The sequence below is a fragment of the Vulpes lagopus genome, chromosome 4 (genome assembly GCF_018345385.1).
Source record: "Vulpes lagopus strain Blue_001 chromosome 4, ASM1834538v1, whole genome shotgun sequence".
In the NCBI taxonomy this organism is placed as follows: domain Eukaryota; kingdom Metazoa; phylum Chordata; class Mammalia; order Carnivora; family Canidae; genus Vulpes; species Vulpes lagopus.
Genome location: NC_054827.1, coordinates 126,707,657 through 126,829,552, shown reverse-complemented (window position 1 = coordinate 126,829,552; position 121,896 = coordinate 126,707,657). Strand labels below are relative to the sequence as shown.

Here is a 121,896-nt window from a genome sequence, read left to right as displayed (position 1 = left end):
ATACGACCTCACGGAAGACACTTCTGGGGCGTCGTTTTCTTACCTGTAAAAAGCCAGGAGCGGAGATCACCTTCCAGGTTTAAAAAGAATTGTCCGGACGCGGGAACCCGCCGGGTACAGTGGAGGACGAGCGCCACCTAGCGGGCGCCCCCCCCCCCAGCCGTGTGGCGGTCCTTTAGAGAAGAACCGCGATAAGCAGCGGAGGCAGAAAGGAGGTGTTGGTTTCACAAAACGGCATGATTTTGCTCCTAGTTTTATGTTTCCACGCTCTCACGTTGTCAGTGATGTAATAGCAGAGGTGTTCCTTTTTTAAAACTCACGCACACAGTTCAGACCCCCGCTGGAGACTCCCCAGCACTCAAGGCCAGGGGAAAGGTTGGCTCTGAGGGGCAGGACACGTAAGGGTCAGTTTTTTTAATTGTTTAAAATAATATTTTATTTATTTATTCATGAGAGACACACAAAGAGAGAGAGAGGCAGAGACACAGGCAGAGGGAGAAGCAGGCTCCATGCAGGGACTCGATCCCCGGTCTCCAGGATCATGCCCTGGGCCGAAGGCGGCGCTAAACCACTGAGCCACCCGGGCTGCCCAGTTTTCTTTTATTTTTAAAAAGATTTTATTTATTTGAGAGAGAGAGAGAGAGAGCATGAGCAGGAGGAGAGGCAGAGGGAGAGGCAGACTGTCTCCTGAGCAGGGAGCCCATCAAGGAGCTGCATCCCAGGACCCCAGGATCATGACCTCCGGTAAGAGCAGTACCTAAGGGACTGAGTCACCCAGGCTCCCCAGGGACCAGCTTTAGAATCCAAGTGGTTGCAGTGGGGAGATCTCCTGGCTCACCAGCTCCGGATTCCTGAATGCTGGCTCCACAGGCTGAGTGCCCCCCCCCGGGCTCCTGATGGATGGTGACTGAGGGCACACGCTGCCTGTGTGTTTACTGGGGCCAAAGGAAGGTTTTCCTGTTTCTTCAGAAACTAATTTCTTCATGAGACTAATTGGGGTATCTCACCCCAAACATCAGAAAGTTCAGGCGTTACAGACGCACGAATCTTGTCCCTCAGATTTTGTTTTCTTACTTGGGTTGTCTGTTGGACAGTGGGCAGACGATGATGCCAACTGAGGGGAGGGTGGTTAAGTCAGAGGAGCGGGTTCAGGTAGATAGAGGAAGATGTTACGGGCGATCGCTTGTGCCGAGTTTGAGATGCACGTAAAATACAAACGCAGTCTTCTGATTTTATCCTATTCCTGTCTCTAAGGAACCATTGTGGGGGCCCTCACAACGTTATGCCAGTTTCTCCCTGCAAACGTTTCCAACCTCTTTCCCTTTCTCTAGTTTCTTCCTTTCATTCATTTAATATTCAACGAATATTTCCTGAGTGCGAGCAGGGTCCCAGGTACTGTTCTAGACTCTGGGGTTGTGAGCGGCCGTGGGGCGCTGTTCTCCGTGGGCCAGCGTCCTAGTGGAGGAATACTGTCCAGAAGCACATGTCTCATTAAAACAGCGGACGAAACATCAGATGGTGCTGTGAAGAGAAAGCAGCAGAGACATGTGCAGGAAGAGATTTTCTGAGGGAAAAACTAGTGCCCAGGGCATACGGTGGGGGAGGGTCTGTGTGCTTGGGGACCAGGACAGGACCCTCCTCCTGTGGCCACAGTGAAGTGAGAGGGGCAGAGTGGCCAGAGGCCAGGCTGCACTGGGCTTTATAAGCCACAGTCAAGGGTGTGACCTTTATTCTAGTGGGGGGAGCCGAGGGGAGAGTGTATGCACAGAGCTGAATATGAGTTTCATCTGCTGTCTGCAACAAAAAGATTCTGGCGAAGGCAAATGGAGAATCGAGGAGACCAGCTAGAAGTTGGTGAGTCCCAGGCAGAGATAGTGGCTTGGGTTGGGTGGAGATGGAGATGGAGATGGAGATGGAGATGGAGATGGAGATGGAGATGGAGGGAATGGCCAGATTTGGTATCTATTTTGGTAGTATTCTTTTTTTTTTTTTAAGATTTTATTTTATTTTTAAAAAAATTCGTTTATTTATTTATTTGTTTGTTTGTTTGTTTATTTATTTTTGAGAGACAGAGAGACAGCATGGGTGTGGGAAGGGGCAGAAGGAGAGAGAGAGAGAGACACTTTCAAGCCGACTCCTCGGTTAGCTCAGAGCCTGAGTGGGGCTCGATTTCACGACCCTGAGATCATGACGCTGAGATCAAGACCTGAGCAGAAACCAAGAGCTGGTCACTTAACTGACTGAGCCACCCAAGTGCCCCTTAAAGATTTTATTTTCAAATATTTTTACTACACCCAACATGGGGCTCAAACTTATATTACGTTGATCGAGTGTTCCATGCTTCACTGACTGAGCCAGCCAGCCACCCCAGGAGTGTTTTTATGTTTTTTCAAATAATTTCTTTTAAAAAATTGTGGTAAAATGTACATAACATAAAATATACCACTGGAACCATTTCTAAGTATACAGCTCATTGGCATTAAGTACATTTATATTGCTGTGCAACCATCACGACCATCCAACTGCAGAACATTTTCTTCTTGCAGAACTGAACCTCATTGAACTCTACTCATGAAACATCTCCCCACTCCTCCAAAGCCTCCTCCTAGTTTCTGTCTCCAGGCATATGAATACTTTAAGTTCTTCATGTAAATGGAATCATTCCGTATTTGTCTTTTGGCGACTGGCTTATTTCACTTAGCATCATGTCCTCATGTTTCATCCATGTTGTAGCATATGCCAGAATTTCCTTGCTTTGTTAAGACTGAATAACATCCCATTGTATGTGTATATACTACATATTAAACAATTCATTCATCCATCAATGGACACTTGGGTTGCTTATATACATTTTCACTATTGTGAATACCGCCAATATAAATAGGGGTGTACAAACATCTCTTTAAGACCCTGGTTTCAGTTCTTTTGGCTATATATCCAGAAATGAAATTGCTAGATCACATGGTAATTTATGTTTAATTTTTTGAGGAATTCCAATATTATTCTCTATAACGGTTGCACCATTTTACATTCCCATCTTCAGTAAGCAAGGGTTCTAATTTTTCCACGGCGTTGTCAACACTTTTTTGTTGTGTTGTGTTTTTGATAGTAGCTGTGCTAAGGGTATGAAAGATATTTCACTGTGATTTTGATTCTCATTTCCCCTGTGACGAGTGATGTTGAGCTTGTTTCCATGTGCTTATTAGCCATCTTAGTATCTTCTTTGGAGATAGGTCTGTTCATGCTATCAGAGTGATTGTTTTTGTGGTAGTGGTGGTTGAGTTTTGGATATTACTCTTATCAAATATATAATTTGCAAATATTTCTACCATTCTGTGGGTTGTTTGACAGTATATTCTTGAAGCATGAGGAGGATTGGCTGGAGAGGTGAGGGAAAGGGAGTGACCCTACTTTCTGGACTTGGGCTCGGGTGACCAGGGTTGCTGCTCACCTAGGTAGGACAAACTTGAGAGACTCAATGGGAATGAGGGTGGGAAGAAAGTGGGGGACATATTGGGACATACTATGTCTGGGGTGCTTTGTAGACATCCATGTGGAGGTGTGAAGTCAGCAAGTGAATATAACATTTCAAGAAGAGGTCAGTGCCAGAGACAGAAAGTTGAGTGTTTTCAGACAGTAGGTAGCATAGGTGGAACTGGATGAGGTCACCTAGGGAATGATTGTAGACTGATGAGAGAGAAGTCCAACATGGGTTGTCCAACGGGTTCAGCGTGGAGAGAGACCCACCAAAAGAGACTGAGGAGGGAGTGATTGACCATGTAGTGTGCTGCATTCAAGTAGCAGGAGACAGAGATATGGCCTTTGGAGTTGGCCAATGGAAGTCATTGGCTACCTTGACAGGCACTATCTTCCAGGGTGCCGGGCATAAGCTGAAAGAAGACTAGATTAGGGGTGCCTGGGTGGCTTAGTAGGTTGAGCATCTATCTGCCTTTGGCTCCAGTAATAATCCCAAGGTCCTGGGATCAAGCACCACACGGGGCTCCCTGCTTGGGGGAGAACCTGCTTCTCCCTTTCTCTCCCTGGTTCCCCTGCTTGTGCAAAGAAGTTTGATCATGAAAGAGAACAGAGCACTGAGATGGGAAATGCATCTGGTGTATCAATTTTATTTTATTTTATTTTATTTATTTATTTTATTTTATTTTATTTATTTATTTTATTTTTTGGTGTATCAATTTTCGATAGAAGATGCTAGAATATGTTTATATATTGGTGTAAAGAATCTAATAAAGAGGGACAGATGATAGTGCAGGAGAAAAGAGAAAATTGCATGAATGAAACCCTGAAGAAAGTGAGAGCTTCTCTGGGAAGCCCCAGTGAGAGCTGTCTCTGGGAAAGAGAATGTTGTAAGGTGGCTATTGAGGTGACCGGCCACGAAGTGATAATCATAACCTGTGGCTGGCACTTACTGAGCTCGAATTATAAGCCAGGCACTCTTCAAGTGCTTTACGCTTATTACTTCATTTCATTCTCTCAACCAGTATGGGCAAAATGAGTGTGGAGAGTGGGGCAGGGAGGATTGGGCAGCTGCAGAGAGGTGAGAAATCATCATTTTGGACAATGGGGAAGGAAGACACCAGGAGAGGAGAGAACAGCTCAGCTGGATTGAGGGTATTTGAGAATCACATGCATGAACTTAAAGTGTGACCAGTTAGCACAGATGTGTGCTCTTGTCCAGCAACAGTCCTCTGCTCTGGGCAAACCAAAATCAATCCAAAAACCAAAAACCAAAAAAAAAAAAAAAAAAAGTAAGAGTGGTTACACTGTTGGGCTTCCCGATGTGAGGGGATTGTGGGGTCAGTAACAGGGAACAAGAGCAGCCAGGGGCTTTGGGGAGGGTTTATGATTATGGAAGGAAGGAGTCTAAGCTGATTGTGGCAAAAATAATGACAAGAGGAGGGTGATGAATAGGTTTGGGATCGATGGCTTAGGAGTCCCGGAAGAGTAAGATACTTGCTGGAGCATGAGTATCAGGGAGATCAGTTGGGAAGAGCTGTGGCCATAGATTTTGGGGACTTAGTCAAGATTTCAGAGATGCTTATGTTGTTGGTGACTCTGAGGTCAAGGATGATAGTGATAGGTGGAGGCATCGATGACTGGGGTGTTCTCCTGCCTTATTTTCCCAATTCCTAACATGGCCACGTGACGCTGTGATGTTGGGATGAAAGCCCTCCCACCTTGGCTCCTGTTTCTCCCACCTACACAAAGTCTGCCCTGTTCCTCAGTGTGGAGATCCCACTGACCCACAAAGACTGGCAAAGAACACGGAAGCAGGAAAATGTACTTTATTATTATTTTTAAAGATATTGTTCTCCACCTGCCAGGTTCCGCTCACGTTATTGCTTTAGTTCCAAGTCTTTTGGGGACCCTCCCACCTCTATGTGTTGTCACCAGAAATGAGGAAACCCAGGGCTTTAGAATAATTTCTAAATTATTGGAGCACCTGACCTGAACACTTTACCTTTAATTAAACCAGCTCATCTGGGCAAGTTGCCACCCAGTGATGATAAACAAAGATGTTTAATTCAAATGCATGGCTTTTTTAGAATAGCATTTCCTAAATTATGTTTGTTTGATACCCATTTTCAGATTTTTTTTTTTTGCCATCTGTAGCCACTTATAATCATTAGTTACTTAATATCTTTAGTTAAATGTCATACTTTTTAAACTTGGTTGGAAAAAAGACCTGATGGGATGAGCACTGGGTGTTATACTAGATGTTGGCAAATTGAATTCAAATAAAAAAATTAAAAAAAAAACAAATTAAATAGGAAAAGAACTTGAAAAATGGTTTATTTTCAAAAGAACCTTTGTATAAATAACATACATAAATAAATGGAGCCCCAAGAACCCCTTGCCAAGTCAACCTGGAAAAATATCGAATGCCAATAAAATGGTGTTAGTAGAATAGCTAGATAGAGTGGGATGCTAAAGATTGGGGGCCTGAGGATGGCCCTCCGTTATAGGCACAGCTTGTCATGTCCAGAGAGATGTTGCAGTACGCTAGCACCAACCTGAGACTTTCTCTCTGATCTAATGAAAAGAAATGAAAGGGAAGCGACCCAACAGAAATATGTACATAAGTTTGCCAAAGACATAGACTATTCATAGCTCTATTTTCTTGTTTCCGAAAACCTAGAAACCACTCGCAGGCTCATTAAGAATAGAATGGAAAAAAAAAAAAAAAGAATAGAATAATAGGGGCTCCTGGGTGACTCAGTGAGTTAAGTGTCCCACTCTTGGTTTTGGCTCAGGTTGTGATCTCAACGTGGGGCTCCGTGCAGCGCAGAGTCTGCCTGAGATTCTTCCCTCATCCCTCTCCCTCCCCCTCTGCTCCTCCCTCCTCTCATGCTCTCTCTCCAATAAATAAATGAATAAAATCTTTTTTTTTTTTTTTAAGGATAGGAGATGTCTGGGTGGCTCAGTGGTTGAGCATCTGCCTTTGGCTCAGGACATGATCCTGGGATCCAGGATCGAGTCCTGCATCCAGCTCCCTGTGGGGAGCCTGCTTCTCCCTCTGCCTGTGTCTCTGCCTCTCTCTCTGTGTGTCTCTCATAAGTAAATAAATAAATCTTTTTAAAAAATGAAATGAAATTAAAAAAGAATAGAATGGATAAATCAGGTATGATATAGTCCCAGAATAGGATCCTATGCTGCAATGAGAATCACCAGCCTACAGCCACATGCAGCAGCATGGATGCATCTTAGAAAAACAATGTTCTAAATGACTCCTGTTCCATCATCAGGGCCTAGCGGGGGCCTGGCACATCATATTTATTAAGTGGACAGTCTCCTTTTATCCTCACACAATGCTAGGCCACCGGTGGGACAGGTATAAGAATTTGCAGTTACAGATGAGGAACCTGAGACTCAGAGGGGCCAAGTGGTTGATTCAAGGTCATGCAGAACACAGGCCACCGCTGTAGGATGCCTACTCCATAAAATGTGCTAGTTCTCTGTCATCCGTGGTTACATAGCTGTTCCCCTAGGTTTTTAGCACAAATAACATATTTCAGTTTCTTTTGTTGTTGTTAAATCATCTTCTAAGGCCTAACTTGGAGATGTTTATTTCCATTATGAGATATTTTGGACCAGGCTTCGAAAGGGAAAGGGCCAGAAGGCTGTGCTTTCAGAGAAAAGGGTGTATGGTGGGGGAGAAGGCTCACCAGGGAGATTTATGTCAAGGAATTACAGCAAACTGTCATTCTGTCTGATAAGTGTGGCTAGAAACAGGAAGGGGAAAACAGGATATCGTGGTAGCACGCTGACTTAATGGAATGTCAGATGAACAGATGGGACCGGGCCGTCCTGGGAACTGTCAAAGGAAGAAGCCTGAGAAGGCTTTGGAGAAATCCCTGCATAAATGCAGGTGAACCGGGCTGGAGACAAGTGCTTAGGCTCGGAAAGGATTCTTAGTGAAGCACACAAAAGAAAAGCAAAGGCAACTTCTGCCCAAACCTTGGCTCTGTAGTCAGTCCAGATTCAAGGAGGGAGGGTTCAGGGGGTTGGAGGGTGGACACATTTACTGAGACATGGACTTCATATATATAAAGGTTAGGTTTGCTTTTTTTTATTTTTTATTTTTTTATTTTTTAAAAGATTTTATTTATTTATAGAGACACATGGGGGGGGCGCAGAGGCACAGGGAGAAGTAGGCTCCATGCAGGGAGCCTGATGTGGGACTCGATCCAGGGTCCCCAGGATCAAACCCCGGGCTGCAGGCAGCGCCAAACCGCTGCGCCAGCAGGGCTGCCCTAGGTTTGCTTTTTTAATTTTAAGAACCCGAAATGACCAGCTATATTCTTTAATTTTAATTTTTTAAAAAAGATTTTATTTATGAGAGACACACAGAGAGAGAGAGAGAGAGGCAGAGACACAGGCAGAGGGAGAAGCAGGCTCCACGCAGGGAGCCCGACATGGGACTCGATTCCGGGTCTCCAGGATAATGCCCTGGGCCGAAGGCAGGCACTAAACTGCTGAGCCACCCAGGGATCCCCTAATTTTAACTTTTTAAAGACTTATTTGAGAGAGGGGGAGGGGAGGCAAGAGAAGGAGAGAGAGAATCTCAAGCAGATTCCCTGCTGAGCTCTGAGCCTCAGGCAGGGCTCAATCCCATGACCCCAAGATCATGACTTGCGCTGATGTCAGGAGTTGGACACTTGACCAACTGAGCCACCCAGATGCGGCCCGTCTCCTCCCCGCCAACTATATCCTTTTAAACTCTAGTAGTGTTTGCTGGGGAAAGGGCCAGAGGACTTCAACCTGACAGTGATGAAATGAACAACAATGAGGGTAAACAGGGACACATGAGCCAAAAATAGGAAAAGGCCAGCTCCTGTTGAGTACTTCCTTTTGGTCGAGAAAATGTTGCCTATTTCAAGTAAGGCTTGCTGAAGACTGACAGACTGGTTTCCGCAAATAAAAACAACTCGGCATTTTGATGATAAATTCATTTTGAAAAGATGACATTTTAAAGAAAGCATTGCACAGATGCTGCTAGTGATCCTAGGGAACACATTTATTAGAAGCTAACACAGAGGCCGGTCCTTCAGAAGATAGAAACTGAGTGAATGAGGACACAAACGATTTCTGCGGAAGATTTGAAACATGTATTTGGAATCACCACTTTAGAAAGCATGCCATCGTAGGAACTTACCAAGGCCCAACTGCAGCAAACACCCAGATGCTAGATGATTTCCATGCTTGGATTGCAGGCTCAACGTGCATTGCTCGGCTCGCTGGAGAATGAGGGAAATGCACAAGCCACCCGTTGTTTCTGTGTGGAAATTTCAGTATGTGCATCAGGGTGTGGGGCTGTGAAGAGTCAAGAAGTGTGCTGTGTGCCAAATATTAAGCTATTGTTTCTTTTTAAAAAGAATTTATTTATTTAAAGTTTACTTAGCTAATATACAGGGCAATATTGCTTTCTGAAGTAGAATTCACTGATTCATCACTTACATGCAATACCCAGTGCTTATCACGAGTGCCCTCCTTAATGCCTGTCATCCAGCCCAGCCCCTCACTTACCTCCCTCCTTCAACCTTCAGTCTATTCTCTATCATTGAGAGTCTTTTTTATTTTTTTAAGATTTATTTATTTATTTATTTATTTATTTATTTATTTATTTAAGACACACACAGAGAGAGGCAGAGAGACACAGGCAGAGGGAGAAGCAGGCTCCCTACGAGGAGCCTGATATGGGACTCAATCCTGGGACTCTGGGATCATGACCTGAGTCAAAGGCAGATGCTCAACCGCTGAGCCACCCAGGCGCCCCTCTAATCATTGTTAGTCTTATGCTTTGTTTTCCTCTCTCTTTCCCCCTTCCTCATATGTTCATTTGTTTTGTTTCTTAATTCCCATATATGAGTGAGATCACATGATAATTGTCTTTCTCTGATTGACTTCTTTGGCTTAGCACAATACTCTCTAGTTCTATCTATGTCATTGCAAATGAGAAGATTTCTTTCTTTTTGATGGCTGAATAATATTTATAATATTCCACTGTACATACGCACCACATCTTCTTTCTTCATTCATCTGTTGATGGACATGTGGGCTCTCTCCAAATTCCGGCTATTTAAAAACAATTTTTTTTTTATTTATTTGAGAGAGAGAGAGAGAGCGCAATCACAAGAGAATGGCAAAGGGAGAGAGAGAAGCAGAGTCCCTGCAGAGGAGGGGGCCTGACATGGGGCCTGATCCCAGGACCCCAGGGTCATGACCTGTGCTGAAAGCAGATGCTTAACAGACTGAGCCACCCAGGCACCCCTGGCTATTGTTGGTAACGCTTAGGCTGTTACTTCTTAGCTCATGAGCCGTGCCTCTCAAATCTGCTTGATGGTGCTGGGCCCAGCTCTCTGCAGCCCGGGTTTCTCCCTGGCCAGCTGGATCTCCATGGTCTGTCTTTGGAGGCACTAAGAAGAGACTAAGGGTGAAGCTGGGAAGAAGTTTACTGCTTCCTGTTGGCTCACTCTTGTTAGCATCACCCCTGCAACATTTCTTCACCCCAGCGGTGGCAGCTGATTAGTCACAGCTGGCTTTAGCTCCAGTTTTCCCCACTCCCCTGGACCCTGAGTCCTCCTGTCCTGTCTCAGAGAGGCCAGCACCTCCCAGGCAGCACTCCTCTGAGTCCCTGAGCACTGCAGGGCTTCTCCTTGGGTTTCCTGCCAGACTCAACCTTTCCTTTGTATTCCCCAAGCCACGCTGAGGTGATGGTTGCTTTCTGAAGTTACTCTGTATTACATCTGTGTCACCCTTGCGCTTGTTATTCAAAGCTGGTTCCCTATATTGAATTACTCATTACACTAACTGATGTGGTTTCTCGTAGCTGACTGGACCAGGCCTGCAGTGATTTCCTAGAACGTCCTAGGAAGAATATGAATAACGTCGGGCCTTTCATCCAATACTGAGAGATGCCCCGAAAAAGAAAGAAGGTGACCTGGGGATGCCTGGGTGGCTCAGCAGTTGAGCGTCTGCCTTCGGCCCAGGGCATGATCTTGGAGTTCCAGAATCGAGTCCCACATCAGGCTCCCTGCATGGAGCTTGTTTATCCCTTTGACTGTATCTCTGCCTCTCTCTCTGTGTCTCTAATGAATAAATAAATAAAATCTAAAAGAAAGAAAGAAAGAAAGAAAGAAAGAAAGAAAGAAAGAAAGAAAGAAAGAAAGAAAGAAAGAAAGAAAGAAAGAAAGAAAGAAAGAAAGAAAGAAAGAAAGAAAGAAAGAAAGAAAGGAAGGAAGGAAGGAAAGAAGGAAGGAAGGAAGGAAGGAAGGAAGGAAGGAAGAAAGAAAGAAAGAAAGAAAGAAAGAAAGAAAGAAAGAAAGAAAGAAAGAAAGAAAGAAAGAGGGATCCCTGGGTGGCGCAGCGGTTTAGCGCCTGCCTTTGGCCCAGGGCGCGATCCTGGAGACGGGGGATCGAATCCCACGTCGGGCTCCCGGTGCATGGAGCCTGCTTCTCCCTCTGCCTGTGTCTCTGCCTCTCTCTCTCTCTCTGTGTGACTATCATAAATAAAAAAAAAAAAAATTAAAAAAAAAGAAAGAAAGGAAGAAAGAAAGAAAGAAAGAGACCTGGAGCTAGAAATTCTTGTAAGCTTGCTAACGATGGGCCCCCAGGCAAACAAGTGATGGTGTTTGCTAGTGGGAGACTCGATATGGAATATTTGGCAGGACCTACCCAGTCCCTCCAGGATTGCTTATAGCAACAACACAACAAACAAGCAATCCCCACTTGGAATCTATGATTTATGGGCATAGTCCCTGGAAAATGTCACACAGGCTGCGTAACCATCTGAGGAGGGATGTTGCATGACTTGAAGCGCCTTCTTTCTGTGTAAGGAATGGAGATGCAGGTAGTTTTTAGATACTTCATGCGTTCATCTGGGCACATGTGTGTCCTGATAAGAGAGGGCTGAGGAAGTGGGATCTTTCTCAGACCTCTGTGCTTTATTTGTGCCCACAACTACTCATGTCCTTGACATTATAAGTAACACTTGAGGAGCACCTGGAGGGCTCAGTGACTGAGCGTCTCTGCCTTCAGCTCAAGTCATGATCCTGGGGTCCTGAGGTCGAGTCCCACATCGGGCTCCCTGCAGGGAGCCTGCTTCCCCTTCTGCCTCTATCTCTGCCATTCTCTGTGTGTCTCTCATGAATAAATAAATAAAACCTTTTTAGGGCAGCCCAAGTGGCTCAGCGGTTTAGTGCTGCCTTCAGTCCAGGGCCTGATCCTGGAGACCCGGGATCGAGTCCCACATTAGGCTCCCCACACGGAGCCTGCTTCTCCCTCTGCCTGTGTCTCTTCCTTTCTCTCTCTCTCTCTCTCTCTCTCTCTCTCTCTGTCTGTCTCTCATGAATAAATAAATAAAAATCTTTAAAAAAATCTTAAAAAAAAATTAGCAACACTTGATGCTGGGCATGAGCTCCAATTTAGATGAATCTGATTTGACAGGTGGTCCTTCATATTATCACAGAGGCCATTTCTCAGACTGCTACTGCTGCTTCATCAAAATAAGAGTAAACAAGCAGATGAAGGTGTATGATACAAGCCCTAGGGGATCCCAGAAATGAGAGAAGTGAAGGGCATCCCCAGGGCAGTGGTTAGAGGACCCCAGGATGAAGGAGCAGCCAGTCCTCACTGGTGGAGCATGACCCAAGAGATGGTAGGTGGAGAGCTGTCTTCAGCGAGATGCCTTTTGGCTTTGGGCTGGGAGAACTTGGCTAGATGTCTTCGTATACTTGGTTGCCTGGATCTTATGCTAATACAGCCCTTACTTTCCTTGCCATACCCTAAAGGTGAGAAGCAAAACATCAAAACTTGTAGGAGGGTATCTATTTGATTTCAAATCTTAAGACACACACAAGAGCTAAGTACAAAATGAAATTTACATTCAATTACATTAAAATTTAAAACTATCCACCAAAAGTACCACAAAGAAAGTGAAAGGATAAACCACACAATATATGTATGTGTGCATGTGTGTGCATGTGTGGTGTGGTGTGTTCATGTGAGAGGGTGGTTATTTGTGACACATATACACAAAGGTTATTGCCCCAAATACTAGAGCTATATATTTATATCTTTTTTTAAAGATTTTATTTATTTGTTCATGAGAAACACAGAGACACACACACAGAGAGAGAGAGAGAGAGAGAGAGAGAGAGAGAGAGGGAGGCAGAGACACAGGCAGAGGGAGAAGCAGGCTCTATGCAGGGAGCCTGACGTGGGACTCGATCCCGGGTCTCCAGGATCAGGCCCTGGGCTGAAGGTGGTGCTAAACCTCTGAGCTACCGGGATGCCCATATATTTATATCTTTTTAATGAAGATTTTATTTATTTATTCATGAGAATCACAGAGAGAGAGGCAGAGACACAGGTAGAGGGAGAAGCAGACTCCCTGTGGGGAGCCTGATGCAGGACTCAATCCCTGGACCCCGGGATCATGACCTGAGCCCAAGGCAGATGCTCAACTACTGAGCCATCCAGGTGTCCCTATTTATATCTTTTTAATAAGATTCATTTATTTTTATTTGGGAGGCAGAAATGTGGCAGGGGGTGAGAGAAACTGAAGCAGACTCTGCGCTGAGTGAGGAGCCTGATATGGTGCTCGATCTCACAACCCTGAGATTAGACCCCATCAAAACTAAGAGTTGGATGCTTAATGGACTGAACCACTCAGGCACCCCTATATTTATATCTTTATATAGAAATATATAAAGAGCTCACACAAATCAATATGAAAAGCACACACACACACACACAAAAAAAACCAAATGGGAAAATGAACAAAAGTCAGGAATAGGCATTTCACAGAAGAGGAAATACGATGGAAAATACATGAAAAGATGTTCAACCTTCTTGAAACCAGTGCAAATAAAACCCCCAGTGAGATATTTTATATTTACCAAATAGGCAAAAATCGAGAAGGTCTAAACTTACCAAATATCAAGGAAAAGAAGTACCTAGCTGGTAGGGGTCCAAGGTGGTAAAAGCATTTGGGAACCACTTGGACATTACGCTGCAAAGCTGAAAACACGCTTACCCTAGGAATTAGTTGTTGTACCCCTGGAATAGGAAGCTGCATGTGTCTTGGTATAGGAAATGGGGATATATTGATCTTCTAGCCATCCAAGTGGCTGGCTGACCTGGTCCTCTGGTTCACAGGTGATGGTGTCCTCAGGCAGCAAGCAGCCTTGTCTTTCTGCTTATGTCATTTGTGCCTACAAATATAATTTTCTATTATGTACAACAATATTAATAACTTCGGGAAGGTCTGCCCCCAACATATTCATAGAGTACTCATAGCAGCAGCACTGTTAACCTGGGAACAGCACAAAGACCAGCACCAGGCAATTAAATGGTTTTAGTCTATTGAGATACAGGCTTTCAGTGAAAATGGACTGGAGCTACAGACGTTACTATAGATGATTTTCAAAACAGTGTGAAAGAAAAAGTAGGTCTCAAATGATCCTTAAAATATGATTCTATTTATATGGAAAGTGAAAAAACATTCACAACTTAAAAATGCTGTTTAGAGTTGTATATATATGTAGTAAAATGATCAACTTATATTTAGAATGTTGGTAGTATTGAGGGATTTGCTGGAAGCTTCCAAGGGGCTGCTATTATTCTATGTCTCAAGCTGAAGGGTGGTAAATGGGATTTTAAAGAAACTGTTGTTTTTACCATATGTTGTTCATTATATATATATACAGATATTACTTTATATATATAATCTTATGTGCATAAACACATGATATATCCATACAGACATATCATATGTTATATATGATATTCTTATCTACTTGTATATATATCATATGTATGTACACATGTTATATATGTATATGTAATAGCTTTCTTTTTTTAGATTGTTTATTTATTTATTTCAGAATGGGGGGGGGCACAAGCATGAGCAGGGAGAGACAGAGGGTGAAGCAGACTTCCTGCTAAGCAGGGAGCCCAACATGGGGCCTGATCCCTGGACCCTGGGGTCATGACCTGAGCCTAGAAGGCAGACACTTAACGGACTGAGCCACCCAGGTGCCTTATTTTCTATCCTTTTGATTGTAAAAAATATTCAGTACAGTTATATAATATTTTTAAAAGGGCATAGGAAGGTAGATATGTAAAATCTAATTTTTGTAAAAAAAAAATCTATCTACATATTTCATTAATTCAAAGGCACACCTTTTCCTCTCATGTTTTAACACCTCTGAGATTAGAAAGTATCTTAAAATTGCTACTGAACAAGTGGCAGTTAAGCTATGTTGTCATTACATGGGTGTTCTGCTTTCTAACTATTGATATTGCTGTCAATTAATTATGTGGATCATTGATTCTATGTGCTTTGATTTTAACCACTTAAAATGTCTTTTAAAAGATTACATTATGATTTGGCTTCAAAACAGAGGTATTGTGTACTCAGAAAGTTACAGGAACCTGGAAGCAAGAAATACATTTTAGGGGTCCTTGGGTGGCTCAGTTGGCTGGGCATCTGCCATCTGCTCAGGTTGTGATCTCTGGGTTCTGGAATCAATGCCCGCCTGGGATCTTGAGCAGGGAGCCTGCCTCTCCCTCTGCCCCTCTCCCTGCTTGTGCTTCCTCACCCTGTCAAATAAATAAAATCTTAAAAAGAGTACATTTTATATGAGTGAGGCAAATACTCAGTCTTAGAGAAGTATCTGTGATCTCATTTTTCTTGCAGAGTAACAACCAAGTATCTTCTGAGACCTAAGAAAGGAAGATATTCCAGGGTAGGTAAGGCTGTTGCATTTTGTTCCTGAGATACTGCAAAAGATTTTCCAGTGCATTCCCAGTCACACAGCTACCAGCAGGAGGAATCACCAAATAGATGATTGGAATAGAAAAAGACATTTCAAAGCAATAGCCAAGTGAATATGATGGATTCATGCATCTGGTGACAATGTGATTGATTTTTGTGTCATACCTTTAGGTTTTTTTCTTAGGAGTATATAGAGTAATGATGATGCATTTTATAGTCAACAGCATCTCAGATGAAATATGTTAAGTTTTACTCATATGTAAATAGAAAAGTCTGGAGGAATTAGATGTTGAAGAGATAACATGCCTGTCTTGTGGGTTTACAAGTGGTTTTTTTTCATCTTTGCCTACTGCTTTTCTATAATGAAGACATTAATTTTAGAAAATAATATTTAGGATCCCTGGGTGGCTCAGTGGTTTAGCGCCACCTTCAGCCCAGGGCATGATCCTGGGGTTCCAGGATTGAGTCCCACGTCGGGCTCCCTGCATGGAGCCTGCTTCTCCCTCTGCCTGTCTCTGCCTCTCTCTCTCTCTCTGTGTCTCTCATGAATAAATAAATACAATTTATTAAAAAAATATTTAGCAAAAGTCAGATTTTATATTATTTGTTGAAAAAGAAGTCAAGCAAACAACTAAGAGAATGTGACATAACCATATCCTGCATGCACCCACAGGTGACACGGACCTGCCAAAGCAGGCACTGGCAAGGCCACCCTGGGGGAGACTTCCAGCACCTTGGTTCCAGTCCCAGCAACGTGTAACTTGCGTGTTCCTCAAAGTGAGTCCTATCACCTGAGCTTCACCTCTACCAACTACAAAGTAGGGAGTCTGACACTCCTTCACAGGGCTGTTAGTTGAACAACTGAGTGAAGTTTCCCATGGATGTTGAATTAAGTTTGTGTGTGTGTTGGGGGTGAGGAAACAGGGAGTTTTAGGTTTAATAACTATGGAAAAAGTTCACCTGACTTCTTGGAAATTTGTATGTACTACCGATGTGCCCAGTGAACTTCTCAGAAGGGCTGCAATGTGAGGAGGCAGCTCGTGGGACCAGTGTCCTGTGTGATGTAGAGCTATATAAATGGTTACCTGTCTGGATCTTCTCCAGGAAGCTTCTAGAAGGTTGACTTAGTGGTAAAAATGGCACCTGTTCCAGTTCTCCCTGTTACTCAGCTTCCAAACTGCTCTTTTCTGTATGTTCTAACCGTACTTTAAAAAGAAAAAAAAAAAGGGGGGGGGGGGGATCCCTCGGTGGCGCAGCGGTTTGGCGCCTGCCTTTGGCTCAGGGCGCAATCATGGAGACCCGGGATCGAATCCCACGTCGGGCTCACGGTGCATGGAGCTTGCTTCTCCCTCTGCCTATGTCTCTGCCTCTCTCTCTCTCTGACTATAATAAATAAATAAAAATAAAAAAAATAGATTTTATTTTTTATTCATGAGAGACAGAGAGAGGCAGAGACCTAAGTAGAGGGAAAAGCAGGCTCCTCGCAAGGAGCCTGAGGCGGGACTCAATTCCGGGACTCCAAGATCACGCCCTGGGTTGAAGGCAGATGCTCACCCACTGAGCCACCCATCCATCCCTTTTTTTCTAACGGTACTTAAAACTCTATTTTATACTTAAAAAAAAAAATCTAGACACAAGAAAACACCACCAAAACCACTCTTCCTCTTGTCTGTCAGGAGTTAGTTCTTCGTCTGGCTCCCCTCAGGAAGGAAATCTTCTTCCCCCTGCTGTGTCCAGTGACTGGACACCAATCCCAGGGCAGGAGCTCATCAGGTGTGTATCCTCCAGCATGGCAGTTTCAGTGGGAAGATGCTGGCTCTAGAAACATTTCCTCCTGAGAGAGGTGTCTGTCAACGGATAATGAAAAATGCCTTGTTCTTGATTTAATCACACAATAGTAGCTAAGCAGTAATTTTGGGAAATGGAAAGTGCTCTTGCACGTAGGGTAAGACATTAAAGTAAAAAATAAAAAAGCAAACCTTTTCAGCATTTCTGAACTGGAATCAACCCCCAATCTCAAGCTGCTTAGGTTAATCAGTTGCTAGGATGTTTGGGGCAAACCTCCACTAGATCACCATCCTTAGGTCTCTGGGCCTGGTGCTGAGGTCCATCAGTGTCCCACTTCCATGGGGCCCAGCACAAAGAATCCTGCCCACTAGGTGATTAGAGTTAGGACCCAACTTTGCCACCAATCACTAGGAGTGTGAGACCTCGTCAAGAGGAATGCCACGTGATGGCCGATCCTAACTGGGGTGCTCAGGACAAGCCATTATTAGTAGGTTCTAGTCTTTAAAAAGTCTAGCTAGTGGTGGTGGTGGTGGGGGGGGGTCAAAGGTTGTAATGCTGAGGAGGGAGGCCTGAAGTAGGGAAAAAGGACTGTGGTCTTGGGCTCCAGCTCCAGCTGAGGAATTAGCCACATCACTTCCAATCAGGGGTGCTCCTGCCAACTCTTCCCAGCCCTGTCAGGTCTGACATGTGCTGTTTTTCAGGCTGCTCACAGAGAAGCCGTGAGCCCAGACCAGGGAAAGGCAAGTGTGGAGATGGTCCGTGTGTCTCAGGGGTTTGTAGGTGTACGCTGCAGGCATTTGGCAAGGACATTTCTGTAGAGGCGAGGACTGCCTTGTGTGCTGTACAACGTGTAGCGTTCCCAACCTCCTTCCTTCTACTAAATACTAGCAAGTATAATTTGATACTTGATCAAATTACCATGATGATCAAGAATGCCCCCGGCAGTTCCGGTGCCCCTCTGTCCCACCTGGGTTTCAGAACAACTGGAAACCAAGTGGTCTGAGTTCCTGCCAGAAAATTCCATATTCCGGTACCAATCTTTAGTTCCAACTTTATTAAAAGGCAGCAATGCCTCACAACCCAACTACTTAGTCCCTGTGAGGTCATGCCCACAGCGGGCGTTACTAGACTGAATACACTGGTTTCCCACGGAGAACACATTTTCAGGTGTGCATTTTGGTGAACCAATCTACAACTCACAATGCAGACTGTTGTTGGTCAAGGACTTTAGAGCTTTGGAACCTACTCTGGCTTCTTCCCTTGACTAACTTTAGGGAAAATCACTTTAGCTTTCCCAGTTTTGGTTAAATTCATCTTGTTCCTTGTCTCCAAGGTCCTTTCCAGATCCAACATTCAATTCTACTGAGACACCATCACTGACTCATATTTGAAAGTGAAAATGGAACAGCATTTCTAACACCAAGTATTTGGAGAGAGGAAGTAGTTTTCACAGAGAGAAAACTTAAAATACAGAAAAAAAAATTCTTACCACTCAAGTTTTGGAAACATTTTATAATTTATATATAAAATCTTGTAAGAAACCATGTAAAATGACAGAAATATCCACCTTACATTAAGAGTCAAAAAAAAATTCACACACACTGAATGTAAATTTTAATTATAAAACAATATGAACAAAACATTTTAAAATAATCTCAATTATTTGGCAACTCATCACATCATTGCTAGAGACAAATTTGATCTTAAGAAAAATTTAATCTTATGAAAAACTTAAGTTGGACAGTTTGTTCGTATGGGAGTTAAAATATGTTTAAAAAAGAAATCCGGCAATAAAGCCAGTTTCTATCATGAAATAATTGTGTATAAAACAACATAAAATCCTGAAGCTCAGTAGACAGGAGTGACCTAATCTCAATGCATTTCTCTTCACTGAAAAGGACAACATGGAAAGAGAACGAGTAGAGGCCTTGGAACAGCACAGAGGGAGGGATGAACACTGACAGAGGCGTTTTTGCTGCAGGTGACAGGATGTAACTTTACCTGAATCAGAACCTCTCACGCCAGTGGGGCTGGAAGTAAAGTCACAGATGCGAGCATAATCTAAAATCAAGTTACATTCTTAAAAAAGTCACAACTGTGAACAGGGAAGCAATGCAGACCCTTTCTTGAGCTAAACTACTTCACTTGGATACATGCGAGAAGATCCTGTATTTCCTGCCAGACCATAGAGAGTTACAAGGCAGGCAGCATCCTAAAACGTTTCTACTAATGACTGCATAGCATTTTAAAACCCTTTTTTTTATTAAAAAAAAATAATAAAATAAAATAAACAGATATATAGTAAAGTTCACAGATAAGTTTTCTCTGTAAAATAAATAAAGTGTTCATTGATTAGCATCATACATAGAGTAAAATACAACCTATTTTTACATGTTTATATACTGTACACAGATTACCGGTAGGCAGCCTGGTGTCTGATAGGCTGGAAGGGTTTGCATTAGTGATGTGTCACATCGGGAAATCCCAATTTCAGATGTTAAAATATACAACTACTTTGTTTTGAGTTCAGATACAAAGTAAACTTATTTTCCTTTATCTGAAATAAATGTACATAATATCTTCTATGAACAATAGTTTATAAAGCTGTTTAAAACAGAACAAGAAAAAGCTTGCACCTAGGAACTTACAGCACATGCATGTCCTTTCCCTGGTTAAAAAAAAAAAGCTTCTGGCCCCGAGGCTTATTCTCTCCTCTCGCCTGTGTCTCCAACACGCCAGGGGCATGGTGGTGGTGGTGGTGGCCAGGATTACCGCTTGGCCTTCTTCGAAGGGGCTTCTTCCACCCTCTGCTGGCCTCTAGTCCGGGCTCCAGGGGGGGCTGGCTTCCCTCTTGCGCTTGCTGGAAGGGGAGAGCTGGGCCTTCGATCTGCAGTAAACAAAAGTCAAGGCAGTGGTGAGAGCTGACAGGCGTGGCTTCCATAATTTGGGAGTTCTTTAAAAAAGGGAATAATTTTGAACTTGAGAGCTGAGAGAAAACCCAGGTCATGTTTATATAGGAAGAGAAGACTCTAGAAGAGCAGTGCTAACTGGTTATGTGCAACCAGCCCCACATCCACAGGGCACAACAGGAAGAGCTTGGAGACCCACACTCTGGTTCCGGCCCGGTCACACTCCCAGGGCCAGCCTGGCTCAAATCTGCCTTCTTCTCTGGGTCCTAGTTCTTCGAGCTAGAAAACAATTAACCGGGCAGCCCGGATGGCTCAGCGGTTTAGTGCTGCCTTCAGCTCAGGGTGTAATCGTGGAGACCAGGGATCGAGTCCCACGTCGGGCTCCCTGCATGGAGCCTGCTTCTCCCTCTGTGTCTCTGCCTCTCTCTCTCTTTTGTTTGTCTCTCATGAATAAATAAAATCTTTAGCAAAAACAAAACAAAACAAAACAAAACAAAAAACAAAACAATTAACAGCCAGTCCTTCACGCACTGCCCCAAGTTGAGGCTACTGAGCAGGAGCAGAGCAGGATGGGGGACTCCGTCTGGGCGGGTGCCCAATCCCATCTCATGGGCCAATACAACTGAGGAGAGGCAGCAGTGTTAAAAAGGCAGGGGAACTTCAGAGGAGCATTCTGGCCAATCACCCTGCCCCTAGCCCATCCCCGTTCTCCCATCTGCCAGCAGAATTATCTGTCAGAAATCCCAATGAATCATGTCACTGTCCTGTTTATCTGTTACACATATATTCCTCGTAACTATCTGATGCTTTCAGGATAAAGTCATCCCAAGATTTCACAGTCCTTTATAATTTGCCCTGACTTCTGCACCACGCTGGACTATGGTCCTGCCAATCCCGAACACATGACATTCTTTCACATTTTTATGCTTTGACATGGGAGTTTTTGGAGAATCACCCCACACCTCCCACCTAGCAAACGCCTTTTTCTTTAAGCTCCAGTTCAAAAGCAACTCCTCCTTATGGGAAACCTTCCTCATCATGGAGCAAGCCACTCTCTGGAAATCCCATGGCACTTTGTGTCTCCACCACAGCACTTACCACTGTGATTTACCTGTTGATTTTTTCCAACTGTAGGCTACAGTCATTATTTTAAAACAATTCTCAAAGAGACCATAATAGTAAATACCATTGGTATGACTTCTATTAAATTTGGTTTATGAGAATTATGTTGCAGTGACAGCGGCAGCATGTGAGCACTGGTTGTACTCCAAGATATAGTTTTAGCCAGGTGGTGCCAAAAAAGCTTCCAAGTCATGTACACATGTCTCCCCTGCTAGAATGCTTCTCCTCTTCCTCTCCCCAGTACCTAGCACCAAGGCACATGTCGCCAAGCTGCCATGGTTCTATCTATGAAGGAAAAGACCTGGAAAATCGAAATTGCAGGAGATGGTCTGATGGGGCTGCATGGATAAGATGTTTTGCTTGTCTTGCTTATTGTTCCTTTGAGAGCACAAGTAAATAAACCCAAACCAGGTCACACACTCTTGTACAGGACACAGCTCCAGCATATACGCCTGTGCTGAGAATGGCCAAAAAGCAGGGCTTGTTGATCTCCCATTTTAGGCCGAGTCAGGGAAAGCCACTGGCCACTGGGTGAGAACCTACCAACTGAGCAGTTGGCACGCCAGCCCTGTGCTAGATGCCACATAGCAGGGACAGCGGCTTTGAGTCAGAATGCTTCTTCCCGGCCGTGTGAGCCCCCTCCTGCACCCAAGGTGCGGTCTGTGACCACTGGCACCAGCATCACCTGGGAGCTATTAGATATGCAGACTCTCGGGCCCTATCCCAGACCTACAGAATCAGAATCTTCATCTCAGCAAGAGTTTCCCCAACTCGTCTGCAATTCCATTATGAGAAATAGGGATCAGAACTTCTTGAGATTCATTCCCTCACTTATAAAATGAGGACAAATATAACATTTCACATAGTGGGGACGGAATGGGAGAATCCACCTTATTGGATGCGTGGCACCTTAGTGGCTTCCCTCTCTGGGACATGGTGATAGTAACACACACATATATTATCCATACGCTGTGAAGATCGACTGTAAGTTTTGTGCACTGTGAAGAATTTTTTATCTGTTGATGCTCTCATGTACAGAAGGAAGAAGTTTGTAGTTCAGAGAGGGCATACATATACCACCATCCTCTGCACAGAAGGCTAGAGGTGCCGCACGATGGACAGAGAAGGAAGTGAAGCACTGGGGACTCCTGAGGACGGAGGGTGAAGGATAGCAGAGCCTGCCTCGCTGGCGGCTGGTAGAAAGGGCACTCAAGAACCATCACGAGCCAAGGCCACAAAGGAGGCCTGGGCGCAGCCTGTGGGAAGCAGGAGGGTTAAGGAGGCTGTGGAGGGTGGGAGCCCTGCCAGGGGTTGAGCTGGAAGTGGCTGTTTTACTGTGACCCCATCACCTCTCCCAATGCTCTGGCTAAAACAAATGATTCTGGCCTGTGCAGTGCCTGACTATGCTGGGCTGGTTTAGCCAAGTACTCAGACCTGTGACCCCTTGGGAAGAAACACCCCTCGCCTTTGGTCCTGGTGGAGGAGTCAGCATGTAAGGCTCACTTGTCAAGGGCAAGTGTATGTAGGGGGGGCCGTGAAGCAAGGTCTGACAGGCCTTATGCAGCCCCTCCAATTCCTTTTGGAGTAGGTTTCCATTCGGGAAACCAATGATCCCAGAAGATAGTTATCTGACAAGACAAAGATCCTAAAGGAACTTGGGAAGAAAACATTACTGTACCAAAAACAGTCACCAGGGAATAAAAATGACTTGAAGTGTAAGCAGGGACTTACTTTCCTAATGGGGGAGATTTACTAACTTTTTCGCTGGTAGAGAACTTCTCTTTTGCTAATTTTTGGCGATTTCTAGTGGAAATTGTTTCTGGGTTGCCAAGGGTGGATGTTGCATGTGCTGGTGGCTTGCTATGATGCTTTCTGAAACAGATTACAGAAACACCGGGCAGCGGTACACTGAACAGACCAGTCCCGGCGCCTCTTCAGAAAGGATGAGGCTCCTCGTAGGTGAGTCAGTCAGAGAATGGGGGTGAAAAGCAGAAAATGGTTGGTTTTCTGGACTGCTGGTAAAAAGAAGATCTGATGTCATCTACGACTGTGTGTGTGACTGTGTCTTTGCTTTTACTGTGTAAAGTATTTTATCATGATTTAGACAAAGAGGACTCTGTGATAAAAAATACACTGGCTGACAAGATGACAATCCCCAAAGTGCTCACTGCAGCAGAGAAGGGGCCAAGGCAGTACAATTCACAAGGCCAGCTGGTACGGTCCAAGTGGTCGACTGCTCGAGGACCAGGGGACGGAAGAGCAGGCCTGCCAATGCAATGGCCAAGAGAAAAGACTTGCTGAGCTGGCGTGTGGGTCCAGCTAAGACCCTGCAGAATAGGGTGGGGCAATCCTCTTCTGAGTTCATTAGCCCACACACTTTGTGCAGAACATGTGCTGCCTAAGAAAGGGGAGCACGTAAATTCAGGATAACAAACAGGGATGATGATGGGGATTAAAATAAGAGAGGACTTGGAAGCTGCCCTTAAATATTTAGGGAAATGCTGTAGGGAAGCCCCAAGAATAGAAGTGGCAGAGCAGACTCCTCAGGGAGGCCAGCCTCCACTGGACACAAGGAAGAGAAGAGCGAGGGGACTTCCCTGCTACTGAGGAGCCTGCATGTAGAAAGATACTTTCTGAGGAGCTGCTGCTGCAGATGTGAGCAGACAGCGAGGCACTGATGGGCCAGCAGCACTAGCCCGTGAAGACCCCACCACCCTCAAGAATCGAACTAGGATGATGGAAGAGCCCTAGAGTCAACTAACTGATGCCAAGGAATCTACAATAAGAGAAGAATCCAGTTGTAAATTAAAAGTTCTCAAGGTATGTTAAGGAAGGGCACTGACAGTCTAGGTGATGACAGAATCGTAAGTCAAGTAAGATTTGTTTTCAAAGAACAAATTTTAAAAGGCAAACCTGACCACTACTTTTAGACACTCAAAGACAGCAAGAAGGCCTACAGAACTTTGTATGAGGCTGTCCCTACTCTCCTGGGTGATCTTTCTGCAATGTTTAAGGGGGAGGCAGTGGTGCTGGGGTGGATCTGTACCGAATGCAGGGGTGCTGTACTGCAGCGCCCCCACCTTCTCCCATCAGCAGGAAACTTGATTCTTTCTCTTCTATTTATCTGAGGTGCTCCACCTAAAAAAAACAAGTATAAGACTACTATCTTACCTTCAGCTTGTGTGAGCTCCTAAAGTCCTGTGGCCCTAAAACCTGACTCTGAGAAACCAAACCGTGGTATGAATGACTAATAAAATACAATGTGGAGTAAGCAGAAATAGATTGATTTTAAGTCTTTATATAAACACAAGACACTATTACTGTTACAATGTGGTGACAGGTCGATGTCCTTAGATAGATGAATGAATAAGCAGCTGTGGTCTATGTATACAAGGAATATTACTCAGCCATTAGAAAGGATGAATACCCACCATTTGCTTTGACGTGGATGGAACTGGAGGGTATTATGCTGAGTGAAGTAAGCCAATTGGAGGACAATCATCATATGGTTTCCTTTTTTTTTTAAAGATTTATTCATGAGAGAGAGAGAGAGAGAGAGAGAGAGGCAGAGATACAGGCAGTGAGAGAAGCAGGTTCCATGCAGGGAACCTGACATGGGATTATATCCCTGGTCTCCAGGATCACACCCTGGGCCAAAGGCAGACACTAAACCGCTGAACCACCCAGGGATTCCCCATATGGTTTCACTCATACGGGGAATATAAGAAATAGTGAAAGGGATTGTAGGAGAAAGGAGGGAAAATGAGTGGGAAAAATTAGAGGGTGACAAAACATGAGAGACTTCTAACTCGGAAATGAACAAAGGGTACTGGAAGGGGAGGTGGGTGGGGGGATGGGGTAACTGGGTGATGGGCACTGAGGGGGGCACTTGATGGGATGAGCACTGGGTGTTATACTATATACTGGCAAATCAAACTTCAATAAAAAATATTTAAAAATGGGGAAAAAACCCCAATGTGGTGACAGGTGTAATAAGTGATATTCTTGAAATGAACGTCGGTGAAATTTTGATTAATCTTGGGTAATGAAATGACAGAAGATGATACCAAGATTAACAGCTTGTGAATCACTTTGAAAATGGAAAATATTCTTGCTTGAGTAAGTTAATAGACTAAAAGATGCAACATGTCTCAAAATGTGCTGTGGGGAAAATACTGATTGATATTAATGGGAGTGGGTCGGGGTATAATTGGCAAATGTTTGTTCAAAGTTACACAGGTTTGTTTCCTTTAGGACTATACTGAGCCCTTAATATTTTAACATGCACTGTGATTTACGAAGTTCAGGAGAAGGAATTCACTGGCATTCCTAAAACTCATCTGACCATGACACTTTTCCAGGGACTTCTGGCTATACTAAGGTTTGGGAGAATAAATTTTGGGAAACATGAGATTAAGTTCTGTTAGTAAAAAATCGTCACACATGGGCAATTTCACATGGTCACCCTATACCACAGCACTGATTACACGCATCTCACGACAGTGATAGGTACACCTGCCTTGTCCCTCACACTGGAGCTGAGCATGCTGCATGTAGGGACTATATTGTACACATGGTCTGCTTTCACCCATGGGCCCAGCATAGTATCTGAGACTCCTACTGAGGCTCAATAAATATCTGTACAGGAACTAAATGGGTTCTACCAAACAGGTATTTAGAACCTGGCAGACTCTGATATGATCCTCAACAATTGTTTAAGATGGAAGGTGGGTTTCTCCATGAAGAACTAGTCCGAAGGCTAAGAACATGTGCTCTCTGCTGAAGATAAAAACAGAAGGAAATGGCTTACACTGTGGCATGTGTGAGTCAATGAAAAGAGAATACCATGAAATCCAAAGCTGCCTTCTGATGGAGAAGTCGGTGAAGGCCTTTAGAATCTCTCCGTTGCCCCCATTACCTCTGAGCCTCTGATCTGGTGGTGGATCTTGTGGTGGCTCCTGAGGGCTCATCCTCTTCCTCCTCTTCCTCTTCTTCATCAGACTCCTGGTCTTTCTTGTCCTCAGTGGCTTCAGAAACTGATTTCTGGCGTTTTCTTTCTGGTTCTGAAGATTCTGTTCAAATAGAAGGGTAACACCTGGACTGTACAATTCCCCAAGACACTTCCAAAGGAAAGTCATGGAGTGTAGGATGTAGGATATTAGGGACTTGGAGGCAGAAGAAGTGCTTTTCCATTTCCTTTTGTTTCAGCACTTGCAATTCACAACTGTTTAACTTAATCTCAAACACATTTGGGATAGTTTACTTAGGCAGTTCACAGCCAGCATTCATGAAAAATTCACATGTACTCAAAAAAGCATCTGGGATGTACCATTTCTGACATGGGATTAGAGCCATTTCACACATATTTATGTAATATTAATACTAGCTGTGCCCCACTGGATTTTTCTTCGTGTAGAGAAAAACTCTTAAAAAGGTGATTTTGGAATGATAAGACTCCACAATTAAGAATGTGTCAGAAACATACCAGCATCATCTGACAGAGTGAGCGAACGCTTGGGCTTTCTTCCTCTCCGACGCACATTTGCTACTGTTTTTTCTTCGCCATCATCCTAGAAGCAGTAAAATTAAAACCGAAAGGATGGTTAAGTGAACATTTACTAAATTTATTCCTAAAAGACATACTTTGATAAGAAAATTGACACTTACGTTGCTCATACTTCTTTCTTGTGGGGTAGTGGTTTCTTTATTGGACTCATCTTTAAGAAAACGAAAATGTCTGCATTAATACTCTCTTAGTGTAAAATTAACTTTCAACAGCCTGGCTTGTTGTCTTTGAATGTACCAGTGCTGATTAAAGCATTGTTCAGGGGGGATCCCTGGGTGGCGCAGAGGTTTGGCGCCTGCCTTTGGCCCAGGGTGCAATCCTGGAGACCCGGGATCAAATCCCACATCGGGCTCCCGGTGCATGGAGCCTGCTTCTCCCTCTGCCTGTGTCTCCGCCTCTCTCTCTCTCTCTCTCTCTCTCTCTGTGACTATCATAAATAAATAAAAATTAAAAAAAAAAAAGCATTGTTCAACAATATAGCATTATTTTGTATCAGATAAGAATAATACCTAGCAGAAAGTACACTCAATTACAAGTCAGAATCTCCAAATGTGCACACTTCAGACTTGTCACAAATAACCTATGCAATCTGGAAAAATTACTTAAATTCCTCAAACCTCAGTTTTTTATCCATAAGATAAAAACATGGGTTACCTGTATGGTCCCTTTCAGATCAAATACTCTGAACCCAGAAAGGGAGGAGGGGCAACTAGGGAGCCCTCACACCTTACCAGGACTTGCAGGTCAGGATTACAAACCATAATGACATCTTAATGTAGCTCTCTCTCTATTACAACCCTTGTTTTATAATTAGGAAAAACAAGGTTCAAGTAATTTGATTTAAATAATTTCTTCAGGGCAGCCTGGGTGGCTCAGGGGTTCAGCGCCACCTTTAGCCCCAGGGGGGTGATCCTGAAGACCCCGGGTCGAGTCTCACGTCAGGCTCCTTCCATGGAGCCTGCTTCTCGCTCTGCCTGTGTCTCTGCCTCTCTCTCTCTCTGGGTCTCTCATGAATAAATAAAATCCTTAAAAATAATAATAATAATAATTTCTTCAGTCACATAACTAATGAGTAGTGCGGTAGCTGGAATTCTTTTGACCATAAGTTACATCAGAGCTATTAGAAAAGTATATATTATAAGCCTATTGTAGGTTGTGTATGCCTATGCTTTATATATTTGCTTTCTGTGGATGTTACAGTTTTCTGACAATGTATCAGAAAAAAATATTTAGTTTAATGCACTGTTTGAAGTTAAAGTTATGGGGATGCTCACTGGACACCTGACAGATAACCCAAAGGTACTTCTCGTTGGTGGTGAGGTCCACGTTCATCCTTTTTGCAAGTTCAGTACACTGATGCGGATGGAAACATTATACCAAGAAGGCTGACAGTGAAGGAGCCTGTCGTAACTGGTCATCATTACCCAGACTCAGAAAATCACTGCTAAACACCACCAAAACATAACTACACAGCTCAAATTAGAGTCTTTAAAGGACATTCAAATTATAAAGGTTTCTTGTTGTATGGATTCAAAATATTGTAACATTAGGAATAAAAACTGTTTAAAAAACAAACATAAGCAAACTCTCCCCTTGTAGAAAAAAGAATAAATCAACCTTAATTCTCCTAGAGACAAGAAAAACTGAAATACAATCACAAGATCACACATAGTTCAATGTGGAGGTTTCTAAATTACATATTTGCTTTACCTTGATTATGTACTTTTTTTCTTTTTTGTACTTTTCTGATCTAACCAGCTATTTGTTTTACCCAACAGAGTTGTCACATTCATCTTTTTTGCCTATGTCAACCCTGTAAAACCCACCAAAAGGTCTTATTACTTCTTTTTTTTTTAAGGTTCTATTTGAGATAGAGAAAGCACATTCGTGAGAGCACATGGGTGTGGAAAGGTGGGAAAGGGGGAGAGAAAGAATCTCAAGCAGATTCCCTGCTGAGCCCTGGAGCCTGACTTGGGACTCCATCTCACAACCCTGAGATCAGGATCTGGACCAAAATCAAGAGTCGGAAAAAAAAAAAAAAAAAAAAAAGAGTCGGATGCGTAATTGATGAGCCACCCAGGCACCCCAATCTTGTTGTTTTTACATAAAAAATTTTTAACAATGAAATTAATAAATACACACTGTAAAAATTCTGGAGAATTCAAGCAATAGTAACAACACAGAATGTTCCCATTATCCCACTACCCACAGCCAATCATTATCAACATTTTGGGACTATTTTTCTCCTTGGAATGAGGACAAAAATAATTCAAACAGTTTTATCTCTTGCATTCTGGCTCTAGAAGCTACACAGGCTGCTTTCAAAATTCTTCTGAGAACAATAGGCTCTTGAGTAAATTCCTGTCTTCCCAGTAAGATGGTCTAGTCCCTAGGCTGATCTATTTCTCCTTTAAACATATCCAGTAAATTAGGGTTTGGACACCCCAGTGCAGTCCCTACTGTACTTTCTGTTGCCTTCCCCCTCCCCTTTGGAGGCTTCCTGGAGCTGGAGACTTCTAAAACCAAGAAGGGTTCAGATCACAAGAAAAGGCAATGGCTATAGTCTTGTATGTCTACAAGAACAACCGTTTTAACCTACTTCATTGAGAATGAAACTCTAAAACCTTCCCCAACTGCCAGCCGCCCTTGCCCCTTCCTTAGATCACATGCAGAGCAATGCTCTAGGTACACACCTGTCTGTGTTAATTTTGGTTTGCTGCCAAGTGAAGACTGTTCTACCTAAATTTAAACAAACAAAAAACTGAAGTCAGTAGTTAGTCATCATCACAAAGAAGTCATTAATTATGTAAGGGAGGTTTAGGATCATTATTATGCAGGCAGAGTATTCAGAACCTATCTTTTGCCATAAAAAATACCAAGCAAAAATGGATGCCCTGCTTCTGAACACATGGTCTTTCCAAAGGAGAATTAGGGCTGCCACAAGCCTCTTCTCCAGCCACTCTCCTGTGACACTGGGAGATGAGCATGGGAGGTGACATGGCATGACCATCATTAGTATTCCCCAAATCTGGCAAACTGTCTTACATGCTGGTAAATGCATTGACCTATGGCACTTTGATTTTGCTGTTCTGTAATAATTCTATGGAGGTAAGTACTGTAGTACTTACAGATATCAATTACACTACTTTATATTCAAGGAAATAGGAGTTTCAAGGGGGTCACAAGATTAGCCCAGTGTCACAGTTCTGGGAGTAAGTGGCAGAGCTGAGGCTTGGACCTCATTAGCTGTCAGTAGAACACTGTCATATGTTTGACCTTCTAACAATGCTGTCATTGAAACTCATGTAATGAAGTCTTGATAGAATGATTTTGTAGACTATATGCTTTAGGGTCAAAGACAAAGAATGTTTAAAAAGATAAAGTGTCATGGAGGATTTTCCTGAATCAAAATCAAGTGTATATTTTATTATGAAAGAAACTCCAGAGAGAGAGTAGTAACAGGTAAGACACACTTCAGGTTTCCATAAAGAAAGCCATTACCTAAAAATCACATAACACAACTATTTTCTATGTATTAATCAAGAATGACCACAAGAAGGGAAGTCCCTAGATAATTTTTATATAGGCAAACTCACATATGAGGATGGGATCAGATTAAAGAACAGTATATTTATATATAAATATTAGTACTTGAAATATTATTTAGATGGTTATTCAGTGTTTTATTTAAGGTATTCTTTTAATGTTTTTCAAATATTTAAAAAACGAAAGGAATACAAAATAGAAATGCTGCCGTATACACTATCCAGGTCAAGGGCAAACACTTCCAGAGTTCCTATCTGTTGCAATTACTCACAGTGACGGTGCCAGTATCTGTTTTGCAGTCCTCTTCTAAAAAGTAAAAAAATAAAAATCTCACTTAGAAAACCAGTTTGGAAATGTCTTTTTAAATTTTTTTTAAAAGTAGGCTCCACATTAATGTGGTGCTGAACTCATGACTCTCCGATCAAGAGGTGCACGCTCTACCCACCAAGCCAGCTATTCGCGCCTGAAAATGTCTTGCATGTGAACTGAAACATAACAAATACCTACTTGTTTTTAACATGGTTTCTACGGGGTGTTTACGAGGTCTTCCTCTTTTCCTTTTAATAATTACTGGCTGATCTTCCTAAGGGGTAAAGGAAAAAAAACAAAAGAGCAATAAAAGATTTCAAAATGAGATTTAGTGTTTCCTCCTACGAGGGCTCAGATCCTAGCTCTGTCACTTAAACAATACATGACTCCTCGCTTCATTTCTCAGTGTATTCCGTCAGCTGATAAACACTGAGAACCATATCCATGCAGTAGTGAGGAATGAGAAATGAAGTAGAAGTGAGTGCTCCATATCAGCTTTGACTTCTGCAATCGGTATGCATGTACATTTAAATGTGGATTTAGTCTTAGTCACTGGTGACCAAATGTTACCCCTTATGAAAAATAAAAGAGGCCACTGAACTTCTCATACAGAAGTGTGAGAAAACAAAAAAGAACAATTAAAAAAAAGTATATTAAGTGGAATTTAAGAAACAAAACTAATAAACATAGGGAAAGGGAAGGAAAAATGAAGTAAGTACGATAAAAACAGAGATGTTTAACATCTAAAAACAGAGGGATAAAAACCAGAATAGACTTTTAACTCTAGGAAACAAACTGAGGGTTGCTGGAGGGGAGGTGGGTAGGGGGATGGGGTGACTGGGGATGGGCATTAAGGAGGGCATGGGACATGATGAGTGCTGGGTGTTATATGCAACTGATGAATCACTAAATTCTACCTCTGAAACTAATAATATGGTATATGTTAACCTGAATTTAAACAGAATCTGAAAAAAAAAAAAAAAAGACGACTGTGTCAGGCAAACTTTGGTAATGGTTATCTAGATGTGGTTGGGGTACAGGTTGTTTCCCTTAATTTCTGGGCTTGTTTCAGGCCAGTGGATTCCATCCCTCACTGGGCCTGTCTGCACATCCCCTGAGGCAGGGGTGGGGCAGGGCCAGAGACTGGCCTGCTTTTGCAGCCACCCAGGAATCCCCCACTTGGCACTGGGCACCTGCTGCGGACCTTCTGCACACTCTGTTGTGCTGCTTCCGTTTAGTCCTGTCCAGACTCTAGGGCTCAGCAGCTCTGTTCTCTGACCTAAACATGTGCCTGGCTTGGCCATGCCCTGCTGCCAGGACAGGAACGGGACTTCAACACTGAGGTACAGCTCTGGGCTGATCCTATGTGGTCCTTTTTTTTTTTTTTTTTTAAGATTTTATTTATTCATTCATGAGAGACAGAGAGAGAGAGAGAGAGAGAGAGGCAGAGACATAGGCAGAGGGAGAAGCAGGCTCCCTGCAGGGAGCCCAATGTGGCACTCAATCCTGGAACCCTGGATCATGCCCTGAGCCAAAGACAGACGCTCAACTGCTTAGCCACCCAGGTGTCCCTGGTCCTATGTGGTCTTGACAGAAATAGGTCTAATATAAATGTTGGGATGAAATGAAAATGAATAGAACAAAATTAATCAAACTGACACTGATAAAATGCACAGTATGAAATGGCTGTCCCACTGCACTAAAAAAAATGAACTACTTCAAAAGCATTTGACAAAGACTTTGGGTAATAGCATTTAATGCATTTTATTTGTCATTAGTATTCAACGACCTGAACAGGAAGAACGCAAGACATCCCTTACCTCCTGAGACTTCATGTTGTCATCGTCATTCTGCTCCGTCTTTTCACTAGCAGCTTCGCCGCTGCTGTATTCGTCTGCAGAGACAGGAGAGCTCAGCTCAGGGCTGGGGACCACAGTCAGCCGCATTGGCATACCTGCCCAGGTGGTCTGAGCGGTCCTAGTCACACAGGCAGGAGCACACACACACCATCTGCAGGGCCTACACCACGCAAGTTAACAAGCAGAAGTCTGGCTAACTGATAAGCACACTTTGGGTCAACTTAAGATCCCAATTCCAAATGATCTCCAAGCCCTATGGGTATGAAGTATATTCTCCAGGGATGACAAATGAGTCAGCTGTGCTTTAGGCTGCAAAGCCTGATGAAAGGTTAGTCTTGTCTTAACAATTTATCTAAGTCCGTGTATTACTCACCTTTTTCATCCATGGCCCTTGAAGCAGTGCTGTTTGTCTTAGAACTTGTTTTAGAGAATTCTTCCAAATCTCCAGCGTTCTCCTCCTGTGGAGAAGTTGAATAAGACTTCTTAAGTTGAACAAGCTTAGCCCTGTCTCCACTTGTCCTCCCCAAAGTTTTGCTTTCTATTTCAAAAACAATTTTCTAGTGTTTTTTTTTTTTTAACAAGTTTGTTGCAGAATTTTTAAAAAGCAACTATTCTGTGTCTAGTGAGGCATACAAAGAGATACAAATTCTGAAGGTAGGACAGCATGAGATAAAGCTTAACTATAAAGCAACAAAGGCATTATTTTTTTCCCTGCAACATAGAAATCACTCTTTTCCTCCCTCAACCTAAATTTTGTCTTTGAGAGAAACACCAGAAAAGGAACTGATAGGAATTTGCAACAGATTTCTTTTCTTTGTTGGGTGGTGAAGGAGGGGATTGGGGGAAGGGATAAGGAAGAAAGTGACTAAAGGAATTTCTGGGGTATACAGCTGGGCTGATTTAGAGCAATAATCTCTCACCAGTTCAATCATTCACCCTTAGGTGAAAAAATTTTCAGCATGAAATACCAAAATGCACTGTAAAAGTAATATAGTATATTGAACACACACACACACACACACACACACACACACACACACACACACTAAAATATAAAATTCGAATTCTATCTTAACACTGAAAACATTATCTAGAGGTGATTTTTTTAGTGAAAATTGCTGGTATATTTTACTTAAATTTAGCATTAAATAACTTACATGAAATTGAAGGGGAAATAAAAAGAGACCCCCTTCAATCTGCCTCTCTCCAAATTTAGGAGTATTGTCTCAGGATTCTTGTTCTAGATAAGGCAGGGGGAAGGATGGGGTTAAAATCCGGTTTCTTTCCTTCACCACAACCAATTGAAATTCATGACGATACATGACTCCCTCCTTTGTTGTTAAAATTCTTCTACTACTTTTTATTTAGTTCATCAGTCACTGGCAGAAAACAGAGACTTTGAACTGGTTTTACTAAGCTAGAATTCAACTGTATATATTTTTATAAGCTGACTTAATACTTTGGAAACATGGTGGAAAAAAATAAATTAGGGAAAGAGTGAAGAAGGAGATAGAGCTAGTTTGGAATACACAATGAGCAGCACCAAGTCTCAAAAATGGAAGCATGCCCAAGAGGTATCTACCAGGAAATGCAAAAATCTGGGACTGTAGAGTAGGGGCAGAAATAAAAATTTGTGAGCCACCTTCCTTAGTCATTAGATGAAAATAAGATCATATGAAAAAAAGGCAAAGAGGGAGGCCAATCTTTGGACTACTTATATTTTAGGTACAGAAAGTAGAGAGAAGGCAGGTATTAAAATTTTAAAATAATATGTATCACCGTATTTTGATGTTTTGGTGCAAACGCATCTGTGGTAAAGCATACAACACTCGGGAAGGAAATATCTAGAAGCCTTAAGTCAATGACATCACTGAACAGAAACCTGAGCAAGTTTCTGCATAAACTATGATATTAACACTACTCTTATGGTTTAAAATTATAAAGTACAATATTTGTTTCTTTTGCAGGATGCTAAAAAACATACCTTTTATAACAGAGAAATATAAAGTAAAAAGGATACTAGAATGAAAAAGAATAATAATAAGTGTTCAGTGATGCAATTAGGTTACCCCCAAAACTTAAATTAATACGTGGAAAAAAAATACCTTTGTATCTTGTGGTTCAGTTTCAGAACACTGCCTCTGTGCTGTTTCAATTTTGGAATCTAGGACATCTGGATTATCATCTGTAAATCAGTTTGGACAGAATCACAAAGGAATAAAAGCTAAATGAAAAATGAAATGCACAGTTCTATTTTAAGACAGTTTAAGACTTCTTTTTTAGTCTTGTGATACAGTGAAGCCAAAAGTTATTCTAAATGTATTTAGTGTCATGTGATTTGAGCACTGAACACTTGACTGTGGCCTTGGCAAAACCAAAAAAGTAAAAAATAAAATATAAAAAAATAAAATAAAAAGCCACAAATGCTCAGCTGACACCAATTAAACAGCAGATTCTATGGAAAGGGCTTAGGGCCTATAAGAGATGCCAGAGATACTTTTAACTTCCTGCCTGAGTTATCACCTAGGAGGTATGGCTTAGTGACTGAGACCAAGGGGTTATGAATCAGATTTACTTGGTGGGAATAAAGTCACAACCTCGCCAAATCTTAATTTCTTTACTTTTAAAATGGTAATAATGCCTAACTCACAGAGTCATTATGAATGTGGATAAAATAACATGAATAGTACCTAAAATATGAACTCAAGAATTAAGTAATAATTACATGCTTCTAAGCAAAAAAGGAAAGCATTTTTTCCATTCTTTCTCACATATTAATAACTTTTCATTGCAGTTGTACTTTGTGTCAGGTATCAAAATATAAGTCTATACCATCCAATATGGTAGCCATTAGCTACATGTGGCTGTTAAAATTTAAATTAAAATTGAATGCAACTGGGCAGCTTGGTGACTCAGCTGTTTAGTGCCGCCTTCAGCCCAGGGCCTAATCCTGGAGACCCAGGTTCGAGTCCGGCGTAGGGCTCCCTGCATGGAGCCTGTTCCTCCCTCTGCCTGTGTCTCTGCTTCTCTCTCTCTCATGCATAAATAAATAAAATCTTAAAAAAAAAATTGAATGCAATTATAAATCCAGTCTTTCATTCACATTGACATTTAACTGCTCAAGAGTCACATGTGGCTGTTGGCTACTGTACTAGACAAAACAAATATAGAACATTTTCATCATTGTGGCAAGTTATATTGGATGGCACTGTTATCGACCATAGGAAAACCAACAGTACAAAGCACAGAATGGCTACTACATGAACCTTTACGATGTGCTTCACTAGCTCTGTGGGGCATGGGATGATATAAAATGAAGAACTTGGTGGATCTGTCTGGGTCCCAGGCACGGTGTCAGAGGGAGCCTAGGTTTGTGTGAATTCCAGGGGTTGAATCTTCTGTAATAACAATGTAGTTTCTAAATCAAGTTCAGAAAAGACCCTGGAGGTGGCAAGCCAGTTTGGATACAAACTGGACTCAAGAGTTATAAAAGTGAGCAATTACTACTCTCAAAACCTTTCTGTGATATTGGCACAGTATCTTGGATGTAAAAATAATACAATCTTCAAAGATGTCTGAAAAAGGAACATATGTATTCTAAATACCCAGTTCATCTTCTGAGGAGGGATAATGCTTCTTTCTTTTTCTTTTAGGCATCTGCCTTTCTTCCTCTTCAACCTGGAATAAAGAATGAGTATATATATTACAGTCAATAGAATTTGGAACAAAAATCGACTGAAATGACAACACATTAGCTTCCAGTTTTTGAAATAAATTTTTAAAAATCTAGAATAACACTTTAGGCATCCATTTGGATGAGACTTATTTGTAAGCCTGAGTCTTTATTTTTTTGGATTTGAATGTAAATCCACACAAAACATGCAAATCTGTTTCTGGTTAGACATGGTATTCCAACAATTCTACAATGTTTTAAAAAAATATTTCTCCTTTTACCATCTCTGAAGTCAAGCTATGTCTTAGAATCAATGACATGTCCTAAATTAATTGAATTAGTGTTCTTCTCTTTCAGTGGCCCAGCAAAGAGCCAAGAAAGGCAGTTTAAGAATTATCATTTACCATTCCTGACTCTGACTGTACAACATGGACACATCCCAATAATTACCCACACAAGAGTATAAACAGATAAAAGTGATTTGGATATCCATTTAATTTTTAATACATACAAAGATGTAAACCTTTTCTTTGTGTATCACTCAAACCACGATGAACAAAACATGAAATATTTGTGTTTCTTATAAACACACCTCTTTAGGATTTGCTTCAACACTGTAATCTCTTAAGGCTTCTGTGTTGTCTTTTCTGCTGTTGGATATCTCTAATAAATACAAAAAGAAAAAAAAAAGTATTTATTTACTTCAATACTTATTTGAAGGGTCTGCATGGCAGCAGGAAGGACACTTTATAAATCACAGACAGTGTCCTCACAGCAACTATATCAGGTAAACTCCATGATTTCCATTTGCAGAATGTAAGTAAATGGGTCGTGGAAGGATGAGGGCTGCTGGACTCTACACATGGACTTCAGAGCCAGTTTTCCTCCAGCTCATGGGGCAACACAGTGGGAAGATGTGTCCAAGGAAAACAAGTAGGTATTATTTCATACCCATCAGATTAGCAAGCATATACCAGTCTGGTAATATCAAACACACGAGAAGGCATGGAGTTACAATTGGTACACCACATGGGGACAGTTTGGCACATTCGGTAAAGCTGAGGAGTTGCCAGCCAACCCAGCAATTCCATACCTAAGTTTCAGGTATATCACGATGCACTGGGAGACAGGTACAAGATCATGCACCACAGAACTCTTTGGGAAAAGTTGCAAAAACACCAAATGTCCACCAACAAAAGCCAAAAAGAATCATGGTGGTATATTCACACAATTCACACAATACTAAACAGTAACTGAAATAAAGTAACTAGGAACTCTGGGAAACTAATAAAGGGTCGTGGAAGGGGAGGCGGGCAGGAGGATGGAGTAACTGGGTGACGGGCACTGAGGAGGGCACTTGATGGGATGAGCACTGGGAGTTATATGTTGGCAAATCGAACTTCAATAAAAAAAAAAAAAGGAAAGAAAAGAAAGTAACTATGGTTATACACATCAATATGACAAAATTTCAGAGCATAACTCTGAATGAAAAAATAAGGTAGAGATACTTTTGCTAATGTGATACCCTTTCCTTAAACATGCAACATCAGGCTACATATTTTTATAGAAATATATATAGCAATTGCAGAATAGTGGCTCCCTTTGGAGTAGAAGAGAGATTAAGACTGGGGAGGCATATGTGATTTCAACTCTATCTGTAACATTTTTCTTAAAAAGCAAATCTACTAAATTTTTAAAGATATGACAAAAACTAAGTGATGAATACGTGTTTATAATTACTACTGCTTTACTTTGGTTTGAAATATGGGATAATATATTATTATAAAAAGACCTCTTTCCCCACTCTTGGCATAAGGTAACAATGTAGGAATCAACAACATTCTATGTTCTGTTTGAGAGAATTATCCCTCTGGAGATGGTGGCCTCCACAGGTTTCAGGAAATGAAGCCTGACCCCCAGGAGAAGAGCCACACAAACGTGACACCCCTTGATCTACCGAACTAAGACTGCCTGTCAGAAGTAAACACAAGTATTTAGTGGAGAACTTCTAAAGCACAAATCTCAGGCAACTATACATTTTGTATTCAATTGGATTAAGTCTACTGTGAGGTTACTGGCAAAGTTCTAGTAGCTATTTTATGACAAAGCCCCACTTATAAGCTACAGGGCCTGGAACAAGGCACTGGACCTCTCTCCAAGCCTTGGTTTCCCTAGCTAGAGAAGTAATGCTGTTAATACCCACCAAATGATATGAATTAGTAAGAGAAAATCTGTGAAGTAATTAGCACAGGATCTGGCATATAGAAGACACTCAACAAATGGGAGATATAATTAATATCAACATTAATACTATGAAATTCATTAACTTACCTTCTTTTTTTTTTTTATTTTTATTTTTTTTTATTTATGATAGTCACACACAGAGAGAGAGAGAGGCAGAGACACAGGCAGAGGGAGAAGCAGGCTCCATGCACCGGGAGCCCGACGTGGGACTCGATCCTGGGTCTCCAGGATCGCGCCCTGGGCCAAAGGCAGGCGCCAAACCGCTGCGCCACCCAGGGATCCCATTAACTTACCTTCTTTGTTGGCAGATTTGCTATGAATTTCTTCATTTGCTCTTGAGCCTGAATTTTTTACCTAAATATACCAGAGAAAAGGTTATTTATGGATATTCTCACCAAAGACCTAAAGGCAGAAAAAACAAATAAGGAGGAGAACTGATATAACCTGTTTGTTGGAATGTAGAAATGGACTGGAATACATGCTTTTTAAAATTTCACCCAAAGCTCAAGAGCACAGAACATCTTCCTTTTGGAGAAGTTTTGGTTTAACAAATTATCATCCTGTGTTTTATTCTCCTCGTATTTAAAAGGGTTATGGCAAAAGTATAAGAAGTAAAAAAAAATTTTTTTTTCTGAATTCTATGGATTCTCTTCCTACCCAATGATCCCTCATGATTTTTTTTTCTTTACTTAAAAATGCTAAAGGATCCTCTGTCATCATCATCTGTCTTCGGCAAATCTTGTCAATTGTACTTTTATTTTTTTAACTGAGGGAAGCACCTCAGAATACCTACAACATTCTAAATCCTAGCTACAGAATTTCATGCATATTTGGGAAGGCTTAGTGATACTCTCAGAATGGGGAAAGTTAGATGCTGGGGGCCCTCTGGGAAATAAAGTACGGTGGAACACTGCACTGGAATCCTTTTAGAGGGTAAATCTGAATGAAACCAAGTGTGCTTTGCTCTTTCTTCTTACTCAGCTGACTGCGTAGGAGTTTCTAGCTATAAAACAGGATGTTTCAAAGAGGTGAGGATAGCCCTCTGATGTCTGGCAGTGCATAGAGCACCCAGGAGTTCTCTCAGGGCACTGGAAATAATGTCTCTTTGCAGATTGCAAGCATTTTACAAAATGTTCTCTCCTGGTAAGATATCAGGTTCTCTGTGCATTAAGAAAGACATAAAATTTCTTTCAAGCACAAGACATTAGGATAGCCACAGCTGGGAAAGAATATCCCTGGCAATTACAGTTTAGTATCTTCAGAAAAGCTTTCCAGAGACACAAAATGAACTTTAGTTTTCAAAATAAAATGTTTTGTTTATAGTACCAGGATTATTTCAGGAGTTGCAAAACAATTATAAAATTCGTTACAATAATGAAAATTAGAAAGTTCACAATTCATTGAAGGATTTCATTAGTAAATCCCCTAGTCTGAGTTATGTGGGCCTTCTGTTTCCTTCAATGTTTTAAGCCATTGGCCTAAGGAGCCAGTAGAATGCAGTGCTGTTGAATTCAGAGTGACTCTTTTTCTCTGGAGGAAGACCACTAAATTCTATGACATCAGTGGATATAGTGGAAGGTTGGCCTGAACATCTCAGTTGTTATGTTGCACTCCAGGGGAGAGCACACCACAAATAGCCTCCTATCTCCTAAGGATGCACAGACAACCCCTCTGCTAGATGTCCACTTTCCATTCACTCTCAAAATACCAAGGCCCACAATAAATCCCAAAGCATTACAGTGACTTACATTAAGTGATTCATTCCCCAAGAAAGGCTCCCTCTGTTGCTCAGCTGTTCAAAAATAAAAATGAGAAATTAAGGAAACTGAATAGTTTCTGAACCATAGAGAAACAAATTTAGAATTTTTTATGGTAAACCAGGACTATGTCGCTAACTGGTCCACCTGCCTTGTGAACTATAAAATTCTGACCTATTATTTTCTATAATCTGTGCCTGCCATTAGGCCAGAATAACAACAGAAATGAATGTTGCCTGCATTTTTATAATGATGGCAGTGGTCCATTAAATCCCTGCACCTATGATGGTAATGTGAAGCTCAGAAGAAAGGTAGACCTTTGTTGTAACTGTTCAGCTGCAAAGTGACACTAGTTCATCTAAAAATAATGCCATCAAGTGAAAAGTTAGATTCTATCCCTTCAAACAGCAATGGTCTATTTATATTCTCTGGAAACTTGAAGTACAAGGTCTACTGTTTCTACTCAACAGTGACAGAACGCACATTTTTCTTTTAAACAACTTCCTTTTACGTAAGTAGATCTCTTATTGAATCGTACCTAAACACAGTGAAGTCATCTGGAATATACTGCGGGAACAAAGAACTTCAGAATCCAGAAATGTTATCTTCTTGACAATTAACAAAGGGGATGTTAATTATTTGTGCCTTTTTTCTTTGTAGAGATTTTATTTATTTGAGAAAGAGAAAGCATGAGCTGGGGGAGGGGTAGAAGGAGAAGCAGACTCTCCACTGAACGGCAAGCTTGACTTGGGACTCCTGGGATCACGACCTGAGCTGAAGGCAGACACTTAACTGACTGGGCCACCTAGGCGCCCAATTATTTGTACTTTAACACATATAAACAAGTTTTAACTAAACCATCGAAGTTTTGGATAAATTAGTCATCGTTAATGTTTTAATATGTCTGCATGAATGGCTTCTCAGGCCTTGGGGTGGTCCTCCAGGACTGCTTGATACTTCTGTTTATAAGGCTCTTGAGATCACATACTTTGAAGGTCACCTCTTCAGATGGTCCTGCCTTGGAAAAGTGCCTGCCCTGATCACTCCAGATAGTCCTAGGTGAGGGTTTATAGACGCTACTCCTTACACACTGCCCTTCCCTTTGCCTTCTCTACCTAATGCACACTTACTCATCCTTTGATATTTGGCTCCAACTTAGGAGGAGTGATGAGTACTTATGAAAATTCAAAACTTACATATTCTTTGACCCTTCAATTCTCTTTCAAGGAAATACTTGGGGAAACACATAACACATATGAAAGTTCACTGCAGCTTTATTTATAATAGTATATACTATAAAAACTGGAGACCACTAAAGATCGAACAAATGGGAAAACGCATTACAGATTACTTTCAGCTGTTAAATTAAGTCAATCTGTATACATTAACACCGAGTTAAAAAAAAAAAAAAAGAAATTAACAGGGAGAGAGATTGGTTCAGCTTAAACCCAGGCCCTCCTCAAGGCCTTCCCCAGCAAAGCTGACCCCACCAGACATGGATGTATCTCTTTTTTTTTAAGATTGTATTTATTTATTCATGAGAGATATAGATAGATAGATAGATAGATAAAGAGAGAGAGAGAGAGGCAGAGACACAGGCAGAGGGAGAAGCAGGCTCCCTGCAGGGAGCCTGACTTGGGACTCGATCCCAGGTCTCCAGGATCACACTCCTGGCCGAAGGCAGCGCTAAACTGCTAAGCCACCGGGCTACCCTGGAGTATCTTTATTACAGAGAGCAACTCCCTGGCAGGTTACTTCTGCAAACTCCCTGAACGCTGACTGGATATGCATTCTTTACCTCAATTTCCTTAGCACTCACAAGTACCTTGCTTACCAATCTTTATTGGGGGAATAATTTAAAGAACCAAGTCATCACATAGTAAACATATAATTTCTTTCCTAGCACCCTGCCCAAGAGCTTAGAATGTGGCCTGGGGCACAATGTGTTTCCAGGGACATCAACTCTACTCTCACCCCAAGAATAAAGCATTTGATTTACTTTAAATCAATCAGCAAGTTACATTCATCTGATTACAGTAATTAGTTTAGGGTGGACAAAGGTACCTAAGCTGAATCAGAGTAAGTCTCAGGATTTCAGCCAGGAATGACAGGACAAAGGTATTTCCCTAGAGGCTTACAAACGAGAAAGCAATTACCTCTGCTGGGGACTGAGGGAAAGGGGAGAAACCGGGTCTTCGCAAGATGGTTTGTTGGGGATATCATCATGTTCTCGGATGATGCTCTGCCTGAACTTTGCAATTCTGTGAATACTATAGACTGGATGTTTGAGACCCCCCTCAAATCCATATATTGAAACCCAAAAGGGACACCTGGGTGGCTCAGTGGTTGACCACCTGCCTTTTGCTAAAGTCCTGATCCTGGGGTCCAGGATTGAGTCCTATATCAGGCTCCTTGTGGGGAGCCTGCTTCACCCTCTTCCTGTGTCTCTGCTTCTCTCTCTGTCTCTCTCATGAATAAAGAAATAAAATATTAAAAAAAAAAAAAGAAAAAAAAGAAACCCTAAATCCCCAATCTGATAGTATTTAGAGGTGGGGCCCTTAAGAGGTTTAAATGTTATGAGGGTGGAACATTGCGCTGGGATTAGTGTCCTTATGGAAATAAGAAAGAGAGATATCTTTCTCTGCATTCATACATGCAAAAACATAACCAAAAAGATAGTCCTTACCAAGAACCCACCCATGCTGGCACCCTGAACTTGGATCTCCAGCCTCCAGCGGGGTTAATTTGGTGCTTAAGCACTCAGTCTTTGGAATTCTAACAGCCTGAACTGCCTGAAACAGTGAACTAATACATTTTCTATAAACATTTGTAGAGTTTTCTGCAACTTGCAACTAAAATCACCCTGACTGCTCTAGGAGGCTTACATGGACATTTCAGCATGGGGGGAGGTGGGGGGGGGGGACTGGCATAAATTTGGTCACATGCTCTAAAGTTCCTATTGCTCTTTTCCCTAGTTAATGTGCAGACCAGAAGAGACGATACAATAATGACTAGAATACAGACCAGAAATAATTGTCCATTGTCACAATTCTCATTTATATTTCCCTAACCTAGTGGTTCTCAAAGTGTGGTCCAAAGACCCCTGAGACTCCTGAAATCTTCCATCAAGGGAAATTGCAATTTTCCAGAGGCAATGTGATGTTCCTGAATTATCTGAAAAGGCTATTAAAATCCAACCATGTAAGCGTGATGCTGAATTTTCTTCATATACTTCAACCAAGATAACAACATGCTAACTACAGAAACAGCCATGAGTACCAGCTGCTTTCTATTAAACTAGACTTAAAGAGATTTGTAAAAATGCAAAACAATGTCAATTTTCTTACTACATTTTGTCATTGGGGAAAATTTGTTATTTTTCATGAAAAAATTATTTATGTTAACCTACAGTGAACAATGAATTCAGTTATATGGAATGAATACCTTACAACCCTCTCAGTTTCACTTTCTTATTTAGTAAATGTCAACAGGTAAAATCCACATAACAAAAGTTCTCCATAAAGACTCCTAACTCTGGGAAACGAACTAGGGGTGGTGGAAGGGGAGGAGGGCGGGGGGTGGGGGTGAATGGGTGATGGGCACTGAGGGAGGGACTTGAGGGAGCACTGGGTGTTATTCTGTATGTTGGTGATGTGGGACTCGATTCTGGAACTCCAGGATCATGCCCTGAGCTAAAGGCAGATGCTTATCTGCTGAGCCATCCAAGCATCCCTGGGATCCTCAATTTTTAAGAGTGTAAAGTGGTTCTGAGACCAAAGTGTTTGGGAGCTGCTGCCTTAATCCTTCCTGATCCTGAGGCTCTCTCCTACAAAACATGAAGTGGATCCTGAAGATAGTGCACAGAGACTGGCAGCCATGTCAGCGATCACTGGGGCCCAGCCAGAGTGCTAGGGCCAGCAGGCAGAGGTCTGAGTGGGTGCATAGGCTGCAGGCTAGCTTTTGGAAAGGAGATGCGACAGCACCTGAAAGGGCAGGAAGGCACCTGGAGATACATTTTGGGGAAAGAGCAAGAGTTTGCTCCAAAGTAGCTTGCTTTCTTTGTCATACGTATCTGGAGATAAGAGATTGAAACAATTATCTTACATAAAATTGACAACTGATGAGAAAAAGTGTATGCTGAGAATGAAACAGAATTCTCTCCAACCTATTTTAAAAGTGAGAGGCAAATTCATATAGCCTGTCAGTGTTTTGTTATGAATCAGCTATTGATTTTATTTTTTTAAAGATTTACTTTAAAAAAAAATTAAAAAAATAAAGATTTACTTATTTGAGATCGAGCAGAGTGAGCATGGGTGGGGGGCGGGGAGAGAAGCAGACTCCCTACTGAGTAGGGAACCCGATGTGGGGCTCGATCCCAAGATACTGACCTGAGTCGAAAGCAGACATTTAACCAACTGAGCCACCCAGGTGCCCCTCAGCTATTGATTTTAAGCTGTAACCAAAGGTAAAACCACAGGCTGAGAAAACAATGTGAACAACCATTGAAAGGAGCTTACCTACTCCACCTGGCTTTCTCCCACATGGACTTTCTGGTGCTGCTAGAATTTCATGTTTTTTCTCTTCCTCTGATGATACAGATGTCTAAAAAGTCCAAAGCACCATAAAAGATTAAGTTAACTGAGGTTTTTACAACAAGAAGGCAAGACTAACCTCAACTTAATTAAAACATCTAGCATCTTGTAACAACATGAAAGACTACTTTCAAGTCTGTGCAAAATTGAAAATGAGTACCTGCCAACCTTCAAAAACAAACAAAAAAAACCCAAATCAATCTAATCTCATAGTTCACTCATCAATGGTTATCCCATTGCTTTAAAAGTAAATCTCCAACTTAGTATGAGACTCCTGCTGATCACATCCCCTCCCTAGTTAGGTCTGCATTTCTCCACAGCACATCTTGCATCACTGCAGTGCCCATAGCTCACAATGGACCCTCCTGTTTCATGTGCAGAACACATTTTTGCCTGCATGGCTCTTTTGTTTCTTTCTCCTCTGGTAAACCTCTACTTTACATGTAAAACCCCACTCAAATGTCCTTGCAAGCCCTCCCATCTGTGTACCCATTGTTCCTGCTGGTAAGTGAGTCTCCTCTGCACTATACATAGACCTCATGTTTACTGCTACCTTGTCTCTCATATATTTAGAGGGTGGCATGAAATCAGGCTGCAAATGGGATATAGAGATTCAAGTTATATTTTGGAAATGGAACATGTTAAGAACTGGCAATGGATTAAATGTGGGGAGACAGGAAGAGACTGAGGGTGACTTCTGGTGTTTGGTTTGAGTAAATGGAACTATGACAGCACTATTTACTGAAATTATTGAGGTTCTTAGCTTCCCAGCCACAGGATATGATAACAACGATGTATAAGTGTCTTAAGTGCAATGGGAACAGGAGCCGTGCAATGCTTAAGGATATACATGTCTGAGTGCAGTACATGGTACTCACACCATCTATGGCTCAGTGTAACTGAACCATCAGCCATACCTCAGTTTTCAAGGTGCCTTTCAGTGCCTGTCCTCCCAAAACATTCAATGGAGACTCTTCAACACCTAATGAAATTCAGACCATTAAACCAATGTAAGAATTAGCTTACAAAATACATGCTGAATCAAAAGGTAACAGAATATTATTTAGCATGCCCTGACCTCTTCCCCTGTTGTTTTATTTTGCTGTCAGTAGGTAACAATAAAAGGAATACCGATGAAAAATCTTGGATGAAACACAAGGGTCATTTGCTCATTTTGCAGGGTGTGTGTGTGAAATGGTTTCTTACTATTAAGATAGCTGCCCAGAAAGAATAACAAAAGATTATTTCTGGAGACATCATATTTCCAAATATTTTTCTACATGTTCTGCATCAAGTTTGGCCCTAAAAGAAAATATTCTGGGCTGCTGAGATATATTCTCAACAAAGAAAATGTTTATAAACAGACTCACTTTGCTTGCTTCACCCTGACACAGCAAAGTTGATCAAGTTAGGAAGCTATGAGACAGACAAAATAAAATGGCATTTCCCTGGTGGAGACTCAATCTTATCCCTGCTGCAGTCCTCTCTCTCCCTTGTCTGTGACCATGGCTTCCAGTTCTTTCACCCACCCATGCAGAACCCTCCAGAGAAAATCCTTCCTTTCTCTACAGGCTGCAGGCTTTTCCTTGCTAAAATCTCTTGTTTTTGCTCCTTCAGGGAAACAAAGGTGAGGAGGAAGGAGTAACAGGCTGTAGTCAATGGTTAAGTCATAAAAATCTGCAGAGCATTCAATTTGCTCAAGCTAAACTCAATGGAAAATTTTCAAGTTCCTTATTTCAACCCTCGGAACACTTAATACCCCTTTAAAGTCCCTATAACGAACAGGACTCAATCTACTGGCCTCAGCTTCCTGAGGCTGTATTTGATGACATCCAAGGTCTGATGCAGTTTAAAAGTCGAGGACACTCCAATTTGTACAACCAGAGTAGAAGAGTCAACATCCCTGACCTCTCAAATCCAGCCCATGACATCCCCTTGAATTCTCACATCATCTAAGCACTTGCCACCAGAGTCACTGCCTACTTAAAAAACAAGGCTGGATTCACAGCTGCCCCCCATTTTGAAGTTATCTTGCATCCCCAGAACCTAGCACAGAAGTGTCCCAAGTTGGATGGCACGGTGTGCCAGTGACTGAGGCCAAAGTTCACCCCTTTGAAAGTTATCAAGTATTTCTAGCAAGATCGACACTCTCTGGAATGTCAGGAGGGAACATGTTTCCTTTCACTTTCAAATTCCAAACCAGAATTCATTTTACCTGAACTAAACACTCAGGAAATAATGTGCTCCCCTGATCACAAGTAGCCAGCCAGATGGACTGAAATGACACATACTACCAGTTTAGAGGACATTAGATGAGGGCTGGATTGGTGTTTTTTTTTTTTTTTTTTTGGATTGGTGTGTTTTTGCTCTATTATCCCAATTCATACAACAGAAAACTGACGCTCAGAGGTACTTTTTCCTCAAGGGCCTCAAGTACTATGCAAGTTATTTAAACTCTCGGAATCTATTTCCTCATTTGTAAAATGAGGATGATAAAAATACTCATTTCACAGGGCTGCAGGAAGCTAGTATTCATTTTGACAAGAAGCCTGAGGGTCAGTTTTAGTAACTTGCAGTAGTCACGCAGATGGCACATGGCTGGCTGACTTCCTGTCCTCTAGCTTCCTGCCTCTGCTCTCCCGGCACATGGAAAATGGGTCTAAGGTTTTCAGCTTTTAAATCCAAATTTCTAAGCTCAACCTTCCCATTAGAAGTTATTTTGTGACATTCTGGAAGCAAAACCATCTTTCAGAAGACTGTCTTAAATGTACTCTACATGCAATTATCTTTGTAAAATGCTAAAATGTACTATTAAAAGATTCTCACCTAGGTCATGAAAATTTTCTTCAGGTGGAATAGTGACCTTGAGGTCTCCTTCCTGCTGGGATGATTTCCTCATGCCATTACCATCTCCTGCTTTCTCACTGGACCCTTGAACCAGCCGTTTGCCATCATAGGCAGCTGGAAGGACTGGCACCTGGGAAGGGCCAATTTCTGATTCTCGGCCATTAATACATTCAATGGTGGTCTTCACGGGGGCTGAGGGCCAGGACTGCTCAGGGGAGGGCAGCTCCCCTGCGGAGTCTCTGGCAGGTGGCACATCATCAGCTTTCTTAGCACCGAGACTTACTGCTGGCAAACAGGAGGTCCTAAGGGAAGGGTCCTCAGCTCTCGGCCCCGCCATTTGCTCTGGTCCCATTGGATCCTCAGGTGAGTCTGCTCCCCTCTTCAAGCCCCTCCCTGCCCAACAGGTGCTATGCCCTGCAGGAGTTGCTTCCTGGCTGCCTTGCCCTCCCTGAACAGAGCTCAGCCACACACTCCTGTCTGCAGCATTTCCGAGGCACGAACTGTTCTGACTCTGTCCCTTCCCTGCCAGCGGCACCTCATGGGGCCCATCCTTGCTGCACCCCTCTTCCAGTGCTCCCGTAGCACCTGGTTGGCCACCCACAGCAGACTGCACGTTGACAGCCAGCCTGTGGTGCCCCTCCTCGGGACCCATGGCTCTGTTCTCTGCCAGTGACCCAGGGGGCAGATGGCTGTTCTCAGCCATCAGGCTGGGACTTGGGGCTTCGCTCTTGTTCATCCTGGTGGCTGACGTGTCCTCTTTCCCATCCAGGTTGCTTGCGGTCTGCGGGCCCTCCTCATGCCTGTCGAGGCCAGCGGGCGCCAGCATGCACTCGGCTGTGCTGGTGGAGATGATGGCAGCATCACTCAAGTCCTCCATCCTTGCTGCGGTGGGTGGCTCATCATCCTGCGGGGCAGCGCCCATCATGACTGCCTCGCAGCCTTCAGAGGTGCTTGTGGAAATCATGGTGGTGTCACTGATCTCCTCCACTCGTGTGACCGAGGGCTGGACTTCCTCCTGAGGGGCAGCGCTGGACACAGGGCCCTCACAGTCTTCTCCTGAGCTGGTGGAGATGATGGCACTCCCGTCTTTCTCTTCCAGGATGGTAGCAGGTCGCGCCTTTTCACTTTCTGCAAGGACACCAGAAATAGAGGCCTCGCACTCCTCTGCTATGCTGGTGGAAATGAGTGCACACTCATCTTTTTCCTCCTTGCTGGTTGAGGCAAGAGGGCTTTCAACTTCTGCGGGTGCGCTGGGCATGGGCCCCTCAAAGTCATCAGTGCTTGCCAGGCTGGGGCCTGGAGTGCTTTCTTCGGCGGCAGCCACTGGCGGCTGACTCTCCACACATGTGATGGTTGTGGCGCTGGAAATGGGCACTTCGAACTCTTCCCCTATACTCGTGGAAATCATGGCACACTCATCTTTCTCTTCATTTCTCATCGCGGGGAGTTGGCTTCCATCTCCTGACACCGCACTAGGCATGGGGGCCTCAAATTCCTCCATGTTTATTCTGGTGCCTTCCATACTTTCTCCAGTTCGAAGGGCGCTTGAATGACCTTCTTCCATGCCTGTAACTGTGCTTAACTGAGTGGTGTAGTCATTTGTGGTGCTGGTGGAAATCATCAAGCCTTTGCCTGGACTTTTGGCCCCAGCTACACAAGTTTGGTTAGTAACACTATCACTGGCTGTGGTGGCCATAAGGCCATCGCATTCTTCATGGTCCACAGAAGTGATGATACCTTCGTCTTCTTTTCCACTGGGTGATGTGTGACCAGCTTCCCGTTCTGGGACTGCCCCTGATGCAAGTACCTCATAACTGCCTCCCACCAAGCCAGTTGAAATAGTGGTATCCTCAACTTTTTCTTTTCTGTTGAGCAGACTGTCACTCTGACCTGAAGCAGCACTAGTCATGGGACCCTCGCAACCCTCGGGAACCGGTGCCACTTCACCCTTCCCTGAAGCTGCACTGGTCACACTACTTTCTACAATCCCTTTTGCACTGGAGCAGATCTCTACATGTTTCATGCCCTTCTCTGCACCACTCATGCTGTCAACATTGCTCTCATTGGCATTGGTGATGGCAGGTCCGGCATCAGCTCCCATGCACCCGGCTGCAGTACCAATCTGACTATCACCTTCTTCAGCACTTCCACAAATCGATACACCTTCGCTTTCCTCCTCTGTCCCAGTGCAAGTGGATGCATGACCAATTTCATTTCCTCTTCCAGTACTGGTCACCACCCCTTCGCCTTCCTCATCCTCCTCTTTTGCACCTGTGCTAGTTACAATTCCTTCATCATCACATGGCCCAGCAGCAACCGATGGCACATTAGTGGCTTCTTTGGCTACTGTGCTGTCCATTGCACTCTCTCCACTGTCTTCTGATTCAGAACTTAGAGCAAAGCCCTCACTGCCCTCTTCTGAACCTGTGCAGCTCGCTGGCCCCTCTCCATCTTCTTCTGTTATTCCTGTGCTGGTGACGGCACTTTCACCTTCTGCCCCATCATTCACAGAAGCATCTCCTTCCTGGGGGGCACTGGTTCCTGGTGGCGTGTCGTTACTGACCAGGGCCACACGCTCCTCTTGTTGCTCGGCGCCTGTTACGGAGCACATAACAGAGGTAGCACTTCTCCTTTCTGCTCCGGTGCATGTCACAGTCCCCTCAGTCTCTTTTTTGGGGTCCATTCTTTTCAGATTTCTCTGGAATCCATCCACCTCTTCACTGCTTAAGGAGCCCTCCCTTATTTCTGTCCCAGCACTTGTCACTGCGCCATCACTTTCAACCTCACTAATAATAAAGGCAACAGTTCCTTCAGCCATTTCCGAGTCTCTACGTGAAGAACCATCACACTTTTCTTCAGAGCCAGCACTAGTGACAGCATCATCTTTCTCTTCTGTCACACCACTGTTGACATTGTCTTCAACCGTAATTGTGTGAGCAGCCACAGGCTCCACTGCCCTTTCTTCAGATTCAACCATGGCACACTCTCCACTCTCTCCTTCCTTGGTGCTTGTGAGGAAAGTTTCACTTTCAGCAAATCCTTCTGTGACAATACCTCCACCTTCTTCAGCTGCAGCAAAGACAGTGCATTCACTGGCTTCTGCCCCAGCATGGAGAGGATTGTTTCTAGAACATGCACCTGTTATGAAGCCTTCATCTGCCTCAATGCTGGTGCAGGGCACAGCTACCTCACCCTCTCCTGTTTCTGAGGAAGTGGTTGTGGCATCCCCTGCCTTTACTGTGTGTAAGGGAACACCTTCATCCTTTCCTGCAGTACTACTGGCAAGAGAAGTCTTCTCTGCTCTGCCAGACCCAGCTGCCCCATTGGCAGTCTTTTCATTCCTCTGCTGTACCACGGAGAAAGCAGCGTTACTTCCAGCACTGGTGTCAACCTCATTGTTTTCAGTCCTTCTTTCAACTGCAACTGATGTGTCTTCTGTATCACCTGGGCCACTACTACATTTATGTTGTACAGTCTCAGCATCTTGTTCTGTACTCATGCCTACTGCAGGGTCAATAGTGATGCTATGCTTTTTGCCATTTTCTAGTACAGCTCTCACTGTCTGCTTTGAACTGGGCTCTGCATTAAAGTCACTTTCTCTCCTGGTCATGTCCATCAAGCTGCCTGCCTTGTTAGCATTCTCATTTTCCATATTCACATCTGTTAGCTTGCTGTCAATGTTTACTTTTCCTTGTCTAGTGTGCAGCACAGTGGGCTGGTCACCTTCTGGAATGTGTCTTCTGCTATCCATGTTTGCTTTTGTTGGAGTATCTACTGTGGAAACTACCCCACTTTCCTTGCTGTCGTGTGTCCTAGGGACTTCTGGTTCTCTAACAGTCGCACTTTGGTTAGGAATATCAGAGTGCTCCACGAGTGAGGTGCTGGCTGTGCTGCCTTCTAAAACAGTCATTTTTTCAATCAAAGGATTTACATCTGCATCACGAGATTGTTTCTGAGGCATAACAGTTACTGAACTTAAGGATGGTGAAGGATCTAAATTTGGGGAATGTTCATGATCAGCATGTCCTTGTGCAACATGTTCTTCAGTGGGTCCGGTTGTGTTTTTCAGATTCTTTTGTGTCCTATCATTTTCTGATGGGGCTCGACAGAATGATCTATGACTAGTTTCAGAGTCCGTGCTTGTTTCATAAGTTCCCTGTTGAATGGGTTCTTTCTCCCCAGGATTCAGTTTGGACACAGTACTTTGGATATGTACTTTCTTAGTCAGGGTGCCCTTATGGTCAGCGTGTTTTTCTGAATTACTAACAACTCCTGTCCCACGTCCTGATTTACAGGCTACAACTGCTGTTTTTGAATCTACTGTGGAAGTTCTTAATTCATCATTTAGAACCATGATAGTGGTTTTATGTTTCATAGTATTTTCAGAGTCAGTGTCTTGCTGCGAATTATTATTATTGCTGTCTTGGGTTTTAGATACTTCAAATACATTTTCAACAGCTGGCTCAGAATCAATTTCCATTGGCTCTTGTTCAGGCATTAATGTGACATCACTGGTCTTTTTCAGTTTCTGAATGGAGGAAATATGGGGAGCACTCAAAGAGTTTGCTGATTTTTCTTCTCCTTTGGTCATTTCTTGGGACAAGCTTCCTCTTCGGTTTTCACATAACCTTCTACTTAATTTCTTTTCCATAAGTGAACTATTCCCTCTGCCCTTTTCATGGTTACTGTCAACTTCTTTACCATCCTTGTCATCTGATTTTTCTTCCTTCTTTTTCACTTCCTTACTACCATGCTTGAAGCTTCTGCTTTTGTGCCCATCTGATAACTTCCTCTCAGGTCTGGAGGAGCCTGAATCTTTATCAGCCTTATATTTCTCCTTTGCTAACGCTAACTTGGTTCTGTGATTAGAATCCTTCTGTGCACCATGTGAAGTAGAGGCACTATCTGATACGGCTTCAACACCACTTTCCTCAGGTTTGTCTTCAACTTTAGACTTTCGCTGTTTATCTGGGTCATTCTCCTCGGTATTCTTCTCCTTATCTGGTTTTGGAGTGGCTGTCTGTTTTGTGACAGTTTCTTGTGATTCCATTTCAACTACTTTTAACTGTTTACCTTGACTTTTTGGCTTTTGGTTAGACCTTAACATAAGTTTCTCCTCTAGTAAGCTCTTTGTTTTTCGCTTTTCCTTGTGAACAACCTCTTCTGGTTTTGAATTACTATCTAAATTAGTTGAGTCTGTATCACACTTATCCTCTGAGTAACTTTCACTTCTTCTCTGTAATGTGATTCCATGTTGCTTGGAACTCAGAGAATCTTTCTGAATTTTAGAATCACTTGATCTTCTTGATTTGTGCTCTGCCTTAGTTTTTTCGGCTGATATGTGCCGCTCTTTTTTGTTGTTTTCTTACGAACATTCTCATCTGTTTTTATAATATATTCAGAAACCGGCTTTCCATCTTTGCCTAAGACGGATAATTTCCTTTCATTCTTATGTTTACTTTTTCGTTCAGTTTTATCATCTGAATTAAGTTTGGTTTGTTGACTTTGCTTTTGAATATTTTCATCCACTTTTAAACTTTTCTCGGAAGAGTGAAGCTCAGACTCATCACTTGTTTTGTGCAGACAGTCACCTTTATATTTATGTTTTGCAAATAATTTGTCTTCTGACAGAGTCTTCTCTTTTTCAGGCTTCTCCTTAGAGGATTTCGCCTCTTTCTTAGGTAGGCTCTTCATATGTGGGGTTTCAGAATCATCTTTTTTTAGATGCTTTTCATTTTTAAGTGTGCTTTTCTGTTTCTGGGGCTCTTCTGTGCCAATTTCTGACCGTTCCACTTGCCTTTTCCCATCTCTTGTATCAGGCTCTTCTTGGGTCCCTTCCACCACAACAGGGGTAGATGTGCGTCTTTTATGTTCTCTTTCTATTTTGGACTCATTTTTGTTTTCATCAGCTGGATGCAAAGACTCTGAAAGTCTCCGGGCAGGTTTACTTGGTTCACTTTTGGCATGAACATGCTTCAGATCCTTTGAAGAAGATACCTTTTCCTTTTCACAATGCTGTAAAAAAACAAAAGTCAAAATATGAGCAATACTAAAGTCAATTTTTATTTTCAAACTTAATATTTAGAGACAGTGGATATGCTGAATGCTACCATGTGTCACATGTCACTTAATCTTAGACAGCAACCTGTGGTAGGTATTGGTGATCTCATTTTATGCACCAGGAAACTGAAGCTCAGCCTGACTCGATAACCTGATAACCAGACAACAAATTTACAGGATTTCATTCTCAGTTGAAGACTCTTCCCACTACATCATAGATGTTTGTGCAGAGACTAGTTATTTCTCCTTAGACTTATCCATCTCTTGGGAGAACTTTAACTCCAAATTATTAAAGCTCATTAATACCCAGTAAGTACTAATAAATATAAGCTGCATGAATGATAGTTGATGTTCATTTTAGACCTAAAGCATAATACCTGATGATGAAGACAATTTAAAAATTTCACTGAAATAAAGGTTTCCTAAATTTTAATTTAGGAGCGTGAATTATTTATGGAAACCTCATGAATCCAGGCTGCTTGTAGGGCATTCAATACACACAGTAACACAATAACTCACTGTAAGTAATTGTATCACATATAAAGCATGCTATGTTTATGTATCCAAAGGAAGACACTGATGAACTAGTGCATCTGACCCTTCCTTCCTGCCCCGCAGTATGGCACTGAGGAGATTATTAATATTAACAAGTGAATGCTGACTAAATACACTCACTGACTACAACCTGTAATTATGCTTATTCAAATAATGTGCTGAAGGTCTCAGAAAGATCTGTGTCTTTGGGTCAGTTTATCATTGCACCTTCCTTACAAAGATCAACGCAATTCTACTAACTCAGAGTAGGACACAGCAAAATACTAAAAAATACATTAAAATTAAACTCATCAAAGAAAAAAATTAGGATTTTATCAACCTAATTTTATAGTGAGTTCCAACCAATTAATGTGAATAAAATTTTATGAGATAATTTTTCAAAGAAATTTATTACAAAATGAAGTTAAATATTTTAAAATATGCCATTAAAAACACCAGGACATATTTATAAATATGCCTCCAATTTCTGAATAAAGAAATCAAGATTTATTGGCTATGAACAAATAATTACTAAATTATTAGTTTTCCCTTGGAAATGTTAGTTTGGGTATGGGGGTGCCGGGCTGGCTCATTTGGAAGAACATGAAACTCTTGATCTCTCAGGGTCATGAGTTTAAGCCCCAGGTTGGATGTGGAGCCTACTTAAAAAATGTTTGGCTTCAGAATTATAAATATGGCAGAGTAAATAAAGATTTAAACCCAGTGAAAGCAAAAGTTTATCCCAAAAAAATAATCCAAATGAGATAAAGAAATGAACTCACTGAATATATTTTTACTATTTAAATTGATCAGAACTTGGAAGTAATCTAAGTGGTCAACTCTAAGGAAATGCTTAAATGATGGTATGTCTATTCAAAAGAATACTATACAATCATTAAATATAGGATTAGAAGCTTAGTAGGTAACGCTGAGTAAGAGGAAATGTTAAAATCCTTTTGCAAGATTATATCCACTCTAAAAAATTATGTACATTTGTGGAAGATAATGAAATGCAAGAGAATGAAATGGATGGTCTGCTATGGCATAGGGATTTCAGCCTCCCTCTGCTTTCTTTCCCATTATCACTACTAGCAACTTTGTTATTGTCAATATAAGAAATGGGCGGGGGGTTAGGGGGGTAAGGGAAAGCAAAGTAGAAAAAAGTAGGTATTACCTGGATAAAAGAGCACGGGAATCAACTGGCCAAAATGAGGAATTTAGGCCATAACAGGATGGCAATTCAAGAATGATGAGGGTGAGGGATTTTTTAATTTAACTTGGAAAAGACCAAACTTAGCTCTAAGTTTTCCTTCAAAGGATTGAGTGGCCTGTATCTAACAAAAGAACATTTAAAATGGGTTTTATTAAGACACACCTCACTTGTCTTGAGAGTTTCTTTGGAATCTTCTTCAGATTGCAGTTTCTTTTTAGAATTCTCTTCAACATTCCTAAGTGGGAGGAAAAAGTCATATATTTGAATCAAATATAAGAATTTCTTAGGAAGGTTAAAAAAAAAAAGGTTAGCTTTCTTTCCTTTATTATAAACACTTAATCCATAAATGAAGACTCATTACATTTCAATTTAACTCCTATCTTAGTCAACAGAAGCAAACACAATTCTCAAAGTGACACAGACTAACTTACTTTTGGTGCTAAAGCAAAGGATACTTGAAAAAAAATTCCTGATTTGTTGCTTAAAGATGAATATTTTATGGGCTATAGATTTTGAAAGTCTTAGCATGTTTTGAGTAAACAGGAAAGTCATATTTATTCAGATCAAAAGGAATAAGTTACAGTAAGAAAACCGAGAGCAGACTTCTCTGAGCTCTGTCAACTACTGATTCAGCTACCCTGAAGTCTGTGACAAACGTACATAATTGCATCCTGATTATTGCCTATGGCTCCCAGCATGTCAGAGCTATTTTCAGTCTCTTCAGCTTTCTAAGTTTTATGGAATTCACTCTGAGAATGCAATGATAAGTAAGAATTTGGTTCAGCCCTCTGGTTTATGGGGGGAAGCATAAGGTACTGTTGAAGAGAATGCCCAAAAGCCTGGAAGATGGAAGCAGTCATTGTAAATAAGAGGTTATTGAATGTCCACAGTGGGGATATTTCCTGAGTGTTCTAGAGGGTCCAGAAACTCACTGAAATTCTAGAAAAAGTGTGTCTATGGATGTGCGTTTTTCCAGGGAGAATCCAAAGCTGCTGTCAGATTATGAAAAAGCCCTGGGGATCTCCCCCCAAAAAGAGAGTAAGATACACTACTTTGAACTATAGACACTAACACAATGAATTATGATATGAAAAGTGAGACTCCACAGTTTTCATAAACATGCAATGATACACACATTCACAGTATGGCTCTTTATTGTCACTGCCAATGCTCTCTTCTGAAAGCATGCCAGGGAATGTGACAATGGGAATGCTGCCAGATAAAATATGTACCTTGAATCTTTCTTTCTTTTTTTGCTTAAGGCTACCTTTTTCTCTAAAACTTTCCGTTCTTTAAGGACTTCTTTAATTCTGGGGGTTTTAGGCTCCAAACTCTTTGTTGATGATTCTTCTAAGTCCACACTATTTTTGCCTAGGAAAGAAGGAATCAATAAACTGAATTTCAGGACAGAGTTTATAAACAGTGTAATATTTCTTTTTCATTAAGATTTTCTAATCACTGCAAAAATGCTTTATGGCTTTAGTATTCTGAAGTTATGGTGGAATAAAATAGAATTTTAGATGGAGGAGTCTTACCTTTATTTCAAATGCACATGTATGTGTGTATGGTTTTATATACTACAGAGGATCAGTGCCCAGAGGAAGTTCAGTTTTGTTCAATTCTAGACAAATGTCTGTCACTTTAGTTAACATAAAGCATAGATTAATTCTACTAACATCACCAGCAAGGCTTGATTACTCACAGGTTAACAATTCATTTTCCAATGATAATTCAATTCCACAATCATTGGGAAATAAATGAGTTGAATAAGCTGGTACCTGATAGAATGTTTAGACACAGAAATAGAATTTAAAAAGTGATCCAACACATCAGATTAAATAGGAAATCTCCCATACCTAAAGAAAATACACATTTTTTCATACAGCAGCTTTTTTGAGATGGAATTTAGATCATTTAAAATCTCATAAGTAATATGAATATATAGAAAACAATGAAGTATATAAGATATTTTAAAATATTAAAGTTAACATGTCCTATACCTTGACTCTTAGCTTTCGAAAACTTTGTTTTTTCAGCTTTCTGCTTTCGTTTTTCTTCAAGTTTCTCTCTATTAATTTGTCTTCTTAAAAGCCTTTCTTCTTTTTCTTTAGCCTAAAACCACAAAATATTCACAATTACCCTACCAACCATCAGGAAAAAGCAAAAACAACTGAAAAAAAATTTTTGCCCTTCAAATGTTCTTACAAAATAATAAGCTTTGCAAAGGTACATATTCATTACACAATTTGGAAACTACCAGAAGAGTAACAGACAGATATGATACCAAAGGCATTATTTTGGGAAATGGTGGTTTAATAAACCAGTTAGTTTAATTAGAAGGAGAGCTGTGAGGTGCACCTGGGTGGCTCAGTCAGTTAAGCATCTGACTATTGATTTCAGCTCAGGTCATCATCTCAGGTTTGTAAGACTAGGTCCCATGTGGGGCTCTACACTGTGCATGGAGTCTGCTTAAGATTCTGTCTCTCTGCCTCCCTCTGCCCTCTGCCCCACTGCTCTCACTCTCAAAAAACCAAAAAAACCACAATAAACAAAATCCCATTGCATTAAAAAAAAGATAGTTGTGAAAATATATATGAACATCAAGTATACATAGGTGAATCTCTGTTAACCTTTAAATTATTCTTCAAGGAGAAGGTTGAAAAGTTGAAGCAAAGCGCCAGGTAAAGGACTAGTTAGTAGGTACAACAAATACAACTTGCTAGTTATGCTCTCAGGACCCAGGTTTTGAACATGGGATTTTCTGCTTTCCTATTTAAAAAAAAAAAAAAAAAAACAACCAAGAATCCAGTCATTCTCGGTTACTCCCACCATCCTTTCTCTGCTCAGAACTCAAAGTCTCAAAGTGCCAAAAACCCTAAGTACAGGCATTAACTCCTGATGAAGTAAGTTTCTCAAAAGATAAGCCACTGGGCAGCCCAGGTGGCTCAGCGGTTTGGCGCCGCCTTTGGCCCAGGGTGTGATCCTGGAGACCTGGGATCGAGTCCCACGTCGGGCTCCCTGCATGGAGCCTGCTTCTCCCTCCGCCTGTGTCTCTGCCTCTCTCTCTCTCTCTGTGTCTCCCATGAATAAATAAATACATCTTTAAAAAAAAAAGAGATAAGCCACTATCAGCATTTCTACTTCCTTCAAATAATTTTTCTAATATTTTCTTATTCTAAGATGTCCAATTCCTATTTTAATATTTCTAAAACTGTGAATCATCTTAAAACTGATATACACATATGATGAAGCAACAATATAATAATCCAAGGACACATCTTGTAACTAGAAAATATGTAGACTGCACTTCCCATCTGTTGATGGCTGCACATCCTCTGTACGGCTCAATCCACATTGGATTCAAACATGTCCATCCTGTGAAGCATTCATTACTAGTTTTTCACTATTGATCATAATGACACAAACACCTATGTCCCATGTTTATGTCTGTTCTGCCTCATTAAACGCCAGGTTCCGAAGGCAGAACTGATGTGCTACGGTTTGTTGCGCTGCCCAGTGCCCTGTACACAGACTAGTTTTCAAACCTTATTAAATAGGTTAAAATAGCAAGAGATCAAGTCTGACTTACAATTGACTGGCGCCTTTGTTCTACAGTAAGCTCATCGTCAGAATCACTGTAATACTTTGAGTAAAGATATGGTTTGTGAACATAAGCATGCCGTACACTTTTTGCTTTTCCTTCACTGGGATCACTGGTTTGAGTTTTTGTTTTGTTCTGCTTGTTCTTCTCTTCATCTGGAAGAAAGCCAATAGAAAAAGGAGTGCTTCTATGAAATGCCAATAAAATCAATACTATGCTTGATCAACATCAAGCAGCAAAAGCAATACCAATGTAGTTAAAGTGTATTTATAGGTCCAATGGGAAATATCAGTATGCAAAAAATCAGAAATAAACATTTTTGAAGGCTGTAATCCATATCTTACTTTATTTTTTTACAATTAGCTTCTCACACATAAAGAAGCAAAGAAAAAGAAAAATTATATCTCTTGTCATTTATGGTCCCTAAACAAACAGTTAATTCTCATTTGTATGCCAGTGAACTTGGTATGAATATTCTACCATTATAAGACTGAACAGATTTACTCTAAGCCACACTTTATTTTTTTTAATTCAAGATTTTAATGACCACCTAAAAGTCTCTCATTTATGCAAGAGGCAAGAGTTAATAACTGGCCCTCCACCAAGTATATACTAAAATCCTTCTGCTTTGGGGTGCTTGGGTAGGCAGTTGGTTAAGTACCTGACTTCAGCTCAGGTCCTGATTTCAGGGTCCTGGGACTGAGCCCTGTGTTGGGCTCCACACTCAGCAGGAAGCCTACTTCTCTCTCTCCCTCTGCTTATTCTCTCATAGATAAATAAACAAACAAACAAACAAACAAATAAAATCTTAAAAATAAAATGCCTCTACCTTAGGAAGGTACGCTGCCCCATTATATAACAAGTAGAAAATTTGTAAGCAAGGTTTTTATTTCCTACCACTTAGTACTCTTAAAATAATCATCTTACTTTTTTAAAGATTTTACTTATTTAACAGAGACGAGAGAGAGAGAGAGAGAGAGAGAGAGAGAGAGAGAGAGAACAGGTGGAGTAGCAGGCAGGGGGAGAGGGAGAAGCAGGCTTCCTACTGAACAGGGAGCCTGATGTGGGACTCGATCCCAGGACCTTTGGATCATGACCTGAGCCGAAGGCAGACGCTTAACCTACTGAGCCACCCAAGTGCCCCACCTTCTTACTTTTTGGATATCACACATGTAAAACCCTAGTCCTGTCCAGGGAAAAATTTGAGAAGCCCCACAAAAGCACCTAGAATGAGAATTTTAATCAGGCTTCAGAAAGTAGGGTGCTCACAGGATGAATGGTATTCATCCTACATAGGGCCTACAGAACTGACCTCACAAGGAGATATGAAAAACAGTGAATGCTGATGTTGCTTTTTGGGCTGGTCATTTTGTTTTTTGGGGATATGAAGAATGTAAAACAGGAGAGACTGAAAAATATATCCATGGAATTAAAAGCATCCACTTTTTCTCCTCTAGGATTTTCTCTCCAGGTGTTCTCTCCAAAAGCCAATGGCAAATTTACAAGATGCTATTTGTAAGTAATTGAAATATTTGATTTTTAAAAAAGGTCATAAGCAGAACTTAATTATGGGATACAGAGGAGCACAAAGTGTTGGTTAGAAGCCCAGTCTCAGGTTTGAAATTGGCACTGGAGCTCAAAAGCTGTGTGACCCTAGACAGGATCCCTTCTCTTGATGACTATTTCCTCACCTGGACCTACTTCTCAGGGCTACTGTGAGGATTACAGAAGCTAGTACACTCTAATATTAGATAACTTAATACAATGCCTGGATCACAGTGCGCTTAATATGGGTTAGCTGAAAAACAAACCATGAAGTATGGTTTTGCCCTGGGACAAGACAAAACTATGTTCTAGCTTCTTGGGTGGAATCAATTTCAAAGTCTCTGGAATGTCATGTTGACAGGAGAATCTGTTTGCCTGGGGGTCTACAGTCAAGTTAACTCATCTAACAGAATGATCTGGGTTGGGAGATTTGGGACAGGGGGTGTCAGCTTGATCTATGGAGGCGTTGGGGACTGAGATCAGACACTGTGTCTATGTGATAGAGCCCCAGCAAAAACTTTGGACACTGGGGCTTATGCGAGCTTCCCTGGTTGGCAATTAGTCATATATATTGTCTGATATCAATGCCAGGAAAAGTAATGCTCTCCATGACTCCACTGGAAAAGGACAACTGGAAGCTCCTCATCTGGAACTTTCTTGGACTCCAGCCTATGTGCCTGTTACCTTGGCTAATTTTAATGTGTGTACCTCAGCTGTAATAAACCATAATCATAAATTTTAAAGCCGATTTCAGGGAGTTCTGTGAGTCCTTCTAGGAAATTATCAAACCTAAGTGTAGGCTTGAAGACCCTACATTTGCAACTGGTATCAGAAGTAAGAACAATCTTGTGGACTATGCTCCTTCAACATCACCCATACGAACCCAGATACATACACTCACACATACAGCATCTTAATATACACTGTCTCATCTACATTTTCTAATAAACCTGGGGAATGGAGTTAAAAGATGGAGAACCAAGGCTTATTGAGTAACTTACCAAGCTTGCTCAGACAGACAACCTCGGAGCTGGGACTCAGAAACAAATCTTCCAACTACAAAGTCCCATGCTCTTGCCACTATACCACACTGTCTTTCACGATATAGCCATCTGAATATACAAATAATGCTCGACGGGAAGCTTCACAGAGGCATTATTAAGTAAAATGCTTTACCATCTGATGTAATCTCTCCTTCTTCCATGCTATCAGACATTACAACTTCCTCCTCAGTGTCTTCTTCAAAAGATGAAAGGTCACTGGTATGGACAGAGCTAACTGTGATGTCTGTAAGTCCATCCACATCAGAATCTATCAAAGAGCAATCTTCAAGAAGGAAATAAAACATGAAGATAAATCATGTTGTTACAAGAAGAACATATTCAGCACCCAGTTCCTAAATTACATTTATAATTTTCTGCATTAAGTACATGTCAAATACCTTCAACTTTAAAAATAAAAATTGCTCAAAAAATGGAAAGAAATAGAAGCCTCTCATCATTTATAACGAGTATCAAGGTAGAGCTGTTTTGGGGAGAAAAAAAAGGCAAACTAGTATTCTATAAAAATAACTAATTTATGATGTAAATGACATACACAACAGCAAATGTTAAGAAAGTGAAATATTTACTAATTATTATAAAGATTAGGATGTACAACTAATGAATTAAATTGACTGAAATAATGTGTGCATAAGTTACAGGTTAAATGATAAGGTTTAGAGCTTTTCTATTGATTTACTTTGTGAGTTGGTACACTGACATAGAATATACAAATGTTTGTTTTTTATTCTTTAGCAAAGGGGATAGGAGTTTTTAGGCTTTTGAAACACAAGTATCAGATAAATTTATTAAAATTTGAAAGATAATTTGACACCCCCACCCGGATAATTTTTGATCTGTAAACAGTTGTAGATTTTTGCAAGTTTTTATATACCTTCTTTTGTCCCTTCAATGGTTTTAGCTTTATTACTGTTCTTTTCTGAAGGGAGTTTTGAACACTCTACTTCTTTTTCCTTTACTTGCTTTTCCTCTTTCACTTTTTGTAATTCTTCACTCCTTTTTGAGTGATCGAATTTCTTTTCAGTCTTTTCCTTCTTTTCTTTCTTTCTTTCTCCTTTGTCATTGCTCTCTGGCTTCTTTTCACCTTTGTCTGTTGATTTGTTTTTTTGGTCACTGCTTTCCTGTTGAACCTCCTTAATTAACTGAATTGAACTATTGCTCTCTTTTGTATGATTTTTAATTTCTTCAACTGGACAAGGGAGATCAGTAAATTCTTCAGACTTAGGGGCTGTTTCCTGTCCTTCCCCTGCAGAGTCGGATGCAGATTTTTCTTTTTCGGCCATGTCCTCTGAAGTTCTCTCTTTTTCAGTACTAGTGTCCATGCTTGGCTGAGAAGGGAGTTTTTTGGATACTCTCTCGCTGGTCTTGGCATTTGACGTTTCTGTCGAAGCCCTGGCTGCACTAGCTTCTTGGTTAAGAGAAGTTATGGTTTCCAAGATTGACATGGCATCATTGGCTACATTAGCACTGGGTCCAGGAGTTGGGATACCTTTGAGGAAAAGACAAATATTAGAAAAAAATTATGCAAGGGCACCTTGATAGCTGTTGATTGAATGGCCGACTCTTGATTCTGGCTCAGGTCATGATCTCAGGGTCCTGGGATAGAGCCCCACATTGGGCTCCATACTTGGTGGGGAGTCTGCTTGAGGATTCTCTCCCTCTCCCTCTTCCCCTCCCTGTGATCGTGCGTGCGTTCTCTAAAATAAATAAATAAATATTTAAAGTAAAAAAAGAAAAAATATATGCAGAAGGTAAGCCCCTCTGAATTAATGCTACAAGCCACTATCATCTTTATAAGACACATATGCTATAAAGGCCATTCATATACCTTTAGACTTTCAGATACCAGTGCTAATACCTAGCATATTATAAATTCTCTACTGTTCTAATACTAAATCATAGGAAAGCTACCATGCAAATCTGGTAATTCTCTTTAGTTTAAATTTTAATTATTCCTTCTATTGAAACACACACACACACATTCAGTATATTAGTAAAATGTCTATTATTTTGCATTAATGTAAAAAAGAAATGTTCTGTCAGTTGAGGAATATAGGGGATATTTAAAACAAATATAATTTCACTAGAGCAGCCAAGGAGAGATGTTTTAAGGAACTAAATATCTCTAACTTGATACTCAGTTCAAGAAGCAAAGCAATGGAACTGACCAAGAGTAAAAGCAAGGCACCTTGTGTAATGATGGAAGAGTCTGGTTTCTCATCATCAGGGACTGTACTGCCACTTGCTTCCTCTTTGTGATTTAGTGTAGCCAAAAACTCATGCACAGCTTTCTCCACTTGAGGTCTAAATGTGTGGTTGATCTTTGGATCCACAACCTGAGAAATAATTCGGTCTATACCAGACTCCAACATTCCTGATCTGAAACACAAGATAATTTTTACAGAGAGGTAAAAAAATTTTTTTTTTTACTTTATCTGCATTAATTACTTTTAAATAAAATTGTTACCTATTACATATATGTTCAACCTTAAATTGCCCCAAACCACTCAACTCCATATATGGAGAACAGGCAGTGGGAAATATACCACACTACAAGAAAGTCTGTATACCTTTTACCACCAGTGTCACAAGTGGAAATACTGAAGTAGACAAAATAAAAAACAAAACACCCTTAAAACTAGATACAATACACTATATCTAGAGCCCACACTTACAAGTGATGCGTACCTTACCCTAACCCTGGCAGGGCATATGGGAGTAGATGAACATAAAAGCTGAGTTCTGGGTATAAAATAAACCTACGGACTCTACAACTTTTTTTTTTTTTTTAAGCAGAAATATGTAAGCCTTTTTTAAGTATTAGGATCTCTAGGAAAACTGAAGAACACATACAGAGTATAATTTCATCAAACTTACCAAAAATAAAAGCAAGCAAGCAAGCTTTAGAAAAACAAAAATAAAACTTAAGACTTCTGGCTTTCTTTGAATATCTTCCTGCTATAAAAACTTATGATTTATTCATTCAACAATTATGAGTGTCTTAACAGGCACCATGCTAGTCACTGGTTCACTACAAATCAGACCTGATCCTTGGTCTGGCAGGAGAGATAGACACAAACAATTAAAATACCAGATAACAGGCATTACAATACACCATATACTGTAGGGAAAGAGTAGAATAAAGAATCACTAGATATGTTTAAGGTAATCTGTGAATGCTTCACAAAGGGGAGACATTTGTACTGAGCCTTGATTTGCACACAAAGAAGAATGGGTTTAGAGAGATAAACACAAGAAACAGAGAAGCAAAGGAGACAACAAAGTCTGAAAAGTGCAGAAAATCACAAAAGTGTGAGTAAAATAAGAGGACACAGATTTAAGTAATGTACCTAAAACTTAATTCTAAAACAAAACACAGCAAAGTAGACCGAACCACCTGAGGAGCTAATGTTCCTTGGATAGTGCTGGAAGAGCCAGGGGCTGTCCCTTCCAGCTTCTAGGCTTCAGGCTCCCTCTGCAGAATGGGGCGGGGGGGGGGGGGGTGTTCTTATATTTTTACAATGCTATTTTTGAGTGCAGCTCTGTCTGGAGTAGAGGATGAATTTGATTTCCATTTCCTGAGGCACTTTGCTGCCTTGTGGTACTATGATTTTACTTATGTGGGCCATAGAGAAAAATGAGTCAACACTGCACAAAGTAGGTAACCTGCTTTTTAAAGTTCTAAGATTAAAAAAAAAAAAAAAAGCGCAAATCCTACAAACATTGTTATATCTTAGAGGTGCCTTCAAAATGTAGCAGGTGGAAAAGAAAACAAGGACAAGCAACCTTAAAAATGTTTTAAGGCACAATACAAAGGTATCACATAAAAAATAAAACCCACTGACCCTAAAATTATTGCTGTGGCCTCTCTCTGCTTATATTCCAGGTCTTTGTCTACTTCAGTCTAGTCTCCCACTGAGGTCAGCTCTGATCTTAAAGTGGAGGCGAGTCCTAGTCTCCCACCGAGGTCAGCTCTTAGTGGGCTTACTCGAGTGCGGTGTGGTCACAGGTGCCTCACCAGAGGGGAGAAGGCGAAGCCCTGTATCCATCTAAGGACAAAGGCAAAAGCGCCAGTAGGTGGTATTTTCCTGATTAGAGCTCCTTCCTTGTTTTCCTTTTAAATTGTTCAGTTAAGATCACTATTTAGAACTATCTAGCTAGCATTTTAGGTTCTGCTGTTCAAATGAATGCATAAAAAGACTACTAGATGTTCTGGTAGCTGAAGAACACCTGACAGTGGATGCCTGGGTCTACTCGTATGCTCTGGCACTGAAACATGCAAAACACAAAGCTGTTTGAAGTTCCTTTCCTGAAGTTTTAAGGCCAAAGGACAGTAGCCCATTTTTATAAACAAGACCACCAGGCCTCCTTCACTAAGTCTTTGTATTCAGCTTAATGTAGATTTGAAATTAGCTTTTTAATTAAATAAAAGCCAATGCAGAATACATGTGGTGATATGGAATTGTGATTACAGGTAGGCTGTAGTCTTCATTTAAATACTAAACTCTGGCAAATATTGAGAAAGAACATAAATGCAGATACCCAGTTTTTTTTTTTAAAGTGTCAGAATATCAATGATTAAATCGAACCATTCAAAAGTGCTGATATTAGCCAGGTTTTGTTCCACAAAAATGGCAATTGTAGATGGTTCAAGCTAATGGTCAAATGAATATTTCTCAAAGTCTCTGTGTGAAAAATTGTTTTGAAATTGTGTTTATAGGGGTTAGTCCCTCCCTATACCAGTAGTTGGACACGACTAAATACGGTAGCGTCTTTCTTTAAGGAAGCCTGAAAATGTTATAAACAGTAACATAAAACTTTACTAATGGAATTTAAGTGAGAGAATATTTTATTTAAAAATAAATAACATAGCTAGAAAAAAATTGACAGACGTCCCAAGTAGAGCAATGACTAAATTCTCCAAGAGAACACCCTTTCCTTCCAAAACATCTCTAGAAGCCAGTTCCGCATCCGCCACATAGTAACTGCTGGTAGTCACAAGAACCCATTAATGATGGGGTACAGCAACCCCTCACCAAACAAGATTCTGTGAAAATAACTTTTATTGGTGCTCTAAGAATTGTTAAGTGCTTGATTTTACAAGGACAAGAAACTAATAAATGACTGCTTCTCTCCTCTATAGATTTTGTATGCTAAGCAGTAAATCAGCCTTCCAGTTTAGTATCTTAACATATGAAAAAAAAGAATGCACCCCCCCCCAACCCCTGAAAAAACTTTATAAAGCAATATAATCATTTGTGACAAGGGTGAAAGCACTCAGTAATTAGGAGTACTCTGTAGAAGTAGGGGGTGTGCATGGCATTGTTGGTAGGCTTCCAGACCCAGTGCCCCCCACCCTCCTACCCTCTCTCCCTCCCCCCTTGCTATTATGGCTACTGTTCTCCTGAAAACCCAGAGAGTAGTTACCCCTAGGTTTGTTTCCCCACACCCAACAGACCTCTACGGCCTCAGGTTTTCAGGAAAGGCTTTGGTTTTTCTCAGTCTTACAATGCAATCCTCCCTGGCAACTGTTCATCTCTCCTGGGCTTTTTAAGAGGTTCCTCAAACATCCTTTAAAATGTAGACTTTAAACCTATTGTTAAATTTCCCCCTTCTCAGGTGGTAGGAGACAGTCTGAGCCCCCAGGCTCCCAGTTTCTAGGATTACCTGGGGCTAAATGGCTCTTTGAACCAGAGTATGCAGTTCTGTTTGTGGAGTTTCCTGCAGGTACAACTATCAGTGAAGTATGCACACTATAGGCTGGCAAGGTTCCTACGGGAGAAGAGGGTATGAAGAGGTGGCAGGCAGAAAATGGATTTGCTTAACAGTTTAAAAGTCACATTTCATTCTAAAAGATGGGCTTGAGTGAAAATATTTGTCAAGAGAGGAAGACTAGGCACTCTTTAAATAACAGGCACCCCTTCAGCTGGGAGGGTGAAGCAGAGATCCAGTGTCAAGGTCTTCTTGTCTTGGCAAATATTTATATTCAAGAACAAGATAGTATTGTAAATCTGCTTTTTTGGGAACAAATATGGTGGGTTTTTTTTTTTAGGTCCCTCTAAACATTTCAGCTCTTTTCATTCTCTTTATCTTATGTTTACTCAAAAGAGGCTCTGACAGATCCCAACACACTTTCCTTTTTTTTTTTTTTTCCCATAGCATCACTAAAAAGCAGAGTTAAAAGTCATAGTTAAGTGCCAAAAAAGGTGGTGGTGGTGGGTGTATTAGAAGATTGAAGACACAGCCTCAAATCAGACCAAATTATTTTAGTTGCAATAATCTAGAATATCTTTTTTATTTGTCAAAGAGCAAGAAAAAAGCCTGATTTTTTAGGGTTAAGAAAATGGTTGTGAATGAACTGTAGAAGATATTCTGGCACTTATCATCTATTAATATTCTACCCTATGTTTTTTTGTTTTGTTTTAAGTCACATTGTCATCCTTTCCTTCAGGTATTTCCACAGGTCTACAGGAGAAAATCAGACTAAAATTTATGGAGGAATGTGAAGTGAATTTTAGAATTCATTTTAGAATTCTAAAATTTAGAATTTCAGAGCTCACTCTAAAATTATACTGTAACATATATAAAGCGGCCAACCAAACTTGACAAAACATCATCAGACTTCCATGTAATATGTCTGCCTTCCAGGGTAGGTAGACATTGTCAAGCTAGCCTCCAGGCTGAGACTTACTTGAGCACTTGCTGTCTAATGTTGTTTCGTAGCTGGTTCTTATTGAGGTGGGGACTCCAAGTATGAGTTGCCAAGTGGTTCGCAACAAAGTTGTCAACACGTTGCCTCAGGTTCTGGTAGGCAGGCTGGAGAGGAAAAAAAAACAAACAAACAAATGTTAAAAATCTCCAATGTTATACAATATCAATATTTACAGCCTCAGGAATTTGAGAATCTTTAACAGTGTTAAATTTTTTTAGATTACAGTATCAATGTGGCAACGAAGTTTCCACAGTTTAGGACCATGCCACTTCAGGACAACTGAAGACATTCAACTGCTACTTATTTTGTCTAAGACACAATGTTTGGAGATGTAAAGAACACAAAGAAGTAAGACATCCCTCTCATTTATATACAAGGGACTAGAAAATAAGACACAGATATTAGTGTTAGCTGATTTGGAGCAAGGAAAAGGAGAGGGAGGAGTAGAGGAATTAAGTCTTCATTGAGAATAAGGCATTTGAGTTGGACCTTCAAGGTTTCCCCAACACAGAGCTGGTAATTGGAAAGGTGGGCCTTGCACATACAGCCAACAATAGAAGCAAAGACCAACTGGACGAGAAAACGTGGAGGTCAGGTGGGTTTGGAGGCATTCAATTTGTTTGGAAAAGAGAATATAAAAAAGGAGTGACACGAGGTTGGAGACAGCTTGGGGGTGGGGTTTGAAGGGCTTCGGGTACCTATATAACAAGACTGGGATTAGGGGGTTTAGAAGTGGAACCCACTGCACACAAGCAGAGTGAAATGTGATAGCTGAATTTTCTGATAATTAATCTTCTGATAGAGGGTAAAGAGACACAAAATATACTTCGGAAAGGATGCAAAAACTCCAGTGATGAAGGTCTATATTAGGGTGGTATAAATGGGCCGAAAGGCATGGAACCAAGAGAAGTTATAGAGGGCCAACACTAGAACTAGGCACTAAATTTGATGTAAGGTAGTTGGGAATGATTTTGTCCCCTCCACCCCAGGGGACATTAGATGATGTCTGGAGACGTTTTTGGTTGTCAAACTCAGGGAGCTGTTACTGGTATCTTGTCGGTAGAGGGTAGAGATGCTGCTGAATAGCCTAGAGTGCAGAGGGTAACCCAGAACAACAAAGAACCATCCAGCCAAAAACGTCATCAGTGCTGAAGGTGAGGACCCCTAAGGTAAGGGGAGCAGGAGAGAAGACACAGATTGTGTCACTTCTTAAAAGGAAGGAGTATTTGACCACTCCAGCAGGACTGCATACTCAATTCATAGAGGCTCCTCTCACCGCCCCTCCCCGCCCCCCCCACCCTCCAACTCATGTTCTTTCAATCTACCAGGTCTGCAAAGAGGGTGGAGGGCAGGGGGGCTACTCCTATCTTACCTTCTATCACTTTCTCCTTCACCAGATTCTGCCTCAGTCCTTCCACACTGACTGGTCTCTACTTCGAATGCTCAGCTCCATATAGCTAGATGGCTCCTTCAGGTCCTTCAGTGATGGCTCAAGTATCACCTTACTGAAATCTTCCCCGGAAAACTTACTGAACACAAATCAGCAACCCTTTCTACCCTCACCCTGCATTACTTATTCCATAGAACCTATGACACATTACTTCCTGCCTGTTTTTCTCTGCTGGGATGCAAGCTCCATAACAGCAGGGAGGTTTTGCTCACTGCAATACCCTGGCATCTAACAGAGTGCCTGGTACATATTTGTTGGGTGAATAAATATATATGCTCTTTGATATTCCTTTCAAATCTAAAAAGAAAAAGGCAATAATCACAGTGACTAGAAGCCATTTGTAATTGAGAAAGTATCCAAAAATCGGCCTCTGTTACCTGGGGAGAAAGGCTGGTGAGCTCCCTGCCTGGGACAGAATGACGGGCCTCTCTTGATCTTCCCTCTCCACTCTCCAGTGTGACCTCAGAACAAAAGGGTCAGAATAGCCTTGTAATCTCCGCTTGCTCCAGGAATCTGGGAACTAGTAATCTATATAGCAGAGGAGCCTCAGCAGTAGTTAGATATTGATGTCCAAGGCTCCAATTCTTTGGGTAGAAGGCTGATTTGGTCTGCTATGGTCAGTCCTCTCTTGGTTGGTTAAGGACCATCAATGGCCCAGGATAGTTTGGAGGGTTTTACAGTCTTGTGGAGCGGCAGCAGACTTTGGTATTTCTCATCTTGCTTTAAACACACAGGACTGGATGACAGTTTTGCTCTTGGAAAGCGCCTGATAGGTATTAAATGTCTTGATTTTTAAACATGCATGTGACTGACACTCCAGTTACTGCTACAACCCTATAGAGTATATACTGCAGGTCAGGGTTTGATGTAAAGCAGGTCAGTCTTCAGGGTGTCAGTTATCAAAAGCACCATACCACAAGTGGTCTCAATTATAAGGTGTTCTTACAGCTGAGACTCAACAGTTCCATTAAAGTGATGCTCCTTTGCATGAGGGAATCTTATGTCTATTCTGGCCCATTCATCACATTGAGAGGATGTTGAGCTCATATGAAAAAAAAAAAAAAAAAAAAACGGCTTCTGTATGTTTTCTGAGACTTTCAAACTTAAGTCTTTTTTTTATTATTTAAATAAGGAAAGGGAGTATAAGATGCTACAAAATAAGAACAAATACTTTAAATCAAAATCTACATGATTGTAAAGCTACAGAAGAGGAAGACAATCATGGGAGAAAGCAGCAAGATAATCAACCAGAAACAGCAGGCACAGAGGTAGAAAGACAAGGGAAGAAGAGGGGAGGCATCGGGAGTGAAGAAAGGGACATGAGAGGTGAGAAAGAGTTTCCACCATACCCAGGCTTCCTCTTCTGCCAGGGAAGGGCTATCATTTCAGTTCTACTCTTCTCTAGTTTCAAACATTAAAACAAGAGACCTTATTCTGCGGCCACTGAACTCCCTGAAACTATATACTAGGTTGAGCCACGTGTAATCGATCATAGTAAACCATTTCTGAATTATAAAGACTGTATTCTAATGTGTACATGTCCATTCTTCTTAGGGGATTGTGAAGGCAACTGTGCTTCCTTCCTTCCTTAAGACGCCACTTTGAGAGGATGTGGCAGGGACATCACCAACATGCAACAGTAACATTTAGTGGCAACGAGATGAGGAAAAAGTGGAGCCTTAGATACTGTAGTGCCCCCACCAGCATGTCAAGTCTCCAGTGTGGGCACACAACGACAGAATACAGACAGGTCTCTAAGTTTCTGAGAACAGCAAAGTGAGATCTCTGCTTGCTCGGTACAGATAACCAGCTTCGGTAACATCTACCTGGGCTTGTCTCATCTCCCATTACGGGAAAAAAAGGGGGGGGGTGGCATTGTTTTCAAAAGGTGGGCTGTGCGTATTCCCTGAAACACAGAGCGCGAGCTGCGCACTTCGTACATAGAGAAACACCCCGAGCACACTGGGTTCCCTGTGGCGTTGAAGCCCCGACACTGAGCACGCGCCCTTCTACCAGGTCCACAGGGTGGGCCGGGGGTATCCCCAGAGGGGACCGCAGGATCGCGCGCAGTTCCCATTCGGTCCCGGCGACCTCTGCATCTCCCGAGGAAGCATCTGTGCGATCTGCTAACGCTCTTTTCTCAAAGACATGGGGATTCCTCGGAGAGGCTGAACGTGGGACGGCCCAGGGCGCGCTCCTGGAGTCCCGGGATCAGCCCCACCACGTCGGGCCCCCGGCGAGGAGCCTGCTCCTGCCTCCGCCTGTGTCTCTCTCTCTCTCTCTGTGTCTCTCATGAATAAATAAATAAAATCTTTAAAAAAAAGAAAGTCTGAATGTGCTGAGAAAATCTCCATCCCACCAAAACCCCAATCCGAAGGATCCAGCCAGACATAAGCCGAAGCCTCCCGCCTGGCCGGTTTCCAGAGCCCCGGGCCCCTCCGCCCGGCTGCTCCCGCGTGTCCTCTGCTCCTTCCCGCAGCACCGCCAAGGGCGCCCCGGGCCCGCTACCTCCCCTTTCCCGGGGACATGGGCGCAAAGCCCTTCCCCTTCGAGCCCCCCTTCCCACACGAGGCAGCCCCCGCCGACTTCCCCCGGCCCCGCCCTCCGCCTCTCCCCGCTGCACGGCCCGGCCGGCCGCAGCCGCAGCCGCAGCCCCTCGTCGCCTCAGAGCGGCGACCCGGCCTAGCCCCGTCCGCGGGGCCGCCTCGGGAGGAACCGGGCCCCGGCGCTCCCCGCCTCGGACCCGCGTCAGCTCCGCCCTCCCTCAGCGCGCGCCTCCCCCTCGCTCCAGCGGCGCGCACGGCCAACAGGTGGACGCGGGGTCACCTAACGGCCTCCCGGGACGCGGCGGGACCCTGAGGCCCAGGAGCCCTCGCGAGGACGCGCAGCAACTTGGGTACGAAGTCAGCCGCGACCGGGAGTCGGCACACGTGAGCCCGTTAGCGCTTCCAGGCGCGCCTCCCTCCCTTGCCGCCCGCTGTGCCCCTCGTAAGCGGCCGGACGGCGGCGGGCGAAGGAGCGCGGCGAGCCTCGCACCGCACCCGGACGCCCGAGTGCCCCGGAGCTGCCCGGGCCCCCGCCCCGCGCCCCCGGCCCCGCGGCCCCGCGCGCCCGCACCTTAGTGTCCACGTCGGCCAGGCAGTCCCGGCGGAACTGGTCGAAGAGCCCCTGGCTCTTGAGGTGGTTCACGATCATGGCCACGAGCTGCGGGTCCCCGGCGCCGGCCCCCGCGCCGCCCGCCGCGCCCGCGCCCGCGCCCGCGCCCGCGCCAGCCCCGGGGCCCGGCGGCGGCGGCGGCGGCTGCGGCTGCGGCTGCGGCGGCGGCGGCGGCGGCGCCGGAGGAGGCGGCTGCGGCTGCGGGTTGGTGGCCATGGAGGCCTGGGCCGGGGAAGGCGCGGGCCCGGGCGGGCGGGCGCTCCGGGGAGGCGGCGACTGCACCGGTCCCGCCGCCTGAGGGAAGCCAACGGGATGTTGTGACGGAACCAGCGGATCCGGAGCAGCCCCGGAAGTGAAAGGGAACCAGGGGAAGAGAGGAAAAGGCGGCGACGCCACCAGGGAAGGTGCGGCGACGGGGGCCGCGAGGGGCCAGTTCCGGCCGCCCGCGGGCGCCCTCGCGAGGCCCGGCTGCGGCGGAGGCGGAGGCGGCGGAGGCGGCGGCGGAGGCGGCGGAGGCGGCGGCGCAACGGGGCGCACCGCGCGGGGCCGGGGCCAAAAGGCGCGGTCCAGGAGTCCGGGGGGGTGGGGCGTGGAGCCCCGCGGCTCCTCGGGCCGGGTGCCGGCTGGGCGCCCCGGGGACTGGCCCGGCGCCACGCGCGGTGGCACGTAGGCCTGAGGCTCTTGCTCCTGCTTCACGGAGCAGCCGAGGGCCACACTCGTTTACAGCGCCAACCGCGGGCGCTGCTGCCTGTCTGAGCTGGCCTGTCCGCCTCCCGCGTCACAGGCCCCGCTTGCTTCCGAGCAGGTAACTCCGAGCAGGTGGCCCCGAGCAGGTGGCCCCGAGCAGGTGGCTACGGGCAGGTGGCTACGGGCAGGTGGCCCCGAGCAGGTGGCTACGGGCAGGTAGCCCTGGGCAGGTGGCCCCGAGCAGGTGGCCCCGAGCAGGTGGCTACGGGCAGGTGGCCCCGAGCAGGTGGCCCCGAGCAGGTGGCTACGGGCAGGTAGCCCTGGGCAGGTGGCTCCGAGCAGGTGGCTACGGGCAGGTAGCCCCTAGCAGGTAGCCCCTAGCAGGTAGCCCCGGGCAGGTGGCTCCGAGCAGGTGGCCCCGGGCAGGTGGCCCCGAGCAGGTGGCCCCTAGCAGGTAGCCCCGAGCAGGTAGCCCCGAGCAGGTGGCTCCGAGCAGGTGGCCCCGGGCAGGTGGCCCCGAGCAGGTGGCCCCGGGCAGGTGGCCCTGAGCAGGCAGCCCCGAGCAGGTGGCCCCGAGCAGGTAGCCTCGGGCAAGTGGTTGCAGGGGCCTCCGTCTGTGTCCCCGCTCCCCCCCCCCCCCCCCCCCCCCCCCGCGTTCCCGTGGGCGTCTGCGCTCGCTCTCCCGAGTGTGCCTGCGGCATTTAGTTCTGAGGGTCCCCCCCCCCATCACTGATGGTGACAGGTGTCGCGGATACGGCTCGCACTCGGGCCCAGGCAGGGCGCTCAGGCTGCAGAACAAGAATGACCTAGTCTTGGTACTGTCCGCAATTTGCAAATCAGGAAGCTAAGGCCCCGAGACCCTTATTATTATTATTTTTTAAGATTTTTATTTATTCATAAGAGACACAGAGAGAGAAGCAGGCTCCATGGACCCCGGGATCACGCGCTGAGCCAAAGGCAGCCGGTCAACCACTGAGCCACCCAGGTGGTGCCCTGAGACCTTCAGTAAAAATGCCAAAGTTTATAGTACGGACAGCAAGACAATCCCCTGATTCTGGACTGAGGTTTTGTTTTTTTGTTTTTGTTTTTGTTTTGTTTTGTTTTTAAAATTACTGTTCTTACAATGTGAAAGTAAAATAAGTAGTGTAATATTTTCGTAATTCTTTAGTCAAATGTAAAGTTTATTGGAAAATGCATCTCGGCGAATTGGATGTTGTTGCTTTTACAAATTTATATGTCTGTGGATGAGTATGTCCTATTGGTGGAAAAAGAAAGGCTGAGCATCTCCTCCTCCTCCTCCTCCTCCTCCTCCTCCTCTAGTTGTATGCCCTGAGAAGCTGCATTCATATAAACAGACTTTTTCAGTTTCTGGGACACATAACAAATAGACTTTATTAAAGTATCAAATGACTATAAGATTTTTTTTTCTTTCTTCAATGAGATGTACCTTTTTAAACCTGATATACTCAAAATTGGGACGTCTGGGTGGCTCAGCGTTTTAGCACCTGCTTTCAGCCCAGGGTGTGCATGATCCTGGAGACACTGGATGGAGTCCTACGTCGAGCTCCCTGCAGGGAGCCTGCTTCTCCCTCTGCCTGTGTCTCTGCCTCTCTCTGTGTGGCTCTCATGAATAAATAAATAAAATCTTTAAATAAATAAAATAGGGCAGTCCCAGTGGCTCAGCGGTTTAGTGCTGCCTTCAGCCCAGGGCATGATCCTGGGGTCCAGGATCGAGTCCCACATCCGGCTCCCTGCATGGAGCCTGCTTCTCCCTCTGCCTGTGTCTCTGCCTCTCTCTCTCTCTCTCTTTCTCCCCCTCCACCATGTTTCTCATGAATAAATGAATAAAAAATCTTTACAAAGTTTGGAGAAAATCTAGACATTGTACATTGTCATAAATGGTTTTAGATAAATTGCTTTTTAAAATTTTGTTTCCTTAACCGATTATTCAGTTTTGTTTTTGTCAGAACTTTGCAGATAATGATACAGCTCATTCAGGTTGAAACTTTGTCAAGCATGGAAAATGTTTGTTATATACCCTAATTAACAGCCTGTTTTGATGTCAAACTAGCCAAATTGGATTTACTTTCCATGAGAAGCAGTTTGGCTTCATTGTTTCATCTTCTCTTTTTTTTTTTTTTTTTTAAGATTTTATTTATTTATTCATAGACACAGAGAGAGATGCAGAGACACAGGCAGAGGGAGAGGGAGAAGCAGGCTCCATTTGAGAGAGATCATGGAACACAGGAGCATGAGTAGGGGGGAAGGGCATAGGGAGAGGGAGAAGCAGACACCCTGCAGATCAGGGAGCCTGAAACTGGATCCCAGGACCCTGAGATCATGACCTGAGCTGAAGGCAGACCACTAAGCCACCCAGGACCCTAAAACAAAAAACTTACCAGCCACTGGACCAGTTTATTTTTAGCAGCAAATGTCTTATTGTTTCAATGTATTTTTTAAAAGTTTGATCACTCTTCCTAATTAAATTTATGGAGTTTTGCTGAATTTTTATGGATGATTCTTAGTTATTCCCCAAAAGCTAAATAAATGATACATGCACCCATATATACTAAATAAATGCCATGTCTTTCTACACGCTTAGCAAATGAATGACGTATTATTCAGCAACATATTGTATTGCATTGTTGATAATTAAAGGAAACATCAAATTTGCATCTTATTTTCAGTACTAATTTTGAAAATGGATAAAACAACTGTTTTATCAGTTAAAACAGCCAGTTGGGCTGTTTTAAACAAAATCTTTAAAAATTTTTGTTTTGTAAACAACATATAGAAAATCCTAAATATTTTCTAAAATGTAGTAAGATGAGGGCAGCCCCAGTGGCTCAGCCGTTTAGCGCCGCCTTCAGCCCAGGGCCTGATCCTGGAGACCTGGAATCGAGTCCCATGTCGGGCTCCCTGCATGGAGCCTGCTTCTCCCTCTGCCTGTGTCTCTCATGAATAATTAAATAAAATCTTTTAAAAAAATGTAGTAAGATGAGAAGTGATCGTAATTTAAATAGATGATTCACAAGTGATATTATAAAATGTCTGTTAACTGTCTTACTGCATAACACATTGAATTTAAAAGAAATAACAATATTTGTATCCATGGGTTCAAGTTACACCAGGTACATATATAGTAGATACAGTATAACTTGAACAGTTTTGCAGCCTTATAAAATAAGCTGGTTACATTGAACAGAATGAGGGGCACTGATCTGTACTGTTCAAAGATACTGTTCTTTACTCTTCAGGACAAGTCCTAGAGAGGAGTATTTTGAATAACTGAAGGGGAAATGGCATATATTTAAATTTAAAAAAATTGTTTTAAGCAGTCATCATTTCTTACCCATGACTTCTTTGATCTCCCCTGTGACTTTCTTTAGAAACAGTAATATATTTTGGCAATAGTGTGAGGTCTTGAAAAAAAAAAAATTGCCATTGTTCCCCAAACCCATCGTCTGTGTCTGAATTCAGAACATTCTGACAAGAACCAAATACTTATCTCTCTGAAGGTGATTGACCTCTCATTTTGTTTCTAAAGTCTGATGCTAAGGTGATGGTTAACAAACTTCATTAATACTTTGGGAATGAAGGGAATGATACAATATGTTGCTAAATTTATATTATTTTTATAATAATATAAACTGTTGTCAGTTATAACTTACTGATAGTCATTTGTACCCTTGGATACCATACTCCTGCCAAGTATCTGGCCCCTGTGATGTCCTCTCTTCTATAGACCAGCCTGCCTCACCCCTACCCCATCCTCTAAACCCAGTCTCTGAGGCTGATCCAGTGAAGGTCAACCATTGGTTTTGTAATAGGACTATCTCCTAACCCCCATCTACTGATTGGGCAGGATCATTTCCTTTCCCTCACCTCCCCAGGTCTTCCCCACCCAAAACCAGGCCTGAGGCCTTGCCTTTGGTAATCAAAAGACTGACCAATATAATTTCCTAAATGGCCCTCCATCAACTGCAAAGCCCAGTTGAAACCTTGAAAGTTCATGTTTTCAATGACAATAGAACACATTTTTAGGTGGGGTTCAAGCACCTATTAAGGTTTTGTAAGGTTGTGTGGGAGAGAAGTATTTGCCTTTCCACAGCATACTCCATGCTCTCAGGTTTCCCTCTATTTCTGTTGCAGTATAAAATCACCAGTACAGGTAGAGATAGTGGTTAGTCAGAGCCATATAAAATGTGAATGTGAGAAGGGGGGATTGATTGCTTTTTCTCTTGAAGGAACTTGAAAGAATTGCCACTTGCTCTGGGGTCAGGACAAAGGTAGGGTGGCACAGGGGGATGGTAGGTTAGAGGGGGAGAGGAGTGGTTCCACAGCAACATTTGGCAGACACTGGAAACCTCATTCCTTGCCAGTCTGGAAGCTTAAGAGTAGAGGTGCCTTGGAAATGGTGGCTGTATGAGCGCATGTTACCTGGAAGAGCTGCAGAATTCAAGAAGGCAGCTGAGACCTAGCTGATAGGAAAATGGATGATGGAGACTGGGACAGCAAGATTGTAGGAGTGGCAGCAAAGAACCAGGGTTGGACTACATAATAAGCCCCTGGTATATTGGGGCAAGAACTCCAGAGGTGGAGAGAAATCAGGAGGGGGGCGGGGAAGGGATGCTTTCTTATGAAGTGGGATATCAGTCACCATAGTTATTCATACTTTATGCAATGGGAGAGTCCTAGTGTGGGTGATCTGGAAGAGTAGCTGTGGTTCTCAAACTTTAGCACATGTCAGAAGTCTCCTGGAGGGCTGGTCAACACACAGTGCCGACTGCTTGCCCAGGGTCTGAGTTGGTAGGTCTGGGACAGGGCCTGATACTTTGTGTTTTCAACAAATGTTGGGTCACCATCTGAGAAATAACAGACTAGACAAGCCACACCCACAGGCCTAATCTGGTTTACCTGTCTTTATAAATATTCATGGAACATAGCCATGCCCGTTGCGTTTGCTTTGTGTCCATTGTCTGGCTGCTTTGGCTGCAAATTGTATGGTTGGCAAAGGTGAGACAAATTACCATATGGCCCTTTATGGTAAAGGTTTGCCAACAGTTGGGCTGAAAGGAGGCAGCAAAGGTGTGGTTGTGAGACTTTCCAGTTGTATTCAAGAACTGCCATTCACTAGATAACAAGTTGCTTCCCTGAACAGAGAAGATAATGCTTAATTCACAGGGTAGCCAAGTCACATAAATGACAGTGGTTTGTAATATGCAGCCCAGATAAAGTGAATCATTACAAATGGGTAGACTTTGTGGGGTGCCTCTGTGGCCCAGTCAGTTAAGTATCTGTCTCTGGATTTCAGCGCAGGTCATGATCTCAAGGTGGTGAGGCCGAGCCCCACATCTGAGATTCTCTCCTGCCTCTCCTCCTTGAGTTCTCTCTAAAATAAGTAAGTAAGTAAGTAAATAAATAAATATAAAACCTTTAAAAAAAAAAAAAAAGAATGGGTGGAATTTGGCAAGAGAGAAACGAAAAGCTCTGTAAGTTAAGGAAAGATCAGGAAGAGGTTCAGAGTGTGCCACAAATGAGATTATAATCAAGGTAGAAAACCAGGTCTTTAGTATGGCACTGGGTACATACTATGTGTATAGGGGATGTTTATTTATTATGGGATATTTATTTCATTTCTTTTAGAAATACTCTGTGATGTAGCCCATCAATTAACAGTAAACTGTCCTTTAAGATACATGCAGATTTGGTACTTTGTAAAGAAATTGCTCTTGGCCTTGGAGGAGGGAGGTAATGGGTATAGCAAGATAGAATTCTAAAATACGAATTTTCTCATCTATGTTTGGGGAACCCTGATAGCCATTTATCTTTCCTTTAAGTGATTGCCTTTTTGTCATATTTTTTCCATGCTTTCTAGTTTGAACACTTTTTTTTTCATAAGATATTCCTTTGGGGTGCCTGGGTAGCTCAGTCGATTAAGCATCTGCCTTTAGCTTGGGTCATGCTCCTAGATTCCTTGTATGGAGCACTACAGTGGGCTCCTTGCTCAGCGGGGAGTATGCTTCTCCCTCTCCCCTCTGCTCCTCCTCCTGAGTTAGGGACAAACAGGGCTAGGCAGGACTAGGTAGGGGACCACTGAAGCAGGCTCACAAAAATCCCCAAAATGCTGAGGTACGGAAACCAGAGATAAGGGAACAAGCCAGACCACCCTGCCCTAAGGTGGAGGTGGAGGTGTCTTGTTATAACAGCTGCCTATAACCAACAAAAAAATCATCAGACTCCAAAAAGGAAGTAAGCCATTAAAGATGTTATCACTAGTCCTTATTCAATGGCGATATCAACAGGTATGTTAAAAGGATTTAGTTCCCTGAATAGGCTCTCAATAAAAGACCAACCCTACAAGCCCCAGTGGCAACTTTGTTGGGACCCCCCCTCACTTTTTTTTTTTAATAATAAATTTATTTTTTATTGGTGTTCAATTTACCAACATACAGAATAACACCCAGTGCTCATCCCATCAAGTGCCCCCCTCAGTGCCCGTCACCCGTTCACCTCCACCCCCCGCCCTCCTCCCCTTCCATCACCCCCAGTTCGTTTCCCAGGGTTAGGAGTCTTCCATGTTCTGTCTCCCTTTCTGATATTTCCTACCCATTTCTTCTCCCTTCCCCTCTATTCCCTTTCACTATTATTTATATTCCCCAAATGAATGAGACCATATAATGTTTCTCCAATTGACTTATTTCACTCAGCATAATACCCTCCAGTTCCATCCACGTTGAAGCAAATGGTGGGTATCTGCCGTTTCTAATGGCTGAGTAATATTCCATTGTATACATAGACCACATCTTCTTTATCCATTCATCTTTCGATGGACACCGAGGCTCCTTCCACAGTTTGGCTATTGTGGACATTGCTGCTATAAACATCGGGGTGCAGGTGTCCCGGCTTTCTCCATATCTTTATTTAATAAACTTCTATCCTTTTACTCACTGTCCATAGTCTGTGAGATTCATTCTTCAACTGTGAAACAAGAATCTAGCTCTCCCATATTACCCCTGCTCATGTGTGCGTGCACGCTTGCTCTCTCTCTCTCACTGTCTCAAATACAATCTTAAAGATGTTCCTTTAATGCAGGTAACATCACTTTTTTCATATTTTTTTAAGACTTAAACATATAATTATAGCAATCAGATGAACAAAAGTAAGATTTATTTGTTTGTTTATTTATTTATTTATTTATTTATTTATTTATTTATTTGACAGAGAACAAGTAGGCAGAGTGGCAGGTAGAGGGAGAAGCAGGTTTCAAACAGGGAGCCCTGATTTGGGGCTTGATCCCAGATCCTTGAATCATGACCTGAGTTGAAGACAGGTGTTTAACTGACTGAGCCACCTAGGCACCCCTCAAAAGTAAGATTATAAAGTTGAGTAGCCGGTGTCTATTAATGTTATTGAGTTACTGGCTATTTTGACAATTGGAGTGACTTTATAACAGATGTGCTTATAAAGATGGAAAGGAGCCCTGCATTTTTAAGGGTCTTCATGAAGATTGTCTTTATTTTAAAAATAGCTTTAGTGTGTGTATATGTTTCTTGAATATTCTAGATGGTAGATGCTACCCTGAAAACTAAATCACACCTCAAGAAGGAAATTAGGAAAGATAGAAGTAAAAGGAGGACCCATAGAATTTATGTGATATTATCTGAATGCCTAAATCCAATCCAGGTCAAGGTAGAATCTAGGTAGAAATTCTGAGGAGGAGAAAATAGTGATTATAAGCAAGAAATTACATACATAAATAATGGGAATATTCTACCTCTGAGTAGGGAATATTTCCAGAGAGGAGATGGCTGACAGGCATCCATGAAAAGGCAGGATCAAAGTGTCTAGAATTGACACTGTCTCTAGGGAGAGGAAATGTTTGCTATGTAGGGCCAGAAGAATTTTCCCTTGTTCCCTACTAGGTTATTTGGCTGGTCACACTGATGTAGGAAACAAAGGCAGAAGGAACATTGTTAAATTTCCTTACTACTCACAGCCACTGAAAAATCCTTGAAACAGGCAGAATGACCTTCCTCTAGGGACTCAAGTGCCTCAATGTTACTTCTTTGCTAAGGGCAAAAGGCAATCTTAGCCTGATCCCCAGGATCCTGTAAGTCTACTTTAACATGTAAAAATTCCTTTAGAAATACCCACCATTTGCTTCTACGTGGATGGAACTGGAGGGTATTATGCTGAGTGAAATAAGTCAGTCGGAGAAGGACAAACATTATATGGTCTCATTTATTTGGGGAATATAAAAAATAGTGAAAGGGAATAAAGGGGAAAGAAGAAAAAATGAGTGGGAAATATCAGGGAGGGAGACAGAACATGAGAGACTCCTAACTCTGGGAAATGAACTAGGGGTGGTGGAAGGGGAGGTGGGAGGGGGGTGGGGGTGACTGGGTGACGGGCACTGAGAGGGGCAATTGATGGGATGAGCACTGGGTGTTATTCTATATGTTGGCAAATTGAACACCAATAAAAAATAAATTTATAAAAAAAATAAAATAAAAAAAAAAGAAATTTCCATTATCTCTACCCCCCAAGATATGTATTGGCAGTCATTCCCCAAGGCTATGGCCCACTGCTATACATCTGAAGGGTCTCATTAGACCCCTTTTATTAGACAGTAATAAATGACCTTTTCCTGATAACAGCTAGGCCCCCTCAAGGTCCTGGAAACCTTGCTTCCAAATTCCTTAGAGACTTCTGCTAACCCCTAGCTCTGTCCTAACTTAAAAGTATACACTAGACCAATCCTCAAGACCCAGATGCAGGGCAGCCCAGGTGGCTCAGCAGTTTAGCACTGCCTTTGGCCCAGGGTGTGATTCTGGAGACCTGGGATCAAGTCCCACGTCAGGCTCCCTGCATGGGGCCTGCTTCTCCCTCTGCCTGTGTCTCTGCCTCTCTTTGTGTCTCTCATGAATAAATAAATAAAATCTTAAAAAAAAAAAAAAAAAGACCCTGATGCAGAAAGAGCTGCAGCACTCTGGTCCTGTCCCCCTTCTTGAATAAAATCACCTTTTGCACCAAAGATGTCTCAGAATTCTTTCTTGGCCTTTGACTTTGAACCCTAACATCTTTTCCTACGTCAAAACAACTAAATGGACATGAGATTGATTAACAGGAGAAAAAGAAATGTAATTCTGTATGTACAGGAGAATCTGAAGAGCAGCCAGGTAACAGAGACTTATATAACATGCTAGCTAACAAAAGGCGCAAGGGTCTGAGGATACCAAGGGAAGGAAGGCTATTCACAGGAAGGTGAGAGACATTTGGAGGCCAAAGCTTGCCAGGCTCAGCAGATAAGCTTCGTAGGTAAGAAGGGATCTTCTAGCCCCCTTCTTCAGCTGCCACTAAGGTGCTCAGTCCTTCAGAGGAAGCTAAGACCATGTTGGGGTGAGGCCCTCCTTCAGGAGCAGCATAGTGCCTGGCAGCTCTACCAAGCAGTCACCTATTTGGCCTCCCATCCCTCAGCATGACTGCATCCACTCATCCACTCATCCCTTAATCTGCAAGACAATGAGGATGAGACCAGTGGCCCCAGTAAAGCAGCCCAGTGTAAATGTTGAAGTTTTCTGGCCAGGCTTGTTTGCAATGGCCCTGGCCAATGTCAACATCCGGGAACCTCAGCAGCCTCAGCAGTGTAGGAGCTGGTGGGCCTCCCAAGCAGCTGGTGCTGCTCCAGCGGGCGCTCCTGTCACCTCCACCACTGCCACCCCAGCTGGGGAGAAGAAACTGGAAGGAAAGGAAGAGGGGTCTGAGGAGTCTGATGATGACATGGGCTTTGCTCTTTCTGACTGAACCTCTTTTGTAACATGTCTAATAAAAGGCTGAACTTTTTAAAAAAAGTGTCTTCTGATAACAGTCCTCTTCTTGTTACAGGCTCCCTTTCCTGGGTAAACTTCGCTGAGGTGAAGTTAAAGAGCTTTTCCTGAATCTGCTGTATTTTTTATAGAGAATTTTATTTATTTATTTGACAGGGAGAAAGAGAGAATGCACAAGCAGGGGGAGGGGCCAAGGGAGAGGGAGAAGCAGGCTCCCCACTGAGTAGGGAGCCTGACTGGGCTTGATCCAGGGATCCAGGACGTGAGGACCATAACCTGAAATGAAGGCAGATGTTTTACCTACTGAGCCACCCAAGCACCCCATGCTGGGTTTTGATTACTTTTAGTTCAAAATAATCCTCATACCAAAGTGGCATATTTTGGAGACACTTGTTCTGAACCCCTTTAGCTATTAGGTGCCAGCCATAAAGGTCAATTAGATGATCATAGTTGTTCCTCTTAGGACTCTGTGAACATTAGATAGCATATTTGGCTTCACATTTGGATTTTTTTTTTAAGATTTTATTTATTCATGAGAGACACAGAGAGAGAGGCAGAGACATAGGTAGAGGGAGAAGCAGGCTCTGTGCAAGGAGCCCGATGTAGGACTTCATCCCAGACCCCCGGGATCACGCCCTGAACCAAAGGCAGAAGTTCAACCTTTGAGCCACCCAGGTGTCCCTTCACATTTGGATTTTACTATAGGAAGGAAAGCTGGTGTTCAGCACACAGAGGAAGCTTTCTACTCAGTGGTTTCTCCCTATGAATACTTTTAAGTTTTTATTTTAATTCCTGTCCCCTGAATGATTTTTATGCATAAAACTCTAAGAGCTTGGTTAATGTTAAACTATCTGGATTCAGATCCATTCTTTGTGTCCTGCTATTCACCTTCTGACCTTGCAAGACTCAAGGCTGGATCCACACTGTGGTGAACCAACTGAGCCATTGTCATGGGGCTCAGTCTGGGTGGCCAGCTGGTCTATCTCAGGTCACATCCAATTTTATTGGCCAATTTTATTGGCTTTAAATTCAAATGGCACCAATACACTGGTGACTCATGTTCTTTGTAGACAATGAGGAAAATATAGAGGTTTATGGACAACAGCTAACAATATAAGGTTAAGCCCTTGATCTGAGCTGAACCAATTAGAACCGTCCTTGGGACTTTTGAAGGTAATTGGTATTTATCTCTGGTGTAGTAGTAAACCACCAGATCCTCTGCCACATGAACAGAGCCAGTCTGGGAGGAAAAAAAAAATCTGCCAATCCACAGAGTGAAGCACAGACAAAAGATGGACAGCAAAGGCTCTTCCTCCATTTCACAGATTCCCATAGCCCAGTTACTTGTCCTATCACTATTTGATTGTGTGAAACAAATTCCAAAAAAGAAAAAAATAATAATAATAATCCTAACTCTGGGAGCTATACACAACTGATGAATTATTGAACAATAATCCATAATAATAATAATACACCTGAAACTAATGATGTACTATGTGTTGGCTAATTGAATTTAAATTTAAAAAATCCTAACTGATGAAAGTCCTGTTTTGTTTGTTTGTTTGTTTGTTTTAAGATTTTATTTATTTATTCACGAGAGACACACACACAGAGAAGCAGAGACACAGGCAGAGGGAGAAGCAGGCCCCCCATATGGAGCCCGATGTGAGACTCAATCCTGGGACCCGGGATCACACCTGAGCTCAACCACTGAGCCACCCAGGTGTCCTGAAAGTCCTGTTGTTTAACATGGAATGTGCCTTGCTATGGTTATGGGATGGAACTAAAATGAGAAGCGTTGGTGAAAAGTGGTGGCAGATGCACAGGAACCTAATGAACACCAACATTCATTAGTGTTCACCCCTTTGTAAACCCGCCTTGGCCTGACACTTGCTGCTAATTGATGCTGACGTGTCACAGGGTCAATATGAATGTTATATTCTTCAAGCCCGATGAACTGTTCTTTTCCTAAGTACCTCAGTTACTCAGGGAGGCCATGGATTGGGTGGCAACAACTCTTTAAGTGCAAGGAACTCTCTTGCTACAAAGATTTGACTCAAGAATGATTTCCATGGAGTTGAACCACATGCCTCAAGAGATATTATTGTTAGGTGGAAAAAGACAAGACAAATGCTAGCTTCTTGAAGAAAATTGGATAAAATATTCATCAGTAATGTATTTTGGCAATGAATAATGAACCAAAGATTGTGCTCCTCTGGATTTAAGCCAGGAATTTGTTTGAATGTTTTGCACACTCTTTCTGTGAGAAAGGTGAGTGAGATCACATTAACAGGTGAGATTCAGGTAACCATTTAAAAAATAATAAAAGTCGGGGCACCTGGGTGGCTCAGTGGTTGGGCTTCTGCCTTTGGCTCAAGGGTCCTAGGATCGAGTTGCACATTGGCCTCCCCACAGGGAGCCTGCTTCTCCCTCTGCCTATGTCTCTGCCTCTCTCTCTGTGTCTCTCATGAGTAAATAAATAAAATCCTAAAAATAAATAAATAAATAAATAAATAAATAAATAAATAAATATTAAATCTTGAGTAGCTGGAGCCAGCCGGGGTGCCTTGGTGGCTTAGTCAATTGAGTGTCATCCAACTCCTAATTGAGGCTCAGGGCTTGATCTCAGGGTCATGAGAATGTGCCCCTCATTGGGCTCTGTGCTGGGCATGGAGTCTGCTTGAGATTTCTCTCCCTCTTCCTCTGCGCCACCCCCTGCCCTTTCTTTATTTAAAAATAAATAAATAAATAAAAGCCTGAGTAGTTGTCAGGATTCTTTTTGATTAAATGTGTAAACTTGAATTTCTATTATTTTAGGTTATTGGAAATATATACTTTGATGTGATAAATATGTTGAACAAGTTACAGTGATGGCTAAACAGTGAGTTTTGCAATAAAGAAAGCATTTGTGTTGTTCCTCAAATCCAGACATTTCAACAAGAAAGGAAGAGAGAAAAAAGTGCATTTTATTTATATATTCACATTTTCTCTTAATAGACAGCTGAATGGATGTTCTCTGCTATCTTGTTGGTCCCATGTAGATTTGCCTAAGCTGGGAAGCCCAGTGTCCATGAGCCCCATTCTCAGGGGGCCAAAGTGTTCATGGTAAAGACAAAACATGCTTTGCAGGCACATACAATACACAGTTTTTAAGCCTTAATTTAAATTATGATACATATTTGAAATAAAATAAGTATCATAGGATCATGTAAAAATGAGGGGAAAATGGAAGAAGATGAATGTGTTTATATGTGGAAGAGGCTGGGGTGAGCCAAGTTGATCAGTGAAGCACTCCATAGGAAGGCAGCCTTGAACTTGGTTGTGAAAGAGATGATGGACACTGGATATGCAGGGGGTGTGGAAGGCATAAGTAAGTAAGCTAGCTTAATTTTCAAGGTCAGACATGGAGAAAACATAGTCATACAAATATTGGCATACTCATCCTGAAGTGAGTATTTTTCTTAATTTTGATTTGCATAAAATAGTGGATAGCCCTTTGACTAATGAATGCAGAGGAACTAACTTAAGTCTAAAGCAAAAGGAAATTTATTCCCATTTCCTAACGGTATAATATATAAAACAGATTATGTATAATATATAAAACAGATTATGTGAGTGAAGAAGTTTATTTAAAAAAAAAAAGAAGTTTATTTTTACAGGCATGACTATAAAGGGGTAGAGTTTGAGGGCTTTGGAGGAACAACTGGGTTTTCATTTCAGTTTTGCTGTTTCCTAGATGTGATTGTGGGCAAATTGCTCCACCTCTCTGAGCCCTGTTTTCTTATTTGTTAAATACAGAGAATAATAGATCAACCATAGGGATTGGGAGAAGATAATGATTGAGATCATTCATTCATTCCACAAGTGTGTTTGGGCTCCTACTACATGTCAGGAAATGTTCTAGATGTTGGAGAGAAAGCAGGTAAGCCAGATAGACAAACCTTTGTGATAACAGTGCTTCTATCTGGTAGAATTAGCTGGTCAACAAATAAATGTATGAATAACATACCAGACAGAGATAAGTGCCCTGCAGAAGATTAAGTAGATCCATATGATAGAGGGTGAGGGGATAGCAGCTTGCAGGTTAGGGAGGGTCTTTCTCAGATCTGAATGCCCTAAGGGAATCCAGCCATGAGAAAATGAAGAGATGCAGTCCTGGCAGAGAGAACAGCTAGTGTGAAAGTCCTGAGGCAGGAATCAGCTTTATTGCATTTGAGGACCAGAAATAAGGTCATTGCAGCTGGAGGATTGGGCAAGGGGTAAGGGGTAGCAGATGAATCAGATCATGTCGGGCTCTGACATCAAGATTAGGAAATGTATTTTGTCTTAAAGGCAAGGAGAAAGCTCTAGAGAATTTTAAGCTGGTGAATGACGTGATTTCATAATGGATGCTCACCAGTGGTCCTGGCACAGGATAAACATTCAGTATATGTTAACTGCTGTTAGCACTTCTTTTAATCCTCACATCAACCCAATGTGATGGTTACCATGAAAGGAAATCACTCCAAATCTGATCCGGGGCAGAACTTTATGGGCAGATGTGATTTTCAGCTCCTTTGGGAAGGATCTAGCTTACCTGATAAAGCACTGGTATTTTTTTCTGATGGACTTTAATGCAATTTAGTTTTCTGGTAAGTTAGATTGGCTGCATTCTGATAACTCTTGTTCTTTAGATGCACTCAATAACTTTTAACCGAATATTCAAAGATACAATGCTTTTTTAAGCCTGATGCTATCCTAATAATCTATAAACCACACATTCATCTTTTAAACCTCCATTTGAGTAGTGTTCATTAAATCACGTTTGTTTTTCTCCACAAAGAAAATCTTTGAACTAGTTTTTTTGAAGTCTTATCCTTTGCCAATAACTTGAAATAAATGTGGATAAATGTTCACACTCATTCATGATCCCTAGTTACCATATTCCATTTTCCTTCTTTTTTTTTTTTAAAGTTTTATTTATTTCAGAGAGAGAGAGAGGGAGGGAGAGATAGAGAGAGAATGAGTGGGGGAGGGGCAGAGGGTGAGGGAGATGGAAAGAATCTTTTTTTTTTTTTATAATTTTTATTTATTTATGATAGTCACAGAAAGAGAGAGAGAGAGAGAGAGAGGCAGAGAGAGAAGCCGGCTCCATGCACCGGGAGCCCGACGTGGGATTCGATCCCAGGTCTCCAGGATCGCGCCCTGGGCCAAAGGCAGGCGCTAAACCGCTGCACCACCCAGGGATCCCTTGACGGAAAGAATCTTAAGCAGACTCCTTGCTTAGGGTGGAGCCCCATTCAGGGCTTGGTTTCAGGACCCCAAGACCATGACCTCAGGTGAAATCAAGAGTCAACTGCTCAACCGACTGAACCACCCAGGCACTGCTACCATTCTCCTTTTTCTTTTATGGAATTCCCATTATTATCTGTTTAAATTTATATTACTTTTCTTTTTTTTAACTTTATTTATTCATCACACACACACACACACACACACACACACAGGCAGAGGGAAAATCAGGCTCCATGTAGGAAGTCTGACATGGGACTCGATCCTGGGACTCCAGGATCACACCCTGGGCCGAAAGCAGCACTAAACTGCTGAGCCACCCAGGCTGCCCTATATTAATTTTCAAAGACTAATATGCTGTAATTCACTGTGACCTCCTCTCCCCTCTTCCCCACCTATGTATATATATAAAACACATTATGCGTTTATGGACACAGAAAGAGAGAAACAGGAGAAAGAGGAGAAAGAGTCCATATATATATATAGAATACATGTATATACACGTGTGTGGTTCATCTCCATTCTCACTCGGCTTTTGCATTTTTAAGGGTTCTAATTTGTTCTTTCATTAATTGAACCCAATCTTGACGTGGACGTTTTTCCCAGTTTGCTTCATGAAACCTATTCTTCTGGTCTAGGATGTCACTAACTTGAGTTTTCAGTCCATAGAACCCAGAGCTTTCATTCATTAGCTTTCTGTGTGTGATGCCAACCTCACAACCAGATTGTGTGGATCTGCCAAAATGAAGGAAATTACACATTAGCCCTTGTGAGAAGAAATCTGAATGAGATCACTGAGGGAGGCCAAAACAATTTGGAATATTTGGGACTGGGGGATGGGGGAAGTCCCTACTTCTAACTACCAAATATTACTTTCTTAGAATGGAATTGATTCCATAGGTGTAGTGGAGCCAGTTCGAACCAGTCTGTGTTACATTTTCAGGAAATTTGTGAAGTAGTTGATGCCAAGTTGGTAGCCTGAAATTGGCCACAGTGGGAGTACTTATACCACAGAAATTGGAAAATGCCACAAATGAGGGGTCCCTCCCAACAGAGCTAGTTTTTAAATACTTATCAGTACATTACTCCAGTGCCCCTCAGGTTCACATTCTTTTCCTGCCCAGTTACAGACCAAGGAGGGGACGTGGAAAGACAGTGGGACAGTTGCCAGGACAGGTTTTTGGCTGGCATTCTTTTTCCTGCTTGCATTTTTCCCCATCACACACTCTGCCAAGAGTTCTGCGGTCAAATGGACCCCTTATTCCTATAGCAAATGAGGGTCTCTCTCATTCCCCTACCTCCCTTCCCGCCTCAGCATTGAATCCTAGCTCATCACGACTTGCTCTGTGACTTGAGCTGGTCAATTACTCATATCTCTAGGACTGTCGCCTCATCACTATAGAGAATACTAGAATACTGTAATACTGTAATTCCCATGGTTTGTGTGTGTATGTATGTGGTTGACAGGGGTGGGTAGTGAAGGGTGTCCATGAAAGGCTTTGCTTAGAACTTGGTGCATTGTCAGTTTTCAATAAATGATAGCTCTGATGAAATTCTAAATGAAGCTCTAATTTAAATTTACCATGTATTCACAGACAGTCGGAGGGATCCTGCCCTGGAAGTGCTGGCAAAGCACTAGTTGCCAGAGGCCCTGCATCCCTGGTGATGTCTGAAGGCCCAGAACCAGGCTGGCTTGCACGATTTCTCCCACAGGGTGGCAGTCTCTGTCCGTCTCTGCCCCATGCAGCTGGGAGCCCCGCCGCAGGTGTGATTCCCTTGTATTCCAAGCCACACCAACCACATACTTTTTCCCTTGCTTTCTGTGCCTGCCTCCAGTGATACCTCAAGTACTTCAAGCTTGACAGCATTTCCAGCTCCATTTCCAAGAAATGGGGATTAAGAAACCTATCTTGAAATGTGTTGATTTGGCCAGGATGCCTTTGCATTGATACGCAGGAGTATTTTGTGTCAGGGTGCAAAATCCTCCTTTTACTCATGGCAAGGATGTTTTTAACAGATAGGACGCTGAAGGGTTGGAGGGTGTTTCTGTTTTATTTTGTCTGTCTTGGTTCCTCTTTTATTTCATTTTACAGAGTCAGGAAGTCAACATGATAGAGTAAGAGCAATGTGGGGGTCAGCAATCAGATAGACCTAGATGTGACATTTGATTCTGCTGTGACCTGGGGCTACTCATTTGAATTTCTAGCCCCCAGCTTCCTAATCCTTAAAATGGGAGCCCCCCGCCCCCACCCCTGCGCCCATCTATTCATCTATCTAGAGTTAGTCCAATGCTTCACAACCTGGCCACACATTAGATTTACCTAGGGAGCTTTTCAAAAATTATCGATTCCTTGGCTCCACTCCAACAGACTGATTCAATTGGACTGGGTTTCAACCCCAACATCAGTTTGTTTTTGAAGCTCCCGGGATAATTCTGTGAGTAGTGAGGGTTAAGCATTGCTGAGATCGTCTGATGAAGACTCTCTACGCCTCAGCTGGTCCATATACTCACAACCTGGAAGTCCCTGGACCTCAATAGCACACATAAACACAACATAGTCTCCTTTGCTATCAGTCACTTTGTGTCTGTAATCCTCCACCTGCTTAGATTAGCCTCAGTGCAGTGTTGTCACCATGCTGAAGCTGGGCCATCCCTGTGGTCAGCAGAAATGCTAGCCCTTGCAGTGGTCCCTCGGAACAGTGGAACAGTCCCTCCTCTTGGCTTACCTTTGGCTTTGGATACTCCTCTCTGACTGGCCTGGGTTGCCAGTGTTATGGCCCCTCAGATCTCAGATCTTCCACTCCACACAAGAACAACCATATTTTCTAAGGCACGGCCCAGTTCCCAGAGAGCAGTGTCATGAGTTATAGCATCATCCACTCATGACTCAGAACCAGCACTCTGCTCCAGCAAGCTATGCTAGGGGTGCTCAGTCCATACTGCTCTTTCCTGATGAATTTCCTCTTGGAGATCCTTTTTTTCTCTTCTCATTCTCTAGCTTCAGATGGGTCAATCCTTGTCCATCAGATGTGTTCTAATATATGTAACTAGTAGGTAAATACCAAACCCCGCTTCTCCCAGAAGGTTTCTGGGCCCATTGAGTAGATTCACATATATTTAAAAAAATGTAAAAACAATTAACAAAAATTACACAAAAAATATCTGAGAGAGGATCCGTTATCACCTTACTTATCAGCCTCTCTTTTCTAAACATAAGCTTATCTCAAGCTCCCTCTCCACTAAAACAGCCTCTTGCTGGGTAGCCCGGGTGGCTCAGCGGTTTAGTGCCGCCTTCAGCCCAGGGTGTGATCCTGGAGACCCAGGATCGAGTCCCACGTTGGGCTCCTTGCATGGAGCCTGCTTCTCTCTCTGCCTGTGTCTCTGCCTCTCTCTTTCTCTGTGTCTCTCATGAATAAATAAATAAAATCTTTAAAAAAATAAAATAAAACAGCCTCTTGCCTTCCCAGAATCACTGGGTAGAAATGCACTTACTTTGCATATATGTAACTCAGAGGGATTATTTCCAAGATGAAGGACAACTTGCGGAGCATTTTCTCACCATTTGCTTCGACGTGGATGGAACTGGAGGGTATTATGCTGAGTGAAATAATCAGTCGGAGAAGGACAAACATTATATGGTCTCATTCATTTGGGGAATATAAAAAATAGTGAAAGGGAATAAAGGGGAAAGAAGAAAAAATGAGTTGGAAATATCAGAAAGGGAGACAGAACATGAGAGACTCCTAACTCTGGGAAACGAACTAGGGGTGGTAGAAAGGGAGGTGGGTGGGGGTGTGTGTGTGACTGGGTGACGGGCACTGAGGGGGGCACTTGGTGGGATGAACACTGGGTGTTAGTCTATATGTTGGCAAATTGAACACCAATAAAAAATAAATTTATTTAAAAAAAAAATAAAAGGACAACTTGCCCCAAAGGTAATTTGAAGTATTCACCACACAAAACACCAAAGATTATAGTTTCCTTAGTTTCTACAAATTTTAGGACCCAGTGTGTTCTGGGTAAGCTGGTCTAGTCTGTGTAAATGGGTTTGATATGAATGGCAACCTTGCAGGGCAGTTGAGAATAATAAATGAGATGTAATGTCTTACTGTTATCTCTGTTACTAATTAGTTGTGCTTATCAGCATCTAATCAGAACTGCTTCTTTGGACAGCGAGTACCCCATCTTGTATCCTCTCACAGTTCCCAACCAATGCAACCCCATGATCACAAACTCTCACAGGATCACCAGTGAAGAAAACCACATTAGCTGGAGTGATGAGGCACTTCATTGAAAGGCAGGTTATGGGCCCTGTGTTATTTGCTTGCTCTCCTTCTTGCTCTGGAAAATGATGCCTTATATTGATCTAAAATTTGGTGGGCAGGGATGCCTGAGTGGCTCACTGCTTGAGCATCTGCCTTTGGCTGTGGGCATAATCCTGGGGTTGGGATCAAGTCCCACATCAGGCTCCTTGCAGGAAGCCTGCTTCTCCTTCTGCCTATGTCTCTGCTTCTCTCTCTCTGTGTCTCTCATGAACAAATAAATAAAATCTTAAAAAAAAATCTAGTGGACAGAGAAAGATTGTTCAAGTTTCATTATTTATGATCCCACCTCCAGCTTTCAAAAGAGAAAGACTCCATCGCCGGCAGGGTGGGTGGCACTGCCTGTGTTGTGTGGAGTAGCATGATGGATGGGGACATCAGCAGAGGCTGGGGTGCTCTCCTCATGAAAAGATACTGGATGCCCTGAGAGAGAAAGATCCTGAGAAGGGATGCTGGAGGGGTATGGCTGGAGAGGGATGGGTGAGAAGAAACAAGGAGGTGTAAAGGAAAGAGATGGAGGTATGGAAGCTGTTTCAAATTATTCTCTGATGCTTCTGGAGTAGGATTTGGGCTTGTTTGTGGGTATGTTTCTATGTGCTTCAGCCAGTTGAAATGTCTGTCAAGGGAGAATAGGGGAACCAAATGGTCTGTGTGCATTTGAGTTGTATCTATTCCCTTGAAGATCCCGTGCATTAGTTTTACATCCTTGATGCAAAGAGCTTTCAGAACAATAGCATCCTGGCCATGGTTGTCCAAATTCACTGTGCTGCCTTCCTTCCTGGCCCAGATTGCCTCTTCGCTCCTTTCAAAGTTGTTCCAGAAGGTGTGAAGGGAGAAAGAGCAGGAGGGGAGACCATGTGCCATCTCCTTGGCCCAGGATGGAAGCTTTTGGAGGGCACAGGGTCATACAGAATTCTCCAGATATAGGTCAGAGGCCCTGGGCTCAAGATCTTTCCTACAATAACTTTGCATGCAGGCTTTGCTCATCTGCTCTTTCCCCTATGCTCAGTTTTTTCCTCTGTCCAACAGGAGGCTAGAGCTAGAACAGTGTCCCAAATGCTCCTCGTTGTACTTTCTGTGATCTACAAGGGTCTGCCGAGGACTTGAGATGACGTGGCAGCCATGTGGATACTGAAGGGCTGGGTTTCCTGGCCACCCTACTCTAATTTCATCAGAGCGGTTCTGTGCTTTACACTGGGTAGGTGGAGTTCCTTCAAATCCTCTAGTAGCACTAACTGTCTTTTTTTTTAAATTATTTATTTATTTTTCATGAGCTCTATGCCCAATGTGGGGCTCAAATTCAGAACCCTGAGATCAAAAGTTGCTGCTCTACCAGCCAGGTGCTCCTAGAAATGGACACTTAAATTAAAAAAATTCTTTTTTACTTATTTTAAGTAATCTCTATACCCAACATGGGTCTTGAACTCATGATCCTGAGATCAAGAGTCGAATGCTCTACTGACTGAGCCAGTCAGTTGTCTATACCACTAAATTTCTGCTATAAAAAAAAAAAGACTAGAATCCAACAAACCTTAGCAAGATTTTGTCATACATGTGTGATGCATGTCCCACTAGAGGGATGCATTGTTAATTTTACATGTTTGATGGCTGAACATTTTTTTTAAGATACACTTGACCTGTAACATTATATGAGTTTCAGGTGTACAATGTAATGATTGGATATCGTATAGATCACAAAATGATCACCACAGTAATCTAGTTACCATCCATAACCACAATAGTTACAATTTTTTTCTTGTGATAAGAACTTTTTAAGATCTACTTTCTGAGCAATTTTTCAAATCTATAGTATAGGGATGGAGTGAGAAGAAACTGTATGTTACATGCTGTACATTACATCCCTCTGCACTTATTGATTTTATAACTATTTTCTCCCTTCTCTCATACTCTGTCTCTAACAACCACCAATATAGTCTCTATATCTATGAGTTCAGTGTTCAGATAACACATATAAATGAGATTATATAGTATTTGTCATTCTTGTCTAACTTATTTCACTTAGCATACTGCCTTCAAGGTTCACCCATGTTATCACAATTGGCAGGATTTTGTTCTTTTTTTGTGACTAAATTATATTCTATTGCATTTACATTCCACGTTTTCTTCATCCATTTGGCCAGAAGTGGACACTTGGGCTATTTCCATGTCTTGGCTCTTAAAAATAATGCTGTCATGAAACATGAGGGTGCAAATATTTTGTTGAAATAGTGGTTTTGATTCCTTTGGATAGATACCCAGGAGTGGAATTGCTGGATAATAATATAGTTCTATATTTAATTTTTTATTTCTTTTTTATTGAAGTATAATTAACATACAGTGTTATATTAGTTTCAGCTGTATAATATATTGATTCAACAATTCGATGCATTATTCAGTGGTTATCATGATAAGTGTACTCTTACTATTTTTAATTTTTGGAAGAACCTTCATATTTTTGCTATACTGGCTGCAGCAATTTACATTCCTACCAACAGTGCATAAGGATTTCCTTTTCTCCACATCCTCATCAACACTTGCTGTTTCTGGGGTTTTGATTTAGTCATTCGAGGTGTGAGGTGATATCTTATTGTGGTTTTGGATGAATATTTTTAAGTTTCATAGCTACCATATTTATTTTAATATCTTTAAGAAAAATACAACTAGCACATCAAATATATAATTTCACTGATCTATTGCCTAGGATGAGGGTCAATACAGTCAAGTAAGTGGACTTATTTAAAGGAAGAGAATAAGAAAAGAATAATGGTATAGGAACATGGCAGTCATGATCGGCATTTGGGGAATTGGGAGCCAGGTCCTCCTGGCTCTAACATCCTGGCATTCTTATCCCTCCTTGTCTTTTCTCCTGTTTCCTCTTCCTCCCCAGGAGATAGGGCTTTACAATGTGTATTTCCAGATTCAAAATAGCACAGGGCCTGTGCTCTCTGGGTCCTCTCAGTCCTCCTCAGCAAAGAGCTCTGTTTGGTCAAGGGCCAGCTCTGTTTTCCCACCTCTGGTCTCTGATGAGGTACATGAAACTGGCAGGAAAGCAGACCAAACCGAAAGCAAGAAAAGTAGGCAGGGCTTTGCAGAAAGCAAGAAAAGTAGGCAGGGCTTTGCAGAAAGCAAGAAAAGTAGGCAGGGCTTTGCAGAATGCGTAGCTGTACTTCACCAGGGATTAGCCAAGGCGCTCTCTGCTGCATTAGCAGAGTACCCTAATGTGCTCCTGTTTGAAAAAGCAAATCTGCAGAATTAGCAGCCAATAAATTGTTACTGTTGTAGACTGTTGATTCTGTTTTGCTCCTTTGTAACCATCAGGGCTCACTTATTTTTATTTACTTCTTGGCATGAAATCATTTCCTGTACTCTCTTTTTAACTCCTAATAGCATCATGCATGTCTATTTCCCTTATTCTGGATTCTGAATAATTTGTCCATAATTGTCTATTGTCTAATGTTAGATATGCATTGGATTTCCATAGTTGATGAAGCATGGCATGCCATGGTGGACAGACCTTGGGCACTGGGGCAGACAGACCTGGATTTGAACCTGCCTTAGCCACCTATATAATCTGTGGACTGGTGCTTCTTACTTCAATAAGCCTAGGCATCATTTTCTTTGACTACTCAACAAGAATTATGCTTCTCTCACAAGATTTTTGTGAAGATTTAAGAGGTACCATATATGTATATATAACCCTGGCCTGAGTTTGTTGAGGTTTAGATGCTAAATAAATATCAGTTCCTTTCTCATTTTTCACAAGCTCGACAAGTCTTTGTACTAGACGCTACAGACAAGGCAAAGATGAATATGACCTGGGTCAGAATGGTACATAGGTTTTATTTCATGTGACAGCCCTCATGGAATGTGCACTTCAGGGAGAACCTTGTAGAGATGAATTTTAGGGGTCAGCAGGGAAAAGGAGCATCACTGATTAGCCATGTCCTCAGACTCAGGAAGAGACAGTGGGGGATAGCACCACCCCACATTTGCCATCACAGACACAAACCCTGCTTTGGGTTTCCCCCCTGCTTTGGGGAAATCAAAGCTAAGGGAGTGTGAAATTCCTGGAGTAGAAATGCATGGCTATTGAGCACAATATCTGGTAGTGGTAGGTGCTTTTACAGGTGTTACGTCTAGAATCCTCTCCACAAACTGGAGATGATTGAGTTATTATCCCCATTTTATTATACATGAGGAAGTTGATGCTCAGATGGGATAAGTAGATTTCTCAAGTTCTCACAAGATAGGAAGTGGTGGAAACGACACTTGAACCCAGAACTCTGATTCTAGAGGCCTTATTTGCAATTACTAACTGTTAAACTGGGGTTTTCAAGTAGAGTCCTTTAAAAAAACTGAGGCAAAATGAAGTAGTTTAAGGTTTGTCAAAGTGCACTAATTTTAACTGTATAGCTTGTGAAATTCTTAAATAGATTGGGTAGTTTAAATACACCTTATAACCATGAGTCAGATTAAGTTCCAGAACTTTCTCACCTTTCTAGAAGATTCCTTTGTGTGTTTTCTCAGTCAATAACCTCTTCACTTAGAGATGACCACTAATCTAATACTTACCCTCAGTGATTTGACAGTTCTTTAACTTGATAAAAATGGAATTTTATAGTAATTTTGCTTTTGCATCTTGCTTCTTGGTTCAACACAATGTCTGTGAGATTTATCATAATGTATTAGTACTTTGTCTTTTTTTATCTGTTGTTAAGAATACATCCCAATTTATTTATCTAATCTCCTCTTAGGAGACATTTGGATTATTTACAATTTTTTGCTTATTGTGAATAAAACTGCTGTCAATGTTCTCGTAATGTCTTTGGGTGAATGAATATATGCCTTTATTCTCTTGAGTGTATGCCTACTAGTGTAATTACTGGACCACAGGTTTGGTGACTATTTAACTTCAGTAGATATTGCCTTTTCCAGTGGAAGCTCCACAGCGTCAGAGCAGGGGCTCCATCTCTGCTACATCCCCAGAACTCACGGCAGCTCCTGGCTCAGAGTCAGTGCTAATGAGCTGTTTGTGAGTACATGAAAATATTTGCATACTGTGCATTTTGGTGTTCATGTTTCATTGAACAGAGGTCAGACTCTCTCTCCCTGTGCCCAGAGCAACCCTATTAAAACAGATATTTTCGTACTTTTTTTAATTTTGTACAGAGAAAGCAAGAGTGTGAGCAGGCATGGAGGGACAGAGAGGGAGAGGGAGAGAGAATCTCAAGCAGACTCCCCACTGAGTGCGGAGCCTGAGGTAGGGGCTTGAACTCACAACCCTGAGATCATGGCTTGATCCCAAATTAAGAGTCAGATGTTCAATTGACTGAGCCACCCAGGCCACCCTCACCTTTAAAAAGATTTACTTTTTTTTTTTTTTAAGGATTTCATTTATTTATTTATTTATTTGTGAAAGAGAGAGAGAGAGAGAGAGGCAGAGACATACGCAGAGAGAGAAGCAGGCTCCATGCAGGGAGCCTAATGTGGGGTTAGATCCCAGGACTCCAGGATCATGCCCTGAGCCAAAGGCAGATGCTGAACTGCTGAGCCACTCAGGCATCCCAAGACTTACTTATTTTTAAAGCAGATATTTTATAAAGCCTCCTTAAATATTTGGAAATGAAGTTCACAGATGTTACAACCTGTCTACATGCATATCTTTTTTTAAATCACTATGGTGTTTTAACTCTTCTACAAAGGAAAAAACTAAAGAAAGTAATTTATAGTAAGGTAATGAGAATTTCAATATACAAATGCCTGGGGATGACTGCATCGGAAGACACAATGAGACACATGGGTAACTTGCAGCTATACATGTGATCCATACAAATGCAGAGTGAGGTGAGAGAGATCTGATGGTCTTGTAACTCCTGTCTTGAGTTGCACTGTTGTTGGTGTGATTTTCCAAGTGGTGATCAACTTTTGGTAATATTTCTAATAGAAGATAGTATAATAGTACAATCTTCCCTCACTTGCTTCTTGAAAATTCATTGCCTGTTAAAACTGTGTCAGAATGCTTTCTTTATGTGAAATGTAATTGGGATCTAGGTTCAAATAACTTCTTCAACTACTGGAATATTCTGTGGGAAATATGTGGCATGACACATATCCTTCACTTGAACAGGATTATTTCATGCATCACAAAGAGTATCTACTCTATATGGTCCTCAATTGTGAAGTACCAGTTAGTGCCCTCTTGTCACAGTGCCAATTATCCCCCCAAATTCCCAAAATATCCTTGGTACTATCCCCAGGAGAGCCACAGGTCTAATTCAACACCTTCATTCTATGGATGCGGAAAATCTTGGGAAAAGGAGAATTGTCTCCTGGATCATACAAGGACTTTGGGCATGGACCATAGTCTCCTGACTCCTTGGTCTACATGAAGATTCTGTCCAGAATTGCAGTTGGAGCTGGGTCTTTGAGTCAAGTAGACTTGGGTTCCAATGCTAGCTCTGACCTTAGACAAACTGCTTCATCTTTCTGAGCTTTTGTTTCATCATTTGTGAAGTTGAGATTAAAAAATAACATTTACCTTAAAAACTTGCTGTGAGGATTAAGCCAGATTATGAATACAAATCCCTGGCACATAGCGAGATCTCCATACATGGTATCTATTATTATATCCCTTTAAAGCTCATTTATTTAAGTGCCAACAGAAATTGGTGCATTACATTGCTGGGGGAAATTCTTCCTTTGAACTTTTCTCTGTAGAGAAGCACTAGTTTAGCTTTATCTTTTGTTTCCAATACTTCAAACAATCCTTTTCCAGGGCCAAGTGTCCTTTTAATCCCTTCCCCACCAAAGCTGTCCCAAACCACAGTCAAGGACAAAATGTCTTAGGCCGAGTAGCTCGGAGCATCCTAACACTAAGAAGAAACCTTGGGGTTGTGATTTGGGGAAAGACAGAAGATGACATTAAAAGATATATTTTATTTAAAAAAAGAGATTTTATTTATTTATTCATGAGAGACATAAAGAGAGAGAGGCAGAGACACAGGCAGGGGGAGAAGCAGGCTCCATGCAAGGAGCCCCATGTGGCACTCGATTCTGGAACCCCAGGATCATGCTCTAAGCTGAATGCAGGTGCCCAAATGTAGAGCCACCCAGGTGTCCCTAAATTTTTTTAAATTTAAATTCAGTTTAATTAACATATAGTGTAGCATTAGTTTCAGAGGTAGAATTTAGTGATTCATCAGTTGCATATAACACCCAGTGCTCATTCTTTTTCTTTTTTTTTTTTTAAGATTTTATTTATTTATTCATGAGAGATGCAGAGAGAGAGGCAGAGACACAGGCAGAGGGAGAAGCAGGCACCACGCAGGGAGCCCCATGTGGGACTCGATCCCAGGATTCCAGGATCACGACCTGAGCTGAAGGCAGACGCCCAATCGCTGAGCCACTCAGGCATCCCTCCCAGTGCTCATTCTGATGAAGACATTTTTGAGCACTTGTTTTGTACCAGATGAATTGCACATAGTCTATTTCATTCTCTTAACACCCTGGGAGGTCGATATTGTTTACTATTACTTCCATTTTACAAATGAGAAAGTGAGGACTCTACACTGCTGAATTCCTTCCTCCAGATCACAGAGCCAACCTTGAAATCAAGTCTGATTTGGGTTCTTTCAAAAGCAGCCTCCGGGAAAAGGATGTGGGTGCTAGTAGTTTATTTGGAGGGAGTGTATGTTATTAATGTATTGCTCCTCAGCTCTGAAGCACCCTTCAATATATGCTCCATGATAAAGGAATTCCCATACGTATTTCTCCTTTATTTTTTTTTTATTTTTATTTTATTTATTTATGATAGGCACACAGTGAGAGAGAGAGAGAGAGGCAGAGACACAGGCAGAGGGAGAAGCAGGCTCCATGCACCGGGAGCCCGACGTGGGATTCAATCCTGGGCCAAAGGCAGGCGCTAAACCGCTGCGCCACCCAGGGATCCCCCGTATTTCTCCTTTAAAGTGAGCAAGAAGTCAATCTTCTCAGTAGGGGGTGCTGGAGGGATGGATATTGCAGAAGAGGAAGGTCTCCTGCCATTTTTCTACCAGATAGAGCTCAATGAAGGGGGTGAGGACATTCAATGGGGCCTCCATTAGCTATGGGCCAAAATGCGGCCCTTTGGCAACTTTACAGGCTCTGCAAAGGCTTTGTGCAGCCCTTTCCAGCACGGCAGCATAGCCATAGTCTCTGAAGGACTCCTGGGCCTGTTGGCTCCCTGACTCCCCATCCTAAGATCAGTTTCTGGTTGTCTACTTTCTCACATGCTCTCTGGAGGGTGGCGTCTTGCACTCCTAGCATTTCTCGAGCAGCCCCAGCCTGGCCAAAGCAGTAGACTTTTCTGCTCTCCAGTGGGCAGAGTCACACCTTTTCCAGAGATGTCCGGATCCTTCCCAAGTTTGGTTCTTGCATGGATACTCATCCTAAGCCATAAGGTGCCTTGTAAAGTTTCCTTGTATCTTACAGTTACTCAATCATCATTCGTGGTTCTTTGTACTAAACTTGTTCTGTTTGAGTTACTAAGGTTTCTGTCTCTTGATTGGACCCAGATTATCATAGGAGGTGACCCTAGGGAGAGGAGAAGGAAAAAAGCCAATAAAGAATGTGCTAATGAGTGCACTTGACACTCATTCACACTCGTGTCACCTTGAGAGTCGGGGTGCCACACAGTTCAGTATTGCTCCAGCAAGAGGCAAGGGGGCTGAATATGAATGGTATGAATCCAACAATTTCCATCCCTCATTGGTTGAGCGATGCTCTATGGGGACCTTAACATCCTGGTGCTTTTGTCCTGCCTTGCATGCTTGGACTGGCCAGGGCATAGTTCTGCAGCCAGAAAAAGCCCTTGGACACTGAGAAGCAGTTCCTTAATGATAAGATATCTGTGTGCACGGGAACTCCATGTGTGCGTGGGAACTCCACTGAAGCTGTGGGTGAACTCTAGGCAGGACTACAGAGATGCAAGTGGGCACTGACGTATTTACTAGTGACATGTTGCAGGATGCTGGATGACAAAAGGAAATTGGTCAGCTGGATGCCGATCAATGACATAGACTGATGTAAGGGTGAATTTTCTGGAAAAGCCAGTTGCAGAGGATCAAACGTTTTCTGACTGGTATAATTTAATTGTACGGTCAGTGTTTGCTATAGATAATTGGGTTTTTCTTTGACCTTGACAATCTCACCGGCTTGCTGTCTACACTGGAAAAACCATTTTCTAACTGTTTCAAATATAATAAGCCAAAACCTGGCTCCCACTGCCACGTTCAGGAGGTGCTGATGGCTGCGGTACCCAACCAGTAAAAAGGCAGTAGTGTTTGTATTTTGCATTTTGCCCTTTACAAGAGCATTTCAGCTGAAGCAAAAAGCTTTTTTCTTCACCCTGGGTTTTTAATAGAAATCTTGGTGGCATGAAGCCGTTTTAGTTCTGAGCGCCAGCTTGTAAAGTTCACTGTGACAAAGCTCTGTTCTGGCATGGAACGCAGTGGGTACCAAGGCGAGAGATGCTAATCAGCAGGAACACCAGAATAAAAATCTAAGCAGGAGACAAGTTTATTACAAAGGGTCATGGACAGTGTTTGTGGGTGATGTGGGCCGATCGTTATTTCTATACTAAAAATTTGTATTACTGACATTTTGCAATAAGTCAACAAATGTATATGGTTTCCCAACTGGCAATGTATTTTTTTTCTATATTTAAAATGTATTGGTGAAAAAAGAAGGAGGAAGCTTATAGTGTCCCGAAATGGAAACATCTCTGAGGTGTGGTGGTCAGTGACAAAAGCAATATGCAGAACAGTGTTGAGTAGCTACCTATTGTATGAGAAAGGAGGAAAAAAATATAGCTATGTTTGCTTATATTCATATAAAAAATACAATAACAATATCTGATAAGGATAGAAGGCAGAAACAGGGGTGAGATTTTTCAATCTATAACTTTTATATCGTTTTGATTTTAAAATCCTGTCAATGTATTTCCTGTTCAAGTAAAGAAATAGCAAAATGCCCAGTGAAGAACATAATCGTTGGAAAGCAGGCCTCTGTTCTGTGATCATTTTTACAACCTTTGAAGGTAGCTTCAGATGGGGAAATGTATTCCATAAAATTCAAATTCAAATGCACATAGTGAATCCTTTGCAAACATTTAGGGCATGAGTGGAAATTTTTTACATCCGTGCTCATGGAAATTTTTTACATCTATGCTGCTATTTACCATCCTGCCAGCAGGGGGAAGTGTTTCTCCGTTTTTCTTTGTGCCTTCGTCTAACTCCCCAACTTCAGATGCAAAACCAACCAAGAATTCTCTAATTCAAATCTATGCACAAAATGCACCACATTTTCTAGATTCATGGTGTTGCTCTCTCATCCCGAAAACCTTTTGGGGACTTGGAGCTTCCAGCAGGCTGCTAATGATTATTCAAAAGGGGCTGATTATTGGGCTTGCCGGTGTAAAGTCTTTCTTCCCTCTTCTCTGCTCCCTTGTCATTCCACTCGGGCCCCCATACATCACTTTCCATAATCAGGTCGGAGGAGAAAACCCTTAAATTATGAAAATTCACAGCGCGTGCTCTCTCTCTCTCTCTTTGTTTTACTTTGCAGATGAGACCCAGGATTTGGAAGGCAAAACAAACAAACAAACAAACAAATATGAACAGGGCAGATTTGGGACCTTCACAAAGGGTGCCAAAGTTAAGAAAGGCTGAAAGAATGAATCTTGGGGGAATGTTTGTCTCTGCGCCTGGCTGGCCCCGTTCCTGCCAGAACTCCTCACATCTCCACAATAGGAGCCATTTTGCAAAGGACAAGATGAAAGCTCAGAGAGAATGAGCAACTCACCCAAGTTTATGTTGCTGCAAAATGATAGAATTGGAGATGGGTGCCAGACTGCAACCAAGGCAGAAACACAGAAGTGTTTTTCCCCGACATCATACTAAATAAACCAAGGCAGTGCCTCCCCCTGTGCTCTCTTTGCTGCCTCTGCCCCCAGTCTCTGTCCTGCTCTCTCTCCTCTTGGTGTCTCTGAAGAGAGAAAAGGGAGAAGGAGAAGCTGCCCCTGAGAGGCTCCTCAGATGTTCAGGGGGAAGCTGTTCTTTGTTGTACACTGGCAGGGATTCCTTTCGAAAAGGCAGCAGCATTGAACTGCCCAAGGTCAGAGATGCCCAGAGCTGTGGACTTGGGGAAGTGCCAGGGAAGGTGGCAGAGTGCAGTTTCCAAGCTGCACGGGAGCATTTCGTGCTTGTGTGTGAGTGTATGTTTGAGGATTCCTGCGTCCTCATCCCCACTCCCTGGCAGTGCTCACAGATGGAGGAGATGGTCAAGATGCAGATTTGGACACTTTGGAACATCGCATGGACTAAGTACAATAGTGAACAAATAACAACCTTGAAGACTTTTTACCCCAAGTGAAGTACGTGAGAGTGATCTTGGGTGGCATGGCATCCAGCCTCTGAGACAAATATCACCAGCACACCTGGGGAGAGAGCTGTCGCCCTTTCCAATGCTGAGTAGGACCAGGAGAAATCACCTTTTGTGGAAGCAACACTTTAGCAACTTTTCAACAAGAGCTACAGTGCCCTTTCAACAGAGAGGTACAAGCAGCAGGCTGGTGTCCTTGGGTGGGGGGGCAATAGTACCCAGCTAGAATTTTCTTTGGTTGTTTTATTTCCCTTTGGTGATGATTCTATTTATGACAAAAGATTATGGTTTTCTGTTTATGGTAGTGATAAGTTGTCCTTTTTAAAAGCAGGCATTTAAGCAAAAAAGCCAACCTAAAGGAAAATAGTTGAGTAAATATAGGATGGGGGTATATAGATGCTGTAACACAATGAAGTGGCTCTAAATGGTTGAAACGTGGAGGATGCCGTATTGGATTATTTCTACATGTGCCTTCCATCTCAGATAATTCAGGACTCTAATGCCATCATTTTAAAATCAGAAGGAAAATTGGAATTGTGTCATTTCAGAACAGAAAAAGTTGATCTAGTCCAATCTCCCCATTTTAGAGTTGATGAAATGTAAGCTGAGAGGGAGGTGACTGGCCGAAGGTCACAGAGTTCTGTTGGCTACTAACATGTGTGCGTGTATGTGCATTTGTGTGTGTGCAGTTTTGGGGTGGGGAGGGATGAAGCAGGGAGAGCAGGTCGAAATAGTAGCCAAATATGGCTCTGCTTTCAGTAATTCAAGTTGTCTCAGCACCATGGAGGGAAAAAGGAAAGAAGAGGGGGACACAGTCTTTGAACAACGTGAAAACCCCTAGATAACAAGAGGGAAAATATCCTGAAAATCTAAGTTTCTTTTGCTTGCTGCAGCAGCAAGGCCAAGAGCTGGCGGGTTTCCCTCAGTAATCTCAGCAGTAGCTTTTTGCTGCGGAATGTAGCGTTAAATACGATAGGTCAGCATTAAGCTTGAACAAAATGTGATGACTGATTAGGAAATGAACGGTAAGTCATGGATCATGGTGATGCTTATCAACATCCTCCCACCCCTGCCCCCACTGGAACAAACAAAGCTACACTTGCAGGCTCTCGAAACTGAACCCCGATGGCCTTGTCCTTGGGACAATGTAGCTCTGGCTGTGACAGTCATCTAAGAGGAAATCAGGTGTCACAAGGAGAAAAGACTCCACTGTGCTTTCAGATGCTTCAGGAGGGATGCTGTGGGGGGCTGTGGCCCCTGGCTTCCCCTCCACTGTGAGATCTACTCCAAGTCTTGCTTTCTGACGTGTATACTGAGGTTACAACAGTGGGGTACAGCCTTAGATTAAAGGCAGCCTCCCTTGTGGATGGGGCAGAGGAGCCCCGTGCATGATCCAGGACAGGAACTTAATATATATTTATGGAATGGAGGACCGCAAAGCTGGATAAATCAGTCAACGGTCAATCAGTGGGTTTTATCTGGTGCCTGGCATAGAGCTGGCCTACTGCTCACCCACATTCCTATGTGGGCAAGTTGATGTTGCAATGCCCCTATTTCTTCATGCCTAAACTTTACGTAAGAAACTGCATTCTATAAATATGTTGTTGGCATGGGAGAGATGAGTCTGGTGTGTGTGGGGAGTGTTTATACATTCACTCATTCAATCATTCATTCACCCAACCAACTGATATTTATTAAGCACTTAGTGCAGAGATAGTCTAGGCTCCTTCCTATAAAGGCTGAAACTTAGTGTTATGAAACACCGTGTGCCATACTTGTTGTAAACATTTTCCTTCCTATATGGGGCATTTCATCCATATCATTGTCCTAAAAGAGGTATAATTATTACTTTCATTTTAGAAGGGAAACTGAGGCACAGAGCTAAAAAGTCATGAGGAAAGGTGGGATATGTAAGACACCATGGTCAGGAGAGACTTTAGGAGAGGTACACTCAGGCAGGGGCTAGAAGTATGCATTTCTTGTGCATTTCCAAAATCCATGGTTCCCTTTCGAATCACCCCACTTCTACCCCACCATTATTTGGTCAGGCTATCATGCAGTTCATTGTCATTGCAACTACCTTCTAAGTAGACTGGTCCTCCTTGCAGCCCGAGTGGTGTGACAGCTGTGGGGATGACAGAGAGATTGACCAAATTGATAGGCTGGCTCACTTATTGCTCTGTTGACCTTACCAGGGTGTGGCTTATTAGTGGCCTCTAAATTTGAAGGATAGAAGGCTCAGACCTCTGGGGTGACACATAGCATGGAGTCACAGCTCGTCACCACGCACTTGCTCTTGGGAGGCCTGGTATACAGCTTCTCTTCCCTGAAGCATGAAGGCATGGCCATTTACCATGGGAATGGGGGCAGAAAATAACACAGTGGTGGGAGCAGTAATCAGAATAATTTGATATGTGCAATTCAATACATTAAGTTTCAAGGCCTTTCACCTCCAGATCTCACCTGGGTATCCCAATGACCTTGTGAAGCTGAGGCTGTTATGCACATTTGGAAGATCAGAGGCAGGGAGGCTGAGAAGCTTCAGAAGTTTACCTAAGACCATGTAGCTGGTGGAGGACAAAGCCAGGGCTTGAACTTTCTTAGAAACGAAAAATCCGTCAATCCATCTGACCATAGGCTAGAGAGATAACATCTTTCTTTGCAGCAACAATAATCACCATTTACTGTTTTCAGTGTGGACCCTGTGTTGGATTCTGATCCAGGAGCCTTAAACATGTAAACTCACTCAATCCTGTTACATACTGCTAATGGCAAAGCGTCTGATGTGTGGTAAGAGCTCAACGTTAACTCATAAGGCTTTAGTTTTGGATAAGTGGAAACTGAGGCCCAGAAGGGTTAAGTAAGTTGTCCAAAGTTATCCTGTTGGTAAACAATGGGGCCATCTGGCTATGAGGTCCAGTTCTTGTCTCTGATGCCCCCTGCGGGCCAGCCTGCGTCCTGGGGGTTGGGGACCCAGTGCTCCAGTGCGTGTTGTGGGGGGTACACACTGAGGTTTCAACTTTTGCAGCTTGCCTCTGACAGCACTTAGGTTTTATTCATTTTCATTTAAATTACCCTATAAAGCCATTTAAGCTTTGTGTCTTTAGCTGTGTAGAGACCATTGGAACCGCTGCCACCTCTGCGGTTCCCTCCACTTGTTTTCCTTCACTCGGGAGCTGCTGAGAATCTGGGGTACTAGGAAAGAAATTTTTTCCCCTCATCGTGCCTGGGGGATTCATGTCTCTTGGAGAGGTTGGTAGAACTCCCTCCCTGTGAATGCAATTGGATTTGGAATTCAAGTTGTGAGGGTTTCCTGTTTTGAATTTTGCCAAAGTTGCAAACATAAAGCTGTTTCCTAAGTAGACAATGCACTGGCACTCCTCGTCTCTACTCTAGGCTGCAGCTTTATGTTTACTTTCCCTCATTTCAAACAGAATTTGTGGGGCCTTGTGCTCATACATACAGAGAAGCCAAATGGAGGTGGATCTGGGCTCTGTTTCCAGGCATCCGGGAGGTGGCAGAGAAAGGGCAGATGATTCCCAGTGGAAGCATTTATCAAGGAGGCAGAAATTTAGCTAAAGTTTGAAAGACTTTTGGAATTTGATTGATGGAGGAAGAAGGCAAGAGCAGCAAGCCATGTATCTGACAAGGGGTTAACACCCCCAAAATATAAGAAACTCAAAACAACTTACTAGTTTAAGAAAAACAATACACCTGATTTAAAAAAAAAAATGGACAAAGCATCTGAATAGACGTTTTCCCAGAAAAGACTTAGAAATGGCCAGCATGTGTATGAAAAGGTGCATAACATCACTAGTTATCAGGGAAGTGAAAATCAAAATTACAATGACAAAAAAACCAAAACCAAGACCAAACAAAACAAAACAACTATAATGACATTGTTACAATGGTCATTACCAAAAAGACAAGATAATAAATGCCGTTGGGCATGTGGAGAAATTGGAACCCACGTATCCTGTTGGTCGGAGTGTAGATTAGTAGAACTGCCATGGAAAACAGTAGGGAGGTTCTTCAAAAAATTAAGAAGCGGTCTCACTTCTACGTGTCTATATATAAAGGAAATGAAATCAGCATCTCATTATTTGCACCCCCATATTCATTGCAGCATCATTTGCAATAGCCAAGATATGAAAACAACTCAACTGTCTGTTGATGGATGAATGAATAAAGAAAATGTAGTGTATAACTACAATGGAATATTACTCACTGAAAAGCAGAAGGAAATCTTATCTTTCATGTCGATATGGATGAACCTGGAGGATGTTACGCTAAGTGAAATAAGCTTGATACAGAAAGGCAAATATTACATGACCTCACTGATATGTGGAGTTTAAAAATGTTGGACTCATAGCAGCAGAGAGTAAAATGGTGGTTTCCAGGAGTTGAGGGGAAGGGGAAATAAAGAGATGTTGGTCAAAGGGTATAAAGTTTCAGTTATGCAAGATGCGTAAGTTCTGGAGATCTACTGTGCAATCTGGTGACTGTAGTTAATAATACTGTATTGTACACATGAGATTTGCTGAGAGTAGATCTTAAGTGTTCCCACCACACAAGAAAGATGGTAACTATGTGAGGTGATGGCTATGTCATTTAGCTTGATTGTGGTAATTGTTTCACAACGCATACTTGTATCAAAAACATCACAGTGTACACATGAAATATATTCGATTTTTATTTGTCAAGTTTACCTCAAGAAAACCAGAAGGAAAAAAACACCTCAGATACCACAATCTGGATGGCTTAAACAACAGAAATGTATTCCCTCACAGCTCTGGAGGCTGGAAGTCCAAGATCAAGCTTTGGACAGGCTTGGTCCTGGTTTACAGATGTGCATGCTTTGTGTCCTCACAGGGTTTTTCTCTGTGCACGCATCTTTGGCGTCTTTCTCTGCTTCCAAATTCCTTTTTATGAGAACACCGTCAGATTGGATTAGGGCCCACTCTAACAGCCTCGTTTTTACTTATTCACTTCTTTAAAGGTCCCACCTCCAAATACAGTCACATTCTGGGTACTGGGGCTTAGGGCTTCAATATATGAATTTCAGAGGGTCACAGTTCAGCTCATGACAGACATCAAGGCAGACATTTTATGTAATCATTTTAATGTTTATAATAATCCCACGACTGATACTGTTAGTAACTTCGATTTCAGAAATAAGATCTGAGGCAAAAAGAGGTGAGATATCTTGTTTCTGGTCACATAGGTGGTAAATGGCAAAGCCAGGATTTAACCACATCCAGATATGTCTGATAAGTGTCTTCATTCTTACCACCTAATCTGGCCAAAATGGAACCTGGATGTCTTCATGATGGGTATGTTTAGGTTGTGACCTAGGGCCTACTGTACCTTATTATCAGCTCCTCCTAAGTAGGTGTGGAAAAACAGCACCAGCAGGGAAAGGTTCCCACAAAGAAGGAAAACACAGGCAGGGCTTCATTATTTTTCTGATAGATATTTTGATCTTGTTAGGGAGTGGCAGTTTTGGGAGGGCCATGGCTGGCTGTGTACATGGGGTTGCATTGTGGGTTGGCATTCCAAGCTCAGGCGGAGATGGTGATGGCTCCTTGGGCTAGCTCCATCCCTGGGGATAAAGATCAGGTCAATTGTTCTGAAGTTCAGCTGACTGAAGCATAAGGATCTAAAATAAAAAGGAGGGATGCCTGGGTAGCTCAGCAGTTGATCTACCCTGTCTTAAGCTCAGGACGTAATCCTGGGTCCAGGGATCGAGTCTTGCATCTCGCTCCCTGTGAGGAGCCTGCTTCTCCCTCTATTTCCTCTGTCTCTGTCTCTCTCTGTGTGTCTATCATGAATAAATAAATAAGATCTTAAAAAAAAATAAAATGAAAAGGAATGATGTTCTCAGTAGAATCATGTCTCCTCAAAAATGTATGTTGAAGTCTTAACCCTGGTACCTGCGAATGTGACTTTATTTGGCAATAGGATCTTTGCAGATGTAATTGGTCAGGACAAGGCTATACTGAGTTAGGGTGTCCCTAATTCCAATGATCGGTGTCTTTAGGAGAAGACCCTGTGAAGACAGAGATTGAAGTGATGCCTCTAAAGCCAAGGACATCATGGATTGCTGGCTAGGAGAGAGGCATGGGATGGATTGTCCCTCAGAGGCTGTAGAAAGAAACAGCTTTTTGCACTTCTAACTTCCAGAACTGCAAGACAATGCATTTGTGTCATTTTTAAAAAATATTTTATTTATTTATTCATGAGAGGCACAGGGAGAGAGATAGAGACATAGGCAGAGGGAGAGAGGGAGAATCAGACTTCCTGCAGGGAGCCCAATGTGGGACTCAATCCAGAGAACCTGGGATCATGCCCTGGGTTGAAGGCAGACACTCAACCACTGAGCCACCCAGATGTCCCCAATTCTGTCATTTTAAGCCACCCAGGTTTGTGGAACTTTGATAAGGCAGTCCTAGGAAACTAATACAGACAGGAAGGGAGAAACATTCACAGAAATAATTGCTCCGGATGATAATAAGTCTGACTCAGAGAGAACGGAGATGCAGACTGTGTCTGGGGACTTAGAGGAAAGAACAGTTTTAAAGGAGGGGGGAATTATGGTCTCAGAATCTCCATACAAATGGACAGATTATAAGAAAGAAAAGAAATGAATGAGAAAAGGTGGTAGATGTGGTATTTTAGAGCCACCAAGACTTGGGCTGGAATTCAATGTTGGTATATGCTAAAATGAAGCCATGTACCTACTACTATGTGTGTGTGGGGGTCATTTGTATTAATAAAACCCACAGAGATATTCACAGAAATCAAGGCGTGAGAGAGGAAACAAGCCAGCAGAGAAGAGGATGTGGGTACAGGTGAAGATGCTTGGAAGTGCTGTCCTTAAAGGTGTAATAAGAGTCCTGTGATTCTCTGAAGAGAGCGGCCCAGCTGTCTTGCCTGGCCACAGGTGCTCAGAGGTAGGGTAGTGACGGGGGCTCACACACCTCTCCAGCTAACTGCTGTGGGCTTGATCCAGCTCCAAGTGGAAAAGTGTGACATATTTTTTGTCTTGTTTTACTGAAAATTTCCCCTCACAGGGGGCAGTGACTAAGGAATTTTGACTCTGGACCTAATTATGAATTGTTAATTGGTTGGTGAAGTGGAAGTGACAGAACTATAGGATGAAGCCAGATGGGATTTCTCCTTTTGGGTTAACCATGACCTCCTAGAATTTCCCAGCTCCAGTGAAAAGAAAAGGCACACATAGTCTGGACTGTACCTTAGACTTTGGGAGGAAAGTTTTTTTTTTTTTTCTTCTTTTCGGAGGAAAGGGTTCTAAAAATTAGGAGGATATCCTTTTCTTTAATTCTTATTGGTAGATGATGAGAATTCCAGAGATTTTCTTTCTCTTCCTCCCTCATTCCTTCCTTCTTCCTCTCGCTTCTTTTCTCTCTTTTCCACAACCGAATACCATGCACTTCTACCTTTTATGTGATTCATTAAGGGATATTAAATTTTAGTATTTAGAAACTGAAGTTAGATATTATTGGAATTTGTGGAAGGCTGAAATTGGTGTTCAGCAAAAAGTCAGGCAGCCTCAAGAATCTCCCACAGATGGGGGCGCCTGGGTGGCTCGGTTGGTTAAGTGTTTGCCTTCAGCCAGCTCATGATCTCAGGGTCCTGGGATCGAGCTCCAAGTAGGGCTCCCCGCTCAGTGGAGAGTCTGCTTCTCCCTCTCCCTCTGCCACCCCTATCTTCTGCTCTTGCTCTCTCTCTCTCAAATGAATAAATAAAATTAAAAAAAAAAAAAAAAAACCTCCCACGGATGGCTGCATCCAGGCTGGCATTCCCACTATATTCTGGAAGGACAGTTAGTTATTATGCATCATCAGGGCGGTCTGTTGGTTGTGCTTTTCACGTGTGGTGATTCATACTTGTTAAATATAAATGGCAGTTTGTTTTGTTTCACCATTATTAATTTAGATTGTTGTACAGTATCAGAAGAATCTCACAGTGTTTTGTTGGCCCTCTTGTGGGAAATAAAAATATTTGCATCACTTGCACTTTGAAGCTATAGTTCTCTAACAACTCTGCCTTAAGATGTATGGTACTGTGGATTCTAACGTGAAATAGCATATTGATTAATTAATACTCAGAAAACTTCATGAGTTTTGCTATTACCAAAAACTCTTGATATTATGCATGCTTTCTAGATAAGGAAAAGCCTAAGACAGAGGACTTCTAGGTAACACTCAGGATCACAAAGTTGGCCAGTGGCAAAGTGGGGATTTGAACCCTGGAAGCATGGTTTCAGACTTACTGCTGGTAACTACCACACTACCTAGGATGATAAAGAAGAATCATTTATTTCTTTACCAGATGGGTCCTGCAGTGAGATCAGAGCCAAGTGAATGGTCTCTATTCATTTGCAAATGACTTCTCTCCTCACTTGCTGTGGCATCTGGAGGGGTAGTGTCTTACTCCCAAATCCCTAGCACTTGCTGTATAAGTGGCTGAGTCAAGGCCTTCCCCTCATTGACGTTTTCAATCATCCATGCTGATGACACTAACTAAATATTGTTCTGTCTAGGAACACTATCTCAACAGGAGTCATCCTAGATTCCACTTTGAATCTAGTGCTCCTTGAGGTGAACTGTTGAGATTTCATGATGTTAAACCTCCTCCAGATGGACACCATCCAGTTGAGTATCTGGAAAATGTCATTTTCTGTTACAATTTCTTAAAATTTATGGAGCTCACTGATGTTAGCTTTTTTTTTTTAAGATTTTATTTATATGTTTATGAAATACAGAGAGAGAGAGGCAGAGAAAAAGGCAGAAGGAGGAGCAGGCTCCATGCAGGAGGCAGGATGTGGGACTTGATCCTGAGATACCAGGATCATGCCTTGAGCCAAAGGCAGATGCTCAACCACTGAGCCACCCAAGGTGTCCTTTTTTAAAGATTTATTTATTCGTGAGAGGCAGAGAGAGAGAGAGAGAGAGAGAGAGAGAGAGGCAGAGACACAGGCAGAGGGAGAAGCAGGCTCCATGCAGGGAGCCCCACATGGGACTTGATCCCAGGTCTCCAGGATCGCGCCCTAGGCTGAAGGCGGCGCTAAACCGCTGAGCCAGCCGGGCTACTCAGCTTTTTAGTCTTGAGATGAACTTTAGTAATAGCCTATAAGAGAGGAAATAGGAATCCAAAATTGTAATGTTAGTGTCTGGAGCTTAATCAGGGGTAGATTCCAGACTGGACACCAGGATTCCCCAAACTGTCCCGTGTACTTTTCAATTTGTATATAGTAGGAGAATCTGGGATGTTACGGAACTTATAAGATGGGTTTTGCTTATATGTCACATAACATTTGGGCTACAGCTAAAAAATCCAAATAAATATTTATATCTTGCTTTTTTAACTAATGGAAACTGTAGCTTTAAAAGGTTAAGGACATTTGTAGAATGATCATGGACAATAAAATCATGATAATATTACCTAAGGAACTTGATGATATTTTAATGAAAGCTCTGTAAACTGGTCTTTTGTTTTGCACACCATAAACCAAGTAGGTATTCTGCAAAAGATTAAGGACACCCAAAAATATTCAGAAGTGTGTCATTTGTGGAAATTTCTAAGCACCCATGAAGCAAACCGATAGTGCTTTGGACAAACTCAACTGAGTCTACTAATGGAAAGCTTAGAAAAGAAGGTTTGAGTAAAGTTTGAATCAAGATCCATTAAAATACTACTTTAACAGATGAGCCATTTGTGAAATTGGATTTTCGAACAAATGACTGTACCATAATTTGAAATGAATGTATTGTAGTATTGCTTGGGAAGGAAGAAGTTTGTGAATTTAGGAGAGAGATAGTTTCTCAATGACTCTATTCATAATGGCTAAAGAAAACAATGATTATCAATTAATCAGTGCTGGGCTCAGATGCAACCTGTCATTCCTTCTTCAGAGCTACCTCTGTCCTTTGCACATAGTTTCAGTATGGCAATGATCTCACTCTTAGAGTGTCCGTAGCTTATGAGATACAATGGGTAGGGACACTACCTCTTTAATTTCTTTTAATTTTTTAATTTTAATTTTAATTTTTTTAATTTTTAAAATTTTTTTTATTTAAAAAAATTTTTTTAACTGATGAGGCAAGTAATTCAATGTCACATATGGAATGAGTGGCAGATCGAAGATTAGAACTGAGATCCTTTGATTCAAAGTTCTATGGAAATAAATAAGAGATCAACGAAATGAGGAAAGCAAAGGCTATCTATTCTGAACTTGATAAAGCAAAAGAGTCATCTACCATTACTTGTGTTTTGGCTGACTCAAAGACAGGCAGAGGAATGAGAAAGCATGTTAGTGGGAAACAAAGAAGGCTTCAGGTATGTCCTGACTGGAGACTGTGGGCACAGGAAAGCTGAAGGCAGGATATTTCGAAGCTAAACATCCTGTGTGATTGGTTGGGGTGCATATTTGACTTTCTCTGGTTGGTTCTTTGTTGGAAGTGAAGATGCAAATTAGGAGAGTTGTCAGTTATTAATCAAGACCTGACTGTTTTGCCCTGATTGTTACGGGATTTATTGTTTGACTTTCTGGATCAGTTGCTAGAGATAATGGTCTCACTTCCAACAAGTCTGACTTACAGTTAGTATGTTCGCTTCCTGAGCTGGTTCTTGTGGGTCATGGATTGGTTTCTTGGGTTGGTTGCTGCAGATTGTGGATCAGAATTCACATGGATTTAGGTGAGTCATTTATATATATATATATATATATATATATAGTTCGATTGGCCAACATATAGTATAACACCCAGTGCTCATCCCGTCAAGTGCCCTCCTCAGTGCCCGTCACTCAGTCACCCCATCCCCTTGCCTGCCTCCCCTTCCGCTACCCCTTGTTCATTTCCGAGAGTTAGGAGTCTCTCATGTGCTGTCACCTCACTGATATTTCCCACTCATTTTCTCTCCTTTTCCCTTTAATACCTTCCACTATTTCTTATATTCCCCGTATGAGTGAAACCATATAATGATGGTCTTTCTCTGATTGACTTATGTCAATCAGCATAATATCCTCTAGTTCCATCCATGTCGAAGCAGGATATTTGTCCTTTCTGATGGCTGAGTAATATTCCATTGTACATATAGACCACATCTTCTTTATCCATTCCTCTTTCGATGGACACCGAGGCTCCTTCCACAGTTTGGCTATTGTGGACATTGCTGCTAGAAACTTTGGTGTGTAGGTGTCCTGCTGTTTCACTGCATCTGTATCTTTGGGGTAAATCCCCAGCAGTGCAATTGCTGGGTCGTAGGGCAGATCTATTTTTAACTCTTTGAGGAACCTCCACACAGTTTTCCAGAGTGGCTGCACCAGTTCACATTCCCACCAACAGTGCAAGAGGGTTCCCCTTTCTCCACATCCTCTCCAACATTTGTTGTTTCCTGTCTTGTTAATTTTCCCCAGTCTCACTAGTGTGAGGTGGTATTTCATTGTGGTTTTGATTTGTATTTCCCTGATGACCAGTGATGTGGAGCATTTTCTTGTGTGCTTATTGGCCACATGTATAGGTGAGTCATTTTTATATTTAGTTGGCTATATATGTGTATATATATGTATACACACACACACAATGGTAATAATCTCACCCTTGGAGTATATGTAGCCTTTGAACTACTGTGAACAGGGACTCTGACTCTTTAATTTTTAATTTTTATTTTCTTACAGGTGAGGTGAATTATTCAATGTCACATATGGAGTGACTGGCAGATCCAGGATGAGGACTCAGATTCTCTCAGTTCTGCGGAAATCAACAGAGATCAGCCAGATGAGAAAAGTGAAGGCTATTTATCCTGAACTAGCTATAGAAAGGGGAGTCATCCACCAAATCTTATTTGTAGATGATATATATATCATTTGTATACTCAGCCTGTCAGTTCAGTTCTCTTCCTTCTAAATCAGGGGTGGCAAACTTTCCGTAAAGGGACAGATAGAAAGTATGGTCAGCTTTATGAGCTATACAGTCTCTGCTGTGATTACTCAACACTGACATTTTAGCAGAAAAGCAGCTCTGGACAATATGTAAACAAGTGGATTTGGCTGTGTTCCAACAAAACTTTATTTATAAAAACAGGGAGCAGGCTTGAATTGGCCACAGGGCTGCACTTTGCTGACCCCCGTTCCATGGTAAAGAGTACACAAAACCCACAAATGTGCATATGACAGCTGCCTCCTGTGCTGTGACTCATTTCCTTTAGTCCTGTTTTCATGCCATTGAAGCCGTGATCACTGTGGTCTAGTTTCTGAGTGACCATTCAACAACCAAAAAATTTTAAAAAGTTTCATTATTTTTTCCTTCCTCTCTAAGGATGTTACTTAATAACTGAAGTGATATTTCTTATAATTTTTTCCATCCCCGTTCTCCCTTAGCTCATACTCCTTCCCTTTTCAGAACCTCTTTTTTTGTCAAGTACCCCCCACCCAAAAAAAAAAAAACACTCTCTTGCACAGTGAATCAGCACAGGGTACCATCTTCCTTTTAATACATCACATGTCAGGGACACCTGGTTGGCTCAGCGGTTGAGCATCTGCCTTGGGCTCAGGGCGTGATCCTGGGATCCTGGATGGAGTCCTGCATTGGGCTCTCTGTGGGGAGTCTGCTTCTCCCTCTGCCTATGTCTCTGCCCCTCTTTCTCTCTCTGTGTTGCTCATGAATAAATAAATAAATCTTTTAAAAAAATTTTACATGTCAGGCAAGAGCTGGTAAGGTCAATGTTATTAAATTGGTATAGATCCTGGCTCTGCCATTTACTAGTCTGTGACCTTGGTCTGTCCTTATCCTGGTCCCCTTGTGTTTGCAACATGGCTGCCACAGTTCCAGGCATCACACAGAGATGAAAAAAATATATATCCCGAAGAAGTAGAGATCATTTCTCCCTTGTAATCCTTTGAAAGTGAATCATCTCCCAGAAGCTTCCAGGCTGACTCATCCTCATTTCTTATTGGCCCAACTGTATCACATGCTCACATCTAAGTCCACATGAGTAAGGGGAATGGGACACCATGTCTGGCTTAGATTAGAGTAGATTAGATTAAGGTGGAATCCTGCTGAGATTGGGGGTCCATTCTGCCTTCTCTGACACACATGGCCTTATAGAGGAGGGAGGATGTGAAGGAGCAAAGCTGAGCTTCTGTAGGAAAGATGAAGGAGAGGGGTCAGTACTAAGAAGCCAACCAGCTGTGTCTTTAGCAAGAGGCAAAGAGGTGGGGAGGGAATTGACTAGAGAGAAAAGGTGGCAGGAGAAAACTGAGGACCTATGAGGAATTTATCTCTAGGTTTCTAACTTTCCTTAAAATAGAAACAGTCAAGGGTTTCTTTTCATGGCAGACAGAAGGCTTGGATTTGTTGATGGAGAGTTGCCTCCCATCTTCCCCTGAACACATGCATCAGGCCAGGATGGATAACAACAACATTGTCAAATTGGCAAAGCTGGTCTGCCTGTCTTCTCTTCCACCCAATTTGATAACTGCTTTCACTCTTTCCCCCAGTCTTACCTTCCTGTGTCCAAGGATCTTGCATGCTTCGCCATGAACTCACAACGAGGGAACGCTGGCTGTGGAGAGGGGCAGACCTGAGTATGAATCCTGGCTCTGACACTTATTAGTCTGTGACCTTGGGTATGTTACTTAACAGCGATGAAAATTAGTTACTCATCTATGTTGAGCGAAGATGTGTGCTTTCCTTACTTATGCAGTAGCTGTGAGGATTAAATGGAATTTTTCAGTGCCTATGGCAGGTATGTGTGTGTGTATATATATAATTGTATATATATAATTTTTTATATTTTAATTTTATATTTTTATATTATATATATATATATATTTCCCTTTGGTAATTAAAGCTGTCTACTCATTGTTCCCTGAAGGCACCTACCTCTTTTGTGATTTTTTTACCTTTGCATGCAGCTCATGCCCTTTCTGCTTCTTACATTCCATTCCACTTATAACACCTTTCCCTCTCTTCTCTACCTCAGATCTTAACTGCTGTCTGAAGTCAGGCTTGACTCCATATTGCTTGTCAAGAACTTCATGACCCTTCCAGACCAGGCCTTTATTTTCTGAAGGAGCCATCAGGGGTCTGTGGCATTGAGGTTATCACTGGAGAAGCCCTCATGGTGTTGGAGGGGGCCCTGGAATGTCAGCTTTGCCCAGGAGATAAGCAATCCTCAGGGTGTCAGAGCAGGGGAAGCAGTGGGATCCCAGCTCTGGGATGGGGTTGGGTGAAACAATGGAGTAGAAGCTAAGTCAAAGCAGAGAGAAATGACACTGGGACCTGCTGGCTAGAGTCCTGTTCTTCTGCCTGTCGCTTTTTTTTTTTTTAATGGACAAATTATATGTGTTATTTGAACATCAGTTTTCTTATCTCCAAATTGGGTTCCATACAGAATGTTTTCTTCCCTCTTATCCTTCCTGAAAATGTAAAGTCCAGAGAGCCAGAGCCTTGTTTTATTTTCACTGTAGTAGTTACGTCCAGCTCTTAATGTACTACCTAACTCCTAGTAGGCACAAAATACACATGTTGAAAAATGAAATGAGTGTAAAATAAGAAAACATAGGTGTAAATGTTTGTAAACTTCAGTATAAAACAAGTGGAATGTATTTGCTCACCACCTCCAACTTAGCATAGATCTCCGTATGGAACAATCATACAGTTTATGTTAGGTGATAGGCTTCATATCCTATATGGAATGTGAGCATATGTGAGGTTGTTTTAATCAAAATGTGGAGTCTCTGACAGCAGGGTAATGGATTTCTTATGTCAGACCAGCATCTATAAATCTTGCCTTCAGGTAGTCTAACATCAAAAGGCAGATGGGTACTATGCATGCCTCTATCTGCCTTCTCTACACTCGAGGAAGGGATTGCTAATAGTGATGAGCCTGGACATGGCCTCCACATTCTTGATTAAAACCATTTTACAGGTGGCTGCTACCAATGGATCAGAGCTGATCCAAATTCAACTTAACTTGAGGCCTATTTTTTTTTTAAATCCTTGGTCTTTTTTTTTAAATAATAAATTTATTTTTTATTGGTGTTCAATTTGCCAACATACAGAATAACACCCAGTGCTTATCCCGTCAAGTGCCCCCCTCAGTGCCCATCACCCATTTACCCCCCCCTTCCACCACCCCTAGTTCGTTTCCCAGAGTTAGGAGTCTTTATGTTCTGTTTCCCTTTCTGATATTTCCCACACATTTCTTCTCCCTTCCCTTATATTCCCTTTCACTATTATTTACATTCCCCAAATGAATGAGAAATAAATCCTTGGTCTTAATTCAAGCACACTCTCTTTTTGCTTGTTTGTTTATTTTCCTGAAGATCTCCATTGATGGAATCTCCAGTCTTCTTTTGTTGATTATCTCTTTGCTTGTTTAGCCATCAGAAAGTTCGTATCCAAATACAATCTCTCCTGCTGTAAAAATAGGGCTGTCCTTACCCTTCAACCCAGGCAAATATCTCAAAGAAAAATGATTTGGTTTTGCTTCTAGGAAATAAGAGAAATATCAAAGGGGAAATGAATCAATCCACCTCAGTACATAACTGTGAAATTTATTAGAAGAATGCCCCAGTGCTCACAAAGGCCATACCTAGAGCACCAGATTCACTGTTAAGTGCACTGACCTGTTTCTATGATGTGCTGTACTTATCCATACTTTCTATTTTTTAAAGCCACTTTACAAACATTTCCTAATTGATTTACTGCCCTGGAGCCAGTTTAGAACACAACATGGGTGATTAAAAGACCAGAAGAACTGATTTATAATGAACAATGATGAATGGAATATGATCTGAACTTGACCAAACAAAAATCCAGAGGCAGACACCCCAACCACTGTTAGCTACCTAGCAGAGCGAGGATTCGAGAGTAAGAAACAAATTATTTCACTTGACTATCGGAGGTTTCAAAAGAGCAAGTTGATTTTTTTTTTTAATGAGGAAAAATTCAGTCAGGCAGATTGATTCTCTAGGGCTATGGGCTGTTCCAGAAAGTGGGAAACTCAAGGTTGCTACAGGACCAAGGTTGAAAGCAGAGAACGATGCTTTTCCATGATCAGGAAATAAACCGATAAGCTGCCTTCTACCCCACTGCTCCCATCCTCCTCTCTCTCATGGTACATCTGCCTTTAATATATGATTTTGGTAGACTTTACTGTCTCTAGGAATAAACTGAGAATCTGCAACACTCAACCTGTAAGGAAAATACAACCTATCCATCATGGAGGATGCTCCCTGTCAAAGAGATTGTCTATTGATCATAGGTACCAAATTGGGCATTTTGTTATGATTTGTTCTTCCAGACTTTTAGAAGCAACTCTTCTCATGTTTGCAGAAAATGTATAGTAATAAAATCAACAAGATAGCGCATAGATTCTTATGTTTCAAAAAGGGTTGTGGTTTAGTTTTTATTTATTATTTTAAGAATATATGTCTCTCAACTAAAGATAAAGAATGTTTCTTACCTCCAAATTATTCATTAATTTATAAGTGCATTTACCTAAAAATCATTAAATGAGTAATTACTGTGTACTCCTTATAATTTAGTGAATTGGAAAAGAGAAAGGTGAGTGGGGTTTTTTTTTTAATTTATTTATTGTTTGTTTGTTTTACCAGCCCTCTCATCCCTAAGACTAGGAAAACATTAGAACAAGGATCCCAAGCACCTGGGTGGCTCAGTCAGTTAATATCTGCTTTGGGCTCAGGTCATGATCCCAGGGTCCTGGGATTGAGCCCCACATTGGACTCTCAGCTCAGTGGGGAGTCTGCTTCTTCCTCTCCTCCTGATTCATGATATCTCTCTCTCAAACAAACAAACAAACAAATAAATAAATCTTGAAAATAAATAAATACACAAATAAATCTTGAAAAATAAGAACAAGGATCCCAAGATGCCCGTGTTCTAGGCAGAAACTGGCAAACACAGTGCCCTGGGGCTAATGCCATGGTCAGGTGGGCTTCTTGCTCCAAAGTTACTGTTGTTAGATAAGATCTGCTCAAAGCCTAATTTGGCTGTTGAGTGTCTTATAGATAGATTTTTAAAATTTTTATTTATTTTTATTTTTTAAAATATTTTATTTATTTATTCATGAGACACAGAGAGAGAGAGAGAGAGAGAGAGAGAAAGAGAAAGAGGCAGAGACACAGGCAGAGGGAGAAGCAGGCTCCATGCAGGGAGCCTGTTGTGGGACTCAATCCAGGGACTCCAGCAACACACCCTGGGCTGAAGGCGGCGCTAAACCCCTGAGCCCCTGGGGCTGCTCGATTTTTTTTTTTTTTTTTAAATGAAGCTTCAATGCAAATTTGCCTTCTATCCTTACTTATGCAGCAGCTGCACTGACCAACCTGTCAGCATCCTTGGCTTGCCCAAACCTAGAAACAAAGAGTATGTGCATCAAAGAACAGGGCTGTTTCTAATTCATTCTCCTTAAGCCTTTGTTAGAAGCAGCAGCCAGAGTAAAGACAAGTTGATGGCTGCTCTCTGGGACTGAAA

The 121,896-nt window shown here is 42.3% G+C and overlaps 2 protein-coding genes and 1 long non-coding RNA gene across 3 annotated transcripts; 2 read left to right on the top strand and 1 right to left on the bottom strand.

Moving 5' to 3' along the window:
• Positions 1 to 18,623: 18,623 nt before the first annotated feature.
• Positions 18,624 to 73,163, bottom strand: BOD1L1 (biorientation of chromosomes in cell division 1 like 1). The gene is given in 28 exon segments (XM_041751777.1): positions 18,624 to 19,923; positions 19,925 to 19,973; positions 26,036 to 26,189; positions 26,603 to 26,687; positions 26,785 to 26,834; positions 29,377 to 29,422; positions 30,501 to 30,535; positions 30,737 to 30,812; positions 32,359 to 32,432; positions 32,771 to 32,855; positions 34,503 to 34,582; positions 36,003 to 36,075; positions 36,663 to 36,733; positions 38,608 to 38,668; positions 40,063 to 40,106; positions 44,589 to 44,673; positions 45,581 to 45,645; positions 47,490 to 52,877; positions 52,880 to 53,525; positions 55,480 to 55,552; positions 56,550 to 56,688; positions 57,318 to 57,429; positions 58,907 to 59,073; positions 61,640 to 61,789; positions 62,399 to 63,013; positions 63,713 to 63,903; positions 68,216 to 68,340; positions 72,804 to 73,163. Coding segments are annotated over 28 exon segments (9,063 nt in total). The 5' UTR covers positions 73,059 to 73,163; the 3' UTR covers positions 18,624 to 19,854.
• LOC121488866 (translation initiation factor IF-2-like) lies at positions 73,057 to 91,953 on the top strand. Its single transcript, XM_041751138.1, has 3 exons — positions 73,057 to 73,126; positions 73,242 to 73,647; positions 90,226 to 91,953. The coding sequence occupies exons 1-3, from the start codon at positions 73,057 to 73,059 to the stop codon at positions 90,467 to 90,469; spliced, it is 720 nt and encodes a 239-aa protein (XP_041607072.1). The 3' UTR covers positions 90,470 to 91,953.
• A 14,413-nt stretch (positions 91,954 to 106,366) lies between these two features.
• LOC121489157 lies at positions 106,367 to 119,468 on the top strand. Its single transcript, XR_005987286.1, has 3 exons — positions 106,367 to 107,161; positions 116,076 to 118,025; positions 118,382 to 119,468. It is a non-coding gene; the product is annotated as an uncharacterized LOC121489157 (long non-coding RNA).
• The last annotated feature ends 2,428 nt before the right edge of the window (positions 119,469 to 121,896 follow it).

Excerpts from the sequence above, each read along its gene's own strand:
- LOC121488866 (XM_041751138.1), top strand. The coding sequence starts at position 73,057 with ATGGAGGCCTGGGCCGGGGAAGGCGCGGGCCCGGGCGGGCGGGCGCTC. Across the intron at positions 73,127-73,241 it reads GGGAGGCGGCGACTGCACCG|GGAAGGTGCGGCGACGGGGG; the intron begins GTCCCGCCGCCT and ends CGACGCCACCAG. Across the intron at positions 73,648-90,225 it reads CCCCGCTTGCTTCCGAGCAG|ACAGTCGGAGGGATCCTGCC; the intron begins GTAACTCCGAGC and ends ATGTATTCACAG.